The sequence below is a fragment of the Acanthopagrus latus genome, chromosome 5 (genome assembly GCF_904848185.1).
Source record: "Acanthopagrus latus isolate v.2019 chromosome 5, fAcaLat1.1, whole genome shotgun sequence".
Taxonomy (NCBI): domain Eukaryota; kingdom Metazoa; phylum Chordata; class Actinopteri; order Spariformes; family Sparidae; genus Acanthopagrus; species Acanthopagrus latus.
Genome location: NC_051043.1, coordinates 10,070,237 through 10,203,176, shown reverse-complemented (window position 1 = coordinate 10,203,176; position 132,940 = coordinate 10,070,237). Strand labels below are relative to the sequence as shown.

The following is a 132,940-nucleotide window of genomic DNA, read 5'->3' as shown; positions in this document are numbered from 1 at the left end:
TAGACTAGGCTAGGTTAAGGGAACAGGGCAGCAGCAGGTTAAGTTGAGTCTCTTAGCTTGTATGTTGCACAGCAACCACCTTCCACTCTGTGCGGGCAGTCAGGAGTCATTTGTTTGCATGAGCAATGCTTTATGAAAATGTGTAGTGGTCCGTTTCAATATTCCTCAGTAAGCAGACATTGACTGGACCGTCTTTCTTGTCATTCCATTTCAAGTATATAAAATTGTATCACTTAATCGAATCTGCTCTTAGCTGCATTTTAACAGAGTAGCAGCTCAAACGGAAGTGTAATTTCAAAGAAGGTCTCCATAGTGACAAACACTTCAACAATTATCATCTGACATGTCAGTCTAATTCAGCTCTATGCAGCTTCATAGTACCCTTTAGTTGATTGCTTTGTTTTGCCTCAACTTTACTGTTTTGATTCAGTCACGCAGCTCTCATCAGTGCCATTTGCAGCCAGAAACAGGCGGTCAGACAAAGTTGTTGTTGAACACAGTGGATCATTTAGCAGCTAAAGAGCCGAATATTCTCTCAGGAGTTAGTGGAGAGCAGAACAGAGCTGTGTTGGACTTACATTCCCCCAAGTGGCCTGAAACACAACTCCAAATGAATGCCAATGTTGTTTCATGTTCCCAAAAAGGAAACTGTTTGCTGAGATGTCAAAATCTATCAACTTTAGATGGTCAAAATATATCGATATTGCATTTAAAGCGTGTTGCGTGACTCCCAACTGGACGGAAATGCATAAATGCAGACGAGGTGTCTGTTCAGCTCTACTTTCTGAGCTATGATATAACGGTGACAGGATGCCCCCAGAGCCATTAATCAGTTTGGTGTGTGCGTCAAAAGTTAGCTAGAGGAAGAGATTCGGAGCTGACTTAATGTCTACATTTCTATAAAAGTACAAAGAGATCATCCGGTCCCTTTTAGGCTGTAAGCTCTAAGATGTGACATCAGTAGAGTTAGGTAATACAAAGAAGATGAGGGATTCCAGAGGGGATGTGAGGCAGATCTACCTTTCTTTCCTCCCATTGGATAGAGGAAAACTCAATCCACCAAAGTGACCAATTGGAAGAAGTAGGTAGGTGCGGGCAAAGGGACTCTAAAAAGGCCTGCGCAGGCAGAGAAAGTGGGGTGGTTACTTGTAGATTTCCTAAGATCGAGGCTCAAGAGGATTTCTGATAGAGCAGAGGACAAACTATTGGGCAGAACTTTCCCATTTGTGAATACCAGAGTGTCGCCACACTGGCTTGGACACAGACTTGAGGTCTGTTTCAATATCATTCCACCAGCCTTGCCTCCGCAGATTCTTTTATTAACAAACTACACACCAACACCTTTGATGAAGACAGCCCAGAAACGACACAGATTTAAACACATTAATTAAGATAACATTTTCAGAAAAATAAACAATTCAAAGTCTCTACAATGTCTGTCTAGTTCAATGTGTTCCTTGTCTGGTGTGTTCGGTCGGTACTGTATATAAACCAGAATACACTAGAGAGGTTGTCCATATAAGTTCACTTTATTTTTCACATTTTATCTCTGGGAAAATGCATTGAGAGTCTGGAATAAACACCTTTTTCTGTGTAACTACAAGGCTGACAGTAGTCTCCACTGCGTGTTTGTTCGCTCCATCCGCCCTCTGCACCATTTTCTCTCCTTTTTCTTTGACCGAATCAAGTGGAAAAAAGGCATACGTTCGTTTTCTGAAATTGTTACTTAAACTGAACAACAACTTTTTTTTCTCAGAACTTGTGTTGGCCTTCCTCTGTTTTCTTTGCTTTTTTTTTCTTTCTGCCCTTTGTTGTTTTCCAACTCGCAAGGCGGATTACAGAAACACGCGCAGGTCTTACGCACACAAGAGGATCACAGAGCATCTCTAACAAGGGATCTCACATCAAATGGCATTTTAGATATGGAGCCGTCTTTAAAGCTCGCTAGATGTACTGTACACTGAAGGGCCTCCACACTTGTGATAGTATGAGGTCAGGTTCTCTGCACTGGCGCAGCTGCATTGTGCTGCGGCGTCATTATGTTTTCGCCTGTTTAGAGTTTTGCTGACCTCCTGCGAACTTGACCAAGGCTGGACGTGCATGAATATGTGCTCATCCACATCAAAGGTGTATCGCGCCTAACTTGAACACTCACCAACTGTTTTTATAGACAGTAATCCAGCTTTTTTTGACTTTGAAATGGGCCCCTTGTCATACTCTCTGTCACATTTTCATCCTAACAGTACATGAATGATTGTCAGCCAGCACAGGTCTGTCAGTATGGGCCATGACATTGGATATAATGACTGGGAAGGAACCCACTAGTTCATGAAACTAAAGCCCTTGGTTTCTGAATGAGAATAATTATTTTTTTCCTTCTCCCCACCACACCCCACACACCCCCTTGAGTAAAAATCAATGCTTCAGTCAATAATCTTCCAAGCCCATTCCTAAGATCCGTGCCTGTTTCCCACCTCCATCTTACTACCAGCTGTCGGTAGGTTGGAAGGGAGGATATCTAATCTCCAGAAGTCAGACTGACACATGGAATGACACACCACTGCTCTACTAATAGCTCCAACTTCCTATGTAATTGCCTCACTGTGGCTGGCAGAAGGGAGTTATCACTTCAGCTACAGCTTCAAACTTCTCCCTGCTGAGAGAATAGAAAAAGGGTCCGTCTCCGAGACATTTTATGACTGTGAAAAGTGGTGTCTATTTTTTATTTCTAATAAAAAAAACAAAAACTCACCCATAAACACGTCTTTACAGGCAAATAGCGCCTGCAGACGTATCACAAAGCACTATTCATGTGGGGTTTTTTTTCCGATTGCTCCTCAGACCCATGCTAATCAAATGCTCTCTTCAACAGCAACACAGCTGGACTAGCGTCACCTGGGGACCTCTCTTGATTTGTAATGGTTTCAAAGGCCCTCTGTGATCAAATCCGTGAATACAATTATGAAAATGTCTGTGTTTCTGTAATGATGTGGCGAACGCGTTGCTCCAGCAGCAACTTTCTGACATGAAATCTGAGCTCTGTGTTTCCAGCTCGCTGCTTCAGGTTTAGGATTGACTGATGGGTGGGTGGCATGACACGTGAGTAGGCGTGACAATGAGTTTCATGGGAAGAAACCAGGACTGATTCAGATTTTTGGCATATATTGTGAAATAGGTGCACGATATGGTTGTGGATGTGATCTAAACTGGTTCGAAAGGCGAATCTGCCACATGATTTGTAAAGATTCCGCCACAATTAACCTGCCACATGTAGCCAAACACAGGGGTCATGTGATAATATTTATATCAGAGTCAACACTGTACCAGAAATTTGAATTAAGGAGAGAAAAATATCAAAACCATAACATCTTTTATTCCGGGAACTATTAAACACAGTTAAGCAGTATAACCGTGGAGGGAGTGTTACCCAGGCTATTGCTGAATGGAAAAGTTTTAGTTTGTCTTGAGGCAGCATCGGAGATCAGGTGACGGGGCATCTGGAATCAACGGAAGCATGGGCAGTAAATGTAATGCCAGTGCGCCTGTCGTCTGATCATTACTATTGTGACATTAATGGATTCTGTCACTGTAAAACGTAATGTTTATGTTCTTTTTAAATATCATTTTAGAGTGTATCATAAATGGTTCACTTGAGAAACAGAAAACAAATCTGACGGCGATAAGGGTCAGTTGTTATGTTCAGCTCATTTTCGGTTGAGTCCCACGTTTGAGTTGCTGCTAAGTGGTTGCTGTGCACTGAAATAATTGACTTTCATGTGTCGTGCAAGCGTATATATCTGCTTCTGGTGGCTTTTCAAGAGTTCACATAACACTTTAGACAACAAATTAGAATGAGATATAGATCTTTACAGGAACAATGTCAAACACAAAGGTCTAATCTGCCCCGGGGGCCTTCAGGCATTTACCCTCATGGATTACACTATGTTATGCTAAACTGCTCCAAAATTGTAACATTAAACATCCAAATCCAACATGACTGTGCACAGCACTCCCTGAAATTCAGACAACTGACATCAACATCACAACATGGTAATTCAGGGGAGAGATGGAGAGGCGTCGAAGGCCACTTTTCTCCCCTTTTTCATTAGTAATGTAATTAATGCCGGTGGATGGATCGGCTGATCTAATGACGTTAAAGTGAAGGATTTCAGGAGCAGAATGTACAGCCTGTTCTATGGGAAGAGCTGGCGTGAAAATATTTCCTCTCAGAACAAATGAGAACATGCTTTTAAATGGGATATTCATTTTCACATTTGTGATGACAGGATTTAAATATGGAAATAACCGTTTTGTAAAAAGCCAGTCGCTGACTTGTGGTTGGTGGTGAGCCAAAAAACAATTACAAAGTCAATATTAGACTTTTATAAATAATTATGCTACTTACAAATGACATTTTCACACATGACACGACACTGTCAATTATACACTATGCTTAATTAGTCAAGGTTGTAGATGTTTGTCATTTCTCCAACCAGATCCAACAAAATATTCATTTCCACATGCACCAAAGAGTTCATGTGAATATCTTTATTCACTAACAAATTGGTTTAGATCTCCAGTGGTGTGTGGCGGACTAAGGTGAATTCATTTAGTGATTTTTAAAGTGTGTTGATTAGAATTCATTAAAACAGGGTCTAAGGAGAGAAAACAAGAAAAATGCCACGGTCTAAAAGGAAGAAGACACCACAGTGACACCATAGCCCTGGTGTTTTTTTTTTGTTGTTGTTTTTTTGTTGTTTTGTTTTTCTTTCTTAGAGCACTTTGAACAACTTTGAAGCAAACTGAAGTCTAAAGGACATTCATCTGTTTCAGTGGTTTAATGAGCAGCCTTTACTTGTGTCACGTTTTTGTATTTACTTTCTTTAAAGAGGAAAGTCACACTTTCAGATTAATTGAAGTCTTTCACAATGTTTGTGGTACAGTCTGGAAATGTAACTTATAAATGAATGCAATGCTGGCTGTGCAGATACCTGGACTGTCCATCATCATATGAAGAAATTCTGTATCCATGTAAACACAACTTGCTGTTTACCTATTTAAGGCCATCATATTGTCAGGTTGCTGCAAACTGATCTTGTTAGCCCTTCTAATCCTGACGCATCATCAACAGCTGACCTTTTTTTTCTTCTTTCTTTTAATATTGTTTCCATGGTAACAGGCACTTGATGTCTCCGAGCCCAGAGGAGTCTGAGTTGGTTTGTTTGAGCTAATTGGCTCCAAAAATCAACGGGTCTAAAAAGCAGCCACGCTGTGAGCAGCAGGATGTGATTGGAGAGTCGCATGGCAGATGAGATTTCCCTTCATTGTCTGCTGTTTGTACCGCTGCCCTCGCTGACCACGCAGCGCAAACATGTTCATGTACAGCATACGTGTCAGTGGCACAGTTTGACATACCGCCGTTAAAGATAGAGTCCTGGGGGGGGTGGGAGGAGTGGACGGATGAAACAGAGGCAGTCGTTAAAATGGTTAAGTGTGCTTTTGTAGGAGACAAACATCTTTTATGTCACCTGCTGGAAGTGAAAAAATCGAGACAATAAAGAAGATGGCAGAAAAACATACTGCCTGTGGCCAATGTGCAATCTGTAATTACCCACAGCGTGTTTAAAGAGCTTTATTGTGCATGCCCGTGTTTGTGTGCACGGGTGTCTGTTTTCTACAGAATCAGGAAAATCGTGACGTGAATGAACTGTACTTATCCGCGCTGTGATTGCGTTCACCTTAATTGTTTCAACAAACTGAACAGAACTCCGGGAAGAAGGAAGATTTTAATTCACTTAACACACTCACCGCATTTATCCCCTGAATCTGTGAAATGTTGCCTCGGTTTATAATTGACTGAGACGTTCACATCACGGCGGTGTGCTTGTTCTTTGCAGGTAGCGCAGGAAAAAAAATTTGTTCCGTTTAAAAACATGGAGCGATTCCGACATTTGCAACCCCACTCGCTGATCTCGCCCCCAGGTGATCTGGTACCATTTCTCTCAAGCTGGCCTCCACACTGCAACCTTTTTTTTTACTTTCTTTTTTTATAGAGCGAGGAATGAGCCAAATTAAATGAAGGGCAGTTCCTCTTTTGCGAGCCCGCTGCACAGTGTTCATTTAGATTTTTACTGCGCTGTAAGAACGCCATCAATACTCCTTGTCATCTGCCCGTTCACAGCAGTGAGGATGGCAACGTGGTCACTCTGCCGCTTTTTGGTTTGGATGTGAGTCTCCACATGCGGTGCGTCTGTTTGACATGCTACTCTGAGAAAAAGGCTGTCCTGTTTTTAAAAAAATGAATGGCGTGGCATGAAGGGAGTCTGTAGCCGCCGGTGTTTCACCTGCTGTCTGACAGGACGCGCAGTGGCTCGGCCAAAGACGAGAAAAGAAAAAGCAGCTGCAGGCTAAACAAGCGGGGTTTCATGCCAGACGAGGAGGCTGACCGCGGATGCAGGACGCTGTCTTCTAAAGAAAGTTTTTTTTTTCTTCTTTAGTCTGATATGATATGGTTGAGTTAAATGTACCTCAAAACTGAAATGGTTACTGCTGTCCTTGAAAAGTGCGATTAGAACTTTTTAACAGACATCCGCTTTTCCTTTGCCGCCGCCCATTCTCCACCCAGCTGTTCTGTAGTAGCTGTAGCTTGTGCCGGGGCGAAGTGACACCATACGGATGTTGAAAAGTTCTCACCAACTTGCATAACCTGTCCTTAAAAAGTTCTGCTATTTATAAAACCCCCTCCCCTCGTTCTGTGTCTCAACATATCTAACATTGAAGCATAAATGTACCTTTAGTGTACAGGAAAGAAAGGAGTGTGTTGGGATTGTTCACGCGATCTTAAGACATAAATTAGCGGTGCAAATAAAAAAGCTTTTGTCTGCATTGGTTGCCAGAATCAACAACAACAACAAAAAGGCTCCTTTCGGCTGTCTCAGCGTAGGCTAACAAGACCAACTAATAAAAACATTTGTTTAATTAGCAAATGTAATAATTGCAGCAATGTACATGAATGGGTTTTTATCACGCTGAATAATGTTTAAGATGAAATGAAAGCAACCGTGGCAGTGCAATTATATGGCACCTCACAATATTCCGCTAATTAACATTAAGCGGTTCTCTTCCTCAGGTTTTCTGTCGAGCCGCGCCGATTTTTCCATTAGACATTTTTCGAGCACCTTCCCTCTTTGTTCACAGAAGAGCACCGGTGTTACAGCAGCATGTTGAGACATTTGGCAGACTGAGTCAAAACCTGCCATTGCCGGCGCCGCTCCTGAGTAAGTCAGATCCACTGCAACTGCCAAGTGACTCACCGCGCTGACACTCAAGATGTCAGAGACACAGGCCTAATGATCCACATCCCACAGCAAAGCGGGCGGACGGCCGCCTGGATGCGTGGACATATGTGCACGAAGCTCCCTGGGAAAAAGACGCTTCCCCTCTCTTTGCTCTCGTCTTCTTTTGCAGCCGTGGAGGGTTACATTGCCAGAAGTGTCACAGCACCGGCGAACTTTATTTGAATACAGCTATATGCGTGGAGACGTTGAGAGAGACTGTGGGCTCACTTGGCACGAGTTCATTATAACCAGTGAGCTGTGAGTCTTGGTATTTTGGTACAGGATCGATTCGTCAGGCCCACAGCAGCTACTTTGTGAGCTCATAGTCAAAGAAAATCTTTGGAGGTGCAAAACATGTAATGAATTGTTAGGATTATATTAATATTGATGACTATTCTTATTTTATTCCAGTTTCAGCAGTCTATTGTCTATAGAGAAAGGCTTTGTTAGAGTTGCCACTCTTCCACCTCCACACAGAAACTCAATGACGCTGAGGCCGCTTTTTAGCCAAAAATGTAATGAATAAATAGGTGACAGGAATATTACTATGGTGGTAGCGACACGATGACACCGCTGGACGTCTCAGTTAAAGCTGAAGGTGAGGAAACATGTGAAGCCAGAAAATCACACCAGAGCGCGTTAGTCCGACACCAAAATAAACCTTTTATAATTGTGTCACCCCAGAAGAGAGAGCGAACTCTTTGCACTCCAGCAGGGAGAAAGAGAATCTCTGTCTGAGTGGCTAAAAAAGGAGATACGGCTTGAGATACTGAGAGAGACGCTCCTTTCATGTACAGCATCGGTACATTACACCTTATCTGCTATTAGGCAGGTGGTGACTGAAGGTGGATGATGCATTTCAGCATTTGAAAGCGTGAAACCAAACAAGATGTCAGATGATACATCCGGCCTTGTTTGTGCCGAGAAAAATCATGTATTCCAAGCCAAAACACGATGTTTTACTACCCCTATTTAGTGGTTTTGGTGCCTAAATAATCCAGACCATGAGCACCATGTTGTGACGACATAAAATCAAAAAGGAACCTAAATAAAACGTGAGGTTGCAACATCAACACGTGGGAAGATTCAACGTATCAATTTGACTGGTAACGGTGAAGCAAACTTCCGATCCACACAAAAGAATTCACATCTCTGCAACTGCGCTTTTTGAGCAATAAATCATGCAAAACCCGGCTCCACAAACCGCAGCCCGCCTTACTCTCTCGAGGCTGTCGTTGCCCACGTTTGCATGACGTCAGAGGAAGTCGAGATCTAAGTCTTGGATTAAAGCATTAACTGTGTGACAATTGATTCTCAAGTGATTGATTCTCAGCAGGCCGGGTCCTTCTCATCAGGACACTGAGTACAGTCACATCATGTTATTCTCAGCATTGCTCCACCAACTGAACATCTGACCAGAGGTCTAATTAGCCAAGGGAATTGAAAACCTGCGTAGGTGTGCAGAGCCTTCATTGCGTGTAAATCACATGATGAAGCTGTCGTCAGTGGGCTCGCTCACACCAAGAACAACATGCAATGACTCATTCTGTCAGCACCTCCTTCCAGGAGCTACAGGAAATGGCAAATTATTCACATTCATGTGCAGTTTTTAGTAATGTCAAGGAATCACCCACGTTGATACAAGTGTGCAAAAAAATGCTACAGAAAGCGTAAAGACTGCATGTATGCTTTCAAAGTGAATGTGTATATCACCTGTCATGGCGTACCTGAAGCTCTGGGGTTACAGTCAAGTAGAATCTAATCAAGTTGACCGAAGCTTCATGTAAATGATATTACGGGATAGGAGTTGGACCACATAGATTACAGCATCATCCAGCACCTTCCCAACTGAAATGGCATGTGGTTAAAAGAGCGTTAACCAGGCTCGTTCATAAGCAGCCTGCAGTGTCTGTCTCCGAGTTGTTCTTTAAGATCACACACAGTGCTCCGGATAATAGTTTCTAATCCCCGCGGAGACCGAGGTAAATCAAGCTTGTAATGTGAAAGGAAAGTACAGAAATCCAGAATAAAATGGGGGGCAAAGTCATTTTGACCTCCGGTCTCCGGGGGCACTCGCCGCGGGTTCATTATCATCACATCTGCAGGGCGAACCGGAGCACTCGGCACTGGTGATTACGGTAAGAGTCACCCTGACGTTGTAGAGCTCTGCGCTGGAACACTGATGGAAGGGCAAGGTGTTCACTCAAAAAGAGAGCTGAACTTCAGATGAACTGGGCAGATCCCATTTTAGTCAGACAGACGCACGAGTGACTTTTGACGAGCGACAGGTAATAGGGAAGAAGTTTCACCTCAGGCACGTTGCGGATGCGGTGCGACGGCGTCAACGCAGACAGCGCTCCTCTGGTTTAAAAGACATTTCTCTCTACAAAGACAGAAAAACATGCAAGGAGGCTGTGTCTGCCACAGGTTCGTCTCACTGAACCAGAAGCATAAAGGGGCCTATCAGGGGGTGGTGCTGGTCCTGCTGCACATGCTCCAGTAACAGAAAGGCTTCATCCACCCTCATTGGCTGAACATGGCGTGAACCCTCTCATAGTGACCAAAAGAGTTTAAAACCACTGACGAAATGGAGGCACCCAAGAGAGCGCATATAGGAGGTTTGTGCAATTATTACAACTCACCTTTATCCCCACATCAGGAAGTACATGTGTCTTATTTTACTGGAATACCTGAAGACACAGGGTGTTCAACATCCAACCCTCCTTGCCTCCAGTGCTGAATGGCTCTTTGAAAATAGAAACACATAGATGGCGGTTGCGATTGCTTTTAAAAGTGCCATTTTTCTGTTCAACCACTTGGCTGGCATGCCGAGTTGACAAATCCTCAACTGAAAACCCATTTCCTGTCATTACAGTAAGATGTGGTTGTTACCAGGAGACAGAGCAGATGGAGGTTATGCCCTCCTGTTTCCCAAATGCCAAGGTGTAATAAGAACTGACCAACGTCCCTTCCTTTGATTCTTTGCTCGCTAAAGACTTTTTTGACTGCTCCTGATTTGCGTGACAGCAGATGAAGAATATCAGATCTTTATGGTATTTTAAATATATTTTGAGAATTAGAACAATGTATTGCAGTGTATCAAACGATTCTTGTTTTCAGGAATTTCAGTTTTGTTTTTTCAGTTTCCCCACAACATCCACTGCGGCAGCACTGTATTCCCCCCTCCTCTGTCTGAGACGCTCTGTTTTAGCTCCTGTCTGTTTAAGGACCCCCTCCTGAATACCTAGTCTGCACTGATTGGCCAGCTCACACACACCTGAGCTACCAACACCTGCAACAACTCCTTCAAAAAGTAATTTCACATCCTTTTGGATAGATAATATTGCTCTAGTAAAGTATGTCTAATGGGACCTATTTAAGTCTCAAGAGTTTTTCGCGCAATAGCCAATGTGTGCGTTGACTTAATTTGTCTCACAAAAACATCCCTCTGAATCAAGTTGAGACCAAATGGGTGGCGACCAATTATAGAATGAAATAGGTGGCAGTCAAACACACACACACACACACACACACACACACACACACACACACACACACACACTCAGATGATCATAATTGTTATAATTATGTCCAGCTGTGCAGCATCTTATTGTGTCAATAACATTTCCTCTTTAATATTTCCTGCTCAGACCGTCAGTACATGCGCCTCCCTGCATTATATCGAGACCCTGGAGTCTACACCAGTGAGCAGAGATGAAAACCTCCCGACTGCTGTAAAGACATAAACAGGGCAAAGTGGGTAATTAATCATCTAATTAAGCACAATAACAGAGGAGTTCCTCTCACTTGGCAGCATTTTTCCTTAGCTCCTTACCTGTCCACATTTTTAGCTTATGAATTAAAGGGTAAGTTCCCCCCAAAATGAATCATTATGTACTCACCCCCCATGCCAATTAAAAGCGAGGATGATGCTTTATAGTCCACAAAAACCTGTTCTGGAGCTTCACGGCGAAATTGTTTTCAGCATTCGCCTAAACAACTGATATAGATGGGGATGCTGCATTTTCATGTCAGTTTTGGAATGGAAACAAGAGATAAAGATAAAGATATAAATAAAATAGTAAAATAGACAATAAAATAAAATAAACTATTAGACTATAAAATAAATAGTAAAATAATGAAGTAGACAATCCAGAAATATATACAATATACGGTGAAATGGCTGTAGTGTTATAAATGAAATGAGAATGAGTAATTATGATTTTGTTTTGTTATGTTTTTGTTTTTTTATAAATAGCCATCTGAGTCCGATCATCAGAGGGAGGAGTTGTAAAGTTTAATGGCCACAGGTAGGAATGACTTCCTGTGGCGCTCAGTGATCTGAGCAGCTGGGAGCAATTAGTCTCTGACTGAAGGTGCTTCTCTGTTTGATCAGAGCATTGTGGAGAGGGTGAGAGCCATACTGCAGTATTGCCCGCAACTTCAACAGCATCATCCTGTCTGACACTGATGTCAAAGAGTCCAGCTCCACCCCCACAACGTCACTGGCCTTCCTGATCAGCATGTTGAGTCTGTTGGCATCTGCTGCTCTCAGTCTGCTGCCCCAGCACAGCACAGCAAACAGAATAGCACTGGCCACCACAGACTCATAGAACATCCTCAGCATAGTGCGGCAGATGTTAAAGGAGCGGAGCTTCCTCAATAAAATAGAGGCGGCTCTGTCCCTTCTTGTAAATGACTTCAGTGTCCAGTCCAGTTTATTGTCGATGAACACCCCGAGATATTTGTGGTGTTCAACGATGCCCACGTTATACCCCAGGATGGAAACTGGGGTCACTGAATAAAGTCTAAATAATGTCTTTTCAAATCAAACTGGCCTGGGTCTCTAGAGTCTTGGATTACTCCGGACAAAACTGAGCCATTTTAGAAGAAGTCCCCATCCACTTCAGTTGTTTAGGAGAATGTTGCGACGCTGTTTTGCTGTGAAGCTCCATGAACGTTTTAGTGGCCGACAAAAAACTTTATCCGACCTTCCACTGGAATGGGGGTGAGTAGATCATTTTCCACTTTTGGAGGGAATTTATCCTTAAAGATTCAACTCGACAAACGTCTCAATAGGATGTGATTATGTCACCAAATCAAATAAAACCACCAAATGTAAGTGACTTCGTCTGAATACGCTGTGATTGCACATGATTGCCCATTATGGAAGAGTATTTTTCTACGTCGTAGTTTCAGTCTACTCTGGGCTAGTTTCAGAGGTGAAAGAACTTTGTTGAGTCTTTGTCATACATCATAACACACGATTTACTGCTAATGGGTTTTAAAACTTTAAAGCATCTGGAAACACCATCAAGTGTTTGCTGTAACTGGTTATATGTTTTCAACTGTGTATGACTAAATGAGATTTATTTGAGTGCCTCTTCACCCTTCACCCTTTGTCTTGAACTTTGATTATTTCAATTGCAAGTTATGAAATTCCTTCTCCGCTGGATATTTAACTTACCAGAAGGCCAAGCGAACACAGGGCTTATCTAATTAAAGAGGTGAGGTGAAACGTCATACTGTAAGAGATGTGTTCAGGAGACCCGACACTTGCCGCGACAGTGAGGGAATTATCATTGTTATTTTCTACCTTCAAAATCAATCTGGTTCCGAGCGATTGGATTGCACAGTTAAGGTATAGTGTGTCGTCTAACTGCCAACTGTAAATTAGACCCGGTGAAGAAAAACTGCTCTATTCTCTAATAGGATTTTTTTCTCGGTGCCTGGAATAAGGGAATCTATTTCTCAAAGGGCTGATTTTTCACTTTGAATTACTCCTCCGGTCCATTCATCTCCCGGCCAATAAAGTCTCAGATCCTGCCGGCGCCTTGTCATTTTGGAGATTTGCCGTCAGTCCTGATGAATGACATTTCATCTCTCTGTTAACATGTTTCTAATGCCCACAGCAGAATAAAGCTAAGGGGCCGGGAAGACCAAAAGTCCTGAAGAATTAACAGGAAATAATAAGGGATGTGGTGAAGTATATTGAAACTAGTGGGAACAGAAGAGTTGCACCAACTGATACATCTGTTTGATTGTTTTCACTCCGGGGCCAGAACTTAGATTAGAACATTTCAACTACTGTTATTCATCTCTTCCAGAGTGAATCGATCTTGGGGTGTTTTGGAGCAAATGAAAGTCATTTGCTGACATAAGCTAATGCGAGCCGCATTGAACATGCTGTTGATTTGTGGCCGAGGTGAGAAATCGGTCACAATGAAAGTCCGCCGTAAATATCATCATAAACCACAGGCGTTTTCTAGATAACTACTCAGGTCATCACCCGCAGAATACAATAGCTGAAAGCAGCCTTGCATAAAAAGTACATCTATAAACGTCTTCAATATTTCATACGGTGAATAAAAGCAGATTTATTTTCGCCGGCAGGAGCGTACCTGCGCCGGAGATGTTGGCCCCCACCTCTACCTCCACAGTCAGATTCTGTCTGCTCTGCTACACCTCTTTTACCCAGCAGAGCAGCAGCAACCCATCAGCACAAAGCCCCCGGAGCTATCGGACTTTCCTCATAGAAGGAACAGGACTACAGAAATATTCGTGTTGTGTTTGAGTTCTTGTTTTCCCAAAGACGTCAGTTTCGGCAGGTGGAATCGACCAAATAGTCCCAGAGGAAGAGAGACAGCACTTTGGCTGACATCAATCCTGGAGAGAAAACAAACCAAAAAAAAAAAAGAGAGACAGACAGAAAGAAAGGAAGAAAGGAAAAACTAGGAAAGCTTAGAGTTTAATTTTGTGTGACGGTGAGGATTTCTGAAGAGGTATGGTGATGAGGTTTTGGGTACTCTGTGCTGTTTAGCCCTCATTTATACAGACCTATCAATCGCGCTTAAATCCTGCAAGTGCTTTGTACTAAGAAAAAAATCAATGCATCAGTCAATACAATACATTCACACCTGCTAAAAGCTTAAATTTAGTGTGAAAAATGAGCACTTGAACTGTCTGTGAGTTATTGTGACACTGTTTTCCTCCACAATATCTGCCAGAGAAAAGAAGAACCATCCTGAATGCGCAGTAGAAGCCAACAGAGACTGAGACTGCTTGTAAAATTTCTCCGGCCGGGATAATAGTTTATAATGCTGCATTATGTTTTTTTGTCCCCTTTCTTATGTTTCCAGCCTCCTCACAGTGCTTCTTCAGTCGTCTCTCCCTGCTGCCATCCAGAATGGCCTCGCCGCATTAAATGGCATCGCTGTTTAAGCGCCCAAATAAGAGAAAAGAAAAGAAAAGTGGAGGCTCAATAGACAAAGGTTAATATACCGTGTTTTTCTAGCAGGCACCGTAGGTAAAGGAGTCTGCTGTGTTTGATTTGACAGCGTTGCACTCTCACGTCTTCACCCACTGTTTTTTATCCTGTGACTAGAGCTCAGAACAGCTCCGGTTTTGATGTTGAGGTTGTCAATAAAAAGTCAGAGTCAACAGTTCTGTACAGTAAAGGCTTGTATCCCTCAGGGTTGTGTGCGTTCGCTGCTGTGCTGGTATTGTTTATTTGTCTCTCAAGTTCTCTTGTGCAGTCCCCAGAGATATCAACGCTAAATTGCTTTTTGGTTCAGAAGCTACCCGGCCGCATTAGAACTTGTAATGGACTTTGCCGTGGTGAAGGCGTCAGCCGGCGTATTGATTGTGCCTACTGGCTACAGCTGAAACTGCTGCACACCTCTGAATAATTCATGTCTTTATGACAATTATTGTCCTAATTGTAACAATGTTTGGGTGACAAACTGGTAGGAAGTAAAAAGTACTTATTTTGCCCGTCTCGGCGAGCCCCTTCTTATTTGAAAAGGGGAATAGTAATGTGATCATTTTTCACACATTATAATCGTATCCATTATGAAGATGATAACTTGTGTTGCCTGAAAGGCAAACAAAGTTTTAGACGGATCACGCCTCTTAGTTTTAATTAAAAATCACAGACAGCTTAATTGCGGTGCAGTTGTGCTCTGCTGGCCCGTGATTGCTTCAGAAACTGAAAAGGAGATTGTAAGAGGGGCTGCTGCAGATATTGCTACACAGTTCTTGCCCCATGCCCCCCCCCCATCAAGCGTGGACTTTGCAAACTTTCTTCTGCAAGTTTCTCATGGCGGTGTAATGAAGTCCCCTTTGGAGGAGCACTCTTTAAAATTGTACTTTGATAGGTGAAAACTACTGGGACAAAATGTCAGTTGAGCTCATTCAGTATGCACCTGAAAGTCAAGTGAGGCACTTACGGTTCTCTTCTGCTCTTTGAGACTATTTTGTCACATTTTGCATCTCATGAGGTAAGCCGCTTTTGAAATGTACCTCAGCAGAATTATGTATTTCTGAATTGATAATGCTGATCTGTAATTCACCGCGGCCCTTAACAATATGTAAGATGCCATACATATTTATGAAAACCTCAGCCTCGGGCTTACGTTCAGCTGATCGTGCACTTCCGCGTGCAGCCTGGTTTGGTCATAATCCATCATTATGTCTTGAAAGTAGCGGCTGCACCGCCCCCATCATATTCCGAGTGTATTGAATTATCACTGGACTTAATTGAAACATTAAAAAGTAGCAGAGTCATTGACGGCATGAGCTTATCTCTGAAACTTTCCTAAAAAAAACGAGGGAAAAAAATGTTGTTGTCGTCTTTGAACACGCGGCCACTATCACTGTGTTTTCCCCGTGTTGGAATGAGTACACAGCAACATAACAACTGCTTTTGAACGCTTAAATGTTTTGATTGATCAATCTTTTTATTTATTTATTTTATCTCCCCTTCCATTTCGTTTCTTTATCCCTAAAGACAGAACGTCTCTTTCCTCTCTTGTGTTCCACCCCCCCACACACACACACACACACACCCCTGCATTTGTTCCAGTTTGTTCTCCTGTTTCAGAACCATTTATCCATCGACTGCCTCCCATCCACCCTTTCAGCATGGATTTGTCCTGTAAAGATTTGACTCTTCGCGGTGATGCAAGGAGTTGAAAGCCTTTTTTTAAATCACAAATGTCTTTCTTTGTTGGCTTGCCTTAACAAAACACACACACACACACACATACACAAATCAAACAATATTGACAGGTGTTGGCACATAGGTGAACAATAGTGAAAACAAACAAAAAACATGCAAAAACATTTGTGCATCAGAAGCTGTCAGCGACAACACAGTCAAGCATTAAAGTGGGCTTTTATTTGATAAGCCTGGAAAAAAAAAAAGAATGAGCGTTACAAAACTAGGAAGCACATACAACAAACAAACACTATGCGACTGCCGTGTTGAAAAAATCAAAAGGTTTGTTTTGAGGGACTTCAGCTCCTTTAACGTGAGTAGAGATTAAAGGATGCTCACACAAAAAAAAAAAAAAAGAAAAAAAAAAACTCCGTCGTTATCTCCTCAGCCCTGCGCTGATGAAAACTTGGGTGAGGTTTTGAAGTCCACAAAACCTTCCTGGAACTTCACAGGGAAACGGGGTTGCTGTATTCTACTCAACAGCAAAGGCAGATGGGTAAGGTAAAGAAAAAATGAATAAAGATAAAATGGTGTTATACATACATCCAGCATAATGCTAATCTAATCTATCTGTCTGTCTGTCTGTCAGTTTGTTCACTTCAATTTGGGATCCCAGCACTTCTGAAGACAAGCTGTACGGAGCTGTATGGAGAGTTTTCTGTAATTGTTTGACGTTTTAAAACACGTCCCCATCACCTTCAGCTGTTTTTAGGAGAATGCTGTAGCTCTGCTTTGCCGTGAAGCTCAAGAAATGTTTTGAGGACATAAAAACGTCAACCGATTTCCCACTGGCATGGCAGCGAGCAGATAATGACTCTCATCCTTTAAAGCAGCGAAATGTTACTTTCTGGAGAAAGGTAGTTAATAATTGAGTCTGACATCCGGAGGACGTTAACCACGCTTTGGGTAAGTGACTCAGCTCCGACACAAACACAAAGCATTAGCATTCGACGAAGTGGGGATGCTCGACAGTCAACTCGCTTTCTCCAGAAAGTAAAAATGTGTCGCTTAAAAAGCAGTATTGATTTCCCTATAATAACAACATCTGTTTTCCTCTTGGCGTAATGTTCCCCTCGGCACAGTTTCAAAACCGAACGCAGTCTGAATTTCCGTCATTCCTCAGCCATCCGCCGATGACACGACCGCGCGCTGACGCAGCCGCCAAGAACATCCCACCTACCAGCGTGTGATTACAGGTTACAAATGTGGAAGTGTCTCTATATAGTGTGAAAAAGGTGAGCAGCTTGTTCGCCATAACTTTTTTCTTTGTTTTGACAATATAATGACGTGAGTTGTTTGAGCTCCTATTGTTTTGCAGTAGTGTTGATTGTTTATGTACAAGATGTTCAAGCTGTACAAGATGATTTTGTTACTGTACCCAATACCGCCATAAAATTCCTTACCCATCTGTAAGTCAACTGTGAACTGTGAACTGTGAGCCAGAACATATTTCCAGCCATTTCAGTGCCGTCAAAAGCAGCTGCTATTTTTAAGGAGGCCCGTGGACGTTTACAGCTGTTTTTGTGGCGACCAAAATCCGTCTGTTTTTCATGGGAAGTCGGGCCATCTCCATCCACGATCGTGGCCGGGGAAACAACTATTTTCGGCCGGACCGCGATGTCCTCCTCACCCCGACCAAATGTCGCGGCATAAGCATAGCGTTGTGACAAGAGAGAAACAGACAATCCAACCTAATCAAACAGAAGCGTATCAGAAGCTATCATCGCTGTCCCACCATTTATTTGGCTCATCGCTGAATCCACAGATACAACATCAACATGTCCAGTGGGGCCGTGTATATCTGGATATGGCCTTATGTGGGCAAATTAAATGCATGCAGCTCAGTTGTTTTTGCCCCCCAGCACGCTGGCGCCGTGATATCCAACATGACCGGCCATCGCTCCTCTGGGTCAGCACAGATGCTGAACCGTAAAACTGAACCCAGGGCGGCTGCAAAATGCAAAGTGACGAGACAAGCGCCGGGGCGGCAGTTCGTCTTTAGGTGAAAATGCTGCTAAAGACGGACATAAACATTCATCTTCTGCTCATGAACTGAGCGGATGTGTGCAAACACGAGGCAAACAAGATGATTTAGTGTCGACAGAACAGGGTCAAGTCGCTCACCGGCTGAGTGCAGACTCTTATGCAACATTATCAGCGCCGAGGTTATCAGGGGCTTCGAGTGGAAACTACTGACTTCACCTCTTTATGTACAGTAATTCCACTTATTTGTCCCGTTTGACATAACGAAAAAAGCCTGCACGCTGCAAAACTTTACATACACGCCAACAACCAAGGGATGTTTAAAAAATAATGACGGTAACCTGATTTCTTGGAGCAGAAAGTGCAAGCCCACACGGTAAAGTCGGTGTGTCGGAGGCTTTGAATTGTCATTGTGAGGATTAATAAAGAATGAGCTTCTTTAATGTTTCGCCTGAGTGAGCTCATAAAAGCCGACATGCGGTGAAGGAAGAGATGGAATACAAATAAACCGGGGGGCCCAATAAATGTCACTACTTCCCTTTTGTGTTTGCAAGGCCTGCAGGAAATGGGAGACTCGGGTGTCTACGATAGGGAGACAGGAGAAAGAGGCAGGGGAAACTAATTTTTTGCGCGAGCTCGGCAAAGGGCATTGCAAAACGCTCTCAATTTGTCACGCACAATTGGCCGCGTGCTTTCAGAGCGGAGGGGAAAAGTCGTGTTTTCTTGTGAGGCCCGCGCTCTTTATCTGATCCCACCTCGTCACTGAGGACTCACAGACAATCTGATCGCGGAGTTGCTAGAATGAGCTTTTCTTGTAAATGCGTAAAAGACCCTCTCTACCCACAGAACGTTCTGTCGGTGTGCGCCTTTTCTTTTTGCTCAACTCCACCCCCGCTGCCAACTTATTCACAGACTCTGATTCACTGCTCGGTACGCCTTGCTGACTCTATTCAGTCGCGAGGCACTTCTGCAACTGTCTCGTGGCCGCGAACGAGATTCGAACCGGCGAACACGTTTGCTGTTTTACAAGGACATCTTTAACTGACGGTGCTTCTCCTCTTTTCAGAAGAGCAGCCCATGCAAAAGGATTGTCCGACGGGTTGCGGGTTCACAAAAGGCTAATCAGTGTGGCGAATGCTAGCCGCAGTCCCGCCATGTAAAACTGGGCTCGTAGAGCAGTTTTGCGGGCAGTGAGGTAGACTGTGGTCAGCTGAAGTTCAGTGTTTTGATGGTCGAATCTTCGCGCAGTCTGCACTGATTCCTCTCCACAGCTCTGCAGTGTTGGGACTGTAATGTGAGCGCTGCTTCATGGCCCTGACCTTTGCAGAAAGAAGCTCAGTCATCAGTTTGACTTCTCAGCTCTGGGTGAATCTTGTTTGTTGTCTTCTCAGCATCAGTGAAGTTAATGAAGAAACAAACGCTTTGTGATTTGTGAAGCTGTTTTAGTGTTGATGGGTTTTGGTTTTGTTTTTTGTTATCACCAGGGTCTCTACACATGAACACCAGCATTGAGAAACATTGTTTGTGTACACAGAGTTTACTAAAAAGAAAGTTTTTGAACCCTCACTAGCTCTGACAGAGTGCTATGGAGATATGGAGACTGAACTAAGGTGATGAACACGGTAAACATTGTACCTGTTCAGCATGAGCATTTCAAACCGTGTCAGCGACTGAGCCTTTCAGGGATTCCCATTTCATATCCAATCATGAAACTATTCACTGTCACCAGTGAACCAGCTTACCTGTGGGATGTTCCAGACAGGTGTCAGCATTCCACAGCTTTCCAGTCTTCTGTCGCTCCTGTTGTGGAGCGCGCTGCTGCCGTCAAATTTTTAAAAAAGCACACATTTACAAAAATGACGCTGATCAGGTTAAACGTGAGAAATGTTGTCTTTGTATGATTTCCAGTTGATCAAAAAGGACGAGCAATTATCCCATCCTGTTTTCTTTTATGTTTTTACGCTGGCTTTTTTAGGGGAATCAGGGCTGTGAGCTCATAAATGTCTAACGCTGAAAAATAAATAGCGAACAAAACTCTATTGTTAACAGGCTTTGATACTTGCAGTTATGCAGATTTTCCTCAGTCTATCAAGTCTGTTCCCAGAAGCCATCAGCGAAGGGAAGACACAAGCAGAGCCCTTGAGCTGCGAGGGCCCTGGGCCAAAAAGAAACTTAAATCAATTCCATTTGATTAGGTGCCACGGCATATACACTACATCTTATAATTCCATTAACGCGGGGATGGATTTTCAATGAATGTAACTGCAGGCGAATGGTTGGGCATAATTTTGTGAAATGAAATACAGCACAGGTTCAGAATAAGGGTGTGAATTTCTTCCTTTTCTCCTTTTTCTCCTCCCCGTTTGCAGATAAGGACTTTTGCTGCAGTCTTCATCTTCCCCTCTTTGCAACGCTTCTCCTTTTTTTTTTTTTTTCTCCCCCTCGCAGCACCCTAAAATGCTTTTAGAGTGCTTAGTCTAAATTATTTCACACCTTATTATATCAGCTTTGGCTCAATGGGCTGCGGATAGACCACCATGCAATTGCCTGATTCAACCCTAGCCACTGATAAATAAATACTGTATACAAGCCATTAGTCATGGCACAGAGAGGTTAGGCATTTGAATAAGTTCCATTATCATTTCTCCACTTTCACTTTCCACTAATATCGGATGCATCGCGGCTGCAGTCCCAGAGCCAGGCTTTCGAGTGAGGCTCGGTCGGACAATTAATGTGATTACAAGAGTCACCTACGGAGGGAAGGGGCCGGTCGTCAGCGAACATCGGAGCGCGATTGGAGCCACGGTGTGATTTTAAAGACCCCGAGTGAAATATCCGTCAGGAAGCCAGTAAAGACAGCTAGATTTATTGCATGACTGCTGCAATTTTATGCCTCACTAATCAACCCTTACTATACATCTACGAGACTAGGTTAGGACCGGGGATATTGGGCAGAGGCAATCATACGCGGCCTAAGGCCTGTTGCTTCATGATCCGGTGTGTCCTGTCACACCAAATGAACACCAAACAAGAAATGGCTCGGCCCATATATTCTTCCAATAACCATGTATGCATGTGCGGCGCTCAGAAAAGTTTCCACCTCATTTTTTTTTTTTCTTTTTTTTTTTAAAAAAAGGCCCCAAAACGCTTGAACTTTCCCGGCTTCAGAGCGGACTGAGAACTGTTTGCACAAATTTCCAGCCTCGCCCTCGTATTTAGTTTTTAGAGATCACTGATCACAGTCAACTCAGAGTAAACCGGTCCTTAAGCTGCGGCAGAGTTTCTGTCGGACACGCTGCTGCATCTTTAATGCAGTGCTTGCTGGGGGAACTCATCAAATATTTGTGTCTCTCCCAGTCAAGCAACCGCAGTGCTTACCCTGGCGGAATGACTCAGTGGCCCCCCTGTCCCCTGTCCCCTCTCGGAAAAGTCGGCCCGGCGCTGAACGGATCTCGCAGACATCCGCGGTGACAGAAAGTCACTGATGAAGGTCAACAATCCATCAGGCCCCGAGGATGAAGAAAAGCCCGGGCCGCCGGCTGAACAGTTAAAATGATGAACGTACGGTATGTAGCAGATGAACATAAATCCAAGAATAAATGCTGACCAAATGTTTTTTTTATTTTATTTTTTTGGTAACATCAATGCCGCGCCCCTCTATATCATAAAGATGTAATCAGCAATGGCATCGCACACTCCTGCTATCAGTGCTTGGACTAAGGCAGCTTTATATCTGACTAACTTTACAAAGTGAGTAAACAAACGTGCCTGTGGCTGAGAATAAATTACAGAAGTGCTACGGCTGCAATTCTTTTTCAAAACATGATTTGTCAGGGCACATTTGTCAAATGTTTCCAGCTGAGATTAGTTCCATAAATAAATCATTTTTTGTCTTGAAAGCAACTTCCTGACCCGCAGTCTCAAGTTCTCCCACCGCAACAGGATAAAAAAAAAAACACCAAAAAAAAAAAGAAAAAACACCAAAAAAAACCCCTCCCAAATCCACTTGTATGAATATCACACATTATGTAGGTGATGGCGGCATTACAATAACAGATGAGCAAAAACTGCATTCCAGTCGCTCCGTGGCTCGATGTCTAACTGCAAGCCAGCAAACGCCTCGCCCAGTGAGGGAACGGAGCAAACAACTGTGCCAGTTTGTGTCGAGCGAGGGGAAATCAAGGGGAGATTTATGAGCATAATAATGAATCCTATGCCTGCTTTAATTACAACAATCCTGGACTCTTTGAAGTGTGCTCCTGCAGCTGGAAATCATTTGCCTCGTGTCTCCGGCCCTTTTACATCGAGCAGATAAACATGGATCGCGCATTACATTTGCATGTCGGTGAGGATCCTTTTTAATTATTCCTCTCATATTTGTCAGCGCTGTTAACAAATTGCAGCAAAGGGAGCTTAATTGCCGGCTCTGTGCTTTACACGCGCGTGGACCTTCATTGTCTATTAAATCAAAGCTGAACTGAGTCACCCAGGCCTGTGAGATACATTACGCCATTAGCAGCTCGCCGGTCATAAGCGCAGATGATGCTCGAGTATTCCATGACTGATTTTTGAATGTCAACCAAGCGTCGTTATGAAAGGGCAAAAGAAGAGCGCCGGCGCAGATGCTCTTCAACCCGCGTTGTCTCCGATGCACCTGTCCCCGCCGTATGTCAAGTGCTCCCGACCGTTCCAAGCCGAGCTAAACAAGGCGAGCGGATCAGAACCGGTGCCAGAGCAGGTGTGTGACAGTTCCACCTGTGTTTCAGCAGGCGCTCGCTTCTCTTTCTCGCGCCCAGATAAAGAGTCTGATCTCTGGCAGAATGAGAGAAAAAAAAAAAAAAAAAAAAAAAGGATCTGTCAGCTCCCTGGCAGGCTGGAGCCATCCAAAGAATCAGACTTCCCCCAACACCCACCTGCTCTCCCCAGATGATGCTGACAGGGTGCTGGGAAGGAAGAGGGGGGGCGGGATGGAGGAGGGCTGAGTTCAGGTATCTTTGATTTCTAGTTAACAGTCAGCCTTTTGATGACAATCACTATTGATTCTACATTTACCCTGGATTTCCACGACCTCCCCTCATTAAGGATCAGGCGAAAACAAAAAGTCTCAACCCGGAGGCGTCTTTTCCCCTCGTGTTTTAATGTTTTGTCACATTTGAAGTATTTCAATAGATTTGAATATAAAGTAGTCCGGGGGAAAAGATGTTTGCATCTTTGACTAATTGCTCAGCCATTATAACACTCAGTATGACCCTTACCCACTCGGAGGAAACTTGGCCATCGTCGAAGAAGTAACATGAATAATGAATCACAGACGTTAAAGTAAGGGCTGCAAAGACGAACATTAAAGGGGAATAATGGTCACATCAAGCAGGGGTCGAAGGCTCTATCAGTATGTGCGGTCGGGAAGTGGGACTGCAGTATGCATGAAGGTCTAGAAGCCCAACTTTACCAGGCATAAGAGAAAACCTCCGCAAAATGTTCAAAGTGGAGGGAAAGCAGTGTGACCTTGCGCGGCCTTGGCCCTGATGGAGAAGCAAGTTTTTCCACGAGGTCCTGGTCTGAGAAACAGTGATCCGTTTCTCTAAGGGCATCACATCAAACAGCTTAATTCATATGATGAATCAGGGAAAATGAATATGAATATGAATTTCAAATCTGCTGCAGGATGCGTGTGTTTAATTCAGGACATATATGTGAAAAAGGGTCTGCATCATCAAGTTAAAGTATATTCATGAGTATTTTACAGGAGGTTTTTACAAAGACATCGGTAAGATGAACTTAATCTAAACTGGTTTAAAGAAAAAAATCAACCCCCCTCAACATCATTATTATCATTATATATTAGAGAGCAAAGTAATGCACACACATGCAGTACAGCACAGAACATACCAAAACGTATTTAACTGAATGCACATACTCAGCGTTTCAGCTGGGGCCCTCCAGTAGCTCCTTTGCTGCTTTGATGCCTTGCCAGTGTCACCATTTCTGAAAATGCGCCAATTAAACTCCTGCTTCCAGCCCACTACAGAGTCTAACAGCACTGGAAGTCAGTCACACTTGAGGGAGCTGAGGGGTCAGTCTGTGCAATGATGTCATAGAAAACGGTGCACAACGTTCATTGTGAACGTTAATTTGAATGGCCGGGATAACTTCACAGTTATTAACAATGATTTGACAAGCAAGGAAGCTGCAGCAACCATAGCCAACAGTGAGGAGATGAAGAGGGAGGAAAATTCCCCTGGCTCCCTTCAAAATAGCTCGAGTTTGTGAGTCGTTAAGTTCAGGGTAACTCTAAAGACTTTGAGAAAAGCTGACCATGACAAACTCCTTCATCACCCAGGCCTTCTTGTACTTTCTTTGTGTGAAAATCATCATGCGTCACTCAAGATTCACAATGCCAGATGTGAACTGACGATCTTTCCTTTTAGGATCGTATCATGTAAGAAGCATTGTAATGCTAGGGACAACCGGCCTCGTGGGTCATCATAACGCTGCACGGTGAGGATTCAGACATTTCATGGAGGAGATGAGCTGATCCGCCAGTTTGTCACTGTTTCTTCTAGGGGCTGCTGCTGCAGCCCACTCAGCATCACATATAACCCCCCCCGTCCATGATAACGTGCGCTGCATTAGGCAGAATTTGAATGCATTAATTATGCCGCTCTCTACCTTATGTGCACATCACATCTGCACATACATTATACATTAGACCCCTTATCACCGCCTGACATATGAGAACATTTATGCTGACGAACATTTGACTCACACTACATAATCTTGGCACATACAGTGACGCCATGTGACTGGAGGTCTCTGCAGGCTGCTTTCTTTGTACTTACACTGCAGGGGAGCAGCATGTGGGGACACACAGGAGGCCCTGAGTAGCCTGACACTGAACTCAGTTTTTTCACATACAAAATCTACATCATGCTGCAAGTAATTGTTGATACACATATAACATAACTTCATGTGACCTTCAGATTAGCCCAAGTACAGTACGCAGAGAGCTTCATGGAATGGGTTTCCATGGCCGAGCAGCTGCAGCCAAGCCACACATCACCAAGTGCAATGCAAGGCGTCGGATGCAATGGTGTAAAGCACGCCGTCACTGGCCTCTAGAGCAGTGGAGACGCGTTCTCTGGAGTGATGAATCACGCTTTTCCATCTGGCAATCTGATGGACGAGTCTGGGTTTGGAGGTTGCCAGGAGAACGGTACATTTCAGATTGCATTGTGCCAACTGTGAAATTTGGTGGAGGAGGAATTATGGTATGGGGTTGTTTTTCAGGAGCTGGGCTTGGCCCCTTAGTTCCAGTGAAAGGAACATTGAATGCTTCAGGATACCAAAACATTTTGGACAATTCCATGCTCCCAACCTTGTGGGAACAGTTTGGAGCGGGCCCCTTCCTCTTCCAACATGACTGTGCACCAGTGCACAAAGCAAGGTCCATAAAGACGTGGATCTATGCCATAAAACATAAAAACATACAAGATTTTAACCTAGTTTTGACAGGATTCAGCAAGTGATTACCATTGCATTACTCTTTTTTGCAGTAATGCCATGCGCGTGTGAACAAAGTTGATTAATTGATCATCTTGTAATGCTAAGCATCCCATGGAAAGCTGTCCCTTCTTGGATGCATTAGAAACTGACTGATCTCGTAATGTTTGGTCGATTTGGTCGAAGTGAAATTATACACAGTCCCTTGAAAGCAACCGTATCATTCAGTTCCAGCTTCAGTTCAGCATTAAAGTTGAAATAAATCAAGTCTCACTCCTGAAGTCCAAAATCTATGATTATTTTTTTTTTTTTTTTTTACCCCACTTGTGTTTCCTTTATGTCCCTCACTTGTCCATCACAGGAACTGCATGAATCCCTTAAAGGCTTTAGACCCAGCTGTGGTTATTTTGTTGTGTGCCTAAGTTCACACAACAGACAGATGCGGTGTTATTAATAGCCAAATGCTTTATATGCAAATTGACTCTGAGCTGTAGGTGCTAAAACAATTAGCAGGGTCACACATTTGCATGTAATCTTTACACATGTAGCACTATAATATCTCTTTTTTCTAAAATGGAGAGGCACACAGTTCCTCTGTGTGCACATAGATAAGCACATTGTTCCTCTGTGTGCACAGAGGAACTGCTCATGAAATGTGGATCTCCATTTTTCCCCACTGATTCTTTTTTTTTTTCAAATGTGCGTTTGGTATTTATTTATTTTATTTTCTAGCAGGAAGATATTGTTGCTCTGGAACAAGGTCAGAGCACGCGATACTGTAGGGAGGAAAAATGTTAAGTGAGCCTAGAAGAGTGTTTGATGGATGCTTGGCAGGTTTGGAGTGGAGCGCCTTAAGACCTCTCACACACGCTGCCACTGACTTTGTACACTGCTCTTTTCATAAGGTGGCGGAGGGCTGCACAGCCCGGCACATGGCATCAATCAAGAATGCTCATGTGAATTTTGCGAAACGGCAGGGAATGACTTATTTTTTTCTTAAGGGCTTTGCTCTGGGATAAATGTGTTTTCAGACCCTTTCTGGGCTCGTTTAATCTTCCCGTTGAGAAGAGGCGACCATCACAGCGACTGAGCAACACTGGCCTCTAAAGGCAGATGGAGGAACGGGAGTCAACGCGAGGTGCTCCATTATTAAAGAGAACAAATCTCTGTCAGCCTCCCTCTCTTTTCCTCCCACTGTATGTGTGTTTAGGGTTGTATCAGTGTGCGTGTCATCCCTCTTTCACTTGTTTGTGAACATGTCAGTGCACGGCAGCACTGGCACACGTCTGTTCTCTTTGTGGCTATGTTTGTTAATGTCACTCAAGTCAGCCAAATTGAAGGTGCCATTGTTAGTGCCGGAGGGCAACGGGAGTGAATTCGACAGCTTGACAGCTCTCATTAGCGTATTAGACACAAACAGTGGCACAGATGCTCCCGGTCAGTCCTTGGTCAGCCTGGAGCTTCGCTTAACAGCCCGCTGACAGGTGGCTTTGTGGCACTCTGTCTCGTGGTTGACAGGGTGGCAAAGCAGGAGCTCATCTTCAATAGACTGCTGGGATTGCCAAGGACGGTAGATTTCTCACAGACATGAATACTGCAACAGCATAATGAAAGGGATCACAAAGTGTTTCCGTGTATCCTGCAGATACAGTGTTTTGTAAAAAATTAAAGAAATGCGTAAATGAGAGGAAAGGCAACCCAGTCACCAGAATACATTTAAATCTCTGCAGTCGACAGATATGCTGAGGCTATGTATTTGTTTATATAGCAAATTTAAATGTCTTTAAGCACAATTTTCAATTTCATCTTTTGACAGCACTGTGCTTATGGTCTGGTTAGGTTTAGGCCCAATAGCAACTTAGGGTTAGGGTCAGGAAAACATAATGTTTTGGCTTAAAACACATGTTTTGGTCAACACTAACACAGCTGAAGATGTCCAGACTTTGGTCGTTGCGTAGCCGATGACACGGACAAATGTAAACTGATCAGTGGTTTACAGAAACATTTTATCCTGGCAGCTGGGCTGAAAAGAAGGAGACATCCCCATGAACTTTACAGTAGATCGTGCTTTTCTATTTGCATGCAGTATCAGACATTAAATATTTATAACACAATGTCTGCAAGAGCAGCTGACTTGCTTGTGCTGACAACAGAATCTCTTCTGTTCTCATGTTGACTGTGAAGCAAAGTCGTGTTTGCTCTGCGAAACACACGTGCACACCATATGCGTTCACACAGCGCACACACAGTCGAAGTGTCCTGGTCTGCTGGTTCGCCTTCTTACTGTAGCTATTGTCATTTGTTACGGCGCAGAGCTCCAAAGTTCAGTTCTCACTTTCACTCTTCACCAGCTAAAAAAATCAATGCCAGAGGCAGAGAAGTTCTGTTTAACTGAATGAAAGTTAAATGATTTTTCCAACACACCTTTTGAAGTTTTTCGCAATGCCTCAAAGGTAAAATAGAATGGGATTTACAAGTTATACAGTCAATGAGAAGCCTGTGCAGGCAAATACTTTGACAAAAAAAAAAAAAAAAAAAAGTGGAGGTGGACCAAATGTAAAAAGAGCCAAACAGAGGGAAAGACTGGAACTTTGCTTTTACTGTGCTTGGAGTGTGTGTGTAACAGAACCATCTTGCATCGTGCATGGATTGATTTCAAAAAGCCCACAGTCATCTCAGCAGAAATCAGCAGAACAGAAATGTAATAGAAACCGCTCGCTTTCTGTCCTTGACCTGGAAAAGTTTCAGGAGCAACTTTTTATTTGCGTCATGTCTGCAGAAAATGATGCAATGTTTGTTTGTGATGTTTAAAACCATGGAGTAGAGCTTTTTTTTCACAATTCAATGTGCTAAAGTATTTCTGAGACTATTTGGAAAATGAATAAGGAAAATATGCATCAACAAGCTCATCACTGTTTGTTGATTTTGTCTTTTTGGGATGTTGATTTAAGTCCATCGTATACTTAAAGGAAAATTGTGATATGTCATTTTATCACAACCCAATCACCAGAGTAAATACTGGCAATGTGCATATCTGTTGCAACTTTACATTTCTACTGGTTTAATTAAAATGTATTTCATATTGTGACACTGTTCTTATGCTCTGGTCACATTTAGGTACAAACACCACTTGGTTAGGGTTAAGAAAATATCATGTCTTAGCTTAAAAAAATACCTGTTTTTGTTACCACAAAAACGGCGGGGTGTATGTCCTGACTCAAAATCTGTTTTTCTGCTACAAATGTGGCTGGAAATTGTCCCAGTGTCCGTAGCCAAAAGATATCCAGTTACATCACACTGACACGTAGGCGTCAACTGTTGTCACTGGCTTGGCAGCCTTGTCGCCGAGCTTAAGGTCATAAAACATGAATATGATAAAAACAGGTCTTGTACAGAACTTACAATGCCTTAACACATTATCACCCAGCACTACATAACCTGTCATTATTCATGAGTTTATCCTTACATATATTCATTTAAACCTGATTCTCACAGTTTGGCAAGGCTCCACCAACATATGCATTTTGCTATATCAGAAGTGAAAGCTACAACATGAACCGGACTCTATTGAAACAGTAAATAAATAGCTGATACTGAAAGAAGCTGAAGTGCCGAGACAGCAGGATGATGTTTCACACCTCACATAACCCTCACGAGCAGAGATCATAAAGAACCTCCTATGCACGCTGGGAGGGGAGGGAGGGGGGGCGAATGACTGAAATTTGTCATGTTTACCTCTGCTCTCCAGAATAATTCGCTATCTAATTTTCTTTCCAGCCCGGCAGGTTTAATGTAGAATCCAATCATCAGCGTCCATTTTATTTCAGAGGAACAGCGACGCTGAAGCGAGCTGGGGGGGCAGAGGCCCGTTCGTGAGACCGGAGTGTATTAAACCGACTCAAGGCACGGTAATGTTTCATGAACATGATTGTGGGTAAGGATGCTTGTTATTTAAGGTCTTGCCCTGAGTGGACAAGGGCATAGGTGAGTCATCCCGAGAGAGCTGGGTCAGCAGCAATCCCATGCAGTTTCTGCTTAATCCACTTTAAAGATTAATGTCAAATCATGCCACTATGTGCATGCTACGAACTCCCATGGCGGCTTAGCTGGAGGCAACGCGTGTCTCTGTGGGCGCGTGCGTGCGCGCTGTCCAACCTGCATGCGCTTTTGAGCGCCTGTACGTTTACTGCACGCCTGCAGGAACCCTGCTCACAGGTCATATTCTGACCATAAAACAGAGACAGGAGAAATGGAAGGAAGCGGCGCGGTTGGCCCTCTCAGTCCCCCTGAATGCAGATGAATCCAACCGGACTGAACCCGAGGCGGAGCGACGACCGATGGAGCGCTCTCTGTCATCGCTGCTCGCGCAAACAGAAACAAATAAGGTTTCAGTCTGAATAACATTTTCACTTTTTCACCCTCGCATTCCACAAAAGCACTGTAATTGTGCGAATCAGCTTCCTAGCTCTTGTCAGAGCCAATGATGCAAGACGCCTTAAACTCAAGAGTGCTGCTGCCAAAATGAACTGTCCTCATTGATTAACATTATCCATTACCCCCCCACCCCACCCCCTTTGTGGAACATTATTGCAAATCTAGACAGGGAGAGAGATGCTGTTTACGTTAGCGATCTCGCCTGCTATCTGTCATATACTGTAGCAGATTGGTTTCTAACTGCTCAAAGCACTGACTGAGAAAATTAAAAAATAAATAAATAAATAAACAAGAGACATCCTACATTCAGATGTTTATTGCATGTAACCATATTTTGTTTGCCATTAATCCATGAATCAGGCTATCGATAGTGTTAACATGTTTTGTAATTATGCACACGGACTGCAATGTTATTATCCACTTGTATGTACATGGTTGATTAAAGGTTTGTTTACAGATATGAGCCTGACTGAGCCTGGGTCTCACCAAATGCTAACTGGCAGACTTAAACAAATCTGTGGACTGTTGTTTAAAGAGGACAGCATTGTGTATTTGTGCACACAGCACATTTGCATCTTTACACGGGGGTATTGACAGAGCACTCTGGGTAAAAACAGCTTTGCTCATGTGCGAGGGAAAGTCAATAGCACGAAATTAAGACAGTCAACAAAAATCACAAACGCTGGACTGAGAGCATGGATGAATAGAAACATGACACGGGATGGATTTCGGGATTGTGCTACCGACCTCGTGTGACCAGTGATAACATCAGTGCTTACGGAAGGATCTGATGAGATTGTTTGTGGTGGGCAGCGGGCGCCAGGATCCCTCCCAATCCTTCATTCCTTTTTAACAGATTGTGCTGGCAGTGGGAGCGCAGATACGTGGCAGCGGGCCAGGTTGACGATGCTGCCTTGATGGATGTGGCAGCCATGACGAGGGGTAACCAGCTTGCCACGGCTATCCGGATCACAGCAGACAATGTCACATGCCCTCCAGACTTGTCAGGAGAGCGGCATTTTTACCAGCTGAGCGTTCACTTTGTACCGGGAGATGATCTAATGCTACACGGAACACGCCGCTAATATAGGATTTGACATTATGTCAGGGTCAGAAAACAGGTGCATTCACAACAGTGAAGCTCCGTACAGTACATAGAATACGAAAGGTTTAAGTGAGTGCTTCAGTGGAGAACTTTTTTATTTATCCAAAATTAGGAGGGCTCTTATATGTTGTGTAAAAAGTAAAGAGACCTCATCAGAGACCCACTTCACTTTCTTCTCAAAAGGCTCAAAATAGCACTTTTGAAAGTGGACATCAAAGTAGTGGGCGAACTCAGGAGGATTTAATTTAGTGAGCAACTATTGTAAGTGGCTCCGCGATGAATCATTTTCCAGCTCATTCATAACAGAGAAAGTTCCATTCCCTGCTCTGCAATAAATTTCTGTCTGCATTCAGAGAATGTTTTTGGGCCATCGGCTGTGGAAAATATTAAAATGATTCATACATAGTCTGTGGCTCATTATTGGAGAATTAAGAAAAACTTTGTCTCTCCTTTTCCTCCCTGTTAGTCCCCACCGCATTCGACTATCAGAAGTCATTTCTTGTAATTTGATAGTTTTCAAATCAGGGTTTTTGTTTTGTATTTGTGGAAATATCTCATGATGTGTGCTGTTATATGTTCATGGGACTGCAGATGTAAATTAGCCCAAGGCTAACTCTGGTGTGATACATTAAATGTTAAATTAAATGTTACATTTATGTTTTAATTGCACACTCCCTTACAAATGAAATTGAAATTGAAATTGGAAAAAAAAATGGTTAACAAAGAGTATCTATGACACTGCAACATTAAAGAAAAGCATTAAGACAGCACTGTGGAACATGGAGAACACGTGAGGTCGGCTTGTGACTTTGATTTACAACTGATGATCATGCAAAGAAAAAAAGCAATGTCCGTATTTTCAATCTTAAATGGCCTTTTTGTTGAGGACGCTGATAAAGACAGATTTGAGTAATTTGAAAAGATTAGAGGAAACTAATATTGTTATATCTTGTTAAACTTTCTGGTTCCTTTTTTTTCTGGTTGCCTGGCAAACTGCACTCAGCCAAACAATGATCCAGCACATAATCTCCTTTAAAACAGTGAAACATCATAATTACACTTTGGTTTTTGTATGGATTAAACAAAGAAGGTAAAGCGTGTTAATTAGTGAGCTTTAGAGCTGCTGGCAAGAGGAATTTCCACTGTCTTTAGTGATTATGCTGAACTAAACTAACCAGCTGCTGGCTCTAACTATATATTTTCCTTATACCACATACATACGCAATACTGTATGAGATGAACACCACTGCACTCTCTACAACCAAGTCACCAGAATAAATGCCGATGGATGCTTGTTCATACCACGGATGTGTTCAAACGTCACATTTCTTTATGTTGCCACATTATGTTAATTCAGGTACAATTATTAATCTACTTTATGTTGCAGCAATGTTTGTCTTATCATATGTTCTGGTTAGGTTAGGTTAGGGATAAGATTTTGGCTGAAAATAAGCCCACCTGTTTTGGTCACCACACGCACAGCTGGAAATTGTATTGGTATCATTTGGTGTCACGCTTGCAAAATGTTGAAAAGCATGCTAGGAAAATAATACATTTTGGCTGAAAATACCTGATTTGGTCTCCACAAACACAGCTGAAAACGCCCTGTCTTCCCATCAAAAATATCAGATTCTTGTTGTCATAAACACAGCTGGGAACTGTGACACGGTCTCCTTAAAAAATTGCCCAGCGGTGTCACGCTTATGAATGGTACATAGGGACATGTAAGTACAAGTGTGAACATATCAGTGGTTTCCCAGAAATGTTAACTAGTCCCAACATTTCATCCTGGTGACTGAGCTGCTCACCAAGCACTTCAGGTGAGATGCAGAGATAGCACTTCCATGTTGTCACAGTCAACATCCTGTTTGTGATCATCACACTTTCTCTACTCTTAACCTGTAGCCTAACGTGTGTACCCATCCATACCACCTGTTAAGCTCATCAAGCAAAATCCATATGGCGCTGCGCAAATGCACCACGTTACACGACATCTGCGAACCCATTCACGAAAACACGAGACAGAAGGCATTTGTCCACCTTAAATGTCGAATGAATGCTCGCGCTTACGATTATGTGAGTGATAGAGCTGAAAACACTGAATAGTCAGTTTGATTAAACTCTTCTTTGACCCAGGAGGATACAACAGACGTGCACTCCATCGCTCACACTTCAAGAATCCGTGCGAACATAAACAGGCACAGGGAGGGAACATAAATTCTTCATGACAGTGAGATGATGTGTTTGTTTTTTTTAAAGGCAACAGGATGTGACAAATGAGAAACATGTCAGGTGAGGTGTAGCAGATGCACACTATCAAATAAATAAATACATACATACACAACACATGCACAGACACACACACAGATTGCCTAATGGGGGAATTGCAACATATTTCCATAGCCTGAGGCTCTCTGGAAAATGTTCTTATGCCACTGACTCCTATAAGCTGGGCATTTATCTATACACATTCTGAATAAACAGCAGTCTGCATCATAAATGAATAAATCAAACGGCCTCTGAAGTGACGTGGTGTAGAGCCCGGCGTGCACATATGAGCATTAATCAATGAAAGTAGCAGCAGCAGTACTTAAGGAGGGACACACCATCAGTCACTGTGTCCACTATAGTTATTACCGTGGCAATGATACATTTGTGACAAAGGCTGCACATATAGATAGCTTATCAAACAATATGTTTTCACTGTAGCCCATACTGACACACACACACACACACACACACACACACACACACACACACACACACACACACACACAATATACCAGATTTGATCAGAGCTGCCTTTGTCACTGTTTTGACTACACCAGTGATGGAGGAGGATCCAAAGTATACGTTCTAATATCACACTGTAAAATACTACATTGAAAATGTTACTTTGGTAAAAGTATGTAAGTCAGTCTTGTAACTCATGCATTGTCAAAACTCTTCACACAGTAGGCAAAACAGAGGTCTGTGTGTAACAAACAGTCATTTCCTTCATTCAAACTTTATTAAAATCTTGAAAAACTGATTGAGGGCAAGCCTTCACTTTAAATGATGTCGAGAGCACAAATAAAAAACACACAATAAAAAAAAAAAAAAAAAAAAAAAAAAAAAAGGTAAAAATAGAATAGGTGCAAAAATGTGATAACAAACAGAAACAACGAACATAACCACAGAGCGAGTAAACAGAATGGGTACATAAAAATGAAAACAGATAAGAAGCAATATGACAGAATATAAGTAAAACGAAAAATGCGCTGAAAATGATAAGAACCAGCAGACAAACTGATGTGACAAAACACAAATAAATAGTCATTCATTGCTTTCACACTAGATGCATCTAATGTCAACATTTTACACTATCCATAACACTTCTCTTATTCATACTCCAGCTGCAAAACATTGAAGCACAATTTTCAGCATTATCATCTATTGTTACGATAGAGAAAATCTTAGCAGAATCTTTATGATCACTAACACGGCTTATTGCAAGTTCAACTGAAAGCCTTACCAGGTATTCTGTCTTTAGATTTTAGAGAGGTTACACTAATTCTCACAGCACTGTACATCACATGATGGAGGCTACAGGCAGAGTTGATTATTTTCATTATGGAGTAGAAGTCAATTTATTGTTTTACTTATAACTGACTGATTGTTTGCTGATCTGTAAAGATTCTGAATAGAGTGAATGCCATCGCTTGTCTAGAGTCCAAAGAGACACCTTCACAATGCTTGTTTTGTCCAACCAACAGTCCGAACCTCAAAGTTACATAAGAAAAACTACAAATACAATGAAAAGGAAACAAAATCTTCACATTTTTGAAGCAGAAAGCATGAACTGTTTTACACTTACACTTGACGATTATCAGAACCATTAGTTTTCTATAAACTGTTGGATGGTCGAATTTATAAAAACAAATTCAAAAAAATTCTGTTTCATGCATAAAATTAATTTGTGTCTTGTTGCTAAAGCTGAGAAAAAGATGTCGTAAAGTGAAGGTTATAATATTTCTCTCTGAGATGTAGTAAAGTAGAAGTAAAAAGTGGCAAGAAAACAAAAAAAGGGCAATACTTGAATACAAGCAGGGCTACCCTTACATTTAAGTACAGCATCTGAGTAAATCTTCTCAGCAGTCAGGTTTACTGTAGCTAATGTAGACACACAAGCATACACAAAAATATATCATTTTAAATCTATATCTAAAAGATAGGCCCCTGTCCTTCCAGGAAGGAAGTCGCCTGGCAGTACTTTGAACTACATTTCCCATAGACTCTGAGCTCATTTCCATTTCCCATAACCCTTTGCGTCGCACTACCGGTCACACAAACAGGAAGGTCGAGCACATCGGCGTTGTATTGAGGCAGAGAATAAACCAGGCTGCAATCATGCTGGGACAAGCTGTGAGGCGATTCACGACGTCTGCTGTTCGTGCTTCACATTATGCTGAAGGACCAGGGCAGGTGAGAATACCACCTTAAGCCAGAATTATTGCTTGAAATGTGACATTATCTGTATCCGGCCTGGTCTGCATCCTCAGCCTAACGTGAGCTAGCTAGCGTCACTTGGAGGTCATGTCCGTCATTCGGCAAGGGTGTGATTGAAAAGCTAGCGAAACAAGCCAGAAACACTGGCATATATCTTATACTGTACGACGCGAAGAAACACCTATTCTCAGGGCAGAGTTGTGCCTGCAAGTGTTGATTTGGGGGCGAGTCTGGCGACGTGTTGATTAGCATTAGCTTTGTGGCTAACCAGAGGCTAGCTGGCTAATCAGCAACTCCATCAATGCTACTTCGTTAGCACGCATCTTTAGCAAACCCAAATAACGAGGCATAAGGTACATGGCTCACCGCCTTTCATTTATTGCGCCTCAGATTTCTTGGTAACACACTAGTATATCCAAGTGTCAGTGCTTAATGGAGACGTGCAACACTTCCGCTTAAAAGTTAACTTGAGGTCACAGCTATTCTGTCATAACAGGTGACCCTGGAGAAAGGTGCGCCTAATGCTCGTGGGTTGTTAAAACCGCGTTGCCATTTGGCAGTGCTGTAATGATCACTTCTTCCCACGATAATAAAATACAAGTATACGAGTAGTGGTGTACTGTATCACTTTAAACGTTTCAATTTTCTGGTGCCACTGCAATTTGCTTCCCCGGGTCATTGAAATATTGAATAATAGCTATTCTTCCTGCAACTACCTCAGCTTGTTGCATGTTTGTTTGAAAAAAAAAAACCAAAAAAAACATACTTGATAGTTTGTCTTCATAAAACATTGATTGTTCATGTGGTGAAGGAGCCAAGTGTTGATACTGAGTCATTGTGTGCCCTTAGAGCGCTCAGTTTATGGACCATTTTCACAGCAGACATATTGATTTGTCAAAGAAGGAGAAGCACACGTAGAATTTATAAAGTTAACAATGGCTGCATGCCATTAAGGTGAGCTAGCTCCAGAGCTCTGGTACTGTGCATGCCCACTCACTGTCATGACTTTCAGTGGCACGTATTAGAATGGCGCCATCCTTAACAATATGAGTTGCGTCTGTGCTTTTCCTGCGCTGACAAGTCAAAATATCCGCTGTGAGGGGTTTTAGGTCTTTTTGTCATCTAAATTGAAGGACTGGATTCCAATTGTGTAAATCATTTGGAAGTCACATGAGGACCGTCATTACATATCAAATCAAATTGAGCCTGTTTGGCCCCCTGATCTCATGATTAAGGGTATTAGTAATGCCATGAATAATTCAATTCATTTTTCTAAAAGACATTTGGTGCTTTTGAATTGCATAGAAACTACATGACATTAGAAAGAAGAAATGCATTGAATAATACCAGGGAAATGGAGATGTGTCCCCTTGTTTATAATTTCACAGGTAATCTCCAAACTTTAAATGCCATCAAATGTGGAACCCATTTGCTTTTCAAGATGTGTGCAGTCAAAAGATGTTGTTTTTGTAATCACCGATGTATCTAAAAGAATTGTAATTAAATTATTGCCATCTCACTTAGTCACAATACTTGTTTGTATTTTTTTTTATACAGAACTTGCCATTTTCGGTGGAAAACAAGTGGCGTCTGCTCGGCATGATGGTGATGTTCTTTGGCAGTGGCTTTGCATTCCCCTTCATCGTCGTCAGACATCAGATCCTGAAGAAGTAAAATGGTCCCGTGCTGTTTTTCAGCCTTCTAGGTAATTATGACTGCCATGTTTATCTAGCACATGAGCTTTCATTTAAATGTCAGGATGATGTGGCATTTACTTCAGCCCTCGTTTGAACAGTGACCTCAGACAATGACAGCCTGCTCAGCCTTTAGCTCAATGGCGTATCTTGCAAAATTACCTTTATGTCTGAGAGTGACTAACAAATGTCATGAAGGTTTTGTTGCTGTGCTGCCTAGATAAGCTTGCACTTTAGCAAGTTAATGTGACAGGTTATTGCAAACATGGACGCGTATCAGGCATGAGCAGGTCAGAGATGTTGTTGTCACATTTATCTTTACTGGTGTTTGCCCAGAAATTGCTTTGCCGTTATCAGATATCTGCAAATCATCTTTACACTTTCTGCCCTGTCCCTTGTTATTCCTGCAGGTCGTCACCTGGATGGTATTTATCCATCAGAGCTCTATCCAGGCAGAAGAATGGGAATCTCTTAATTTTGTTTGTAAATAAAGTTTCCTCAAATATGACCATGAATGAATGTTGTTCTTTGCAATACCAGAATATTATACCATTTAAAGTCCATATGAATATCACATGGTAGCAGTGTTGTGACAGGTGTGACATTTTATGGTAATGATCTTTATTTTGTAATTAGCCTCTCGTTTTAGCCGCAGACCATGCTTGATTTAAGCACTTTCAAATGTATTTGTTTTTCAAGCAATTGATTTCAAATGCAGAGTGTATCTACTGTATTTTAGAGACATTGCTATTGTTACTGTGTTTAAAAGTGGCTTTCTATTCTTCTAACACACAAGAAATTCAAGAAAATATGGAGCAAGGACTGGTTATTAATCCTTTAAATGCCTGATGGTCACTTCGACAAGTGAGCATAATCCAGTCTAGGGTAGGATGATATGGTAAAACAATATTTCGGTTATTTTCACACGTTTATTGTGACACAATTCAAAATTGTTTGGAATGACCAATTCTTTTGTATCCAAATTTTAACTTTAAATGAAACCGCAAATTCTTTGACATTTGTTGGGGTGTCTACCAAACATGTTTTATTATATAAGCTAATAACCTCCCTTTGACCAAAAACATGATATATGCAGGTATATTTATATCTAGGTCCTTGAAGATTAAGCAAATGATCACCTTTGAGTATGAGTCTGCTATGGTTAATGTAACTTGGCCATGTAGTTGTGATATTCGCAAAAACAAGAAGTTCTCTGAATTTCCGATCCATAAGCCATGAGATGTGAAGCTCGTTGGCGTAAAGTCAACATCCTGTAAAAGTTAAAACTGAACCCATAACCTGATACATTTCAAACTACTCCTGATGCCAGCAGTCTGAAGTGAATGAATAAAGTAAAAATCGACAGTCAGTTGGAGAGGGCTTGCATTGAAGAGTCTAGTCCTCTTCTGATAGGTACTGTTCGCTCGGCTCTTCAGCCAAGCTCTACTGACTAACCTATTTCAATTCAATTAACCCCATACTTTTGGCTATAATAATCCAAGGACAATGTATTAAAAAGGGAGGTGTGGCAGTTCAGTCAGTGAGGACGGAGAATGTAAAAGCTGAGAGGCTTTCCATGCACCCCAATTCAGGTCTACCTTACGCCTCGGGTCATTTTTTAGAAATTGGCTAAGTTTAGTATTTTTTATTATTTTTTTAAATTTCCTGCGCTGTATAGCAGTGAGGCGCCTGGGTTGGCCCGGAGACATAAGCAGAGACATGGAGACAAGCTGTAAGCATGAGAAACAACCTGCTGTATCCCTTTTATAGCCCGGCCTCCTTGATTCTCACACATGCACGCAACTTGCAGCTACTTGTAAACCTGTCGCGTGGTTTTGTGTTCTCCTGCATTTATTATAATGTTATACTGTCTGTGCCCCTGGGCCTCCTGGATGGAAGAGCATTCAGGTCGCGCAGCTCTTGCTAGGCGGTGATAAAGTTATCAGACATTTAATGGGGTCAACAAGTGGGAGTCGATATTTCATGGGTGTGTTGTATTGTCAGCACTCAGAATAGGTTGACCTTTGTCGGTAGCTCAAGGGTAGGGAGAGAGGCTTTTTCTTGTGGAAAACATTTCTCAGCACATAAACATGACACCCTGCATTGTGGCGGCATACTAAAGTGCACACTCGCGCACGGCACATTTTTTAAATCTCCACGTTTGTTAGCAAAGCACACACTTAACACCAGTGTGGACACACTGGTGGGCAGAAGAAAAAGAAAAAGCAATCAAAGTGCCCTTTTGGATCCCCCTAAGGTAGATAAAACATGACAAAGCGCCCTCCATGGTCCCCTTCCACTGGAGAAAATGTGATGCAGTGCACTAATGGGTTCCCGTAAAATGGAGAAAACACTATTCAGAGCTATATAGCGCTGCTCTACGCGCCGGGAAAGGGTTTGGAACCGTTTTTGCCATAAATGCAACCCTAATTCTTTCCACATGTAACTGGTCAATGCCCTTTTTATTTTATTTTGCCTGTGGATCGCAGACAGTCTTGAGTCTGTCATTGAACACATACATGGCGGACAAATACAGCAGTCTGATTAGCACCCACCAGGCCCTTACATGCGCCTTGAAATGATGATTCGACTGCAACACAGGAAGTCAGGTGTAGCATCATTCAAGTTTATTACCCATCCATCATCTCTTATCCTCAAACTTAACAAAGTTAAATTTAAAAGTTTTACAACGCAAAAAAAAATCCTGCATGTTTTGAAAATGCCTTGATAATGTAGCCGTGAAAAAGAGGAGGGTGTCCTGAAGAAAGCAAGATGGGGTGTTACAGAATTTTCTGACTCTTCCCGCAGAACCAGACCACAGAGAACGGCCATGTATTTTTCTTATTTTTATGCACTTATCTCGTGATAGCAACTTATTATCTGGTTATCTTGTTATGTTGTTTTATCGTGATAATGAATTCATTTATTTTGTTATCTTCATATAACAAAGATTGTTTTCTCGTGGTAACAAATTAATCAATAATGTCTTCAGCGTGATTTCAACCTGTAAGAGCTGCCACTAACAGCAATCGAGAGAGATCAATATTTGTTGTATGGAGATAACGAAATAAATTAATTTGTTATCACGAGAAAACAATCTTTGTTATATCAAGTCGTTATCGCGACATAAAAGTGCATAAAAAAGAAGAAAAATCCATGGCCATTCTCGACTTCTGTACCAGACTGCCCTTTGTCTTTTGTAGATTTGAAAAGCAGCCAAACAAAAATGGACTCCTCCCTCATTCTCTCCCCTTGTGCCACCAGTTACAAAAGACTTTATACAAAAGAGGTCCAACCAGTAAACCATTGGCCTGACAAAATGTGAGCCAAGTACTCAAAGTTTCTTTCTTTATTGCTTCTATTTTCCTTACCATTGCGCAACCATGACTCGGTTAGGGTTAGAAAACCATCAGCAGAAAATGTCCCCCAGGTCTCCTTAAAAGGAAACACCTGGTTTTGTTGCCACAAAAATGTCATGAGATGGTGCCACTTCCCTTTGAAAAATACCTAGCTTTTGTCACCAAAAAACAGCTTTCAACGGCTTTTTTTCCCCCCACAGAGTCGAACTGCGGTCGCCTGCTTGGCAGCCTCGGTGCTTGATTCGTTCGCTTAGGCTCGGAGGGGACTTAGGCCCAAAGTCACCAATCTTTAGCGATTTGACTGAGAACAAACTCCCCCAAAAACTTTGTTGCTGGGAGAGAAATGGAAGAAACCTCAGCCACAGAGGAGGGATCCCTCTCCCAGGATGGGCAGACATGCAATAACTGTCACATTTGCACAACAGAGGGAGAGTGTAGAGCTTACAGTGATACAATATGCAAGTAGATTCTATAAAACATGTGAAGAGAGAGGATCCAGGAGGTTAAGTGAGCAGGAGTCGCCAACTGTGCTCCTCCTCCCCATGGCGACCTGGAAGAGGCCAGGCCGCACACGGCAAGAGGCAAAACATTTATAACACAGATTTTCATTTGACAAGAAGTTAAGTGAAACTTCAAACTAAATCCTTCAAGGAACCATCTCCCAGCAGATTTACTCTTCTGTCGTTACTGATTTATCCTGCGGTCAGCTGAAGATAACAGGGCTGTTACCGAGCATATTCAAGCCTAACGTGAAAGAAACACAGTTTTATAAGAGGTGTTTGGGAAAACATCCCAACTGCGTCATGCACTCACTGAGCTCTCAGTAGCCTCTCTGTTTACCGACGACACTCATCTCATCTCAGCCTTTGAGTGGTAATCCACTCTCAGAGCGGTCCTTATCAGTTCGTAATGAATCATCATGATTAAGTGTCTACGCCTGCTTTAGTTGATGTCCTTCAGCCCCTTATGTGAGCCATTCTTGGCTGGTTAGTCTTTTTCGAGTGCATGTCAAAGATCACTCTGTTGTGCACGCCAAGACATATGGATCCCCCTGGTGCCATTAGAGACAAATAAGCCCCAGTGAAATGACATTTCATCCGTTGCTTTTTCAGTAAAGGTCACTGTAGAGCGTTATCGCCATCATCTCCATTAAATGACTGCAGCAGGTTGTGTTATTTTTATTTTTTACCCCTGAGCTGTTTATCCCAGTTTGGTAACAGTAGTAAACATTTGAAAGCTCCACTTCTGAGCTCGTCCTGAACTCTTTGGCACCGACTACACAGAACTGCCAGCAGCTACTTTAAATTTTACAAATGGTTCGCTTGGGTGCAATACACTCCAGCACTCAGAGTGCTAATTTAGGAATGTCCCCAACATTTGGACCCTTTAGCAGGAAAAAAAAGGAAAAAAGGCTCCCCCTGAGAGTACGAATTTAGTCCGGCATTGACACTTTGAGAGATCAGGCCTGAGAGGAGTGTCACATTATCTGGACATCAGAGAGCAAAAAAAAACACAGCACTAAGCAGAGGGTACTTTTTTTTCAGTCATAAATGTTTGATCTATTCTCAGCCATTACGCCGCTAACAGGGGCTTTTAAGGATCCTAGTTGATGCCAGACTCCTGCAGAGAGGGCCAATTAGACACAATGGTGTTATCTGGACAAGGACCAAGCTGCAGTGCAGTGCTGGCGACTTATGAAAAGTACATAAGGGTGTGCTGGCACAGGACATGTCGCAGGAGGACTCCTATGGTGCCCACAATAGTCTACATCACACAGTTTAGATGGGCTTGTCGTATCTCCACCGCGTGGCACTTACAGCAGCTGCAGGAAGGAAGCGAGGGGTTGGGGTGGGGGGCAGAAAAAGAATACATTACAGGAGGATTACGCTCCCAGCATGCCAAGTCTCTTGCAGGAGTTTGTCATGCTGCATTTAGTGTGTAAGTGTGTGTGTGTGTGTGTGGTGGGGGGCTACCTCATGCGTTCCTCTTCCTCGTTGTTATTGTGTGTGTCTGTGGTTTTCTGCAGTATGAGTTTACGCCTTCATTATAGCCAATATCTGCTAAATTCATTATTGTGATCGTTGTTTCCAAATGCTTTACATTCCCCAGCGCACAGGCACTAATTAAAACTAAGTGTGGTCATTACATCTCAATTCGGCACCAGTTTATCACCGTTCAGCTATTGTTTAACATCACGCGTGCTGATAAGACGAATCGGTCACGTGCAATTACTGCGTTGCACACAAAGGTGAAAGCCTGTAAATATAGTAGTGCCCCGGTTGTAGCGTCACAGCATTTTATTTTCCCTTTTCTTTTCAACAGACCAGATGTAGTTTTACGTGTTCCTGCTGACGTGTAAATCACATTATTTGCGGTATTTGTGGCCATTCACCTCAGCCTCTGTAGCCTATTCAATGAAAAAGACTTTTCTGCATCTCACATGTGGAATCTAATTATAGTCTCATTTGCACTTCACAGGAGAAGATAGAGGCTCAGCTCGGTGTAAAGGATGCGCAGCCATCTAATAAAAAGACCTGACATTTTATTGAATCCCCTCAGTTAGAGGCAAATCGCACATCCAGCCGCGGTATTATCGTCGAACACGTTGGTAACTGTTAGTTACTGTGAGCGTGCTCATTAGTGATTGACAGTTGTATAAACATTTACTTACTCCGTTATGAGAGTGGGTGCCTGACAAACACTCTGCGGGCTAAATTACCCCTCTGGGTGAGGTGGATGAGCTCTAATCAGCACTTTGCAGTAAACATCTTGCGCAGCAGCATTCCGCCGTAGCAACCGATCAATACGTTACATTCAAAAACCAAGTGAGGCTCGATGATGTGGCCCACCCGTCATATCGGCATGATGACAACAAGAGGTGAGAGCAGCCGCCTCCGGTTGCAGCACAACACCCTGACACTGCACTGTCAGTCAATAAAAAGTTTCAAGGACACGCTTTACTCCCAAGTTTCTTCTGCTAAGCCCTTCCTCTTACCCTACCTTCTCTGTTTACCACACTCCACCTAGAAGATGCTGACTTGTGGAGAAGTGCGGAACTGTCAGCGCAGGAAGATGAAGTGTGCGTGCGCCTCCCACTTCGTTGGAGTGGAGCTCTACTGCCTCAGCCGGGAACTCTACACAATTAGACCAAGAACCTCCAGGGGGCTGACTGTTTCGTAGGAGATGAATGCTCGCAGGAGTTGACTCATGTGTGTGTGTGTGTGTGTGTGTGTGTGTGTGTGTGTGTGTGTGTGTGTGTGTGTGTGTGTGTGTTTATCTATGTCACAGAGAAAAGAGGCGCGAGAGAGACTTTTAACATTGGATGGCATTTATAAAATCTGAGCGTATCAAAAAGCCACACTAGCCAGTAAGCTAGCATGGACAATATATCTTCCTTCCAATTGAAGATTTCGGGTCAGCCGTCTGCATGGGATGGGATTCATACCAATGCCAAATTAAATTGGAACATCTGTGTGACACACGCAGAAGCGTTGTTACCTCATGCGCTCCTCTTCCTCGTCAGATATTTGATGCCTTTTGCCGTGTGTTTGATCATCCTTGAAGAAGAGGGGTCAGTGGGTCACTGAATCTCACACTTTGGTGCCAGACTGTAGTGAAGCCTAAGGGGGATGCATGGAGAAACACATTAACCTAAAACATATTTACATCATGTGACTTCTGATGAAGAAATGGCTCCAGCAAAATCAAAGAACTCAACCTTTGGCTCGTCAGATATTTGTTTGGATCTGCCATATTTGATCACAATGTTATCACCCCTGTCAATCATTTTGTTGACCTGTGTATTTGTTCGTTCTCTGGAGGCATTGCTTTATTGGAAGTCATACGATATAGACACATTGGGCGTTAGTCTGTTTCTCCGCGCATCTCCCATAGACTTCAATACATCTGGCACCACCGCCATCTGATCCTTCCTTCTTTTTTTACGTTCCTTGCAGTAGATATCTTTGGCAAAGTGGAGAAACATACTTCACTTCACATTTACGTCGGTATGGTTGGCATGCACAGTTGGCAAGAGTGCAGCAAGAAACCCAACTCTGCAACCACTTTTGTTGAGCCTGTTTATTCTGACAGAGGTTAGGAGCATTTTGTGTTCTGTTTGTTTTCTAAACTGATTGCAATCGGAATATGAGGCTCCATGCAAACGCAGATAGTCTCAGAGGCACACGTGATTTTAAAATGGAAAATGATGTCCTCTCTGTACAGGACATATTGCACTTTGCAGGCATTATCATTCATTAATGTTGCAGCACCTTTGCTCAAAAAAAAAAAAACCCTGTGCACTCAACCACCTTAGGGAAACCTGCCTCCCTTTCAAACGGTGGCACATCGCAAAGATTTTGTGAGGCCAAAGGAGAAAAATATGTTATATGTCACTTCAGGTTTTTCCACATTCAGTTTAATGCGAGAATAACTCCAGTCGAGATGTGAAACTGGCATAATGTCTACATCCCATCTAGCCCACTTTGGTCCTCAGTTCAATAATGTAACACTACACACTGCCAGAGTTAATAGTAGCAAGTCTGACAGTGGGGAAAGAAAAAAAATATATATTTTAAATAATCATGCCCACTTCAGTCCATGCTCTCACATCAAGCCTTATGTTAATGCCTCTGAAGGGTTGGATGTGGATGGACGTGCATTTTGCTATCTTAGTTCATACAATATACAGTACCTTTTTTGAATCCAGCTCTTTGCCCCCTCCGATTTTTTTTTTTTTTATCTTCCCTTTTACCAGCTGCCTGTTATCAAATACTTCTCGACATATAAAACGGCGCTCAGGTAAATCACGAGGTGTTGAGCTCTTCTGTCTGGGGATATCGCACACTATCTCCATTCGAGGCTCGTGACTGAAGCGATTTGAATTTAATTTGAGCAAAAACATTCGACTATGTAATATTTCTGTGAAAATTATGGTCTGTCTGACTTAATTCATCATAACAACTGACAAATGTAGGATGAGCAATTTCCAAAAAACATCTGCCTCCGCCACTTCACGAAAACAGAATATTTGTTTACTTTAGCTTGTTATACCTGTTTTCTGCATATAAATGTCAGCGGGCTGATTCACTGTAACAAACCCCTCTCGGTTCAACCAGGACTGGGTTGGTTGGGCCCCGTGTGATCTGCATAGAAGAAGTAACAGTGGGAGATATCTTTCTCTCTAATGAAGCATCTCTAGAGATGCTGTCTGCGGTGCAAAGCCACTGTGTGAATAAGGTCTGACAATGTGAGACTACTCAAGTCGGAAAGTAAGAGGGGTAGCAGAAAAAGTAGATAAATAAAAAGGGGCGTAGTTGATCAGATGTTGTTGTTGCCTGTGCCGTGGGTCTCTCTCCTCCCAGACGGAGGGGAGAACATTGGAACCTATTCTGGGCCAGAAAACTGTGCCTGTTGCTCTCTCGTGGCGTCCCTCCCTTGTTGCTCTCTCCGGAGGGATTCAACCCACGGCATTTCACACACTGAGAGGCATCTGCTGCAGAAAAAAAAAAAAAAAAAGAAAGAAAATGGCACGTGCACATTTGCACACGCCTAAGCCTCTGAACTGATTCACAAACACTGCTCAAGCTCACACACACACACAGGAAACGCTGCTGGAATATGTATACAGCCTTCGCAAAACACACATGCGGGGACAAGTCCAAACACAGCCACAGTTTCTGTCAAAGCTGCAGCCAAACTACAGCACATCTATCTCCAGCTTTAGTGGCGTGAATACAGAGAGAAAACTACGCAGTCCTCTTGGAACCCGGTGCCAAAGATGCAGACTCAGAGTAACTTCTTGTTTTCATGTTTCTGAGGATTTTACTCACTGTGAGGTTTTACTCACTGTACAGACAGTTGGACTGGAACCAGACAGCAGACACAAATACAGTGGATATACAGTACAGAAATGGGCACAGAAGCTGCACAGGTACAGGAACTGTGCGTCTACAATTGTTCCCCCATTGGGAACAAACAGTGTCCTGAAATCTGCAAGTCAGCACTTTTTACAGTTTTGTGCAACCCTGTTTACCATATTTGCAAGATTTCTGATGTAGTTCTGCCGTAGTCTCCCAGGACAAAGATACAGAGGCAGAGAGGCAGAGAGGCCGTGCAGCGACGCGCAATTGCACTGATGCTGGGCAGCCCGATAGCTCCCCCATCTGGACAAAGACGTCCTATCAGGTGGCACATTATGAATTCAGGGGGACTTTAAACACTTGCGGTGCCAAGGTTACAGCTGCTGCATCATGGGAAAATTGCACAGCTGGAACCAGAACTCTTTGAAACAACTTTCCATGTGTTTGTCTTTATCATACTCGTGTTTTGATTGTCGCACATTCACACGGATGATAAATAACACTTGGGGCAGGTCAAACTTTGGCAAACTGGTCGCGAGAAGCTCGGAGCAGCGCAGTAAGAGTCCGCACAAACACAATTTGATCTCACTCGGTTTTTAGTCCGAGCGTTTTTCCAGAGGGGCAGGATGCAGCAACTGTTGTTTGATTTGAACGTGGGAACAGAGCCCCGACAGAGACACAATACAAGTCACAAAGGCAGAACTGACTGTGCGGGGGGGGGATGAATGAAAGGCCTGTGTCTTGCAGAGATGGCGAGCGAGAACTGGGGCAGAGGAAGGCACGGGGGGCTCTGACTGGTGTGTGTCCCCACAGACCGGTCTCTTCCAGGATGTTCTTTGGGCACCACAGATGTTTGGATGAAAAAAGCAGGCACGATTCGCGCTGGCCTGAGTTCAGTTGGGTTGTGGATTCAAAAGCCCCCACTGAACCACATGGTGCCCAGGACCCCAGCCACAAAGCTGCTGCAGACTGATTCAATATCGCAAACACAAAAAGGATCTAATACCTTTTTATTCCTGTATTTCCTCCCTGAAATGATTGGTTGTACAAATGAGATGATGTTTTAAATACACCACCGAGTGACATGTAATCCCACTGGTGCTTTCAGCATGAAGTAAACCGGCAGCTAAGCGTCTCTCTGAGCGTCCTTCAGATGTTTTGTCGATCATGACCCATTTAAAGTTCAGCTTGGTCAAGATAAAAACAAAAAAGCTCTCTTTTTGCAGCGACTACTCAAAGTTGTGCAGATTTAATCATCGCTCTCTTTTCAACAGGACTCAGCCTACAGTAGACCACTTCAGACTTCCTTGAGCTTCTCCATCTTGTTAGATCTTTCAACTTTTACCACGCAGACTAACCAAGGGAGAGTCGCTCAGTTATCCTGTTCGCTCTTCGCAATTATAAAGAAATAAGATACCGGATAAAAAGCCTCTTCTCTAATGGAATCTCTAGCTGCTGATTTTAGTGCGTGTGTGTGTGTGTGTGTGTGCGCGTGTGTGCGTGCGTGCGTGTGTGTGTAGGTCCACACAAACAAAACGATCCCACTACACCGCTGCATCTTCACCCTGATAGGGTGAGGCCAAGATATCCAATTAATAAGCGGGGTTAAAGTTGACTTTCCACTGGCTGCTCCAATCACAGTAGGTGCCCCGGTTAATTTGGCGAACAAAGTCATGGCAGGGGTGGGTGGCCACTTAGGGAAAAGCGAGGCGAAGGAGAAGGGATGGATGAGAGGAAGCACGATAAGGACTGAGGGAAAGATTGCGGCCCCCTGACAGCTCAGCTTGCATTGCAAATGAGGAAGCTGACTGAACAAAAACATTTGCTGAATCTGTAATGGGAACGATCAGCCCCACTTCAGGAGAAAGTCGTGCGCTACGGCAAAGACCCAAACAAAACTTTTTTGCAACAAGCGGCTGGGTCATCCCACCGAGGCTTTGTGCGTGCAGTCCTCACGTAAAGGACATTCCACACAAAATCCTAGTCCAGTCTGATCTCTGCTCAGTCCAGGGCTGTTCACTGAAAGAAGAAAAGGTCATTTATGGTTTTATATTCTGTATCTATATCTTCTGTATCCTCTACCAAGGAATCATTTGTCTACAAATGTTGTTTCTCTATTTAAATTTTAAAGGAACTGTCCATCTACAAATAGGGGCAGAATATCACCAGATCAACCGCTAACTGCTCATTACTGTAGCTGCCATTAGCCAGTAAACACAGGTTAGCATGCAGCTAGTGCTCGTATTAGCTGACTCCGGCCGGGCTACGAGCTTGGAGCACCGCGGGATTGTTGGGGTTGTTTACTATCGGACCATCAGCTCTTCGGGTACAATAAGGCTAGGAGCTAGCTAGTTAGCATGCTAACTTCAATAGATAGATCTCAGTGAGATACACAGATCATAGTCCAGTATGCAAAACATAGATACATAGATGTCATGGATGATTTCAAGAAATTCAAAGCCTTAAACCTCTTCTATGGTTCTACATTGAACCTTTAAAGGGTAGCAAATACAAACCAAGGTGTAGAACCCTTATAGGTTCACTATAGAACTACTTGTCCTGAGTTTGTAAGACATGAAGGGAATAGCTGTCTGTGCTGACATGTGGCTCTTTCTATTTCAGAGCACCCACTTGGATACACAATCACTTGACTCTACCCAGGAAGCCTGTGACTCTCCACTCTGCAAAGGAAGTTTCAGAGCTTGCAAAAATGATTGATCGATGTTGTCAAAACATAGTATCTATATACACGCCTCATTGGGACTGAAAAAACAGTTTCAACTCCGAGAAGCAGCCGTGGACGATGCTCAGACACATCCACCGTTGCTAAATTCACACACAGACACCGCAGGCAGTTTTGCCTCGGCAAGCTGAGAAATATTCCCCTCTGCTGTCTTTTTTCTCTGTCTCTCTCTCTCTCTCTCTCACCCTGCATCCTACTATCTCTGTCACATCTCTCACACTTTGGTTTATGAATCCAAACTGACGGCAGGCAGACTTCTTTTTCGAACTTTATAATAAAAGTGACTCTGAATAGAACATGTAGCCCCTTGGCTCCTGGGGGGCTCCAAGACCCAAGAGCTTCCTCGAGCGGCGCATTTCAAAAGTGGAGAAAAGAAAAAGTATTCAATACAAAGAAGGTGGGGAGGGGATAAAATATATATTTTCATATATATATATCTCCAAGAACTCAAGTAATGATAACCTTAGAAAGCACAGGTAATAAAGGGATTGTAGAAAGTTTGAGATGGATATTTGTTTAATTAAAAAAAAAAGTGCCCTCGCAGAATTTGAGCCACACATTACCAGAATTTCACTGTTGTTTCATCATTTCCAGCGGAGATCTAACCTACCGTTATAAGCTCTTTAAGAAGGCATTCTCAGCAGTATTATCTTGATGCAATGTCATCATATCATAGAGTGCCCTTATTCTGAATAAACGTTTTCATCTATCCTTGAAAAGCTTCCCCTATGGCTATATCACAATATTTCATTACTTTGGTGTAATTTTCACAGGGAGGAGAATGAACAAAGTATGTAAGCTTAATTTGTTGCAGCTATGGTCTTTTAAAGTTTGAAATTGAATTTCACCTACCTTCAAAGTCTGCTAACACAATTAAGCTTAGTTCTTTGACTTTAAATATGATTTTGTTCTGAAGTGTCTTTGTTCTGACTGTCTATTCTTGGAAGTTAATTGCATTTTCAGTGGGCGCTGTTCAGCACTGTAAAATGGGCATTTATGACACCTAGCTTATATCTCTACTCGCAGGCTGCCCTGTTGTCAAATCGCTCGGGGCAAACTGAAATTAATACTTTTGTGTTTTTCGGCTTAATGGAATCTGGTTGTTGTAAAAGTCTATATGTTGGCGGAATGGCTGTGGTACAGTTTTTAGTTTTGGTGTCTTTACTCTGTGACCATATTGGCTTTGTGTTCACACACAGGATCCCCTTCTTTTAGCGGCTGAAGATTTCAATGGTTCATTAACTCGCTTTCCTTAGGAAGATCCCGTAAAGGTCTCTTAAAGTTGGGGTGAATGGCTTGCTTTACAGAGCAACGAAAGATGGTCTAATTAAACCGTGCCCTCCACCACTCTATTTAACCTTTGGCTGCTTTTTAATGAGCTACTCACATGGAACAGGTCTGATTTATATTACATTTATTCACGGACACATAAATGTGGAAAATATGGGTCAGCCCTCCACAGAAGCCTCATTCTTAACCTGGGGTTATCACATTAAGGCAATTACAGTCTGCAAAAGTGAGAGTTAAATATGTTTTAAACACTTCCTCACTGTGTCACCACTGGTATAACATTGTATCCTTTAAAAGATCCAGCGTGTAAGAATTAGTGGCATCAAGCTGTGTTTTTTGTGCGGTGGCTGCTAAACACACCCGAGGCCGTCTTTAGAGCAACTGTTTGGTTTGTCCGTCCCGGGCTTCTGTAGGAAACATGGCGGTGCAAACATGGCAGACTCCGTGGAAGAGGGCACACTTGCTCTGTAGATTTAAAGGGCTCTTCTCAAGGTAACATGATGGCATAATTTTAAATATAATATTCTGCCCTTTACAGCTGAGTGTGAGGAAGGGGTGGGGCACAAGAACCGAAGGAGGAAAAGAATGAGGCATTCTGATGTGTGGGGTTTTTGGGTTTTTTGGGGGGTTTTCTGGTAAATACATAATTATTGCTGAGTATCCAGCCCAGTGTCCCCTCCCTCGAGCCTCATCAGCAGCCATACGTGAGTGTGGCGGAGAGCAACAGGGAGTTGGGGAAGTCTGGATGTGCTGAATCAAATCTGCTCCTCCAGCTGTGAGAGGAGGAAAGTACCATGTGGCGACCTGGGAGCGAAGGGAGAAAAACACAAAAAAAAGACCAGTTCTTGATGAAGCTAAAAAAAAAATAAAATGCATTAATATTGTTATGCAGAGGCTTCTCAGCGGACGAGAGAGACACTTATTAGACTTGCAAAAAAAAAAAAAAAAAAGGGTTCAAATGTTTGCCTCGCCATTTTTTCACCCCACCATTTTCCACCACAAGGCTAAGAAGTTTCATAAAAACACGCACGGAATTATAACAAGAGAAACAACCCAGTACTGAAACTTTGTGAAATCATGCAAAGGAGGCTTTTAGCAGCCTCTTGTAAATAAGGTCTGATGACTGACTGAGTGACTGAGTGAGGGACAAGTGGAGGGAGAGAGGGAGAGAGGGAGGGAGGGGAGGAGGGTCAGGGAGTTTGGGATGGGAAAGGAACAGACTGCTCTATCATCTCCGCCCAGACACCACTGGGACTGAGAGTGAGAGACAGTATAGCGCGGTGGAGAGACAAATCGCTTTTCTTGACCTTTGAGAGAATAGCTACATACAATAATAATCCAGCGAAGGAAGGGTGGGGCTGGGGGGGGGGGGGGGGCGGGTTGAGCCAGCCATCATATTAGGGTTTTCACTTCTTTCGCCACAGAGAAGTGCTCACTGCCGAGGAAGATAAGGCAGAGTAGGAATGGAAGTCTGAAGCTCTGTATTTGCTCATGTTTGTGTGTGTGTGTGTGTGTGTGTGTGTGTGTGTGATCGCACAGTCTTAGAGCTCTGCTGCTGATTGTGCTGGAAATGATCTCACATTCTAAAAAAAAAAAAAAGAAAGAAAGAAAAAAAAAAACAGCCAGGATGCCACAAAGCGAATCCTCAAACCCGGGGTTTTAAGATTTGCTGCAAGTGGATCAGAAATATTCCCTCTTGCGCTTTCTAGCTTTTTAGCTGCAAGCCTCCACCCAGCAAGTTCGCCGAGATCTTGAACACTGAGGTTTCCACTTCATGCGCCTTCATTAAATTCTTACCAGTGCTATAATTCTCCTGCCTTTGATTCAAAAGCTCTTCTCTGCACTTATTTGCCGCACAGTACATGCGAGGGGGAAGATGTAGCCTGCAGTGACGTGCAAGCAGTGTTGCACCATTATGGCGCCCCCAAACTTTTATTCTTTTCATCCGCCACACCAAAGAGGTTAGCCTGATGGACTAGTTACTGGTGGTGCCTGTCACTGTAGTGTGCAGTGCGCTCTGATCTACATCGTTCTGGGCTTTAGGTACTACTTCATGCCCTGAGCAATTATGGGCCGCTTCGCTATAATCTGCCAGGGAGAGGGCTGAAGACGTATTGGTGGGAACAGTGCCGTTTCTGATAGTGAATTATTCATCTGTTACATTACAGCGGAGATGATTTAGATCTTTCCCTGTATTGCTTGATTCGCTTTCATCAGTGATTTCCACACGGACGACTCCGCCACATGTGCTTTTAGCAGCGATTCTTCTTTAGCGGTGGGCTGAGCGTGATAATCTAAAGAAAACAACAACAACAACAAAAACATTGCTTTACTGTACGTCTTTGGTGACACTATTGTGAGGTTTCCTTTCCTCTCCTGTCCTCTCTCACCTAGCCACCCACACAGGGTGATATTTATCTGTGGCACTGGCAGCACGCCACCCCTTTTCTTTCCATTTTGTATTCCTTCACTCCCTCCATTTTTATCCCCCCGCCTTCCAACTTGTAGCTGCCTCGTGAATGGACGCCGCCTGGCGGAATCAGCTCATCCATTTTCCGGCGCCTCACCTGTTCGCTCCTCTCCAGTCATTATCTCTCCCATTCACAGCCGTTCAATAATGCGGGGAATCCCTATCAGTTGCGCGCTGGGTCTGGGTCTAACGTTCCACGGTCGACTGGGCAGGAGGTAACGTGCCATTAAGGCACATGTGCAGCTCCCCCCGAATCCAACAGGAGAAGGCGCGCTTGATGCAGTGGCACCTCAGCGCACAGACAGATTAATAACTGCCACAGAGACACACATGACTTATGAGGTTGTAAAAGAGCATCATCCTGCAGGACCGGTGTGCTGTACAACATAATCAATTACAGGAGAGCACAAATACATGCCACTTTATTATTACAAATAATAAATGAACATTAGGCAGCCGGTAATGCAGCCAATTTGTCTTTCTCAAGGGTCGCTAATGGTGCAAAACACTCTGCGTGAACTCCCCGGCAAAGAACTTTGGATATTCTGGCACTTTCCATTAAAAATTGAAACGCAATCAGTGTTGTAATCTTCGGCTGCGACTCTCGCCGAAGTCAATGGTGCTGAAACAACAGCCAGTCAGTTCAATCTAATATCAATCAATCATTAGGAGATTGTGCTCGCTGGATGAAACTGCTGAGACAGAGAGGCGGAGGCTGGTGTACGTAGGCGCTGTGTATTCTACATTGAGAGAAATGGGAGCTGATTGAGGTGCCGGGTAAATGTCCCCCATAACCTGCATTATTATTTTTACAGCAAGTACGAGCGCAACAGCTTCGAACTCTATTTGACCTTCCATAAAGACGTCCTTGTCTGTGTATTCCATTCCCTGTTCACACTCACTAAATACCCTCCCCATCAGGTCTCAGGGTCAGGGACACTGGGCGAGCGGGCTGAGTTGTCCGTGGTGTGGAATACCAGAGGAGGCCCGTTTGGGTGCCAGTCAGACAGCCACACCTTCACCCCACCCCCACCCATACACACACACACACACACACGCAGACACACACTCAGCTCTAATGAAAGAGATGAATTATGGCTCCGGGTGTCCGCAGTTTCGCAGAAAGTGACGTTAGCAAGAGCCACAATAAAGCACCTCACATCCGCACAGAGAGCGGAAGAAAGAGGGGATGACTTTATGCTTTGTGTTCTGCATGCATTGTGTAGTGAAGTGTTTGTGTGGTTGTATGTGTGTGGGGAGAGGGTGGCAGAGAGAGAGAGAGGGAGGAGAAACTGTACACACAAACACAGGCTGCAGCCCTCCTTCCCCCCACGATTCAGTAGCTCGGTGGAGCCCAGACGTCGTAAACAGGATTTATGTCATTTAATTAAGCTTTTGTACAATTACCTTTATTTACAGCTGCATGAAGCAGGCAATAGGGAACTCATGGCTGTGTGAGCCAAACAGAGAGGTCGTAATTTCTATCCTTTACTTCTCACTGTTCCCAAGACATGAGGACAACTCTCCTGTGCATGTGGGCTTCATGTTTTGCTTGCCGGAGCTGCATATTTACTTTTATCGGAAATGATATTTAATTCAGGACTTATTGTCTGGATATCCCATAGAGTTTGTTCCCCCGAAATGGAGAGACACATTCTTTATCATTATTATTATTATTTTTTGTATTGTGCACATTTTGCTAGAACTTTGTCTAAATGTAAAGTTCAAATCTATAAATAAACATATTCAAAGATTCCACATTTGCTCCTCTCCTCCATCCTTTTAATGCGCGGCGTTCATTTCCACCAATCTGTTGGCCAGTTTGAGAGGAAATGTTGGGCTGACATATCTCATGATGGTGATGTATCCCCTTCTTCTTTCACACACAGAGAGGTAAAAGACGCGTCGCTCCAGCTTCAGTGTTCCAGTGCCATCTGCTGGGCTGAGATAAACCGCTCCAGGTTCAATGGCTGGTCGCTGATGCAGAAAGAAAAAAAAATATATCAAAACATGTGATTCTGTGCAAGCGCGCCCGTTTGCTTTGACAACAACGGGGGGCTCCTTTTCTGACTAGGTGTCCCCACCTCTGTGTCAACACGTCAGAGCACATGGCAGCGTCTGCAGCGGCTCACACGGCTGACTGCTGGCACTGTTGTCACTCCGAGAGGACGAGAGCGTCATCAGCACGGCTACTGTGGAGCAGGAGTCACACAACATCAGCGCTGCGGGCGTTTCGTTTTTGCAAACACGCGTCACACCGCACCTCACGCGAGACATCGAGCAAAACGTGGGGTTTTGTGTGCGTAATCTGTCCTTGGCTGCAATTACCTTAAGTATACTTTCAGTGAGATTTTGAGGAGAAACGGCACATAGTGTGTGTGTTTTTTTATTATTCAGATGAAAACACCTCTTGTCTAAGGCTTTCAACATGTGACCAGCAGAGGGAGCTTTGCCCACACTTTTTTTCCTCTGACATGGCAGGACAGGCGAGTCAGCCAGCTGCCTTGAAACTGATACCTCAAATGAACTTGAAATCATGTAGTCTGAACATTTAACTCTAATCGCTCAGCAGCCCCGTTCTCTAAAAAAGAGCTTCCGTTCCCGTACAGGCATCGTGTAGAGGCTGTACAACGTCTGCTTACAGTTACTAGTGCTGGTGAACGGCAGAATCAGGATCTCTGTGTCCTCACCCCGTGCCCTGTCCTCCTCCTAAGAATAGCCTGCTGCTTGCTTTGGCTTTTTTTTTCTTCTTTTTTTTTTCATTGTTTGTGCATCATGTCCTTTCATCAACCCCTGTGAATGGGATGGGGCATGAAACTATGCTCAGAAATGCAACAGGCCCGCGAGGCACCGCCACTGAATGCAGAGCTTTACTTCTCATTATGGCCCTCATAAAGAGGCTTTTGGATGCTGCTGGCCTGCGGAGGTCCGTGGAGGAGAGAGAGAGAGAGAGAGAGAGAGAATGAAAGAGAGAAAGAAAAAAGAAGAGGCAGATAGAAGGAAGAACAGAGCAAGCCTTGCAAGTCTGGATTTGCCGGTCACAAGACAAACACGGCGCGCAGATAAAGCACTGACTCTCACGTAATGAAGTCAGAAGTCTATCCATCTAAGAAGCAGTGTTTGCATGCTTGGAGCAGAAGGCCGTAGCGGTCGTCTCCTCTCAGGGCTCCTCCATGTGGCCTTTTTTCGCGACAGATGGGCATCTGTCACTTTATTTCAGTGTCATTAGCAGTGAGCGCACACTCATTTAAACTTTACCCAATTTTCAAAAGCTCACTGATTATCCACATTATGGCAGCGCGACTGAGGGGAAAGCGCGTCCCCGGCCCGCACTCACTACCTCGGCGTACCGTGTCTTCACACAGGCCTGGATTTTGAATGCATAAGCAGCCATTGTCTCGAAATGTGACAGAGGACAAACGGCGAGGAAAAAAAAAAAAAAAAAAAACAGTACCGCTGCAGTGTCAGTGTCCCGGGGTGTTTTTTGTGTTTTAGAAGTGAAGGAAAGGACGGATAAAAATAGTTCCTGTCTAGCCAGTAATGATAAAACCATACCTGCTGATCCGGAAGCTAACCCTCATCCCCTTTGAAGACAAAAAGCCAAGAGCAACATCCCAGAACCGCTGTTTAATCACGCATAAAAACACTCGAGTGAAGTCTACAGGGAAGCGGATCTTTGCATTGTCTCGAAGCCTTTACTTTTGATCTCTAAATCCAAAGTTGTGCCAGAGGAACAACCATGTTCTCTATACATTCTCTGTACAGCACTACGAGACTTAAATCCAGGGTGCTGGGACAAATTCTGTACACTGATTATATTTGCTGAGGAGCCACAGGAGCTCTGCAGCTGGAGCCCAGAAGCTGAGAATGTGTGTGTGTGTGTGTTGGGCAGCACATGTGTGCCTTTGTGAGGGAACATTAGCTGGTAAATGCTTTGGAATATGGTACTCTCAAACTGATTGCGGGGCAGGTTTCGCCCTCGAGCTATAAACTGCGCGTACTCCTGACTTAGAAAGGCCCCGAGAAGATTGCCGCCGGTGAAAAGTACAAGCTCCTTGCTGCAGGCCTTTTCCAGTCAAAATGAGATCTGTCTAAACATCAGCATCAGGATCACTACAGCGAGTGCCAGGGACGCTGCAGGTTCAGTTGCCTGTGTCGGTTGATAAACACACTGACACCGGATGTGTTTTCGCGCTCACATTCAAGGGTGTTCTTTTATCTATTATCATCTTTTATTCCCCCGTGTACTGCTCCTACGTGCAGTTTTGGATTAAACTTCATTTGTCTTTCATTTGGGTCAGTTTGGAAGACGAACAGAACAAGGGAAGAAGCTGCTTCATGTGAACCAAAGATGATATTTCTAGCTTGTTTTCAGCTGGAACGTGTGGGTTAAGTGCCGAAGATGAATATCCCTCCTCATCTAATGGCTTGCCCTAGATTTCCCCACCTGCAGTGCCCTTATTTTTCACCGTGGTGTCTAATCCGCCAGCGCTCTCCCACTTAACACAAAACAAAGCCTCTTGCAGTGTTACTCGAGGCGGCCCAGGGGAGCTGCTCTGCCGAGACCCAACTTCATCACATTGTAAGTAACACACTTTTTTATGACATCCACTTCCAGGGAGAGGATTATTCCAGACAGATAGCAGACACTCACCTCTCGCCTTCGAGCACTCTGCTGATTTATAATGCAATCTGTTCAATAATCTAAATTTGTTTCGCATTACTCATGCATGAATGTACTTTTTTTCAGCTGGATAATTATCTTGTTATTGAGCCGCCGACTGATCTAAAGAGCTTCGCAAGGCTATAGCCATTTTGTTTTTGACCACCACGGCTGCAGTGATCAAACAAAATGGAGAGTAAATGTGTGAGTATATTAACAGCTACTGTCATAATGTCACAACCAGGTGTGTAACTGCATTTCCAGGCAGGCAGAGGCGATGATGGCAGACTGACATGCAGCAGTACTCGTTTCATTTTGCCATTCCAGCTGTAATTATCTACGCTGACCTCATACTGATCCCCCTCCTTTTACATCACCTAAAACTGCATTTGAAGACCTCACGTCCCTTGCTCACATCAAACAGAATTGCCAGGTATTGTAACCCTTGTGTTTTTGTTGAGGGTAGCCAAATTTGGAAATGAACAGAGAGTAGAGCAGGGAGTTATTTGAAATTATACAGGTTGACGGCATCATCTATGGATAAATAGTTATTTTCTTTGCATTTACAGTGATGCAAAGATATGCTCATTATTGTATTTTTAATAGATCAAACTCCCTGTTAGACCTCTTACTGTATGAACAGAACTGTCTGGGGCCTGGGGCTGCACATAAAGTACAGACAGCATCAATCACAGATAAAGAGCATCCATTCTATTTAATGACGTTTTACAGCTCTGGGGACCTAAACAGAAGTAATGTGTCATCAGCAGTCTTCAGCAACAAAACCGTGTTTTCAGCTCCTTTCCTTTGACTCATTAAGCACAGCACAAGTACATAGAGCACATTAAAGGGTAACTTCACCAATTTTAAACAAGCGTCTTTATGGGACTTGTGGAGGACAACTGTATATGTGGAAAAAGTACTATAAAAACCTTCTGTGGCTCCAGAGGATTGCATGTAAAAAAAAATCCCCTCCAGATATGTTACTCGGTGGCTAAACTGCCTAACGTGTTAACACCCTAACACTGCTGGACCCATAAAGATGGTTTAAAGACAAATCATCAAAACCGATACAGCTGAGGCAGAGATATAGTTTTTTAGTCCACGCATTCTTCCTCCTTTTCAAAACCTGACGTCTACAATACCCATAATGCAGCAGCTGCTAACATTGGAAACTATTCTTTGGATTGAATGGGGCTCCACAAAGAGCTTTATACTACTGCTTTCACATACGCAGTTGTACTTGTAAACCACCTTTAACAGGTCAAATTGTGGAGTTACCCTTTAAGTGCGCTGTTTGGATGTTACAGTAAAGAGGCCCTGCTATCTCCAGGACACAGATGATTTTGGTATCTTTGAGCCTTTAGCATCCATTTATTCTTCAGTTATCTACACCCACTTTTGAGTGAGGTGCACTGTACAGGTTTCCAGTCCTGTTACTGTCTATATTTACCAAATGTGCATATTTTGGATTTACATGTAGCAGCACACTATAAACATCATGACAACATGACGATATTGTTAAAATAGCCTACATGGTTTCCTCAGAGGTAAAACATTTGTAGAGGGGATCTTTTTTGGTAAAGAAACAGTGCATCGGGAGTATCATGAACACAGAAAGGAAAAAAAATGAGCTCGAGCGGATGTTATGTCGTAGCCGCTACGCTGAGGAATGGCTGTATGTTTACACATATGCATTTCCACCATGAACGGAACAAATTGGCTGCCTCAACAGCCTCAGGGAGCCAGATCAAGCAGAATTAAACAACTTACGCCCGGTGTTGAACAGCGGGGGGTTACACAGGTGATTGTAAAACACGGTCAGCCTAAGCAGTGGATTTGCTAAACATAACTCAGATCAATAGGGGACACAGCGTGTTGCCTGGTTGTTACCCCCAAGAGACTTCCTCCGGCAGCGTGATCAACCGCATGCTGGAAACACATTAACATACATGTGCACACGCAGACATGACACCTGACTCTGATATGTGCTCATTCATTGATGTGGGAAGCCGTTATTGCTGTCAGTGGTCTGCACGAGCGAGGTGTGTGTGAATAACAGCCTCTCTGGGTGATTATGACCAAAGCATGCCATAAATGTACATACAAACACAAACACACATATCTCCAGATGTGTGTTATAAAGAATGACACATTTAGCTCCTGAAGATACACAAAGTAGTTGTAAAAGGTTTGTAGTTACTCAATCACAGAAGGGGACAAAAGCCTGTCAGCTTAGCAGATTCAGTTTATTTTTAATCCAAAGACGACTCAGTTTCTATCTGAGCGTCTCAGCGTTGAGCCTCCTTTACATTACCGGCCTGTTTGCCCGATTTACAGGGAATCGTCAACATGCCTTGTGCTCTGAAAAAGGATAATGGAGAAATCCTGCAGGTTGACTGATGATGTAGCAAAGCAAGACGGCAAATGGCTCCTGGAGCTTTACTGTCTTATCCATGCTCAATCCCCCGTCCTGATCCATTCTTTATTGACGTACACAGAGCAAATATCCTCAAGGCAGATATTTGAGTAGGACAAAAAGATCTTCGTTGTGTTTGAGGGATTGCTCCGCTATGTTTAACAAGCAGATCATTTTAAAGACTTTGCCTCTTAAGACTGCCCTGTGAGAATTAAGCGAAGGCCTTGCCTCCTCACTGCTGCCCTGATTTCTCATTTTGTCTCGCAACAGTATTGATCTGAGAATCCTGTTAGGCATACGGGGGTTAAGGAAGGCTTCCACAGAAGATGGTCGATGGGACGGTGATTCAAAGCCAGCTCTGCTGTCATAATGTGGATTTAACATCAATGGTAAAGATTGTAGCCGTGGGAGAATGTTATGCTTGTTCGATAAAAGAGAGTCATGAATGTATTTTCTGGAATTAGAAGTAAGAAATGTTTTATGATGCAGTGCAATCACACCCATGAAGCCGTTGGGTTGGGATGTGATTGCTATCAGCATCGAGAAAAAACTCTATTGTGAAGTGTGCAGATAACACCGTCATCTGCGGCATCGCAAACATTGATGACAGCTCACATCTCCTGCTCACTGTCAGCAGAACCGAGGAGCTGACTGTTGATTTTAGAGAGAAGGAGGTAAAGACAGAGGTGAACAGCTTTAGGTTCCTGGGAATCAACATCACAGAGAACCTCTAATGGTCAATGCCCATCACCAACCTGGTTTTAAAAAGCTACTAATACTTCTACCTCCTCTGGAAACTTAAGAAGTGAGTTCTGGAGCCAAATTCTTGTCGACTTGTACAGGAGAGCAATAAAAAGCATCCTGACTGGAAAGATCACAACCTTGCATGGTTTGTGCACAACGCAGGACACGACGACTCGACAGCGGCTGACTAAAACCGCCCAGAATATTGCTGGTACCCATCTTTTGAGCATCAGAGTGATGTCGGTGGAGTAAGATGTCTGCACAAAGCCTAAAGGAAACTACAAGACAACACCCTCCCCAGCCAAAGTCTGTTCACCCTGCTGCGTTAGGAAAAAAAAAGGTACAGAAGCATCCGCTGTCATAACACCAGCTGACGGAGCAGCTTATTCAGGCTGTGGCTCCTCAATTCATCTTCCAGACCACACTCTTAAAAATAGTTTGATCTGTTTTCCCCTTTAACTTTTTAAGCTGAAGATGAAAACGCTGATTTCTTCACATTTTCAGTCTTGTGAATATACATTTTTGTAGGAGTCCGCGCAGTGAAAATGTGTCACATCAACACAATATGTGCGCACACATGCCAGCAGCCCTTTTCTGTAACTACGCATTCTGTTTACCATATGTGTCGAAATAATGTTATGGCCATGACATATGTGTTAGGGAGGCCCAGACGTGCAGACTGTTGTCCTGTCCTCTCTGTGGGAGCACATGGTGCGCTGCTGTGACAGTCAGCATTGAACATCTCTTTGGGGATGCTCCATTATTTACACTGTGTCTTCCTGTGGCCCAGATGAGACATGACAGGAGCCACAGGATGCTCATGAATTAAACAGAGGGGCCTAAAAGCACGAGGGGAGGGAAGAGGGTGATGGGGAGGCCCCGAGGAGACAGCAGAGCACTAAGGCTGCAGATTGCAACGCACATGTCGCCACAGCCTGAGGGCCTGGAGGGAGGTGAGGCAGGCAGGAAGGAAGGGACACTCGGGGACTGAGGGAGAGAGATGACAGGGCGGAGGAAAAGAGTTTGTCAAAGAAGAAGGCGCAGCGGAGAACTCGATGGAGGCAGGAGTAGAACGGAGCAAACAGGGACGCCAGAGGTTCTCAGTAATGAGACGGAGAAACAGCGGGAGCACGACAGCGGTCTTAATTTAGCCGGGGAGACATTAATCCCTTACCAATGCACATAAAACGCAGGAGTGAGGATGACGTCGTGCATTCAGCGGACAGTCAGCAGGGTGTGCGATGTCTCAGCTGTTGCTCAAATAGGTCGGGCAGTGAGTGGCTTCTGGTGTCAGCCTGCATGACCGGATGGACGGGATAACCTCATTTGGGCTGTGACTCATCACCTGATGCAGCAAACCAATAAACGGTAGCTGCGGGCAATAAAAAGACTCAGGCAATCCCCTTTCCTGTTTCAGCGAGGGGATCAAATTTGACAAATGGGTATTCAGGTCACAGACATGGATGTTGGATTCTGACGGATGAATTTCCTTCATGCATAAATGTACGATTTTGCACATTTGTCAAATACAAACCGTTACTCACTGAATAAGACCGCTGCTTTTATGTCTCTCTCTCACCCACACGCACGCTCACACACACACACACGCACTTCGGCGTTTTATGAGTCTGATATTTGTAAGTAACTTTTTACAGGAAGTGCCTCTAATGACAGCCCTTTTTCATTGGCCCCGGGGGAGCTGCTGTCCATCTCTCGTGGCAACCCCAGACGGGAAAAGGAACCGCCCAGACCGTTGGTGCCAGAGTGATATCATCTGATCATCAACCTCAAACATGGGCGCTGAGCCACACAGTGCATTTTCATATAGTGGAAGGTCTTCATCCGTCACTCTCCCCCCTTTTATATTCCGCTCCTTTCATCCGCAAATATTAATCCTGCAGAACAAGTGAAATTGGCTTGTCATATAAAATGGAAAGTTGAGAGCGTTATATATCTGAATGGGTGCCAAGTGAATTAGGCTTATTAACTAAATCTTTTCTTTTTTTTTTAAACCTCAAGCTGAATGTAGCTTCTCTTATTGATGCAGTCCATTAGATGTAATAGTAGTCTGTCTGTGGAGTATCAGTTGTCGTTCTACTTGGACTTGAGTGCTCTTAATTCCCTCCAGAGCCCATCTGGACAAGCATCTTTTCAAACAATATGACAAGATGCTAGAAAGCAAAATTTGGATGCAGGCACAATCATTTCAATCGTTCCTGGATTTACATCTGCTAATGCGGTGCCCATTCGAGTCATGCTGTTCAGCAAAGATTATCTAGTAACATTTTTAATCTGGATGATTACATCTGCACTTTACACGCCAGACCACAACAACCAATGACAGCAGTATCCTGGTGCCGGTAACGGTGCTGCCAAGCAAATGTAAACATTCCAGCCCTTGAGGCTGACGTCAGCTAGCATTGTTGACATTGCTCTCACTGCAGCATGTCACCACAGCAAGTTGTTGCACCACGCTGATCTCGGATTTGTTTACGTCTGCTTTCCCATACGATCACGTGAGAGGGATCATGTGTGAGCCCAGCTTTAGTCCACAGGGCCTTGAAGCCAGAGCACCGGAGCCAAGCCCCCGCAACTGCACACAGTGGTGTTTGCTGTTAACTCAAAATGTATTCGTTTTGAACTTGTCGCATGTCCAAAATTGCACTCAAGTCATCACTGCACTTCCTTGGGTCTTCAGCATCAAACCTGCCAAGTGCGAAGTAGATGGGGAAGAACGGTTCTTGAGATATGTGAATAACGGACTGACAGACAGAGGGTCCTTGCTTTATAGTTTGATAGTCTCAAACATACTGAAGCCTTAGTCTTTTAGTCAGGCGCTGGCATGCTACTGCATTATACTGTTCTCGGAAAGCAGCTCTCTGACAAGAATCCACATGAGATGTACTAAGAAATCTGTCTAATCGTGTGTGTGTGTGTGTGTGTGTGTGTGTGTGTGTGTGTGTGTGTGTGTGTGTGTGAAAGAGACATAGACAATGTTCATTTCTCTGTTGCAGCTTTGTTCTGTGAAATTGTTAGCGCTCAGACAAAAAAAGAAAAACTGTGACCACATTTCCCTCAATATCTAACACCACAGCTCGATGCGACAGAGCTCTCTGTTCAAGTGTTGGCTGACTCGAGCTGAAGAAATCGTCAGAACGACATTCAGAAGTCTCAGCTGGTGTCGCTGCACCAGTAAATAAAAGACAAACAGTGAGGATGGTGCAATAATACCGGTGATGATTGTCCGAGAACAATGCTGCCGCTCTGTGCCTGCACCATTTTCACATGGTTCAAGTAGTCAAATTCCCAGTTTCCTAGTTTCCCATTCTACATTTACTCTCTTCTTTTCAAAGTAGTCTTCCTACCACAAATGCGGGGAGGCTGCCCATTTTCTAACACCATCCCTCTCATAAAGTGTGACTGAGGGGGCCATGTGCGCTCCATCCCCCCACCCCCACCCCACCACCGCTCTGCACATATGTGCATTCGAGTGGCAGCTGCAAACTCCCCCACTTGCCCTCTATAAAAAAAAAAAAAGGAAAGTGAAAAACAAGCCCCCTTACACCACAGCAAAAGTAGGACAGCCTTTCTGGTCAGCCGGTGTCAGACCGCTGCTGAAGAAAACAAAAAGAAAAAAGGCCTCTGGTGTCTATTGTTGTGGAAAAGAGTTAACCAGTCATTTGTAAGCACTTTGCGGTCGGAAGTATTAATCTGTACAGAAGGAGTATAAATTAGAAGTAGTATCGCCTTTGTAGCATCACACTGCCTTATAATCAAGAAGATGCATTCATTGCGAGCATGTGTGCACACAGCACCACACACAAACTGCAGTTATCCACTAATAAAGCAGCACAGTGGCCTCCCCATCTACCTTCTCCAACTGCTTTTGGGGGCTGCAGGAGGTGTGGAGCAGCAGACTGCACCACGGCCTGCTCACCACATTAGCAACTGAGTGACACACAGAGGCCGGGTGGGCACATATTGCACATACTGAGGCAACGCCAGCAGAAGTCTGATCCAGAAACCAATTAGAACATTACAAGACAAGTTGTGCTGTCAGGGACACAAAAAACAAGTGTAAGCCGCACACACAGGCACAGATATGGAGCAGGCCTCTGTCTCTTAGACACTTTCTGTTTTACATACACCACAACCCTCAATGAAATGTCACCTCATACATACACACACACACACAGCAGATCCGTTCAGCGACAGACGGACTTGGTGCCTCCTGCAGCATAATACCCATCTTGTGCGAAGGAGGAACTGAGGTCATGTGGATTCTTGGTATGCTAAACAGCCCAGATGATATGCAACAGAAAGAAATATCATCTTCACCGGACATAACAACAGAAAGTTCAGGCTTACAATATCACACTGCATCAATGTTGCACGCTGTAGATTAATTAGACAAAACATATTCCCAGACATAACTTGAAATCATGGCAGTTTTTTTGTGTAGGTTTGCATTAGTAATTCCATACAGCTTTAATGCACAACATAGATTTTAAAGTGATCTGATGTCACGGCGAGCACTACGGCACTTCCTGGCGCAATGCGAGACATATTCTGAAGAAAGAGTTCATTTTTTCAGATGACAACTGAAAGATTCATGTCATATCCAGAGATTCAAATTGGTAATTACATGAAACTTTAAGCATCCGGTTATCATTGAACATGGCATGGGGCTGTTTCATAAATCCCATGAATGTTGAAAAACCTAGCCCAGTTCTCCTGAGGACCTTTGCTCACGCTATCCATCCATGTGTCAATCAACTCCCTTTTTTAAACTTTTATGTTGATCTGATTATTTATTCACAAGAGTCCTGATGTGCCCACGAGTATCCTCTGCTTTAGCTGAGGAAGAGGGAGCAAGTGCGGCTTGTGCAGTGATCTAGAAACCCGTAACATATGGGTTAATGTGTGTACTCTACCTTTGACACTCGCCACATTAGCACCTAAATGAGACACCAAGGGGTGGTGGGTTGACACACATTATGAAGATTTTGCTAAGGACAGAGTGTGTGTGTGTGTGTGTGTGTGTGTGTGTGTGTGTGTGTGTGTGTGTGTGTGTGTGTGTGTGTGTGGTCTATTAGTGAGAAGGATGACAGAAAGAGAGACATAGAGAGGAAGTCTACACACACGTACAGCCTGTCATACTCACTGCCGCAATACACTGTAAATCTAACGTACTACCACTTCAATCTGTCATAATGACATTATCAACTTTGCCAAGGAGGTTATGTCTTTGCTCAAGTCTGTTTGTTTGGTTGATTTGTAAGCAGGATTACACAAAAACTACTAAACAGATTTTCATGAAACTGGGATGGAGAATGGATCTCAGCGTAGACCCGACCCTCATAACATTTTTCACAATTTGCTGATAAAATTGGTTATTTTTTTCATCTTTTCAACAACCATTCTTACATATAGCACCTTTAACATTGCCAGGAGGCATTTAACAACATTTTGGTTAATTTAGAAGAGAGAAATACATGGATCTTGACGGAAGAAAAAATTTATTTTGGTGGCTAGTATCTATGAGGGAGTATTTCTTGTGGATAAAGTGGACTGTTGGGCCTTGGCGGAGGTAGGCTCTCTGCGGAGTACAATTCTAGTCATACAATATTAACATCTGCAAGCAAAATGTCAGTGAATGCAAAAAAAAAAGAAAAAAAAAGGGATTTGGTCCAAAGGTGTACGTATTTGGAGATCTTTCCCATGCTGTCCCATGCTCGTGTTATGACACTATGACAAATTACACGGTTGAGAGCCTTCAGCCGACACCATGTCAGGCTCCTGTGGTACCCAAATCAGTGCCCATCCTAAAATCTGACAGCGCAGTTATGGTGAAACAGAGCAGAACAGCCAGGCTGCCCTGACGTTCTCCTTCACACACTCTTCCTCCCCTTGGCAGACTGTCAGTGCCAGATCCCTCCCCACCAGCACCACCACCCTCCTATAACACACACGCAGAGATGAAGACAAAAACAGACACAATCACAGAGTGCACACATGAACACACGGTTTGAGATTTTGAGGTTGGACTTCGGATTCACATGTTTAACCTCCACAGGTATGAAATCACCTTTTTCATACACCATCACACACACATGCTCGCGCACAGTCACAGTCACAGGTTGAGGCCAAACATGGTAGAGGCGGGTTACTTCACCTCCCAGCAGGTATGAACCTGGCCCTCTCATATCGCTTGCCAAGGAAAGGCGATTAGCTACATCCTGTCGGCAGTCTCATTACACTCAGTCTGGGAGGATCCGCAGGACGCAGTCACACTACCACACGGAGACCGAGAGGAAGACCCCAGTGCTCACCATATAAGGCCAAATGACAACTGTGGACTACGGGACCCAGCTGCACTGAAGCAGGCCAGGGCGATGCTGTCTTGATGAAGGGAAAAAAAAAAAGACCAGACTGTTGTGCCACTTTGAGAGGCCACTCACGCTGGAGTGCCCTACGTGCTTAGTGAACATGCTTGAGTCCATGTCTATGGCGAGCGCTTCATGTATGTCTGCGTGTTTACAACTGCGTATTTGTGCTTTCCAAGTGGAGTGGCTTTTATGGTTACATGTCAAGTCAACGTCGGCCTTTACATTTCACGGTTCACCGACCTTCTGTGTCACAGGACTCAAGAGAGACGTGCGCTTTAGTGGAGAACATAGGCATCAGCTCCCTGAGAGACCCATGAGAATGCAAGGTGTGCTTGGTCGTAAGTGGCAGTATGGTTCTTCACACCCTGGCCGGTAAACCTCTGTCATGATACACGTAAGGAGCCGTTTGACATGAGGGGACCACTCTTGAAGCAGGGAGAGTGAAGGAGAAGAGGGGGTTACCTACATTAAATCAAATACAAACACTTCGAAGACGCAAAATATTGTCGATGGGAAATGACAGCAGATGTCGTCCACCTTTGCTTTAAAATACTTATCTATAACCGCATTCATCTCCCTATCTCAGAAGGACTGTCAAATCGAGGGTTTCTAAATTGAGAAAATGACTCAGACCGAAAGTAAAAACACCAGCGAGCAATGAGAAAGTGGTCCAGACATCCTCTTTTTTTTTTACAGTGCCAGTTGCTCTAAGATGGCTCAGTGTGGAGGTAAAATGGTAATGGCAGCTGCACCAAGGGCATGGCTGGAGGTGGTGGGTGGAGAGCAACAGAGGCTGACTGCTGTAGCTGTTCGACACTATCTAAGCTTTTCTCAGCCTATGGCCGAATTTCTGGAGCTTACATATCAACTTCCTAGACTACAGAGAAATGGAATGGAATGTTCAAAGTTGAATTTAAAGTTCACCCACATCAAAAAGAGCAACTTCACCAGGCTCTATCCAGCTGTCACTGGGTCGCTTCATGCCCACCAAGCTCACTCGTTTAAAAAAATACAAATAATTTTAAAGGGGAATTCCAGTATTTTTAAAGCTGGGCCAAACATTTAAATGTCTGGGTGTGTAAATGTTTCACACTTACACAATGTTCTGGAATCAGTCCAAGATCACCTCAGCTAACATCCTTGAAATGGCTGCAAGGGGCTGCAACATAATCCTTTGGGGCATCAAAGTCACATCCACTAAAAGTGCTTGTTTTTGACACTCGCATGCTGAGGCTGTCTTTTTAAATGTCCGACAACATTGTGGAAATGTTTCCTACGGAGATAATACTACCTTTTGTTACAGAGCAAGATCCTTTTTCCTAACCAGAGACACATGAGTTTTTACAGTTGTTGCCTCATCTAGATTGTCAAGATCAGTTAAAGTGTCAGCCACGACACTGATTCTCGCTGGCAGTTCCTTGAAGCAAACTCCAAACACCTCTCTCCAATTCTGACTCACGTTTCCGCCGTCGCCCTCCAGCAACAACTCACCTCTCGTGAGATTTCAGAGTGAGGCTCCTCCATAAGCGACAAAATCTTACCGTTTAACCAAGACGTTTGTCTCCATAGGAACAGGTTTCCGTAACATTGTCACACAAATAATAGAACAACTCCAACCTGTAAAGATGTTAGGTGAGAACTGTAGCACACTTACTCTTAAGTGTACTACCCACAGATATTAGCAGACATTTGTCATCTTCTCTGGTGATGATGCTCCTCCAGGCCTGCACTGTGGCAGTTTTCACCAGTTTTTTTGTTGACTGTCTGGTCTTGAAGTGAAACTCTCGCCAAAAAGCAACCTAGGCTTTGTTTGCGAATGTATATGAGTCAAACCTTTGTATAAAAGCGTAATTACGGCAAAAGAGGCACTTTTAAGATTTACCGTAGTTTCATTTTTGGGTGGGTTAGGGTTACCCTTTTGGAGTGCAGGGGCATTTTTACTCTAGCATCAAAATCACTAAATCGCTACACTAAGAAGGCTCTCTACACATGAACATGAGCACTGAGAACATTGTACTGTCCTCAAACTGGACACCTTTTTATTCAAGCAGTTTATCCCAACATGAAGAAAAATAACTCACAACTGTCCAAATACTTTCTGATTCTAAGCAAGTAGCCAGTCGGTGTCCCTGTCTATTTAACAGATTGCAAAAAAACGGATTACTCCAGCCTATACTTGTACAAAGATAGACTTTCTGTCACAGCGCAATAGCCAAAATCAGATTGTCTTCAGCAGTGTATTAAAGCGATCATTAAACACTCCCACTAGACCATCTACATATTTAATTTAGTCATCAGCATTCAGAAATGAATGAATATAATAGGCTATGAGCTCCCAGGCAGGGAGGACTGAATGATGCCAATCCAGGAATAGACTCCACAGCTCTCCAGAGGAAGAATGCATGGATTTAGGCATAACACAGATCACAATCAATTGCAATTGAATCACACTGTCAAGGTAGGCTAACCAGTAGATACAGATGGGATATATGCAACTAGTCCACATCTGTGCTGCTTCTCTGAGAGCCGTCCAGCTCCAGGTTCGTCCTCTGCAGTTGTAGATTATGGCATTAAAATATCATGCCGCTGTGTCTTAAGCAACGGGATCTCTACCATAATTGATCAATCTGAATCCCAATTGGGATTCAAGTCGCATTTTCTGGAGCGCTGATTGAAGATGGCATGGATCGGACCGGCAGCGCTCTGTGCTCACTTGGCCGTGTCTGCCCGCTGACTGGAGAGGAGTGGGAGAGGGAGGGGAGAAGAGCAGCGAGCGAACGCAGCAGCGGGCAAGCCACCAGCCCTGAAACCCAGAAATAAAGGCGAACTTAGCTCGAATGCGCAAGAATAATTGACTGTGGTTTTACACGATATGGTAGTTCGCTTGTAACAACACGGCGCTCCGGGGATTCGGGCGACAGGGGCCGGGTCGTTTTGTGGACTCTACACGAGACGGCTGGAAACTCAGAAGGAAAGAAAACAACAACACTGGAGAAAAAAGAAAGACGGGGGTTACACACAACAGTGACAATAAAACAACACTCCCCGACAAGTGGTCTGCCTGGTGCCGAGGGTAAAGTCCGAGCAGAAAGCAAAAAACAGGAAATATTGGCGATTCGATGTTCTGTTTGAAACGTTTTGAATGTTAGTTTCCAGTTAGCGTGTCTGTGTGAACTTTAAACTCAGGAAACAATGAAGACATAGCGAGCAAGAACTCATCAAGTGTCTCGGCGCTGTTAGCCATCCCGCTAGCGCTAGCTCGGCTACCGTGCAGCGAGCGAATGCGAGGCAAAGCTAACGCCCGCTAGTGCAGCCAAGTAAGCTAAGTTAGCTTGTCGGCTAATTTTAGCTGGCGAGCTAAACGCGTTTTGGAGAAACTTTTGGTGTTGTTTCCCCGGAGCCCAAACACTGACGGAGTATTGTAAGGACGGAGGGGAAGGGCAGGTTCCCTTCTGGACTTTTTCCCCTCTACATATTCTCCTAATATGATGGCTGCGGAGGTCAGCAGTGAGGATACGGGCTCGGTCACGACAGGGACAGGGGTGGCAGGCGGAGGAGGCCCGGAGACGGCCCCTTTCCCCTACTATCCCAAGTCGGGCAGAGTGCGAGTCACTGATTTGGGACAAGGACCAGCACCAGCCTTCCGCCAACATTCAAACACCTCTCCGGACTCACTTCCCGACATGAGCATAATCTATCCCATGTCTGGTGGGGATATGAGCGGACCTGTGCTGTCCGCAACAGGGAGTGGCGGAGCAGGAGGTGGATATTCACTTCTCCAAGGAACAAGCTCAGGGACCGTGGGCGGCATTTGCTCCTCTCCCACCTCGGAGGGTCCGGCTAGTCGGATTTCACCCACATCAACAGGCCCTGATGGGCCCGCTGCCTTCCCCCCTCTGCCACCACCACCTCCTCCCCCTCCAGGCTGTGGGGGGCTCGGCGGCACTATGGATGAAAGCGACATGCAGGATGGACCGGAATACGAAGAAGAGGAGGTGGTCTTCCCCCTCTCTGCACCTCCCACTAACCAGTGAGTACACTACCACCAAACTGACGGCGTGTTCATTTACACCTAGAAATCAACATTATCAAGCATCCTGTGCCTTTTCTTGGGTTGACTTCCTTCCTGTTAACACATTTGACAGCATTAACTCCTGCACGTTCAGTAGTGACTTGTGCTGCTCGCAGGTGTCATCAGTCAGACTCTACATTTACAACCCACAATCATTACTCCATGTACAATGGGTGTTTAAAAACAGTAAGTTAATCCTTGTGGCCATGCAATAATCCAAAAACCTGTTAACCTTCAGCATTTTCCCTTCTACATTTACAAACTTGTTCTACATTTCTGCAGAATCAAAATTCCTCGGGCTGAGTTAATATAGTTAGCAGAATGTGCAATTTGGCCATCAACAGCCAAACAAAAGTCAGATTGTAGCTGGACCTTGTCATGAGACGATATTAACATTTCCTGCCACGATTATCCTGTCCACCATTACAGCGTATTTGTAAAACGTTAAAATAAATACTTTGCAAAACTTAAACAAAAACACACAACATCACTTTAAGCTGGCACTTTGTTAAGAAACAAATATTATGTTGCATCATCACAGATAGGACACAAATCATGGTGACCGATAAACAGTCAATCAAAGAATCAGGAATAAGTAAGCATAAATCATATGTACACACATCCTTTTGAAGTGTTTGTGGCGAAGGCTCTGTGCAAGCCAGGTCTTCCACGCTGGGTAACATGCCCAGACAATTCAAAATATAAATAAAATATATTGTTCAAAATATATCAGGGAGCCCATGGGACTATATATCATGAGCTTAGACAGCTTTTTCAAATCATTCATGTGAGGATTATTTACTGTTACCCTGATTCACGATAATCCAGACAATGAAAATTCACAGTCAAATTATTGTGAGTGTTTTTTATTGTGATCTTCTGTGAAATTGAATTTAATCTAATTGCTAGTTGGATTTAGGTGTTCCACCCCTATACACCATGAAGCTAAAAGGATAATATTAATATCCAATTTATATGTTTTTGAATCAGCATCATGAACCTTAAAATGAGAAATGATACACTCAAAGTAAATTTGCCAATTTTAAGTTTTTTACTACTCATAGTGTGCCACATTGATAATCTATATGTGAACATGAGAGGACAGTATATCTCTTGATCCTAATAGCAGTGGATCATTTCCAATGTATTTTTAGATTACATACATTGGAGGAGATTAAACATAGAAGACACACAAACAAAGCCTCGCCTGATGTTTACATATGCCTGTATTGGATAGAAACATGTAATGGGTTTTGCATTGTCCTTACTCCTTATGACTGATTGTTGTTCTGACACCTACTGGGGAGTTAATTGTGCAGCCTTTTCATCATAAAGATATCATCTGATCAGTTTCACAAGCAAAAATGAAACTGTCAGATCAGTTTTTCCATGAAGGCATGGCAGAGGCAGCTAAAGTGAACTGGTTTGTTAGTCTGGGTGAGGCAAGTGTGTTGTTATCTAGGTAGGCAACATCTTTATCTGTGCATCAAAAACTATTTGTCTCAAGGCTGCATCATCAGGTCTGATCACAATTGTAAGGACTGTATGAAGTTCAGTTTGAGTCAATGAACAAAATACTGCAGTGCCAACTTTCTTTATACTGTATATTCCTAATTATTTATATACAGTGTATTAGTATGACAAGTGAGGTTAAATCACACATGCTTTTGTCTCAAAACACCTGTAGTATGCCTCTGTGATACTGACCTAATTATTTACAAGTTAAGTGTTCTGCTCTTTAATGCTACATAGGAAATAGAAAAGGCAGTGTTTATGAGTTGCTCTACAATTGTCTACCCAAAGCTTATTAGTGTCCACTGGCTTAATGAACATTATGTTTCAGAGATGTTATATTTTACAAGCAGGGTACAAGAGGGTGTTTGTGAGCTTTTTTTGATTGCAGCATGGAAATGTATCCTAAACCTTGTATTTTATGATAGCATCTCTAATTACAGGCGTTTCTATTAATTTATCTGTCTTGCACACAAGCACATGCCCAACCTAAATACGGCCCTCCCATTTGTTACAGTCTCATTAGAGAACTGCTGAGCTTTGTCATTTCTGGCCCTCATGCTGTAAGATATGGAAGTGACTAGGCCTAGAGTGTGAATTCAGCTCTTATTTTAGGAGCCACTCTATATCTCCCTGTCAGATAAGAGAGTAAGGGGAAGGCCAGCATTTCACCAGTCTTGCCTGTACTGGTAATGAACAACCCTAGCTGGAATTAAACTGGACTTGAATCGAAGTTCAGACAGTACTTCTGTGGAAATAGTAGTTATCCAACAGCATACAGACGTCTTCACGAGTTTGCACTTGGATTCCAGTTTATCTTTGCAGGGTTTGCCAGTGAAGCTGTGGAACAGTTGTCACTTGTGCATGAATGTCATTGATTTTCTGTGGTCTTGCTTGTTTCACAATGAGAGACTTGTAGTAAAATGTTTCTCTGCCACATTCACTGAGACATAACTTTACACACTGGTGAGAGTCAAAATGAATCAGCTCTGATTCTCTGGCCTACTCTGAAAAGTTTTACTCAACTAACTTGTGCAAGGCTTTTGCTCAATTTTGGGTTTGTGGTTTCAGTGAATTGCTCATAGTGGTGATGAGCATGAGAAAGCTGGACCGCATACCTTTTTTTTGTAGTTATTATTAGCCTGCAGTTTCCCAGTAGGTATTGCAAAGTGCGTAACAGTGTTTATGAATCTGAGACACTATTATGGTCTTTATGGATATCAAACTTTCACATCAAAATAGAGGAAGTAGATTTGTAAGAGGAAATTGGCAAAAAAGGCTCTTGTTTTTGTTTCAAGGTTCACATAAAAAAAAGCACTGAGGTCAAATGCCTAATGTACAAACGTGTGCTCACCATGAGAACACCTGCCACTGGCGATAGAAGCAAGGCCAGAGACAGAGCTATGCACGCAGCCTCCATTCATCCTCCTGTCTGGCAGTGGATGCTTCTCAAGTACAGACAAGTTATAAGGTGCTGCCTTTGCCTTGTAACAGTGACCCAGTTAAGGCAAAGATCTGTCCCTCCTTCAGGATGTGCCTCTGATCCACTATCATAGACAGGGCTGAGATGTGGACACTCTGCGAACTTACTGTCTCTTCTTGTTGTGCTGTCCTATAGATGATGCCTGATTTGATATACAGTGATTCAGGCAAAATCATCACGGTCATGGACATTGTTTAAGTTCTGGCCTGGAGGCAATAAGATGAAACTCAAGGCCACATTTTATGACTTAAATCAACTCATCTTTTGTCACATAATGTATGTGATCATCCAATCGGTGTATAAACCATGAGATTCACATGTGTTTTTTTTCTTTTTTTTTTCGTGACTACAATAGCATATGCCAGTGGTAAATTTACCACTGGCAACTATGGGTGTTGCATTCACAGCTGACTACCCTGAGTGATTCTGAATCTCACCCTGCCCCTTCAGCTGTGTAGCAAGCTGTGTATACCTTCTGTAATCGCACTCCAAGACTCATCTTGTATTCCTTTGAGTTATTTTAGCAGCCTGCAAAGTGCATGTTGGAAAAGTGATGGTGGAAAACTTCCACGCTGTTGGAAGTAGTCCCACTGTGGCACACTGGCACTGTGCAGAAGAGTGAAAGTGAGAGTGAGAGAGACAAACAGCAGTCACGCTCATTCACACCTCTGTACATAATGGTGTCATTAACAATGGATGCAGTACTTTGGTAAGAATTTCACGCTGATGATAGTTTAACGAAGAAATGGGAGTGAAGATTTGAGGTTGCTGTGACAGTTCTTGCTCCTGCTGCCATTAGAAACCTCTGGCCCAGTGCCTGAGCTTAAACAAACAGCATGTTGGGAAACGGGTCGTTGATTTTGAGTTTCCACGAAGATTAGCAAGGATTTTGAGTCATAAAGGGTTTCCCTGAGGAGGTGGTGGTAGGAGGAAGGAGAAAAGGAGCAAAGAGAAGTTGGATTTGAAGATCAGTGGCTATGTGAATGAATTTAACAGATTTAACAGTTGGCTGTGGAAACACCTCTGTAACCACAGTGTTCATTGAGTACCCTCACTACCTAATTGGTTATTCCTGGGTGCCAATTGTTCTCACTAGCCAAAATGTTACAGCGCTTTATAAGAAAGTAGGGACTTAGTAAAGGGATTTGATTGGTCATTGCACAGTTTTGATAAACGGTGATATCACCAATTAGTATTAAGCTTGTAATCAATGTTCAACATTTTTGAAATTACTTCAATACTTCAGCTGGAAAGTTACACATCGCAGCGTATGTACCTTGTTGCTCAGCTGTCCACTCAGTCTCCCAACCTTTATAGCCAAGGGTGCACATGCTTGAGGTTGGTTTACCAGACCCATTGATTGAAATACCAGTCCCACCTGTATAAGTGTAAACTCTGTGCTGTGCATTGATAATGTAAAGCCTATAGTTTCCATGCATTTTCAGTGTGTTACGCAATGTCCTGTCATGCCCTTCCAATACCCACATTGCCCTGCCTTTTCTCTTCTGCATCCTGTTTTCAAGACTTCTGAGCCACTCATTGTGGCCTTAACAGAGTCTTCAGAAGTTTTTCAGTTGTGTTTGACAATGCACAGGGCTTGATTTGAATGACTTTTCACATTAGTTAGGTATGCGTGATGATAGAACTGAATATGTAGAAAGTGTTACAGTGCCAGGTTAGGCTTAAATACTATGGTACTTCTCACATGACTTCCTGCAAATATATAATAAAGGTGTTTCTTATAACAGTGTTGTCATTGCATTGTTACTTGTACAAAAGACTTGCCACAAAACTGGAGGCTGGTGTGCACATTTTCATTTTTATTAAGATGTTCTGTCTGCCCTGTGGATGTTTTTGTAATTAAGTGATGGTTTAAATTCTGCTGGAAGAAAATGTTCTTAACTGGACACCCCTGCTTGTATATATCAAAAGTACTGGAGGAATATGGTATGGGTAGATGACAGTGAAGCCTATTATCACTGATGTAATGATGTTATTTCAGGGAGGCTGATTCACAGCAGGAAAGCTGAGATGTCGGCTCTGGTCCCTGTGTGTCTGGCTGAGCATTAAAATGATGATGGTTGGTTAGCATTCAGGTTCAGCAAGGCTGAAGATTCGTTGATGTCCCTTTCCCTTCTCTCCATCTGTACAGTTTAAGTCTGCCACTGTGTGCTGTCACTCTCCTGCCCCGACTGTGGAAACAAGCTGTGGCAGTTTGTCATGTGCAAAGCAAAACAAAACCAATTCACTGCTGCTCTCAGACCGCCGTTGCTCTCCACCTTTTTATCTTTCCATTGTGGAAACTTGACCACACAGATATAAGTAAATGGTTAAGAGGACCCTGTTCACATAGTAGTTGTTTTGCTGCTTGGTTAGTGCATGGACCCATATAGTTTTACAATAAAATCTCTGTTCATCTGCTAAAAGAGTCCTTGGTGTAGGGTTGGGTTAAGGAATTGAAACCAGTCTGAAATTCTAAGTATGAGAGAGGTTCATGTCACTGTTTTAATCTTTAAGCATGGTTGATGCCAGGTATATTCTCCCGAAGGCCACTGCAGGCCATGTACAGCACATAAATGTGTATTCACACAGTCGCCTGTGTGTGCAGCGATGCCACTCCCTACCCTTGCTGTCCCACTGCTTCAAAAACCAATAGGCAGCATGCTCATGATGCATGCCTTTATGAGAGAGAAAGAGGGAAGGGGAAGAGAAAAAGAAAGTCATTGCAGAATGAAGTGGGAGCAAAGACTACATGGCTACCATTTACCTCAGTCTCTAAAAGATCAACTTCTTCAGATGCGCGTCTAAAGGATAATGGAACTAGACATGATCCTCCAGTTTTCCTCAAATTAGCACAATTCAATACACGTGGGATGTCAGTCTGCATCTCTGTGTCCTCCTGTTCATCTTTCTTCAATGGATGTTGAGTATTGACCCTTGCAACGGGAGCTGACTGTATCAGGGCAGCAGCAGGGTCATATCATCATGCCTTGTAAGGATTTAGAGCTGCCTTTGCTCTGCTTTCCACGTCGGTGCTCACAGTTTTTGCCTGGCCAGCAGCAGTATTTGTGGAATTGGTGCACCTTGTGAGACCACGGGACGCAAGGAGGGAGATGCAGCAAAGGGCGAACTTGGCGTAAGTGGGGCATCAAATCTCACCGCAAGTCTAGCTTTAACAATGGGCTGGTGGAAACAGTTGACTACTCCAGTTTTAAAAAAGCAAACTATTTTCTATTTGAGGATTCAAAATCTATTGTAGTTTTTTGAAAAATTATTTGAATAAGGGATACTCGTGTGTAGTTTATCATTTCATTATTATGCAGGGGACTTTTTCGGTGTATAGATTTTCAGCCAACTGCTCATCTAATTATTGAGTGCAATCCCAGACAGTCAGAGAACATTTGCTATAGGAATTTTGGTGTCATTAAATGTTTAGTCAAACACTTGCAGTGATGGTGATAATGGTATATGTAACAGATTTCCTAATCACACGGTTCACAGAACTGGCACATTGAAGTCAGGAAAGGACATGTGCAACTACACGGTGATATGCGATTTCAAGACAATCTTACTTACTTAATCTTATCTTACTTAGTATATTGGCTTGATTTAAAAAATGTTAGTGCTATGTTTACTGGATGATAGATTTATGTGTATGAAACATACAGTGCCCAGTACCCCTATATAAAGTCTGCAGCTCCCCCGAGGTGCATTACTAATGTACAGTAATGCAATGTTTCATTACTTTTTGATACTGATGAGAGCTGACAGTATGTCTGTGGAGATGTTTGAGTATAGCCACATCCAGAGAGAGAGAGAGAGAGAGAGAGAGAGAGAGAGAGAGAGTCCAAGTAATGTAATGAGAGAGGCAGACTGACAGAGAGATGAGGTCCAACTCACTCAAGTCACTGCAATCTATGTCTGTTCTGTTGGTCTTACTGTCCCTAGAGACTTGGCTCTAGCAAACAGAAAAAAATGCAAACAAAACAGTTTTTTCCATTTTCTAGCTTGTGGTAACAATAAAGCTGTGCATAAAGTGGATGGGCACTAAGAGTAGAATCATTACTTACTGTACCTTAAATCTTCATTAAAACTGAATTTTGATATCAATATGTCACTATTTTTAAGGATGGATAATGTACAACTTTCTTCAGCAGTCTATTACTGAGGCTTATTAAATGGTTAAGTCTTATCCAACATACTCTGGGTATCATTACTTTTTAAAAATGGCTACGCTTGAATGATTTTGGTCAGTAGAGTATGCGGTGTCCTCATTTTGAGCCCAAAATCTTTCCGAAGACTTGGTGTCCTTTTCAAACCATAGCTTGTCATTGCTTCAACTTCTGTGCTGTTTTGTTAATAATTCCATCCTGGGATGACGCACATAAGATAATATAAACATTGTTTACTTTTCTTATAGGATGTAGATGTAGTTTATTTTTACTTGGAACAGTCTATTGATGTTTATGTCAGTCGTTTTCTCAATCCATTTATAGGTCGTAGCCTTATTTCTCCTCTGGGGAGTATACAACATGCTTATGCTGGTATTGCTGTCTAGTAGAGCATCATAAAATACTGTAATTATGAGTTGAGTGCACATTAATAACCCAAACAAAGCATGCACCTTATGTTGTTAAGGCTTGAGTTTATTTATATTGCCACATTTAAATTGTTATAACAGCTGTTGTCTATTTAATTAAAACATTAGTTGCACACATACATACATATATTACGTACATATATTTTTTTTGTCTGCAGTCACTGGAAACACAGCAACCCTTTGAAAATACTCTACAAATGTGGTAATCTTTGTGCAGTTTCTGTTGGATAATGTTGATGATTTTGTAATTTAAATATCTGTTCCATAGTTGTAAGATAAAAACTAAATTGTTCACATCCTTTGTTTTCATGGTGCCACAGATTGCTCTTTTCAATCAAAAGATATAAGCTGAGAGTAAGCCACAGCGAGGGTTTATGTTGCTCAACAATGTAGGCACAATCTACAAAAAGTGTGTCAGTCCTGTCCTCTTGTGATGCAATATTGTTAAAGGCATTCAGCCTTAAAAACATAGCCAGAAGGATACACAATAAATCACGCTGCTGTGCTTGTTGAAGCCTAAGCCCGATGTTTTGGTGTTTTGCCAAGCTCACTAGGCTTGGACATGTTTGATTTCAGCAGTGTGCAGTAATACTGTTGTTGACAGCATGACACAATTAGCTGAACTATGCACCTTATTTAACTTAGTAACTCATATGGTCCCAGTAACACAATCAGAATTGGCATTTAAGTATGTATTCACATCAAATTTACTTTTAAGTGTACCGCACAGAAAAATAGGAATAAGGACAACAGGAACTGAAGAAATAGGTTGAAGTTAAAGAGTGATAAATACTACAGTGCTTTACTGTACAGCAGCTTGTGCAAAGAGAGTAGATGTACACAGTATATTTAAAAACACTATGGCTGACACCATACAAGTATACAGTGATGGTGTATTATGATATGATATAATGTGCATTTAAGTGGATGTTTTGGTGTTAGAGGTGTGTTGACATTGTGTTTGACTGATTCAGCTGTTCATCACAATAGATACAATGAAAAAAATGATTGCCCTTGTCACTTTGTTCATGACAAAGTGCCTAAACTGTGTTTTGTGTGAATTTGAGGTTCAGGATGTGGGCATTAATGGTGGTGAAGGATGACAGTATGCGTGACTCCTCCTGCTCACTCGCCTCAATGGTTTGAAACCTTGTTGGTATCATTCATTTATTGTGACTTTGTCATGCATGTCAAATCTGATCACATTTCATATTTATTAATTTGCAATTGTTAACCTGTTTTAGTATCCGTGGGGGAAATCTATGCAGTTAGATAAATGCCTAGTCCTGAGTTGAGTGTCAGTACAGGAGAGAACCAGGACGTCACTGTGCTTCTCAGTGTTCATGTACTGACATGACGGGGCATTCCTCAAGCTGATAGAAGCACTGTATCCTATCAATGTTGTCATGGTCTATGCTCATAGTGTTTTTATCATAACACCCCTCCCGTCTGGTTTAGCCACTCGCAACCCCAGTCATCATAGACTGTGTAGTTTTTAAGAATGGAATAGTAAGGCACATCAGTCTACATGAAACATTTCAATTGCTTTTTCCATATCTACAGATAGGTGTAGAGACACCAGAAATTAGTAAATTAAATTAACAAGGTGATTTAAATAATGTAGATTACTAAAAGGCATACAGCAACAAATCCATATGGCTGGGGTTGCTATAGATACACAGAAAACATTGTGTACAGCTGTGACGTAACAGAGAAATACCACAGCTATAAAATGTATGTTTTTGTGCAATGAATTGCAACCCAAACCAAAAATACAGCTAAGCAGCCTCACCCACTGGAACCAAGTGGAACGTTTGGTTGTGCATAATTCTGATGATAAGTACTGGATTTAAATCCACTCAGAGACCAACACTGGTTTATGTATTTCATTCACCTGCTGTTTGATTCAACAAGACAATGAATGGCATAACAAGATCTGTGTTTCACACTGTGTCTATTTGAGGTAGAGTAGGATTCAGTCTAAGTAATAAAGCAGTGCTAACAAACTGTTTATTGTTAACTGTCTGCTCAAATCCAGAGCTAAAACAGTAAATGTGGTAGGTGATAAACAAATATATTATCTTGTTTAATGGTTGATTTAAAAACCTTACCTGTTCTAGAGCTCCACAAAATACCAACAATGAAGCTCCCCTGCATGCTGCATTAAAACAAAGCACCAATTTGTATGGAATCCTGCTTTAAATGTATAATGCAACAAATATCCTTGTTAGCCTTGGAACACATTCCTAGGAACTTCTATGGTGGAAAAACCTACCAAAATGTAGAGTCTACTTTATTACAGTATTGTACACCAGTGTGCAGAGGTCAGCAAGTCCCCATTCTATGAGCTGTACTGAGTTGATTAATTACACATCAGTCATACAGCAAAGGCAAGATATAGGGAAGAACAATTTCCCATACATGAATACTTAAGGTCTGTGTGTAAACCTTATGAACACATGTTTTAATGATGAGAAAGTGTAAACCAATGAAGCAGCAGGTGAGCAAAACATTAATAAATCTTATAACACTTGTTGTTAATATCGTTAAGATTATTTAAGATTGTGAATCATTTTTGTTAGTGTTAGCACCACATTCAAACCTAGTTATTTTTTTCTTGTTTAAGCGAGAACCTCTTTTTGGAAGAAAGTTTGATATTTAAAGCTTTAATAATTAAAGCTTTGCAAAGTAAGTTTTTTTTTATTTGTCTGGGTTTACATTATGTCACTATTTTTACACTCTTGCCTGCAACTGTAAACAGCTCAGAATAAATTAGCTGATGTTCTTAGACATGTGTACATACCCCAACCCAATTTAAACAGCAGGCTGTCTGGCAGCATGATGCACTGACTCAGCCATGCGTGACATTAGCTGAGGACGTTTCAGGTATATCAGTGTTCGTCATAACAGTTGACTGAGCCACAATCTTCCTGGAGTGAGGCTAGGACTCACCAGTGGTAATGGTTTGAATTGGCTGCATAATGAACACGAGCAGTACAGATACATTGTTTGATTTTCAGATTTGAATTGAAAATGTAAATTCATACTAAAGATTAAAAAAACTACATCCTTATTTAAAAAACATGGAATTCAAGTTCAAGTGCACTCATTCGTTTTGGCTCATGGATGTGCAGCAGTATTAAGGTGAAGGTTACTATAGATCAGAAACTGTAATGATTAATAAATACATTCTCAGCCAGCCAAGTCATTGTTTTTTTTGGACTCAACTCAAGAGATTAATAATTTATAGCTCAAAGCAGATTGTGTTACTGGCATTCCTGCTTTTACCAAAACAAAACTTGTGTGTGTGTCTATATATATATATATATATATGTGTGTGTCTATATATATATATATATATATATATATATATATATATATATATATATATATATATATATATATATATATATATATATATATATATATATATATATATATATATATATATATATGTGTGTGTGTGTGTGTCTATATATATATATATCTATATATCTATATATATATAGATATATATAGATATATATATTATATTATATTATATTATATTATATTATATTATATTATATTATATTATATTATATTATATTATTTATTTATTTAAAGCCATCTACTGGCTGGAGAGTATTTGATAAACAAAAAGTGTATTTACATTTTAATCATTATTACATAATTTCTGTGAATTTACTCAGTATTACATTTGTGTGTATGAGAAGTTGCGTCACAGATGAATGAGGGCTGCCAGCGCTGGTTGCTGCACTGTCACATTAATAGGGCCCAACGTGTACAGGCTTAATAGTTGTTTTTTTATGAGGGTTTTTTTCTTTCAAGTATTTATTTGTTATCTAAGAATTAGGTGTTGCTTGACAAATACACCACACAGTCCTCTAAAAATGTCTGAAATTTATGCTAGTACATCAGAGGTGGTTTTGGAGTTGGTAAACAGAGCAAACATAAAACTAGGACAGAAAGTAGAGGCCCACATTATAAACCAGCATCTCACTGTCTCACTGTTTAGCTGTTGGCTTAAATGGCTTATAGCAATGAGTTTGTGGCCCTTACATTGTCTTCCATGTTGGTTCTTGGTTCTGAGACTTAGGGTCTTCTTGGTGTAGTTCAGGATTAGTTACAGGTTGATTTGTATCCCACATGTCTTTTATGTGGCTTTAATATCATTGTATACAGGATATTATGGGTGGTGTTTGTGGGTGTATGTGTATGTGTGTGTTGTTAGCGTAACCTACTTACGTATATAGCTTAATCATATTATGCTGTATTAATTGGAACCTGGCTGTATTGTTTGTTGGATTGTGTGTCCACCTCTGCTTTCTGCCTTTCTTCGTTTGCAGTTATCAATCTATCTTTCTCCTCTGACTACCTCTATTCCCCGTAAGTGTTATTTCCCCCAGCTTCCCCAGCCCCTTAAATGCTGCTTGGCCCTACTCTCTAGCTGCCCTCAATTGCCCTCTTCAGATCTCTTATCACCCAAATCCCCCCCAAAGCCCCCTCCTGGACACTTAACTCACCCTCTTCTCTTCAACAAGCCTTCTCCAGCTTTCCATCATAGCAGACCTCATCACGTTTTCTTTACAAGTAGACACCTCTGCTCACCTAAAATCAGATTGGAGTCCTTTAGATCTCCTGTGAAAAGAACTACTGCACTGCCTCATTCATCTTCTCACCACTGGATGTTTTTCCAGCCACTGCCCTCTGTTCTGAGAGTCACCGGTGGCCTAAATTTGGGAAAGCGTGTTAATTTTTTACCCCAGCAGGCAGGGCCCAGCCAAGTTCAGACTCTTCTCCTGAAATTTTAACCAGCGTTGTCCCTAAGGGTTCTGGTTAATTCAGAAAGCAGCAATACTTTAATGGCATGCTGGATACTAAAAAAATAAATGCTTTTGGATATAAGCTTCTAGGTGCCTTCCCCTTTCCATTTGTTTGAAAGTTCATGGTCTGCTCAGTGTGTGTGGGCTGCACTGTCATAAAAGAAGGTATGTTAAAGCTTCATATCTGATGGTGATTTCATCATCAAGCCTATGAATAAATTAGTGATTGATCAATTACTTCAGTAATACATGATTTTCCTTATGTTAACAGAGGTGATCTGAAAATAAAAAAGAAGCGCTGTGCCTTCAAAGGTAAAATGGGAAGTATAACACAAGACAATAGGCAGCCTGGTGAAGGTGGTTGTTTGCTGTGATCTGTATCTATTATTCAAGTTTTGCAATTCTGTGACATTATAGTTAATGATTGCAATCAAACAGGACTGTAAGGAGCTCAGTGTTGTTGACTGTCATTAGAGAGATGTTTTGATGAGAGACACTGTCTTTTAAGTACTATGTGTATTAGTATAGTTGTAAGAGAGCAATTACACTTTAATCGTGTTAACATTTTAAATTCACTCGATCAAGCAGTCTGATTTATGGCGCATTCACTGCTCAACACAAAGGTATACCAGTCAGTTACTTTTCAATATAGTTTGCAATACAATAAACAGTTGGTCTTGGTTTGGTTTTACAATCCTGGACAAGCACCCCATTATGTTATATCCCCAAAATGGCCATGGGGTGAGGGGAATAGCAGATTCAATTTAAAACTCGGAAAAAGAGGTAGGAAACAGTGGAGGAGCAAAAATAAATAATTTATTTATATTCAAAACAAACCTAAACTATGCTAACAAAAACAAACTTCTTGTGAAGGGGACAATTTGCTTACAACAGATTAGATAAGTTAAATGATATTCAAGGCAAAATTCAAACCAAGGTTTACCACATAACCTCTTAAAAGACAATTTTCATTGCTATAAAATGCTATCTGTGTACATATACAGTGGGCTAACACACCATTTGTTTATATCCACCTCCTTATTAATGTCCTCGTCTGTCTTTCTTGTTGTTTTTCAGGTGGTACCATGGCAAGCTAGACCGAACCATTGCTGAGGAGCGGCTGCGCCAGGCCCGGAACCCTGGCAGCTACCTCATCAGGGAGAGTGACCGCCGGCCCGGTTCCTTTGTCCTGTCTTTCCTCAGTATGACCAATGTGGTCAACCATTTCAGGTGAGACCAAGAATATGCAATATGCAACAAGCAAATGCAACTTAATCTCAGGGATTAGAGGACCAATCTGAATCTGCAGAAAGAGACTTTTTTAATGCCTTACTGAGAAGTATGTTTTTACATTGACACAAATTATTAGCTGGTTTTAAGTAGAAGTATATCCTTGCCTGGCTGACTTGGCTGTCAGAGCGTTGACCAAATTTTTGTCTACTGAATTATTTTTCATCCCACAGTCTCAAACAAATAATTCACTTGAATTGTGAGGATCTTTAAGGTTTCAGTTGCGTTAACTATAGCGATTTTACCTACGTAGCTACATAGACTTATTCTGTCTAGCGTGGTACTGCAAACACTTGGCTACTAAACAAGCTTTGTGGGTAGATTAGTAAGAATCTTTTGCTGTGGCATGAAGTGTTGCAACTCTATTCATAGAGCATGTGTCATCTCACATGAAGCCACCATCAAGTAGAAGATAAGGATAGGGAAACCAGAGTTATTTATTAAATACTAACCTAAAGGGCAGTGGGCACTGTCGTGAAAGATCAACCTCAGGGATGAGTCAACACTGAAGTGAAAATGTTTAGGTTTTTTTCTCTCGATGTTGGCTTCCGGTGGACCGTCAGGCCATTGCAGACTATTTCAGTCTATTTGTCTTAGAGTTATTCAAATAGACACTACAAAGTTTGGGAACAGTGTTTTTTTTATAATGCATATCAAGTTGCACGCTTAGATGCCTGCTGAAACCCATGACTCAGTGTGCGCATGTGTGTTTTTCTGTGTACTTGTGATGCAGCAGACTTTTCTTTCATACTGTGTGTGTATGTGTGTGGGTGGACCAGAAGTAAAAGAAAGATGACAACATGTCTAGCAGCAATACCTAAGGGTATTTTACAACCCTACAGTCAATAAAAGAAGACACCACAATCTGTAGTCTCCCTCAACGGATAAGTTATATTAAATATGAGGATGCATTAACTCTCATGAAAGGTGAAAATGTGCTCTTTTAGATCAAGGTCATATGGCCTGACATCCTCTACTGAGAACAACCGTGTAGATGAGATGTGATAAAGTATTCATTGGAACAAGAGATCAACAAGCAGACTGCTAAGAATAAAATTTGGCATTTAGAAAAGCAGCACCCAGGTTTCAGCCTTCCCTGGTGTATATTAAAGGTCTGATGAAGGTCTGTCCATCAGCATATAAATGTCCAGGCAATTGTGTCAATTTTGGTCTCACGCATTGCACAAAAGCTAATTTTCTCTTTGATGCACCTACAGGTAAACCACAAAGTATGCATTTTATAGTATTTTCTTCCTTACTTCTTATTGTACTTAATTTTGCAACTGACAGAGCAAAAGGGTTGTGCTTTGAGAAATATATTTTCTAGGAAATGTAAATGCAACAGTGACATCATCTCCTTCACTCACATTAGTTTAATGTGGACCTGTGATGTCACTGATGCTTAAAGAAAGGAGGCCCTCTGTACCAGAATTATTAACATATGGTTAATTGCGTGCCACCTACACTTCAAAAGGCTGATGTCCTTCGATTGCGTGCGCAGCAAATGAGAAAAAGCACACATGGATTTATTATAAACCCTCAATTAGAGAATCCACTTAACTGATGAGCAGAGAATTAGGATTAGTGGCTCTGCAATTGGATATGGTTCAGAGCAGTACTTTTGTCATACCATTGTCATCACCGTAGAGATAAACAGGTATAAACCCAAGTCTCAAATTACAAATATCATGGTCATAATAGTTGGATTTAACAGGGCACTTTCACTCTCTCTCTTATCATGATCTTATCTGAAATCCTACTTAGATGATGTAGAAATTAGGGGTGTGACATTGCACAGAAGTCACTGTTCAGTACCTGGTTATTGGGGTATGAATCTGATACAATGGGGGGAAAAAAAGCAACAATGATTTCAAATGCATAATCTTATGTGTATTTTCATTTATTTCAAACATGATTGTAAGTTACAGTTTGTTCTGCCAAGTTTCCTCCCTTGTCCTATAATTCATCAAGGAGTGAACTATGATCAAACAAAAGGCAATTTAGATCTAACGTCTTTGGCCTTGTCTACTGTCACATCTACAGGCTGCTTAAAAACAGCAGGGATATATTGTTGGACTTGATAATGAGGGCACATCTGCATGATGCCTTTTAACATGCATTATCATTCAATGGTTTTTCACTCGCACACTGTAAAACATTTTTAATAAGACTGTATGAAACTCACTGTGATGAATACATGCACCTTTACAACCCTAGTAGACATTTAATATTTTCTAACATTTAAGGATTATGGTAGACTTTAGTCTTACATTGTCATAGTTTATATGAGCAGTGCTTCATCTGTAGATTACAAACCCTGATCATGGAAAAACAATGATGGAGCAGTCCAGACAGACATTGTTGTCATCAAATGAATAAAGGGTAACATCGTATACTAATTTAACTGCACAACAATTGGCTTGTTTTCAAAATTAACTGTGCTGTTTTTATCATTGTTGTGTTTTCTCTCAACAGGATAATCGCTATGTGTGGGGACTATTACATCGGTGGGCGGCGTTTCTCTTCTCTGTCAGACCTTATTGGTTATTACAGTTATGTGTCTTGCCTGCTAAAAGGAGAGAAACTTCTATCGCCAGTGGCCCCCCCAGAGGTAAGACTGGCGGCATGTTCGGGAGGATACAATAGATAAAAAACAATAAAAAAAACACAACTATATTTTAAAAGTCAGTTCCCCTACGGTTTTACATTATTCTCAACTTTTTTCATTGCTTGTGTGACATGACATTACATGATATTTGCACATTTCCCCCTGTAGTTTTCCTTCAAAGTAAGCACTATAAAATATACCTTGTCACCTAGAACTTGTCTAAATATGAGTTTCTCAGAAGGATAATGGTCTCAGGTTTCAGCTGAAATTGTGTAGTATTACATACTCTGCTTCATTTTAAAGACTATATATAATGTAAGAAGCATTTGTTTAGGCATTTCTGATGGCTTGACTGGGTTGTGACTGGCATGTGGCAATGTGGTTTGCTTTTTTGAAAATACACAGCTGTATATGATGATTGTAGCATTTTGATGTGATGGGCAACTTCTTGTTTTCAGAAATGGATCACCATGACAAAGCAAATTAAGCGTCTCTAATTCTGCTTTTAATAGAATAGGGAAGAACTTTCCCTTGAGATCTCGCAGAACTGAATCTTAAGCCTTTTAAATATGCCTAATGCAAATACCATGATAGTTAACAGTAAGGTATGCAAAATTAAACCTTATCTCCAGAGGTGTCATTCAGTAAAAATACTTAAGCCTGATGAAATATTTCATGGTTGAAAGATGAGTGCAAAAATATTACTTTTGGAGTAAACTTGAAGTCAACGTTGATTCATTTATGTAGCCCTGTGCTCACAGTATAAGAAAGTATTTTTCAACTCTTGGTTTTCACATTTTTCTTTTTGTCTTCGGACAGAATTCAGAACTGTTTGAGGCAAAGCTCAACCTAATGCTAATTAACATTTTTTTTTTTGCTGAGTGTGGTAGCTCCCAGAGGGAGGTATAGTACAGCACTTCTTTTTTTTAATAAGAAGGGGATTAAACATGGATGTGATTTTGGAAGGTCAAGGTTATGAGTGAGAATTATATTCTTCGGTGTGCATGTTTCCACAGCCTGTAGAAGATAGGAGGAGAGTCAGGGCCATACTTCCATACACCAAAGTGCCAGATACTGATGAGATCAGGTAAGTATTTTTATATATGTGTAAAAACCTACAGAATCACATTTTCATATCACACTAGATGCATTCTTAAAAATACTCTCAGAAGAATGATGCATAATCCATCAGACGCAGTCGAGCACTGATGATTTCCTTGACTTGAAAACATAGTATCTGACTGTGTTGCTTCCAAAGAGAAGCCCAGTTTCCCTTTGATTTCTTTGGCATGTCACAGGCATGCTCTTCCCCTCATAGCAGCCTGGAAAGCACATCATCTGACTTGTTAATGAAAAACAGTCTTGTCTATGTCATTAAGCAGCAGTAGGCACAGTTACTGATGATCCCAGCTATTCCAGATTTCCCAAATCTGATAAACATCTGTCTGAAGCCTCAGCCCTGAGTCTGCCAGCGAGCCACAGGCTTAACTAAAGAAGATAGACATGCAATATTCACCTCAAATGTTATGAGTCAGAGGGACACCTTCTGGCAAAGCTTTGGTATTGCAATAGAAACGAAATAGATAGACACAATACAGACTCTTCAGCTGGAAAATTGAAATTATAGATCCGTTGATGGCAAGATTTCCCTCATATTATCAAAATGACAATGCCTTCACAGAGCAATGGTGTTGCAGACAAACTGTGATATTCTGAAATCCTATGTGTAGTGGAGTTTATGGTGTGTTTTACACATTGCGTAATTTTTGCCTTTATTTATACAGTCTGCACAATATCTTAATGTTATCCCTTTATCTTACAACCGTTGTGCTTATATCTTCAGCTTCCTCAAAGGGGACATGTTTATTGTTCACAATGAACTGGATGATGGCTGGATGTGGGTGACCAACGTTCGCACAGAGGAGCAGGGCCTCATTGTGGAGGATCTGGTAGAGGAGGTGGTAAGTGATATATTATTTATTTTTTGAACGTTATACACCAGAATTGTTATGGACATCTTCACAGTAAATTATGTGAAGTGTTGATCAAAATAAACCAATGTGAGGTGACTAAAATACATCATACTGGCATCAGCATAGCATGGATGTGAGAAAGTGTATCAATGTACAGTAGTCTATATAGATTACAAATTCTGCAGTTACTGGATCATTAGAGTTGGTGTCTTGACAGATTTCTGTTTCTGATATTTTTCAGGGACGGGAAGAGGATCCACATGAGGGAAAAGTGTAAGTTTTAATTTGCAGAACTTGCTTTTCTTAAGCCTTGGGTCCACCAAAATCTCTTCACTATAGTACCCTTGATACTCATATATAACCCTAATGAATATACCAGATCCCTAGATCTGTTTTACATTTCCTGTGGAGACAGTACTCTTAAAGGTAGGGTTAGGATTAGGGGTTACTCTACCTTTTTCGTATCAGTTTGGTTTGCTAGGTACCTCAACAGGGGTGTACTGTAAGCACAGAACAGAAGGACATGGCTGTTTTGTGTCAGTTTGTCCAAAACTTTTGTTCATGGAAATGTAAATATATCTGTGTAATGTGTACCAAACTGAACTGAACTTTAATGGACTGCTTGGAGGAAACATCGTTTCAGTGTAAAATATTTGATTAATAGGAACATTTCAAAGCAGGATGTATTTGTCTGCATACAAACTGCTGAGGATGATATCCACCCTGATAGTTTAGCCTTCATTCACACAACCTAGGCTGGGTTGTCCTTGAGAGGGAAATTGTATTCTTTATTCAATTATACAAACAGAATAGCAGGACAAAAAATTGTGTATTGCAATGTATGAGTCATTATCCACTCCTCACCTATCATGTCCTTCAAGTTCTTTAAGTTTTAAGTTAGTGACTTTACTTTTAAAAAGACCTTGAGCATGCAAACTGCCCATGGGCCCCTGTTAGAGGACAGAAGTAAATAAAATGATGGTCACATTTGCACTTTTGAATAATACACACATTTGATATGTTTGTAGACCCTAGCCGTTGATCTAGCAAACATCACACCGTCATTTTATTCAGACAAATGTAACTCATTGATTATTTCTGTTCTGAGAGATGGTGTAGTTGGATTAGGTTTCACATTTTGTTGATTGAGCTAATTTTATTGTCTGCACCTCGATCTTCTTTTGCTGGCTTCCAATCTCCTAAACAGCTGGTATCACGGGAAGATCACCAAGCAAGAGGCCTACAACCTGCTGATGACAGGTACCATTCCTCTTTGCCTTTCATTAGGCGAAAGTTATTAATCACTTGTGACATGATCATGCATTCTTTTGTCATAAGAATAAGTCGTGAACATCAAAGTCCATTTATCAAAAAATAATGCTGAGCATGCGCTAAAACCGCTGTCTTTGTTCTTGCTCCCTCTCATTTGATAGTTGGGCAGGTGTGCAGTTTTCTAGTCAGACCATCAGACAACACACCTGGGGATTATTCCCTCTTTTTTCGCACCAATGAAAACATCCAAAGGTTTAAGATCTCTCCCACCCCCAACAATCAGTACATGATGGGGGGGAGGTACTACAACAGGTATGTTCAGCAGTGGTTGCATCCAAATTATATTAAAAAAAAAATTAAAGTTGGAGCTAGCCTCCATTGTGTATTTTGACTTGCAGTTACTGATGTGCTGCATCTTGTTTGCTCTCTCTCTCTGGCAGCGTTGATGACATTATTGACCATTACAAGAAAGAGCAGATCGTTGAGGGCTACAACCTGAAGGAGCCAGTTTCAGTACAGGTAGGAACAAAATTATACTGTCATTACTGAGTCTGATCAAGGTGATATTTTGGTTTTAAATGGATGATATTATATAATTTACGGGGTTTGATACTGTTTGACTTCAAATCCTCACATAGCTCGTCACCCCTGCCATGAAAAGTATTCAAATTTTGAAGTCAGTGATTATCATTGTGCTTGAAGATGAAAATCTGAAAAGAATTAACTGTAATACTATTCACTGAATCTTTTTGCATCAGACACTTTCTTGCCAATCCCAGACATTTCTGTAGGGCAACAGATATAACACTTCATTTCTATGTCTTTTTGTAATTTTAGTTGGTGCTCAATGGAATTGATTTTGCCTTTTATACTGATAGCTTGATTTGTTTCTGTACTTGCTGTAGCACCAGGAACAAGTTCTTTCTGACACAGTGGATGGGAGAGAAATTTATAACACTATCAGACGGAAAACAAAAGATGCTTTCTACAAAAACATTGTCAAGAAAGGCTACCTCCTGTTCAACAAAGGTATGTAACGTTTGAACAATATCATCTTAGTCTTTAAGATGAAATCAGGGATCAGATCAGTTAGACCTTTCATTGGTTCCTCTCACCTGTAGGCAAAGGCAAACGATGGAAGAACCTTTACTTCATCCTGGAGGGGAACGACGCCCAGCTCATCTACTTTGAGAGCGAGAAGAGAGCTACCAAACCCAAAGGGCTGATCGACCTAAGCGTGTGCTCTGTGTATGGTGTGCATGACAGTCTGTTTGGCAGGTGAGATGTGAAATCATAGTTCTTGGTGTAATTTTGTAAAGTTGGCAGGTAGCGTTGTCGTTCAGTTCTGAATGATCAGTCGCTCAGACGTTATGCAAGTTTTCTTTGAAATAAAGTTTAACAGTACAAAATGATTACAAAATCTTTTCCTCTATTTAACTTTTCAGGCCAAACTGTTTCCAGATTGTTGTCCAGCACTTTAGCGAGGAACAGTACATATTCTACTTTGCAGGGGAGGTCCCGGAGCAGGCACAGGTAATAAGAGTCAGGACACCACTGTCACTTATAACTGTCCCATGAAACAATCTGGAATGCACAGATGTGCGAGTGCGCCTACACTGAGCCCAGAAAAAATTAACGTTGTGCTCAAAATGATTGCAACTCTGTGAACTGCTCAGTGCATCATTTAAAAAAAAAAAAAGTAAAAATATGTAACACTGTGTTTTCCAAATGTTCTGACATCATTCTTTTTTTTTTTTTCACAGGATTGGATGAAATGCCTTCAAACTTTCTGCAGTAACTTAAGGAAAACCACTCAGCCGACCTCCAATAAGAGGCTTAGACAGGTGCGTGTGTTGTTAGAGGATGTGTGTTATTGCTGACATATTAAAGCAGCTGATAATCGACAAGCCGCGTAGAAAGGTATTTATCCATCAGGTGTCAGACCACAAGCAGCGAGTGCTTTTGAAATCAAAATTTGATGAATACAATTCATTAAAAGCAAGCAGAAGCGTGACAGGGTGGCCACATGATTAAAACGACCTTTAATTTGTGAGGGGTCCCAAGATCAATATCTGAGACAGTGTGTGCATTAATTAAAAATACACACGCAGAAAAAAAATTATCCTGGCTGGCTTGACACATGTTGAGCTAGCTCTTTGCACAGCTACTGTCAAGACAAGCCAAACTTCTTACTGCATAACTACACCCTCACACTTGCTCAAATACAGTGTGTTCAAGTGCATCATGGTGGAATGTGAGAGAAACGTGGACACCAAAAATACATTGTTTTGCACTTTTAACAATTAGGGCTTTTAAGCAACACATCAACAGCTTTTTCTAATGTTTAAGTGATAAGGAAGAGCTAAAGAAACGATACAGTGACTACAATACAATACAAGTTTCTTACCACCAACTCAATGTTTACTTTTGTCCACCATCTTACAGCATCATATAATGTCATCTTGGCCAGGTGTGTACCACCATTTTCATGAAACTTCTGAGTTGTTCCAACTGAAGAGTAAATTCATGTGAATATTCGCAGTCAGAACATTTTTTTTTTTTGATAATTCTGACAACACATGAATGGACAGTTACTTCTGGGTAAACATCGGGTGAGAACAAGAGTATACAACAAAATTTTAATTGCCTGAGTCACATCGGATAAATCTTTCTCGGCAGTGGTGATTGTTTCACAATGAGAGCAACAACTCCCATGGACCCAACAATGTATTTGGTTTACATTTTTTATTAAATGATCCTTAGTGGCAGGAACAATGTGTTGTGCATTTATATAGGTTTAATATCACTTTCAAAGGCCGTTATTAAAACTCTTCATAGTTGATGTCATCTGCAGGTGACTTATTAAATAATGCAGCATAATTGAAGGGCACAGCATTAGCATCATACACTAGCAAAATTCTGATAATGTATTCAGTGGCTGGTAAAATATGAACACTGAATTTTGCAACCTGTGTAGCTGTCTTTATTTTCTCAGTGGGACGTGACAGATGTTATGTGTTGTTAGAAGTGTTGTAAACAGGAATAATCAGAATCTCTGCAGGAGTGAGTGGTAATGCTACAGAAGAAAGCCAGTGTGGTTTTAAAAAACAACCCCATGCCGTCTTCTTGGAAGTGTTCTGTTCCTTAACTGTTTTCAATATATTATTGAAAAGTCTGAGGTTGTTTTTTTAGTTTAACACGAGCTTACATGACTCACTGAAACAGTGAGTGAAACTATGTGTTGTTTATTTCTCTCTCAGGTAAGCAGCCTGGTGCTGTATGTGGAGGAGGCCCACAAACTGCCAGTGAAGTATTTCAACAGCCCATACTGCAACATCTACCTGAACAGTGTCCAAGTGGCTAAGACGCACCACAGGGAGGGGCAGAACCCTGTTTTCACTGAGGAGTTCATATTTGAGTGAGTCTGTCTGGATCCCTTTTTTCCATTTTCTCACTCTTTTTTCTCCCTCTCTATTTTATCCTCCCCACATACATTTGTTTCCAGAATAACAAAATGTATTATCTGTTGTTTCAGTGACTTGTCAAGTGAAATCAACAGATTTGAAATCAGCCTAAGCAACAAAACAAAAAAGAGCAAAGAAAGTGACATCTGTAAGTAACTGTAGATTTTTAATACCAGTGTAATCACTAGAAGTCTTTGCATTTACCTCATGTCTTTGTTGTCTGTCTACCTTCCTGCTCAATCTCTCCCTGTCAGTGTTCATGCGTTGCCAGTTGAACCGTCTGCAAAAGGGCCAGATGATTGATGAGTGGTTCCCTCTCAGCTCCCACGTGCCTCTGAAGGGCATCGAGCCAGGCTCCTTGCGTGTACGTGCCCGATATTCCATGGAGAAGATCATGCCCGAAGAGGAGTACAGCGAGTTCAAAGAGGTCTGTCCCAGAGAAAATTGGTTTTAACTGTGATACTTAGATATTCACTTAATTATATCACCATTGTTTGTTCTCTTCAGATGATCTTGCAGAAAGAGTTTCACGTCATCTACGCTCTGGCCCACGTGTGTGGTCAGGACCGCACCTTATTGGCGAGCCTACTACTGCGGATCTTCAGACACGAAAAGGCTGAAGCCCCTCTACTCAGGACACTCAATGACAGAGAGATTAACATGGAGGGTAAGAAAGCAAGCACTGATAACAGAAATGTGAAGTAAAATCAAACAGAAAGCTTTGCTTAATTACTGGGTTGGCACAGCTCTTACCTCAGAAAACAGCAATATATACATGTTGAATTAAATGATTTATTGTCGAGAAGGGTTCAGCTTCTTGTTTTGGTTTGTCTGTTTAGTGGCTTCAGCACAAAAATCTGCGCCCATATTCTTCTAACCTTCCTTGCTTGTGTTCTATAACCAGACGAGGCTACGACATTGTTCAGAGCAACAACACTGGCCAGCACACTGATGGAGCAGTACATGAAGGCCACAGCCACACCCTTTGTCCACCACGCTCTCAAGGACACAATCCTCAAGATCATGGAGAGCAAACAGTCCTGCGAGGTAAAGGCCTACAATGGGTTTTTATCTCTAACACACGTTGATACAAAGTCAAATCTATTTCCACATCCAATCCTTTTTTTTACCGTTTCCATCCCTGTATTTGACTCCTTATTTTTGCTTGCTCCAAGCTGAACCCCTCAAAACTGGAAAAGAATGAGGACGTGAACCTGAATCTTGCTCATCTGCTCAACATCCTGTCTGAACTGGTGGAGAAGATATTCATGGCTGCTGAGATCCTACCACCGTAAGAACAAACACACATTTGTGCACAGTATTGTCCTGTTTTGTTCGGGGTGGGTAGCTTATTAAACAGGCTGTTCAAACTTGGTAAACTCAAATGAATATCTCTCTGTGATGTAATCCAGGACACTGAGGTTCATCTATGGCTGTTTGCAAAAGTCCGTGCAGCAGAAATGGCCCAACACCACCATGCGAACAAGAGTCGTAAGGTAAAACACCAAAGCAAACAGTGTTGGACAGAGTGAACAATGTGTCAGCATATTTATCTTGTCTCTACAACTTGCATATGTTTATTGGTGTTTGTTCTTATTCATTCTAACCCAAGTCATCAATTCTTCCTCCAGTGGCTTTGTCTTTCTAAGACTGATCTGTCCTGCCATTCTCAACCCCAGATTGTTCAACATCATTGCAGGTAAGCATCCATTTAAAAAGCACACCAAAAACATTCCTGATTTTCATGTGACACGTTACAGTGTGTATTTTGCTCCACAACTGTTCTCGCAGACCCTCCATCTTCAGCAGCAGGGAGGACACTGACACTGGTGGCTAAGTCTGTCCAGAACCTGGCCAACCTTGTTGAATTTGGTGCTAAGGTACGGATAATGTTGTTGAAATAATAGCATGCAGTAGAAGTATTATTTTGACAGTGGCAGTATGTGTTGCTGTTTATTATATCAGCTGTACGTTATATTAGACATACTCAACAAATGCTTCTTTCTATCCTCAACAGGAGCCCTATATGGAGGGTGTGAACCCTTTCATCAAAAACAACAAACATAGGATGATCATGTTTCTGGATGAGTTGGGAGTGAGTTGAACATTCTTTGCTTTGGACAAGACTTTGGTCATTTTTCACAGGGTTGACAGAAGTATCGAGACAAATACCAATGTGGCCACTGGCATACATTTTCCTTGGCCGAGTTCAAAGGGTTCAAAACTTCCACTGTGTTTGCAGAATGTCCCCGACCTCCCTGAAGCCACAGAGCACTTTAGGACAGACCTGTCGCGGGACCTGGCTGCGCTGCATGAGGTCTGTGCCACCCACTCAGACGAGCTCCGGACGCTGAGCAACGAGAGGGGAGCACAGCAGGTGAGAGGCTAACGATGTCACAGCTGTGAACATGCATGCACGATTCATGCCGTTCTCTTTCCAGGGTTATTATTAACGTCCTTTTTTTCCTCTCTGCAGCATGTGTTGAAAAAGCTGCTGGCCATCACAGAGCTCCTCCAGCAGAAGCAGACTCAGTATGCCATGTCCAACAGCAACAGGTAGTACTGCACTCCTCCTCTCCTCCCATCTTCCCATCCCGCCACAAGTCTCCTCCACCGGAGTGCGGCACAGAGGAGACTGAGCATGTTCTACCCTCATCACCATGGCAACCCCTCCATCATGTCCTCCTCCAATAGTCCCGCTCATCCCCACCCACCTGCCATCTTGTCCCGTTCACCACAAGAGAGCTATGCAACAGCAGCAGCTGAGTACAACAACCGACGCAGTACTTAAAAAACAAACAAATAAATCAATAACTTGCACCAGTGACTGACAGCTGTATGCACAGGAAACAATATTTTTCCTCAAACTGTTGACGAGTCTGACTTGGGTACATTTCATTCCCTTCATCCTGAGGGCCAAATATTCAGATTTCAAAAGTGGTTTCTATGTACACACTATGTGTTTTGATAGCACAGGTTGCCAAAGTGTACCCCCCCCTCCCAGTCCTGTTTAATATGAGGAAACTGACATGAAGAAGCTAGTTCTCAGTCCCCCTTTCTTGTAACTGGATTATGAGCGATAATGCTTTTTATACTGTAATTGACCGATTTATTTTAAGGTTGTGACAATATCCGCAAAGTGCTGAAACTAGCATTTCTGTCTATTTGTTCTTTTTTTTCTTTCTTTGTTTTCTAGATTGGAACAAAGTCTTTCTGAAAAGTATGGTTATTTTATATTAAGAATAAATTCTCTTGCTGGAATCATGAGTATATAAGTGAGATGAGCTGAATTTTTTTTTTCCCTCCGATTGTATCAGCTATTTTTTTTTTTTTTTTTTGATTATTTGGTTTAGATCTTTTTCTGAAACTTCTCAATGCAAGACAAGACACATAATCAGAGAAACCAAGTAAAATGAAAGTGTTTACAGCAGTAAATTTTTTTTGAATAGTACAGACTGTATCAGACATGCATGCACTTATTAAACAGTTTTTGTAAAGTAGATTATGGAGTCGTTTATTGTCCCCTGACAAAGGTGGAGAAAAGTATCAACTGGCTTGGTTATGTGGAAAGATTGTTTTTTTTTTTGTTATCTGCAGAAACATTAACAAACGAAATGTAGAAAAATATCTTTATTCTTGCTGCAGAACAAAGTCAAACCCAAGTTTCTACAACATCTTGTAGAAAATTAATATAACGTACATTTATTTAACTGTTAGGTAACCTCACTGTAAACTGTATATGCCACTCCATCGTATTCTCTATAGGTATGGTCATATAACCACAATGGCTTGACCTTGGAATTAAGTGGTATAATAACTAAAACTTTGCTTGAATGCTTACATCAGGTCTTCATCAGTCCATTCCTGCAATAAGAAAAAAGTTAATTTCAGAAGGATTGTGCAACAAATATGCAGCTTAACTAAGTTTACCATTAATACAAAATATTATCCTACCTCTTCCGTTATACGTGGTTCCTTTGATACGTGACCATCTTCTTCGTATCCTCTCTTTCGTTTGCTGCAATACAAGAAATATTTTACCATGAGCTGTTGAGTTAACACAAACAGCAAGTTCATAGCTGCTTTTGTTAATATATCATGATCAGAATTTATCTTTGCAAGCCATATCTGTTGGTGAACTGTGTTCATAATGTTTGTGACCAACCCCTTCAAGTCCATTTCCAACACTCATTTAGATGTAGACTGTGACATCTAGATTCCACTATGCCTTCATGATCACCATCAGTAGTTGTAGTTTCATTTAATTTGCAGTCATAATTAGTACAACCAATTCCAAAAAGTTGGTTTGCTGTGTTTGACACAAAACTGTGATTTGCTTATCCTCTCTGACATACAACCAGCTGAAATCAACCTCTTCAAATTAGTTATTTATTTTTGTTATTGTTTATATTTTGAATTCGATGCGAGAATACACACACAAAACACCTGTTTGGAACATTCCACAGGTAAATAAGTGGACTAGAAAGGGGTGATAGGGTCGTGATTGGATAAGAAGGGCTTAGTCATTCATTAGACAGGATGGGGAAAGATTCACCACTCTGAAACACATGATTGTACAAAGGATATTACTACATGAGCTTGGTAACACTTTGTAAACACAGTTTGTTTGCAAATGACTACACACGTTTTTGTTTTTTTTTAATATTTTACACAGCGTCTCAACTCTTACGGAATTGCAGTTGTAAGTGGATGATTCTCAGAGCTTGTGCCTTTCACAAACATGTCCACTTTATCTTACAGGACAGAGTGCACCATCATGTCACTGGCTGCTGCCATCCAGGTTATGTGAGTTTTACAGATTCCCACCTGAGAATCAAAGTGTGGTAGTCAGACCACACAGCCCAGCCAGGCAGCCAAAGTCAGGCCTCATCCCGTGAGGCGCACGACCGAAGACTCAAGTCAGTTTGTATCTATAAGCATGTGGCCTAGATTCCTGGCAGTTCAAATGCAATATGGCTGTTCTCCATGGGAAACCACTTAATGCATATCTGAATACTGTCCTTCCAAAGCCCTTCCCAAAATGCTACAGACAGTGTGTTGGACTGATTCACGTTTGACAAGAAGCCTTGTCACATGAGACCTTGAAGAGACGATTTCTATGAAGATGGACCTGAGATACAGTCAGCTACAGAAGTGTCTGAACCTCTTTAATCCTGGTATGCCTGCCACTCCCCTCAGACTGCTGAGGGTTGTGATTGAACCAGACAAAAATGTGGCACCCTGATTACTGCTTTCCTCGGACAAATCTTGCAAAGGATTACTGTAGGGGGAGGCCATCCAAAGCATCGAAGTAGCGATTTCTGCCGTCATCAGGGAATTCAAACATAGCACCTCTCTCCAAGATGACACAAGCCTTAACTCCCTTTCTACACCGCATCCGCCTGCCCGCACCGCCACCTGACTCATGACAAGCTCTTCCTTCAAACCACTGACAACTTCCACTGTCTGTGTATGAACTGCCACGCAGCACTGACACCACTTGTTACATTTTTTTATACGCTGCTTTGTTCGTTGATGTTATATACTTAGGCTTGTATAGCAGTAAAAAGGTGTTTGTGTATGTTTATAGCTGAACAGAGCTGAGAGATAGTCCCAAGAGTTTTGTAGGAGATCTGTATCCTGTCCTGTGCATGTGTTAATCCTGAATGGATCCTGCTATAGTGTGGGCCTACATATATGCTGCTCTAACAAAACATCACCCGAACTCCCTCTTAGCCTTGGGGTGGGGGGTGTGAACGAAAGCTTTCGCGCATTTGCAGTCCTCTCTTTCTCTCCCTCGGCACACCTCCACACCGACTGTTTTCATATAGATCCATCCTGAGAAGTCATGTCATGCACAGATTTATCAACTTCAAAGTCATAGTCGTAAAGGTGGGCCCTCGCGTGCCTCCTGATGATTCAAGCCGCTGCAAAGTCTGAATCTGTGCCTGTCATAGCTCAAGAGTTTACCAAACTGTTTACTGTAGTTGCACTTAAGATACCACGGACCTCACCAACCTCACCAAGTGTTAAAACAGACGACCGGCGACAGAGACATGACGACGAACGAGCCTGAAAGTCTCCTCATCAGCAATACCAATATCAGCTGTGCTCCATGGTATGGATGATGTAGGTAGGAATGTGGCGTGCTGTTGTACTTCCTTTCTGTATTTCATACAGCTGATGTGTTTCTTTTTATTTTTCTACCTGAAACTGAACCTTGAACCTTTTTGCATCTTAGATACGACAACCTGGCTATAATAAAACTGTTACTACGTATGGCAATGGAAGACTTGAGTTGCTTACTTGGGTGTGTGGGATAGAAACTTTGATTACAAAAGCATACAAGTAGCAGTACCTACATACTACACAACAGTAAGTTTGGTATTTTAACAGTATGACCTATGTCAAGGAGGTTATCAATTCACCTTTTTGTTGGTTGGTTTGTCAGCAGGATTACACAAACACTTTTGCACGGATTCCACGAAAACTCTGATAGAAGATGGGCTCAGAATAGACCTCATTAACTTTCAGTGTGAATCCAGATTAAAAAGGACAGATCCAGGAACTCTTTCACACTTTCATGGCAATTTAAGGCATTTTCCATCATTTTCATACATTTCTTAGGAAATAATTCATGAATCTTAATGAAAAATAGCTGTATTTAGGTGGCTGGTATCTCGATGCAGATCCAAGTCAAAATCCAGATCTAGAGGATTTAAACGTCCTTTCAATGATATTAGATTAACGTGACTGAATTAAAGGGGGTTGCTGGGCCCTCTGTGTAGGTATGCGATCTACTGAATGCTCTTCCAGTTAACTTTTGCAACTACAATTACATTACTCTAGTCATGGATGAACGAAGTAGGGCTGCAGCACCCCCTGAAATGAGGCATTGTAAAAGAAAAAAGAAAACAACTGATTGAAAAGTATTCTGCAGTTAGCACTCATGTGGATGAGTGAAGAAGCACGAGAATATGAAGTGTCCACATGATTAAAAAAATGAAACTTTGATCATGAAACCTTAATGTTACTCAGGCCTGTGGTTTATCAGTAGTTCACAAGTGTATGAACTACACTGCAGCCTGGACTCTCTGTTAGCAGTGACAAACTAGCAGATACGCTTTATATATGCTCGTCCCTATGAAACGTCTGCATCCTTGCTGAGCTGCATTATTAGTTCACACCTGGCAATATATCAGTGTCCTGAGTGACTACCATCAATCTCACGTCCCTGCTATATATATTTAATAAACATACTGTACATTCTGGGACAAACACACACACAGAGAAATAACTGTGTATAACATTTGCTAAATGTACAAGATTGCTCTGATAATTAAGAATTTGTCATTTTCAGCTTTTAACACAGTTTCTAAAGTTTCTAAAGCCTAACTCAACAGGTCAGACAACAGACATTTTATAATGTAGTCAGGAGATTTTTTTTTTCCTCTCTCCCCCTTTCATTTCCTTGCTGTTGACTATAGCTGTCCCGGCTTTGACCCATGTATGCTGTTCAACATTTTCAAATTGTTGTAAAATGTTTTTAGTAAAGTAATAGATTTAAATAATTCTGGCCATTTAAATTAACACAAAAAACATGAGCATTGCGTGCTTTTACTAAGACATCAACATACAGAGCAAACTCACAGCACTCCTGACTGTGAATGACTTCCAGTGACCATGACTCTACTTCTGTCTTTATCTCAGCACTAGACAAGATAGAAATTTAATTTGGCTTCTCAACTCCACATTTAAGTTGTGCATTCTAATGTGACAGTAATTTTATATTCCCCGATGACACTCTGCTTGTTGGAAAACCCTCCCAAGTATCCTGTACAAAACTCAATCACTTTCGCCTTACTTGCTTGAAGTGGTTAACTCCACATGAATCCTCTCCAGCTTCTGTTTGTACACATTCACCTCCTCCGATTTGGGAAGTTCATACTTCTTTAGGAGGGTTTTCATCCCTGGATGAGCAGAAAACATTTCCTTAAATCTCAGAAAACACATGTTCTGTGTGTCACACTGCAGTGAAGCGCGGAACAGCTCAATACCACCATCTTGTGGTGTCAAAAAGGAAGTGCAGTTTACGCACGTCTCATGGCGTCGTACATCTTTGAGAGACTCTCTTTGTCCCCTTTCAGTCCCAGACATTCAGTCAGGTAACTATTGAAACAATAAAACAAAAAAGGTGGCAATTAACACATTAAGGGAAAAAACAGGAACATTCCCTTTGGGGAATTTTCAGTTAACGTATCAACTATAAACAGGTTTTAAACAAAGATATATACTTTATTACACCATCAGTACTTAGCATCATACCTCTTGATTGATAACTTATCTCACTGTGTTTCCAAATAATGACAGTGAATACCATTAAAATGAAACTTATTGAAATTGTTTCACCAATCAAAAGAAATTACTAATCCTAATCAATTACAGAAGAGAGCAATATTCATCCGTCACAATATCAATACTGTGGTTCAGGTCAAAATGTGTGAGATTTGATTTTGTTGTCCAGTATTAGCATTTATAAGGCGCTTTCAAAGAGATTTCAAAACTATGGAGATCAATTGTGTATCAAAATGTAACCTATAAATATTGCAATATTGTTGTAATGTTTCATGCCAAGTCCTATTAATATATTAAATGTAGCACTGCTGCTTATTTTAACCCGGACACACCTACTGACTCACCTCTCTATGCTGAGACCAGCTCTTGAGGCGCTGCTCAGAATAGCTGTCAGAGCGATCTGAGAGGGAGGAAACAGCAGTCCTGCGTCTGTCATGGCTGCCTGAGTCAGAAAATCATCAGCACTCTTCCTCAGGGACTCTGGATTTTCCAGAGTAGGGTATCTTGTCTGAGGGACGACATTTTTGCAAATCCAACAGTTCATTGACACAGGATAAACAATCTGAACTATTAAACAAATTTATGAGAAGCACTGAAAGCTCTCCAGGAGTCGACTACCTACCTTAAGGTCGATGAGCAGGCCCTCCATTGGTCTGTAGGGATTGTGGACGACAAGGTGAAAGTTGAGTTGTTGAATCAGCAGCAGCTCAAACTCCAGGATCTGCTCCAGAACCCTCTCCTGCCCTGCTGGGCTCTCCTGCAGGAGGTTGCCCACAAACTGGGTGCAGGACACGTTAAACTCCTCTACTTTACAGGACAGGTATGCACACGTCAGCCTGAAACAGGGAGGCAAGTTTAAAAAAAGGTTGTATAGACCCTTACATTCTTTAAGTTGGACTGCAAAAGTCCTTCCCAAATACCACTCTCAACAAAAACAGTAGCTTTCTTTATCCATAAAAAGAAACATGTTTAATACTTTATTCAACACTGAGCTGAGTCTGAACTGATGGCCAAGTAGGAGGTGAATAAAACAGTGTCATGTTGACTCTACGTTAAATGTTATTTCTCAATCCACTATCAACTTTGTCAAATTGGCCATCAGTGGCACAAATGCATCAAAAAAATCTTGTTGCCAATAACAAATACTTTCCAAAAGTATACATATAAAGTCAAATTCTGTACAACTTTCACAGAGGAGCTATAGTAACCATCCTGACTGGAAACATCATAATCTGGCATGGCTCGTGCACAGCCCAGGACTGAAAGACTCTACAGTGGGTGATTAAAACCACACAGATCATCAGTGGTACCCAACGACAGAGCATCAGTAATATGGGTCAAATACACAGAGCCTAAAGGATACTGGAAAATGACACCCTGCCATCCCAGCCACTGTCTGTTCACCCTGCTGCCATCTAGACAAAGATACAGAAGCATCCACAGCCATACAACAAGACCACGGAGCAGCTACTTTCCTGAGGACTATAAAATTAGATTGTTTTATTTTTACCATGAATGTAGTAGAATAAGATTCAAACCTTGTTTTTGAAACCCTCGTGTAGTGAAAAATTATTATTTTAAATCATACCTTGTTTGACACAATAAAATCCTGCAGCCAGGGCTGATCATACTTTCCTATCAGACAATGTCCACATTGGACTTACTGGATTTACTCACATGATAATCCTGGGGTGGTACTCCATCACAGAGTTGTTCAGGTAGAATCTCCTGAAGAACATGAGGGCTGTACCCTGCACACATGAGATGAGACACACGGTGACTCAGTCATCTACATGCTGCAGATGTCATGTTGTTCTTACACGGGTGGAGAGACAGCGCAAACACATACCACAACTGACTTGGGCATCGCTGGTTTGAAGGCATTGCAGAAGTCCAGCATCCTCCTCTCATAGTGTCTGAACACGACGTCTTCCCCATGACGCTCAAGGAACATGGACTCACTCACCCCGGGCTCATTTAAGACACACAGACAGGCGGAAGTGAGCTTATACGTCACTTAAAGACAGTTTGTTTCCGTTTGGTAGCGTCTTTATTTAACACTCACCTTCCCACTTTCTAGTATCTTGTTGCGGAATTTCTGATTAGCCTTGCGTCTCATGTGGTCCAACTCCTCTTCGCTTTTAAATATCCAATATTTTCTGTGTGAGCTGTTGTGGAACATGACGGCGCCTGAAGAATACAAATAAAAGAGAAATACATGGGGAAAGTGTCCCAAAAGGCGAAATAAAAGAACAGTGGCAGACATGAGAAGTTAGCCTGCTGCTCGCAGTGTGACAATTAACTCACCTTATTTATGTCCAAATGTACGCTAGTCCATTCAAAACCGGATAACGCTGACGACGACGGCCGTGTAGCGAGGCAGCATGTAGCAGTGAACGATATAGACTGTTTGGTCAGTCGTGAAACTTCCAAAATTATTCCCTATAAGTACAAACACCAGCTATTAGCACAAGTTATCGGCGTCGCCAGTCTTCTACGTCGGCGTCGTCCCCCGTTGATGACGCACTATTACCGTAATTCAGGACACAGCGCGCGAAAGAGAAATGCACTGAGCAATAACTCCAAACTCTTGGACCGAGCCTTTTGGAGATATCTGCTCATATCATTTTTTCATCTTTCATGTTTCCGTACTGACAAAAAAAGAGTTTTGTTTTTTTAAAAAATATCTTTACTTTTTTTTTTTTTTTTTTCTTTGTAATTTTGTACAACCTGTGGTCCACCTGGTGTATTTGTGATTGTAGACTGTAAGATGTTACATCTGTTTGAATAAAGATGATATTGAAAAAAGTCAGCAGGTTTCTCTCTCTCTCTCTCTCTCTCTCTCTCTCTCTCTCTCTCACACACACACACACACACACACACACACACACACACACACACACACACACACACACACATAAACTGAACTGTTTATTGTTTAGTCTCAAACATCTCATGAATGTCGCATTCATGCCGCAGCTGTGGACGACTAATTGCATTTAAATCACGTGACACATTGTCTAATTGTCAGAGCAATTTAAGGATGGTGTGCTGTTACACGTGGAAAAGTGGAAAGGTATCCGGCGCTGACTCTCTGGAAATTAGCTACTGTAGATTTCAAGCACATAGAACACGCCTCTTTAACATACACTGAATGGAGGCTGTGTATTTGATCAGCTCTGATGCAGAGCTCTCCCTCTGCACAGGGGGTCCCACAGGTTTAACCAACTTGATTTGTAAAGAAATACAATCAAATAGAAACGTAACTAAACAAACAGAGGCGGTTTTTTTTTTCTTTCTTGCTGATTTGCACAGCTCCCTGCGCCCTCCTTGATTCCATCTCCCAGACTACCTGGATGAAACTTCAGAATACACTGCGCCGTGTTGCTGGAAACGCCTGGATTTCGGATCATTTCAGACGGAGGAGCATGACAGAAATTGAATCACACAGTATGTTTAGACGGAGCCACTCAACCCCCACTAGCGCTTCCGTATACCGTCATTTGCATAAACATGAGTAATTTATGAATAATAAATGCCCCTGCATCCAGCGGGAGCCGTTAATTTGCATATCACCACAGCTACAGTTTTATTTCCTTAGTGCGGTGTTATCATGAAGCCCCTTCAAGCCTGCATAAACCAGAATCAAAGAAATAATGCTTTAACAGGTATGTGCTGAGGACTCTTTTATTATCTTAATCTCTTTCTCTAAACGCGGAGGAAGATTTGAACTTTCGTGTCTGAGCTCTGTCTGTGATAGGCTTGTAAAAAAAAAAAAAAAAAGAAAGAAAGAAAAAGAAAGAAACGCTCGACGTGCGTCGTGCGCCATGCTCGCATCTACAGTATCCATCGCTCGGTTCTTTGCCCTGTAAATTGCATAAACATGAAGTGCCGATGCATTATTGATGAGACCATTGCGACGTTTACTGTATGTGCGCCCGTGTGTGCGCCCGCTGATAGGGCGTGTAATGTCTGCGTGCGTGCGCGAGTGACCGTGTGCATGTACTTCTGTTGTCAGTCTAACCAAACACCTCTCCTCCCGCCGGGTCGCTTAATACCGCGCAGTGCTGCAGCTGACTTATTTGAATCTTTTTATCTTGAGTCAGAATATCTAAAAAGAGAAAAAAGACAAAGAAAGAAAGAAAATGATGTTTCCTTTTTTTTTTTTTTTTACATTAGTTTTGAATATTATATATCTTTTTTGGCAGTGATGAGACTTCAGAGGAGCCTGCAGTCTCTTTATTTATTGAAGAAATGCTGCAACTTCCTGTGTGTGTTTGAGTGTGTGTGTGTGTGTGAGAGAGAGAGAGAGAGAGAGAGAGAGAGAGAGAGAGAGAGAGGTGGTGTGAAAAAACGTTCAGGAGTGTGTGGCTCTGTGACTAAAGGATGTTTCCATATAATCTGACAGCCAGTGTTTTATGGGTAAGGGGGGTTGGGGGCGTTGTGTGGCATCACCAGATCAGCTGGATGATCTTTGAGCCTCCCTGATCAAGTTTTAGCCTCGAGTCTGTCTGTGACACTCCAGCTGCATGTTGAAATGATTCCGAGCGCGTCGAAATGATTGCAATCACCGAAACAAAGTCAGATGTTGACCGATGGATTGTTGCCGTGTGAGGCTTCACCTTGGCTGTACACAGCTTTGTAAACTATTCATGATGATGATAGTGCCATGGAGGAGGAGGAGGAGGAAGAGGAGGAGGAAGAGGAGGAGAAGGATCTAGAGGAGGAGGAGGAGGGAGGATAATCCCCACCCCATGGCCCACCTCCCCACCATCTCATCTATGAAGTTACTTTCTTGTATGAAAGGGAAATCATTTGGAAATAACCTTGACAACGATGCAAATGATTTCTCTGACCAATGAGCTCGCTTTAATCCCCTTTTTTCTCCCCTTCTGATATTCCTCGTCTTTTTTGCCGTGGCGTTCAATCCATTTCGGCTTCACACACCAACAAATACAATTAAATCCTCGTTCAAACTCCCCATATGTGCATATTAATTATTCTGCCCCTCCGCCTGCCCCTCATCGCCCACCCCTCCCTTCCAATTGCACTGGGGTTGCCGTGGCAACCAGGGGTGGCAGCGCTGATGTCAGAGACTCCTCCAAGGACACTCGTGCAGGCGCTGGGTCAGGTGATGTGTAGACTGCTGCTGGGCATCGATTAACACCCAAGAACAAAATGGCCGTCGTCCCCCTTCATACTTTTTTTCCCCTGTCTTTTTTTTTTTTTTTTCGCATGGGAGAGTCTGTCTTTGAGCTTTAAACAAAAGAGGAAGTGCGCCTGTGCTTGCCTGACACCTTTTTGTTTTGATGATATGTGTGATGTGGATGATGTGGAATATTCTCGCCGTGATTGGTGCGACCGAGACGCATCACAGGGCTGAGCTGTCTGAGCCCCTCAGAGATCAGCTGCCTGTCTGAAGAATTTAGAAATCTGCCCCGGCTATCTGTGTGTGCCTTTGTGTTTGAATGTGTCCGTACATTGGTTTCCTCAGGTTGGCATTAAGCAGCCAAGGTTTCTTTTTTTTTTTCTTCGTTTCCCCTCCCCCTCCCCTCCAGACATTCAAACGCTCCCCCACCACCTCTCTCTCTCTCTCTCTCTCTCTCTCTCTCTCTCTCTCTCTCTCCCTCTCTCTCTCTCTGTGTGTGTCTCTAATTGAGCTTTGTGTCTACCTCCATCTCCATTCAAATCCACAGTCATTTGCATATTGCCGCCGCGCGCCGGACAGCTCCCCAGCTGTACAGTACAGAACTAAATGAGGAACACAGACCCACTTTACGTGACGCGAATACTAAGCAGCGAGGAGAGTCATTTCCCTGTTTTCCCTGAAAATGCAGCTACCTGAGAGATGAGGGACGGCGGGGAAGGAGGACCGTTGTGACAAATCAGCGCATTCAGAGCGAGTCAGGAGTTACCAGTCTGAAAGGCGATGCTGATGTAGAGGCAAGGGGTTTATTATTTTTAATAAAAACACTGCAGAAGGCATCATGCGCTGTAATTTCACACCAAAAGGAGCCCGATGTACGGTGATATATGGAGGCGGTTGGTGATAGAAGCTGGTTTTACATGCATGTAAGCCATCAGTGCCTTGGTGGTTGCACCTTTAATGAGATCCCAGATTTTTTTTTTTTTTTTTTTCTGCTTTAAGTTGCAAATCAGAAATACTCTGTGGTAAAAATACAAGATTCACCCAGCTTTTTTTGGTACAACTCTGACATGATAACCGCTTTCATTTAGATCCAGCTGCCCCCTCGGCTCTTCTCTCGCCTCAGTCCTGCCGAGGCCCCGACCCTGAGCGTCCCTCGCGCCTCCGCCAGAGAGACCCGGCATCAATGTATTTTAGAGACATTCTGCTCAAGTGTGTGGAGACACATGATTATGTTGTATTTTTGATGCACTCCAGCCACACTTAACAGTACGTGTTAAGCACGCCCTTAATGGGAACCTTAAAACCCCAAGGCCAATTTTCACTTCGAGCGCACTGGTAGGGATTTGTGACATTTCAACTCATTTCAGGATTCAATCAAAGCCATAGCTCCGGGGAGAGAGCAAAAAATGGCACGCTCTTTATGGCAAATCCAACTGTCCTTGGTTTGCTTTATGCATACAACTTCTTCCTCCATAGTGCGACCACTGAGAATTGAGTGAAATTTAATGACCCATTTAACTTTACCTTGAAGACAAACGCAAACGAGGCAAAAAATGTTTCTTTTTTTTTTTTTTTTTTCCCTCTGAAGGGTTTTATTTAGAAAACAGAGTAAGTCATGCACATTTTTTAAAGGCCAGAGTTCTAATCAAGGGGAGTGAAAAAAACATACACACACGTACACACACACAAACACACACACGTGTTCCATCATTCTGAGCACCTTAGTTTTGAATCAAACGCAGAGAAGATTGAGTGATGTTAAAGTGCAGCCGTTCTGGTGAAAATCCAATCCTTCACAGCTCCAATGAGTCCTCCAAATGACCCTTTATATCAACGCATGATGTCCTCACCTTTCCAAATAGCCGGACCGTTTGGGTGACATAGGTGCACTGGTAGTGCACAGCTAACGTATGGCCCATCCGTTGGCACTGTTCCTGTGGAGTGTATTTGTGTATTCGGGCACAAATGTGTTCTACTATCTGGGCTGTGTTTTGTGTTGTGTAATTGTGAGGCAAATTAATTTTCTCTTCGAAAATACATATTTTCTCTATTATATTCATACAATTTCTATCAGAATTGGGAAGAAAAGGGTAAACGTTTGCAAATGAATGTAATTGTTAACATCGCAATGAATTAAACATTTTTTTCAGTTAATGTTAGATGCGTTTGTTCAATTAATACTTATGCATATTTAATTGGTAGATTAGAAATTAAGAATCTCGCAAAATTGACCACTTTCACCCCGATAGCTACATTTTGAAAAGGGTGTGTACATGACTAAATCAATACCGTATATGCTGTGTGTACACGAGATGGTACATCTGTGTGAATTTGCTCGCAGTGGGGGATTTTGCATCTTAATCTAATTAAGAACTGGGTGTCTGAATATAGACGAAGAATTATGAGGCTGAAAATGGGGGGAGGGGAGCCCTTTTTGATCAAGTCAGGTTGCCCAGCAACCCAAGCCATTTATTTCAGACGAAAAAAAAAAAAAAAAAGAAAAAGAAAAAGCCCTCTAAGATTTAATAATCAGGTTGTCTGCATTAAAATGCAAAGGAGGCTGTCAGGCTGCACCTGAAGGACAGCAAAAATTAGGCAGGGTAATTTCTCGACTTACAGGTGAATTGCTGACCTTCTGCAGTGAGTGCCTGTCAAAATCGATGCTCAAACACCACAAAATAAGCTTTTTACACGTAGCTTGTAAAACAATTTGAGTGAGGAAAATTGAACCGCTGTGTGTGTGTACGGTGTATTCTTTCTCAGTTTGAAATTTGTTAATTGAGTGGGCTCGCGTGGGTCTAAACGCGGTCATTATAAATTAAACACGATGCTCATTTTCAATTTTCTTCGCCAGGCAGGTTCCCAGTTTGCACGCCTCGTTGATTCTAGGAAATTAAACCAAATATAATGACAGAAAAACATGAAAACAGAAAGGAAAGCAAAAAATGCCATGTTTCTTATATATACATATATGTATACATATATATAAAACATTTTGGTACAGCAATCTTACACAAAAACATATTTCAATAAATTATATTGTCATTCATATTTTCTCTCACTGCCTTATAAAAACATGTTTCATAAATATTAACCATTAGAAGGTACATTTTCTGACGCTCTTCGTCGCTTCTCTAATTGACTGTGTGAAAGCTGGGTGTTGGCTGTCGAAGTGCTCCAGCTAATAATCACTGGCACCCTCCTCTCTTTTGTTTTCCTAATTGCCGCCGTCCCTTTTGTTAGAGAGCCCTTTCTTATAAGTTCGTCAGGCCCTGCTGGAGAGCGCTGAAGGCTTCCTGCGGACTCCAACAAAAAGGCTCTGTCAGGTGGATCAGCCATTAGTCATCAGTCTGCAGATCTTGTTTAAAGTGCACGCATAATTCCAAAGCACCCCGTGTGCTCCACAAATTGCACCGCGTTTTTTATCCTGGATAATGTCACACACGCGTGTCGGGTTGAACTTCTTTTTTTTTGTTTTGTTTTTTTGTTTTTTTTTTTACAGAAAACATGTTGATACGGAAATGTTGGTTCGAACCTTTGCTCTGTTGAATCTCGGTGCAACAAAGGCATGGTGATATGAAACGACCAAGTTAATACATTTAATTGTCAACGATGATTTGTGCCATTATGACATGGTGCTAGAATGACTTCATGATTCATTTCTTTAAATCGTTCATTTTAATTCATGTTCACCAATTTTTGTACTGTAAATGTCAGCTTTTTTCTGCAATGTGTTGTTTTATTCTTAATTGAAACCTAATAATAATATTAATAATAATGATAATAATAATAATGATAATAATAATAATATTGATAATAATAATGATGATTAAGTCATTTCCCAACTGTTTGTTTTAGTATTTATCTGAGAAGGTTAAAGCTGTGTGTATTTTTGCAACATCAGTGCAACCTGTAATAGATTTTGCCATGGCGCGCTGATTAAATAATGCCCTCTTGTGGTCTTTGTGTGAGGAATATTAAGCAGAAAGGAGGATTTAATTAATATAATGATGAACGTTCAAATACACATTTATGTGTTTTTCTATTTCTTTTCGGCTCAGTCTCTCAGCATTCTCCCTACACTTGCGTCACATTTTGATTTATATTAACACTTCGTTTAATTTTGTCCGTTTCTCGAGAGCCTTGAGAGGTTCATTTAAAAGAAGTCCAACACACACGCATGCACACACACACACACACACACACACACACACACACACACTGGCTCAGTCACTCGAGTGGCTGATGGGAATTGCTCCTTCTTTTCACTAGATGGGGTAAGAGCATCATTTAAAAGGCTTTGAAATTCAGCAGCCGTCGTCGGCCTGCTGCACCTCAGCAAACGCAAGGATTTCTTGATCGAGCTGTGCATTAATGCTCGAGGTTTTCCAGGTTCTCGGCGAGGCCTGAACTTACATCACCTTACAGCACGCTGTGCATGTGTTGAATTTCAGAAGGGGGGCGTTTAAAACGTTTCCCCTCAAATGTGTTTGTATGCACGGCAACCAAAGTGCCTAAACATGTGGATAAAAAAAACGATGTGCCAAAAAAGTGTGTGTGTGTGTCTGTGTGTTGTGGTCGGTACAATGCATTTGTGGTTTTGCAATATTCAGAGGCTGTGCAGTTCGACAAAGCCCCCCTGTGGGTATTTGAATGTTACCTTGTATTAAACAAAATCGCTTTCTGGAAAACACATCTTAGCAACCCCAGCACGATGTTGTTGAAGCTGCATTTCGTCCCTTTTTTTTGTACGCGTTCTCATAATTGCATTTCGCTGTGATTTGTACAGTTTTTCCTCGCTTGTCGTTTTTTTCCCTGCATTTCATATATTCATTTCAGAGTAACATATCATTAGCTCATGATTGTGTTATGGCCCGCTGTTGTTCGTCATGTCATAGCTCCTTAATGTGTCTGAATTGGCATGGGAAAGAGACGGGGAGAGCTTAACCACCAGCGCTGTGAGGCTCTGTGGAGGTGACAAGTAGCTCCTTGATTAACCCATAGGCTGGTCGAGCCGACACACAGTGTTCTTTATTCATTTCCCTTGTCCTTTTCTTTCAGAAAGGGACCCAATAGGGCCCAGCAGGTGAATGTAAAGAAACGCGAGAGGACTCCCCTCCGATCGGGCTTTTCAGACCCAGACAATGGGCCGGCCCACCTCTTGTACAGCTGCATTAAAACCCTGATTAAAGTTCTTCCTGTTGGCAATTGATTGAGGATGCAAAGCTAAAACCAACAAAAACGTGCACTGCTGAGGCCTGATAATGACCGGGCCCCACCTACAAAGCGCAGGCTTCAAATAATTAGTGGGGTTTTGTTTTCTTAGTAGGTGTGTGAGTGTGTGTTTGTGAGCAAGCGAGCCAGTGTGTGTGTCGGAGAATGGGAGAGAAGTGAGGGTGGAGAGCTTGTCTAATCAAACCAGGAGGTCTGCAGACAGATAGCTCTAATTAATCAACGGGCTCTCCTTAAAAAAAACTCTCTCTTTCTTTCATTCTTTCTTTCTTCCTTCCTTCCTTGTCCCCTGTCCATTTATGTTTATTTCAACTTGTGACGCTGCATATTAGTGTGTTCAGTGTCAACTGTTTTTTTTTTTTTTTTTTTTTTACAGTGCCTCAGCCTAAAATGGAACAAAAATGGGCTTGATTTTGAAGCCCAGATCCAATCCTTACTGGTTCATCCTTACTTCATTTATTTACAGTTTTTCCACATGACTCACAAGGGTTTGTGTGGAATCTGATCATGATCAAGAAAAAAATCAGACGGATGAGGAGGAAAATCAAGGGAAAAAAATCAAACATGCAGGTAAATGTTTGGCGCTGCACTCCTTCAATCATCAATATCATCGGGGCTGATGGAATAATAGAAATGGTCTCCCACATGTGCCTAAGGCCCGTTAAAACTTTCCCGTGCTTATCATAATCACGTCTTGAAGTGTGGATTTTTAAACACTCCCGTCATTGTTATGTAAACAGCCTTTTTCGCATGTTAATCCTTTTATGAGCGAGCGTTGGGGAGACGCATGACGACATGGGAAATGATTTGTGGAGAAGACGCTAAGGAGACTTCAACAATATGCATGTGTGTGTGAGTGTGTGTGTGTGTGTGTGTGTGTGTGTGTGTGTCTAAAGAGAGAGAGAGAGAGGGAGAGAGAGAAGGAGAGAGAGAGAGGATCTTCAAGAATCCATAAATATTGCATTTCTTTGTTTGACGGATGTGTGACACATTTTCATGTTTCCTCAACAAACTCCACTGTCATATTTTTCCTTTTGTCAGTCATCTTCCAAACAGCAGATCCTGACAATTATCCCGGAGAAACTCCTGATCAAAACCACCTTATTCTGTCTGCTGCTCAGCTTCATCACACACACACACACACACACACACGAGCATGCACACACACATACACACACTGATTCTGCATCGTTCTCTTCTCCCTCTTGCACAATCTTTATTTGATTCCAGCTCTGTATATTGCACCACTCATCAGTTCAAATGCAAAAAATTACATTTACAAAGTGTTTGTGTCATCTATATTTCACACATTTTGTAATGTCTGTTTGTTGATGCACGGCGCGGCTATTACAGCATTGCCGCCGAGTGATTGTCGCAAGGCTTCTCCCTCTCGTACTGTAACGAAGCAGCTAATTCACATTCTGAACAGAGGAGGGCATTGTGCATTCGAACTAATGTGGGCCACCCTTAATGATGGACCCGTCAGCAGAATACTGGCTTGGAAAAGTTGGTTAACTGTTGAAAGGGTTTAACTTTTCAAGAATATTTAGATTTTTTTTTTTTTGATTTGGGGGGAATTGTATTTTAAGGTTAATTGATTCCAACTGAAGCAACGTAGTATCAAATCAAAAACGTTCATCTCACGATTAATATTTCAAGTCAGAGCCAATATTATTTTTAGAGTGATTTGGTTGTTGAGCTGCTGAATTTCCTTAAAAAAAAAAGAAAAAGAAAAAAAGACCAAATTCAAACTACAAGAAAAGCCTTTTTATCCCGTCAATCCCGCAGTGTTTGAGTAGCAGCAGAGAGAAAAATAGAGACAGACAGGTAGAGAAAAGGCACTGAGGAGGCCCTCAGGCTACAATGAGGGTCTTGGGCAGATTGGCTCTGGGGCTCCACAACGATCCTCCCATCCCACACATTTATCAGAATAGGGTTAGCGTACCACACTGTGCCTACACTTACACTGTGCCCTCACGCAAACACACACACACACGCACACGCACACACACGTTTAGACGCCCGCCTACACCCGCTGTAAGCCTCGTGGCCTTTTTAACGTCTCCTCGGTGCACCTCTTCCTCCCACTCCACTGTTATTACCCTCAGACAATCAGACATACCTGACTCCACCTCGCGGCGTGTATGTGAGTCAGAGCGACCTGCAGCCTCAGTTATTTTCAAGAGCCTAATTGTTCTGTGTGTATGGCATCAAATTGCCAGTGCAGATTCAAAGAACTGGTGTGTGTGTGGGGGGGGATTTAGATATAGTAAAGATATTAGTGAAATGTCTAAGTTGGTGAAATCATTAAAGATATTTCCAAGATGGTGAAAAAAAGCAAAAAGCACAAAGCAATATGTTTGTAAATACAGTTATAGGACATTTGGTTTTTGCTTTTGTTCTTGTAGCTTAAAGCCTTTGCAGCTCAGCCTGAGGCCTGTGATTTTCTTTTATTTTTTATCATGTCATATATGGTCAGGGAGTCTTATTTAGCCTTACACAAGGCAAGTGTGGCCTCAGGCGCATGAAAAGAGAAAATTCAACTTTTGACAGCGAATCAATCTCTCTTTCATTTGCACCTTGTACATCTCTTTGCTCTTCGGACCCTTTATGCTTATAGAAATGGACATTAATCGTACCTGGCAGGCAGCGAGTGGGATAAGAGCAGGGGTCTGTTGATAAATCCGGCTAGGTTCGTATAGTCAGACTAACAATGTCTACACAGAGCCCCTCGGAATGGAAAGCTATGAAATACTGTTTCTGTGTACCGCCACTGTTCTGCATTCGTCCTGCTGATTTATTATAGATAGGACACAGTGTTACTCTCTGCCTACAAGTCTGCTTTTTCACATGCGGGTCAGAAATGAATGACCACAAGCACCAAAAAGCATCTAAATTAAACAAAAACAGGTTGAACTCATCTGTATTATCCAAAAAATGCTTTGCCTTTAGGAGGAAAATATAATCTCTTGTTTCACATGTGGGAGGGGCAACTTAAAGATAAAGAAAAAAATATTACATTGTTCAGATTTACGTTTTCTGCAATAAAATATGAATGCGGAATCAAGGTGGTAGTGAAACGCTTTGCCTATTTCCGTGCCTGACAATAACCACAGAGACTGGCAGTCTCGACACACCCCTTGTCCTCAGCTCCCCACCCCCACCCCCCCACCCCTCCCCCCAAACTCGTCCCTGCCCGCGCCAACCCACCCTCAACAAACTGTGGTCCTCGGCAGCACAAACAGCAGCACGTTGTCACGCGCTCTACCCTCAATGTCAGCACCGGGTCACGGAGGCTGACGACGGGCTGTGTGTACCATCAAACACACATGTCAGTGTGAGAGACTGCCAGATTGTCAGTAACTCTTCTCATCCAACCCGAAAATATCGCATAGTCCAACACACCCCCCTCACGGACACACTCAGACACACACAAGTTGCACAGGCTGGCTCAGTATCCTGATCTGTCTGACCCCAGTAGATGTGGATCAGTGCAGAGGCACTGACAACTCAGGCTCTGGCATGCCAACAAGTCTGCTGTCGATGAAGTGATGCTTTGAATTAAAAGTACGTTTGACGCTTAAAAGGAGCTAACCTGATTTGACTGGCTAACGTGATTTGAGTGGGCTCAGACAGAGATAGAGTGCCACAGTGTGTGTGGAGAGGAATGGATCTCCGCCAGCTGGATCTGCTTATTCAGTCGATAATGGAAGCAAATGCAGCCAAATGAACCCCGAGGTTCAGCACGGAGCTAATCTGAAATGTTAACAGTTGCCCTCGCATTGATGCCGTACTAGGTTTTATCATTATGGTCATCTAATAGCCTCTGCTAAATGCTCTTGAGCAATGCAAGTGTTTAGTGTGGTGATCACTGGCGAACTCTGATATATTTTTTTTTACATTCATTCAGTGTTCAGCATGGAAAGAAACAGATGCTATTATGTGGCGGATTTAAAGGTTTAATGGTTTGTTTGTTGAGCAGTTATGTTCATCTCTGCGACCATATTTGTTGAACATGGGATATGTTCACTCTTAAAGCCATTTTTTTTTTTTGTGAGAGGAGCTTTTGATGAGGGAGGCCGAGCATCTGGGGTGCTTTTTCAGAGGTGAGAGAGTGTCAGAAACGGTGAGGTACAAAGTGCAGAGGTGTTGATTGGGGATGGAGGAGGTGAAGATCTGGAGACAAAGATGTGCCACTTAGGATGCCCACTTACATCTATGAAGCACCAGCTTCCAGTGTGTTTCTCTCACACTTTCACTGTTTGTGTAGCAAGTGGAAGGGTCTTTTGCTTTGTATGTAAAGCAGCTGAGGTGCTGTACACCCCTCCACCCTCCACTCCCACAACCACCACCATCCTCAAAGAGCATTAATCATTGGTTCTCAAAGACGCAGTCTCTCTGAGGAGCAGTCACTCACCTCGCAATGACGAGACGCACATGAAAGCTAGCAAAGGGGGGCTCAAGATAAGGTATGGCGAACCATCCTGCGGGAAGAAGGGGGAGAGGGATTTCCCCTCTCATTAAAGATCAACTGCACGGCTCTCGCCTAACGAGAACTCCTTCTTGAAAGCACACAAACAAACACACGGGCACTCGCTTGGAAGGAGCCATAAAAGAAGAAGAGGCTTTCCTTGGTAAAGCCAACTCTGTACCTCCTGTAAAGTCAAGTTTTGGATGGGTGCTGTCTCTGTGAGGTCGTCGGTCACAGGTGGTCTCCGGGTGGGCGGGATGGGGGTGGGGGGGTGGGACCAAAGCCGAGCCATCTTCGACTCCAAAAATGCCTTCATGATCTCCAAGCATGAGGCCTCGCTTCTGAGGACCGTCTCCTGCTGGGTCCTCTAATCCTTTCTAAAAGAACCAGGAAGATGGCTCCTCTGCTCCATCTCTGGCCTTTGGGTCCTCCAGCACCTCCAAGTATATGAGGGGATTAGCAAAGCTGGCCCTGAGCACCCCCCGCTGTCTCAGTGTGGAGCTGACCCTGGCAACCCTGTGGCCAGGTGGAGCTGTGTGATGGGTGGATACCAAGGACTGAATAAGCCTCTCTCTTCCCCTCTAAATGAGGTGTCCTGACGGGCGCCAGGTAAGACAGGTCACGAGGGGTCGACAAACCCCCGTGGTCTGACACAAAAAGAGGCAGAGGATCACCTGCCGCCTGCCAGATCAAATGAGGGCTTAAATAGGGGGCTCCTCTCTTGTCAAATCTCTCTCCATGAATACTCAGCGAGGCCAGAGTCTACTGTATAGCCTCCCCCAGTCTTGGCCTCCTGTAGACCTGAGACCCTGTTGACTGCTAACACCCCTGTACTTCAGCCCAGGTCCCCTCGCAGTAGCCATCAAGCTCTTAATTCCTCCTCTCAGCCCATCACTAAGTACTGTGTGCATAATGGACCTATAATCAACCCCTGGCCAATGGAGCCTTTTCTCTCAGCGTGTCTGCACTCATGTTGAGCTCGCATGTCGAGTTGCAATGAGATGCTAATTAGACTTCATATCTACAGGGCTAATCTGTGTGTTCACATTCAGGTGCTTTTAATCCACTCTATAGCCGAGCAGCTTGCTAATTTGCAGGTAGTATTACCATAGTGGTCAAGGGAAAAGGGTAAAATTATCTTATGAATTATTATGATGTAGACGTGTTTGAAGGTAGCTATTCTCATATACTGGAAGGCAGTCATTTACACGTGCATGTACAGTGTGTTCTGTGGCTGCGAGGTTAATGGTCAGATCCTGTTCCTCACTACCAAATAACCTCATCAAACCGCACCGCATGACAGGGTAAGTGAGGGGTGTGGCGATCTAGGTGCCCAACACAATGCCCCTTGTCAGTCAGCCTCATTCCTGGGGGTGAAGGGGGCGAGGGAGGGTGCGACGGAGGCAGCCACAGGCCATTGGGTCTCTGCGATTGGCCTTAATCCGCCAGCTAATAAGTTCAGAGAGGGGCCATATGCTGCGGTGCAATGTGTGGGGAGGGGAGTGTTGCCTCATGTTACTTACACCAGGCCGGCGCTTTCTCAGGTACCGCCCTCCCACGGTCTGTTCCTTTGTACTGGGGGATCAGCCCTCTCCACGCTGTGAATGGTCCGAATTGATTAAACCCCACCGTATAATTGTCAGCAAATCCCAGCGAATCATTTCCCATCCATTTGAAAAGTACAATGTGCGTTTCTCTTTTTCTCCTCGCCTCCTTTCTTCCTCACCATCCCCACCCCTCGATGTCCTTCCCCTCCTGTTTTCTTCTCTATTTTTTTAAGGTCTCAGGTTTGTCCCTGCATGCCACTCTACCCTGCATGAGAGAAAGAGAGAGAGAGAGAGGGAGCAGAGGCAGGAGGAGGAAGAGGATAAGAGGAAGCAGGGATGAGAAGGCATAGGGTATGCTTGGCTGGACAGTTGGCTGTAGATGAAAGTGGGCATATGGGAGATATGTTTTAATCTGTGGCCCAGGCTAGCTGATCTGAGCCAATACCTGCCTGGGCACAGCCTGGGCTGAGTCTGGTCACAGCATCAGGCCAACACCAGGCAGTCAAGGTTTGAAAGAGGCAGGGAAAGTGGAACAGACATTTGTTTAATAAATGTTGAATTAGTTTTTTTTTTTTTTTCCCGTAGTATTTCTTCTAGTCTGTCCTCACAAGGAAACAAGGAAATCAGATGCTTACATTACAATGACATTTGTTTACGTTTAAGTGACAAAACCATCTAGCAACCACAGTAATTATAATGTGAGCAAAGGAGGATTTATATTTGAGGTTATTATTGTGAACATGATAACAGAGTAGTACTACAAAGCTCAAACCCCAAAAAACATTTTTTTCCCTTTCCCTTTCTATAAACCCAACCAAACCATGTCCGATTTAGTGGCATCTAGCAGTGAGGTTTCACAATGCAACCAACTGAACACCCCTCACTGGACCCCTCCCTACCTTGGCCAGATAAAAATGCCCTGTCTAAGGCTGGCATTTGGGTTGTCCATTCTGGGCTGGATACAGCCCCCTACAGTCCCATGAGAGCTGCTCAGTGGCTCATTAAGCCAAAATGGCTTGAAGTCTTGGGTATAAAATTACCCCGATCATCATGTGGTCCACAGAGCCTGGCTAGCTTTGGATGGGGAACAAAATTATTTAATTGTCCAGCTCATCTAGACTTTAAAATGTTATCAGATGAAATGACTCAAATCACAATAGTGAAACGAGTCATTTTGCATAGTTTGTGATGCTCTAAAAAAATGTATCCACCGTTTTACAGCTGCTTCTTTCACAATGTAAGCCTATGGGAAAAAGTCACAAAGGCTGACTCTGCCTCTGAGGATCTGCTCCCTCTGTAGACATGATAGATTAAAAGGTAACAAAACACAGCAATTCTTAGTTTTAAGTGATTAAACACTAATGGAAACATTATTATGATATATTACATTTCTGCCAATAGATGCCCCTAAATTCGACAAATTGGACCTTTAATCATGACCTCATAAAATGGAGTTGCAGGCCGGATCCAAAGGTATTTTATAAAGTAGATTTTGTTTTTTAGGGTGTAGTTTGACTTCTCGATTTAAAGGGCCAACTTGTAAGAAAGTTGTTTTTTTAAGTCTGTTTCCCAGTTTGTCCTAAGAATTGGACCTTTGAAGTGAGAGTTTATGTGAGCATGTCTTTAAGCATTCAAAACCAAAATATCCAGTTTACATGATTTTACAATATAACAAATTACACTGACCAGACAACAATCATCCCCTCTGACACTTGTCCCTCCTCTAATCAATCCTCCATTACAGGAACACATGTTCAACACCCTTTCATTGATCTGAGAGGTCCCCAGGCGGAGGTTCAAGACTCTCTGACCTCAGTCATTTAACCCTTGGCCTTTGTTACTGGGTGATAGCATGTACCGATCTGGGGGTTCAGTGTATTTCAGGTGCTGGGGGCCTCAAAATATATCAGTATCAAGTTCACAATTTTTACTCTAGGTTGGATATAGTGGTAGTAGAAGGTTGCAATAAAAATAAGTCCAAACCATAATATTATTATCTAGTTTTATTTGATTAATATATGTCAAAACTGGTATTGCCTCAAAGGGTACCTCAAAAAAAGCTTTCTGGAAAAAGCCAAGAAGACCTTAAATTAGGACAATACTGCAAAAATCTTTCCAAGGTCAACGATGAATGTGACTTTTAAAGGCCCAAAGTTTGATTAAAGAAGGCGCAATTGCCATTATTTGAGTGTCACATGGAGCAAAATGTGGCCAAGCATAATGGATTGCCATGGAATGCATCTCCCATTGTTCTGGATCAACATCCCTTGGAGATCCTCTTTACATATATGGTCCTCTACATACAAGCGGGCCCTGTCACGAATCTCGTAACCTGACATTGATCTTCAACTTTGACGCTTGGCTTTCATTACTGGCTGAAGGGCGTTGTTTGTGAGAGTGATCTTCATGTAAAGTGCTCATAAACGATCGCGGGCCATGCAGGCAGATTTATGATCATGGGGGTTACAAGGAGACGTGGGACAATGCAGCATCTCATCTATACCCATATAAATAGCACAGTCGTGTGAGTTCTGGGGTTTGTAAGCGGTCATGGTGGTGCTGAAGATGGTGATGATGATGTAGATGATGAAGAGGAGAAGATTGAGAAATATGAGGGGGAGGCTTGGGAGGGGTGGGCGGGTGCTGGAGGTGGAGAAGGGCAGCGAGTAAGCTGTTACGCAAGAAGTTGTGGTTAAGATTCTTCTGGGCGGATAATGGAGCCCAACCCCGACTCGGCGCTAATTCAAATGAAAGCCTCCATGCAAATGCTCGTACAGGATGGATACAAAAACACATATTAACATGCTAATTCTGGATATAGCTCATGGTCAGGAAATGCAGCACCTCTGGCCCCTTATTTCCATGCAGAATAGTTAACCTCGAGATCAACACTGGAAAATGCAATCCTCAAAGACTGTCTCTCTAAAGACCCTATGTAGAGTTAATTATCATTTTCCACTCACAGTTCTGCATTGTTAATGACTCCCTGTGCATATTTCTGTCCCTCTTTTCAGACTTAAATGCGTTTCCATCATGGTGCTTTATGGAGGCAGGTGCTGGGAGTTCAGTGACTGCAGTGTGCTCCTATTCTTCCCCTGCATTAAAAACTAAATGTATTTGCCTGTTTTGTAACATCGCAGTATATCTAGGTCAGCGGTAGCTCCTGATGACATTGACAACGGACACATGGTGTGACACTTTAACGCATGCGAGTGCCCTCCTGCTTATTAATGCTTCTTCGCCCAGTTTTCCACTTTAACTTTCACTCCAGTTTTAGCTGCTCATCATGTCAAGGGTCATTAATCCTTCACTTGTCCGGCCTAAGTCCTTAATGATGTCCACTAACTAGCGCAGGAGTCCATCGGGAAGAGTCTCCCGGGAGCGAGGTCACGGTGTTTGGTTCGCGAACTCTGACCCCCAGTGACCACATTGGTCTGACCCACGCATGTGCTCTTGTACCAGCGAGGTCATCAATGGGACCCTGTCAAGAGCCCTGAGCAAACAGATTAGACCCATTGTTTGTAAATAGGATGACCAGCTGCCTCGCTGCCCAGCAATATAATTATGTGACCCATGAAGATGAACACCCAGGCCCACTTTATCAGGAGCTCAATTGGTTGTCCAAGTCATGAAAAGTAACCACTTGGTGAGATGTTTCACCGAATATTTTTTGACAAATAGTTGGCATGTTGTTGAGAAGGAGTAGGAGAGCGTAAATGTCCTATTTTTTCCATTTCAAAATTCCAAATATAACATTGTGATTTAAGCAAAGTGTAATATTTACGCGAATTAAAAAAAAAAAACTCTCAACAAAAAAGCTAAAATAGCGTGCGTTTGATAGCCTAACATGACTCTCACCAATCACACGGTAATCCCATAAAAATAAAAGTCACAGCCAATGAGTCTTGACTTAAGTCAAGTGTTCCTCAGTGCCAATCATTCCCTCCTTAACCCCCCGCTCCTAAAAGCAAATTGCCCCACTGCCACTTCTCAGGACACATCCTGAGTCCTCCCAGTGCTGTGACCCCACCCCTGGACCCCTCAGAGGGCGCAGCGTGGCTGACCATATCCTCGTTTGACCTGCATCTCCCATATGGAGTGAGGCGGTGGATGGATAGAGAGGAGACACTACCAGAAGGTCAGAGGTTAAATGACCGGGACTGTTTATAAGGCGATGGGGAGTTCAAACAGCAGACACTTGTCCAGTCTTTGTCCTTATCCCTTTAATGACTCCATTAAAAGGACTACAGAGGGTTTAAAACACAATTGGTCAACTGAATGAATTTATATATATCTAAAAATAATCTAGGATTATTGAGCCAAATGCTAAAGTTAACGAGTGGTGCTTTTAAGCGTGGAAAGTACATAGAACGGCATGAATTTTTTTCAAAAAGCTCTTTAGTCTGATGAATAAAAGCAGCTACCGGTCCAAACTTAAAGCTTCCCCACCTTAGCTTCTACACAACTTCTCACACGGGTTATGAATCTGATTAACATGGGGTTTGCTTTTGTTTGGACACCCTGTGTTTACATAAAGAGGCCCAGTGGGACCAGCCCTGGAGGTCAAGGGGTCGAACCTGGGTTGTCAGAGAGCCTTGTGACATTTCTTTCCCACGTTTCCCGGCTCCCATTGTCCACGGCGAGGAGCCCCCGTTAACGTTTGGCCCTGGGAGGTAGTGTGGCGTGAGAGGGAGGCCTAGGGGTATTGGACCCTCAGCGGGTCCCTGGGAAACGGGCGTAACCAGGCGGGGCTGAGGCGAGCGGGGACAGCATGGGGTCATTTTCCGGCTTGCTGCCCCTCTAAAGGGCTTTGGAGCACAGTATTGGCCCCTGGAGGAGTGCTGGTGTGGAAGACAGTACAAAGGGCTTTGTCTGTGTGTGTGTGTGTGTGTGTGTGTGTGTGTGTGCGTGTGTGTGTGTGTGCGCGCGTGTGTGCGTGTGTGTGTGTGTGCGTGAGAGAGAGAGAGAGAGATGTGTGACACACCTCAGCAGGTTTGTTTGAGTAACAAAATGATTATTTTACAAGTTGGCTTTAAATTCTGGTCTGCAGATTCATGAGCAACTAATTGTGATCATGGATAATGAAGTTCAATAATGTCAGGGTCTTTTTAACAGGAGCAAGAGCAGCAACCGGTGATATATAAAGAGAATTAGAGGGCAAGGTGTGCGATCCCAAAATATACAGTGACGATTCAATGCGAGCAGCCTCATAATTTCTGATTACTTCCTAATCTAACTGTGCAACGTAAGTAGAATGCAAAGAAGTTGAAATCAAACACCCTGAATAATAAATGTGATTAACGTTCTGAACGTGAGAACTAATTCCAGAGGTCACAGGATAAAATATTTGCAGTGTGACACAGAATTGCAGCATTATATGTGGTAATATCTTTAATAAAACATGACTTATTAACTGATTTAATCACTGTGGACGGACTGTTGGACGGCCGTCAGGTGTTTCTGTCATTCAGATATCGTTGTTTTTTAAAAGAAAATCCAATTATAAATCCTTTAAATTCTCCTGTGTTTGTTTTTAGTTACATTCAGTAATTATGCAACATGTTTATTTATGTCACAGCATGATCTTGCAATATTAACGCGCCGATCCCTTCTTCCTCACACCTTTCTCCCCACTAAGTAGATGCACATTTACATTTTCCCTCATGTAGTCTTCGGATGTCATTTCAAGCTAACACACCTAGCTATTGAATAATAAATAGACATCAGCAAAATGAATAAATAAAACATATCGCCCCGCCATTATCACCTTTTTCTCGGTCTACATGCCGGGAAAAATATAACAGACGTTCCTCCTTATAATAAGGTCATCCTTTTTTAATGTTAGCCTGCTCGTATCTTTCGGGGCCTCTGACAGGCTTTTCAGGAGTCTCGAGTCGACGTGTACAGTAATGTGTGACTAGGGCTTTGTTGATCTGAGAGAGGTGCGCGCTCGCTAGCGACAAGAGGTGATGGTAGAGAAAGACCCCTTAAATCCACCCTCAACACACACTCACACACACACACACACACACACACACTCACACACGCACGCACCACCAATGATCCTGTGAAGAGCAGAGCATCAGAGGATCTTGTTGGGGGGGGAATGGTCTCTGGTGTGTGGCGCACGGAGAGGATCTGTGCCACCTCTCTCTCCTCTTGGCGCGGCTCGCACGTGTGGTGACGGATGGCAGCCATTTTGTTTTTGATGCATTAAAGATGGGCTGCGTTTCCCCCCCCCCCCCTCCGCGTCCTGATATTTTTTTTGAGGTCATCAACTGTAGAACATGACAAACACAAACACAATCCACACACCTGGGTTCTGATTGGATCTCTTTCTCTTTTTGGAGATGGTTTTGTTTTTCCTGTTGAACATCGCTTATTATTCATTAATTGCATTTAATCCTTTTTTTTTTTTTTTTTTTTTACCCCCCCAACACAAAGCTAGAAGTAATGACGAAGCTGTAACCTGCTCGGGGGTTGAGCGGGAGGGGGTGTGAAAAAAAGGAAAACACGGGCAGAGATGGAAAATTTCGACACATGGAAAAAAAAAATGGAGGAGCATGGTTTGTTTGTCTCCAATAGAGCATGCTAGCTCCTGAGTGCTATATATAAAAGTTTCAATATAATGTCTATTCATCCCAGGGCTGAACGTATTACCAGTGGCATATCAGCCACAAGAACTAGCCTGATAGAATCTCTCCACTCTTCCAAATCGCAGACAAAACATTGCAATCTGGTGGCTGATTGCAGCTATTTTCTTGCTTCTCTCCTTAGCCGAATTGTTTCCTGGCCCTCACGAATTGAGTTTATCAGATGTTGAACAATGGAATAAGGGTGGTTTATCAGGTGTTAAACAACAGAATAGAATATTGCGGGAAAGAAAAAAAGGTCACAACTTTTCACGAAACTCAAAAACCAAACTTTCTTTCAATTCCGTTCTGAGAAGAGGGCACAACACCTTTAGACGTGAAAAAAAAAAAAAAAATAGAAGACCTGGGTTCTTTGGATGTGCTGCAGCGTTTCCGCACATCTCTTGTCGAGTAGCCCTGACGCGTGGGAGGGTGCCATTTTATTTTCAAATGTATTTATTCATGGATCTGACATTTTAAACAACCTCTGCGTGCCTGCGGAGTTACAAAGCAAGCTAATTTTCTATCATATTCCATAGGTTTAAGGCTCTATCACGTTCCATACACTGTTAGATCTGAGGACTATCCGCTTCGCCTCCTGCTCTCCCAGACCCCGAACCTGAACTTGGGAGTGCAGGCATAGATTTATATGCATGCCCCTCCTTTGATGACAGGGTAAATATTCACACAGACAGCCAAGGTGCCCCCGTCATTACCCATGTGCTGTGTGTTTGCCCACCAGTTAAATTCTTAGGGGGATTGTTTGGTGAGATGAATGGGGGCCAAAGTGCTGAAGGACGTATCGGAGTTCAGCAAACAAAACCTCCCCAGATTGGCTCAGCAACAGCTCGGTCCAGTGGGCAAAGTTAGCAGCGAGGAGTTGAGAAGGCGGGAGGTGGAGGGGGGGGGGGGGGGGTAAAAGAAAAAAAAAAAAAAAGCCGTTGTAGGGTTTTGCCTGTCAATTAAGGCTGCCGTGAATGGCTGGGAGGTGGGGAGCGCTCGGCGGTGCTTTCCATCTCTTCTGGTCCTGTTGGATCCGTGGAGATAGCCGAGGTGCCGTTCACCTCGAATAGGAAAAACCCTGTCAATATTCAACTATTTAATAACCCTGAATGTGCTGCTCACGGTGCCTTTTGAAGACTGTGGGGTCTGCATTTCCCTTTGATGTACATTCATTGTCAGACTCTCTATCTGAAATCTTCGAAGATGGAATTGGTGACATTTTCTCTTTTTTTCATTCATTCAATCCAACCTCAAAGGTTTTCCAGCAGTATTTCTCTAGTCCGAGACGCTTTGTTGTATGTGTGTGGGGTGGAGGGGGGAGACTCAAGTTGGCTGTAGTTCCCCACTAGGATTTCTATCACCGGGTAATGGAACACTGGGAGATTTAGGCAAGGATGTTACTGACAAAATATATATATTTTGATGTGCCTTGCCTGCTTAAGCATAGACCTCGGTGTCTAGATTGCTCCAATTTAGTTCCTTTTTTCCAGAGTCGGAAACGCAAAGGTGCATTGAAGCACATTTACATGCAGAAGCTCTCTTTCCCTCCATGCGCGCACACCCACACACACACCCACGCACACGCATGTACATGCACGCTCAATTATTGTTGTTGATCTGCCACATAGTTAACATTGCACTTTTAGAGCCTCGCATCCTCGTATCGTCAATTACTGTGATAGCTTTACAACATTTACTAGTACAGCTGCATCCACCTCTTTTCTCACCTGAATGCCAAAACGGGTGTCCCGGAAAATATTATGTCATGCAAAGAGTTGTGACTGCATCATGTTAGATTCATCTTTATTTCCTCACATTTTCTCTGTGTCCCACTTGTAGGATTCAAATTGCAAAAGTGAACAGAGGTGGGGATCTGGAGTGAGTTCTTTGGCCCCGAACATCACATTTAGTGATGTATTGATCTTCATTTGCTGAATCTAACATTGACTGGGCGGTGGAGGTTGTGTAAGCTGTATCACCACTGTGCATTCACGAGAGACCCACAGATGAGGCTCAGAAGCTCAGAAAGCTTTTGTAGCAGATTGTATCATCGTATCACTTCCAGCACAAAGAAGCGGACCCTGGGTTTGCTTCCTCTAATGTCGGTCAAGGTTGTCAGTTTTCCTTCAGGTTCTGGCTTTACTCCTTTCTGACCTATAGAAGCGTTTTCCCTGTATTTTATAAAAGAGCGCACAGCTGTTGGCTGTGGTGATTCTTATGCTTAGCTTCAAGCTTTTCATTCAAAGCGAGGCAGTTCTCTCTCTGTTTATGTTATATAATATTTTTTGCAAGATAATATCTCTTATTATAAATTTAGAATCAGTGGACTTTGCTTATTGTTTAGCTGAATTTGTCCGTGTGTCTTCATATTATTGATGCTGCATGGAAGTCAGGCGTGACTAACTCTAAAATGACTGCAATAATATTGTTTATTTTGCAGCTTATATACGTATCTGAGAATGACATGGCATGAGATTTTACCAGTTTTAACAGTCACAAACTAGAACGGCTCTCAGTAGAGTGCATACCTCCGCCAAAGCCCTCCTTTGAATTCAGTCAAGCCTTTCATCCAAATTTTAACAAAACGCTAGATCCAGTTTTATTTATTTGGATCTTCATCAAATAGTAACTAATAGATACTAACCACCTAAATATGCCTGCTTTTTAAATCACGATCTATGCATTATTTCCTGGTATCCCTGCACACTCCTAATCCAATCAGGACAGAGTACTCCATAAAGAGGTGGTCCCGTCTGTTGGTGAACATGCAGAGAGCAAGATCCTCCTGTTTTCTGTTATGTTTGGCAATTACCACGCTCATGTGGTGATACAGAGATGTGGGAGGGGATTACCGACAGCAAAATGGACTGGAAGATACCTGAGACCTTGACAACACTTCCGGCAGCTTTTAAAGTAAATGTGAATAATAACGCCCTATTGCTCGCAACAATTCCTGGATCCAAACCAAAAGCTAATGGGGTCTGTTCTAGGCTGGGACACATCCTACATCCAAGTTTTGTATGAATCATTCCAGTAGTTTTTCACGTAATCCTGCTGACAAACCAACAAACCAACGGACCAGCGGACATGGGCAAAAACATAACATCACTGGCAGACTTGGTTAAACCTCAGACGTGTTGACATCTTGATGTGAGTGTTTTCTATGCAGTACATTTCAAGACTTTGTTTATCTGTTGTTGGCAGACCAGCTTTTGCAGAGAGGGAAATCACTGCTCTCACCTTGAACAACCACAAATGAGCTCAAACTAAAGTCTTATTGTCTGACCTTAATGCCACTTATTACCCGGTTTGTTTTGGCTGATTTGTTGTCCCTATTGAAACTGATGTTACACTTCACCAGACAGATTTTGTCAGACTTAGAATTAATTACAATTAAGCAAGCCAAAGGAGTAAAGTGAATTAGGGACTGGTGTGCTTTTTCGATGAAAGTATAAACTGCAGCGCCGTTGGCTTGTAAAAAGGTAGCAGAACGCTGACGTTAAGGCAATCGAATGAACACCTCGCTGCCTTCCGCTTTGAACCTGACCTCACTTTTACATCGACTTCAAAGGCGGCATTCTTCAGCTCGATGATAGCACCCGCTTCTTGACCTTTTTGCTTCAAAATATACAATAAACACACAAAACATGTTTATTGGGATGCTAAGACACCTGAAAAACTCAAAGTGAAACCCTGAGCCGAGGCAGTTATGATGGAGTGTATGCAGCACTCGTGCAAGCAGAGGCCCTGTGAAATGAATAGTGTGGACTTTCCCTTCGCATAAAGTATCTTTCAAGGTCTGTCTGGAGGAGGACATAACTATAGAGCCCACACTCCAGAGCGTGCAGCTGTAATGTCTAACAACTTCCTCCATTTCTCCTCCTCATATTCGGCTAATTTGAGTCCTCCCGTCTCTCTGTGGTGCTGTGTGCTCTATACATCTTCACCCACCATTCCCTCACATTTTCACTCTGTGCACTCTCACTCTGGAGGACCTATACACTGGCAGATAAGAGGAAATGAAGTCTCGTCTGCACAATTTGAAGCGCTGCTTTGAAGCTGAATGTGAAATAGCGGCTCCGCTCCTCTCTGCTCCTCTCCGGCTGGTAAAATAAGGGCCCTCTCGTTAAAAGCACTTTACCTGTGCTCCCTCTATGGATCATTGCTCTCATTAAACAGATTTGGGGTTACATTCAAATTACAATTACTCCGAGCACTATCTGTTAATGGGCACAAGGGTTGAAAGAGTAAGAGAAATGTTTCTGACATTTCTTTTTATATCTCTCTTCGAGCCAGGATGAGAACACATCAAAAGGTGTAAGGTGAAGCATAAACCAACCTAAACCTGAATGGGGATTGATTTCAGAGATGTGTAATATCGAACTGTACCTGAAATCATAGTCAGGAAATTTAAACTTTACGCTAGATTTTAATCTTACGGTCCGCTGGAAACTGTTACTTATACCATGATTATATTTTCAAAATGCGGAATTGAGTTTTTCTCTGCAGGCTGAATGGGTAACTGGAGCACATTCTTGCCCTCGTCTGACCTTTCGGTGCTTACTGAGTTTTTTTTTTTTTTCTGTGCTTGAATATGCAGCACGCATTACTGTGTGTCTGTGCAAGTGTGTGTCTGTCTGTCTGTGAAGTGTTGTATATGTACCACACAGTGGAGAACACCCCCTGGGTCCTACTGCACAATGCCAAGAAGAGCGCAGGCAAGATACTTTCATCTGCTCACCACAGAGATCCTGCTGGGTGTGTGTTTGTGTGTGTGTGTGTGAGGGCATAAGCGTGGTGTGTGTGTGTGTGTGTGTGTGTGTGTGTGTGTGTGTGTGTGTGTGTGTGTGTGTGCGTGAGTGTGTGTGTGTGTGTGTGTGTGTGTGTGTGTGTGTGTGTGTGTGTAGTATTTGAATGGTAAACGAAAGAGATATGTCACCTTGGGCTCTGCAACACAGGGAGGAAACATACTTTTGTGTTGCAGATTGAGATGGAGGTAGACTATTCCTAATTTGACACTCAATCATTCAGATTTAACAATATTTAAATGACTGTTTGCTCTTTGCACCAAGTCTTTTCTCAGAGATAGAGATAAACCTCTTTAAAACTCACACACTCATTGCCTCCTCTGAGAGTTTCCTTTAGTTATTAACCTGCTGACTGCCTCAGGAAAAGAGAGCGATATTAAGTTTTTCATTAATGACCAAAAGAAAAAAAAAAAGAAAAAAAAGCAGCCGGTGGATTTTCACATGATGCGCTTTGTGTATTTGAGAGAAAACAGAACGCACAGTAGGCGCGCAATTTAGCATTTTGTGTGTCTTTGCGAGCATGCATGCGGCTGCGCCTCACTGCTGCCGTTGCATGTGTTTGCAGTGATGTGCCGTCTTACTGTATGTGTGAGGGCCTCTCCTGGTGACAGCCTAGGGCAATAGCACAGGATGTAATCCCATGTTTGCCTCCAGTCTCTTAGCTGCCTGCGTAGATGTGGAGGAACGTTTTAGCCCCTGCAGTGTGCCGTAGGGCACAAGTGCTCACCCTCCTGTACTGTAACAGACAGCCGCTTCCTGGTGCCGTTCCAGCGCACTTTCCTCCTAGCTTTCACCATCTGTGTGAGGCTCTTTGTACACTCCCTATCTGTGTGGCACAGTTCAATTTGGAGCAATTAGAGGTGGCTTAGGAGAGAGACATTTCCCTCCGACAGCCGTTATATTGAAGTATGCACACTTTCACAATTTTTTATATCAGTGTCTAGAGGTGAAGAGCACTCTCTTGCTTGAAAATCAAATCATGCACATTGATTGAAAAGTGCAGCCCTCCTTAGTGCTCAATTCAGGATCCATGACAGGCGATCAAATTTTATTTGACAAATGAATTCGAGAAAACAGGCTGACATGAATAGCTCTGTTCAGTAGGTGCGCAGAAATTCCATCAGTTAAAATAAACATCAATGGAAATGATGGAAGCTTTTTATGTGTTCTAAAAATAGTCGAAGTGGATTTCCTGATAAAAACCAAAGCTAAGCGAAGTTTGTGGGCAACGTGGGCGCTCAATCATTGGAATAATCCCACCCATGCCCTAAAAGCATTCTGATGTTGGGTGAAGGTACCTCTCCACCTTTGGAAAGGAACAAACAGAAACTCAAGCCCTGACATTATAGATATTAATACATGAGCACGCCATTCAGAGAATCTCTGGACTCTCCTTGATCTCTAACATCTCATATCATTTCTGAGTCAAGGAAAACATTTTTTTTAAAGGATCCCAGACAGCAGGATAAAATGGTGGCCGTAAAAGTTTTACTCATCACGCTTCATATTTGTACATGTCATAGGCCTACGGACCATACATATCCTGTGACATCCACACTGGGAGTTTGTAATCGTCACATCACTGGATGTTTTTTTGCAAGGAGACCAGGGAACAATTTCCAGCCATGTTTGCAAAACAGGTATTTTAAGTGAAAACAGTCTTTTCCTAACCCTAGCCAAGTGTTTTTCCCCTTTACCATGAGTAGAGTTATCACTGTCACAACACAAGACATACAAAGCCAGGTTTAAAACATCAATCGAGCTTTATTCGCAAAGCTGCCATCTAAAATCTATAGTCTAAAATGTGAACAACAAAAAAACAAAAATGGGGAAATCCACAAAAATCCAGAGAGAAATTCAAAAACCAAAAGGAGTACAAATCAGACTCTCTGGGAACACGGGAAGTAATTCAAAAAACACAAGACAAAAAAATACAAGGAGAAACGCGGAGACACAGGACTGACAAACTGACGGTGAGAGAAAGACAAAGGAATTAAATATACAAAAGGCCATTCAGAGACAGGTGAAACTAATCAGGACACTCACAAGCGAGGGAAAACAAGAGAAAGACAGGGAGCAACACGACGTGGCATATGAGGATGAACCTTTCAAAATAAAACAGGAAACAACAACTAAACCAAACACCCAAAACGTGACAATCACAGT

General features: G+C 42.6%; 3 protein-coding genes and 1 long non-coding RNA gene across 4 annotated transcripts; 2 read left to right on the top strand and 2 right to left on the bottom strand.

Moving 5' to 3' along the window:
- Positions 1-35,662: 35,662 nt before the first annotated feature.
- LOC119018917 (cytochrome c oxidase subunit 7C, mitochondrial) lies at positions 35,663-38,047 on the top strand. The gene is made up of 3 exons (XM_037096946.1): positions 35,663-35,821; positions 37,403-37,550; positions 37,950-38,047. Exons 1-2 carry the CDS (start codon positions 35,747-35,749, stop codon positions 37,517-37,519), a joined length of 192 nt encoding a protein of 63 aa, XP_036952841.1. The 5' UTR covers positions 35,663-35,746; the 3' UTR covers positions 37,520-37,550; positions 37,950-38,047.
- A 16,878-nt stretch (positions 38,048-54,925) lies between these two features.
- LOC119020081 lies at positions 54,926-55,499 on the bottom strand. Its single transcript, XR_005075231.1, has 2 exons — positions 55,347-55,499; positions 54,926-55,239 (listed from the first exon to the last, which is right to left on the bottom strand). It is a non-coding gene; the product is annotated as an uncharacterized LOC119020081 (long non-coding RNA).
- Positions 55,500-70,207: 14,708 nt separating this feature from the next.
- Positions 70,208-98,077, top strand: rasa1a (RAS p21 protein activator (GTPase activating protein) 1a). The gene is made up of 25 exons (XM_037097827.1): positions 70,208-71,507; positions 85,048-85,200; positions 87,736-87,871; positions 88,885-88,955; positions 89,712-89,829; positions 90,083-90,114; positions 91,049-91,101; positions 91,275-91,425; positions 91,554-91,632; positions 92,019-92,142; positions 92,235-92,391; positions 92,559-92,646; positions 92,877-92,957; positions 94,374-94,531; positions 94,649-94,725; positions 94,832-95,004; positions 95,085-95,244; positions 95,482-95,624; positions 95,753-95,868; positions 95,990-96,073; positions 96,209-96,276; positions 96,369-96,457; positions 96,595-96,672; positions 96,820-96,954; positions 97,054-98,077. Exons 1-25 carry the CDS (start codon positions 70,963-70,965, stop codon positions 97,135-97,137), a joined length of 3,153 nt encoding a protein of 1,050 aa, XP_036953722.1. The 5' UTR covers positions 70,208-70,962; the 3' UTR covers positions 97,138-98,077.
- A 115-nt stretch (positions 98,078-98,192) lies between these two features.
- ccnh (cyclin H) lies at positions 98,193-105,454 on the bottom strand. Its single transcript, XM_037097828.1, has 10 exons — positions 105,240-105,454; positions 104,998-105,122; positions 104,782-104,904; positions 104,610-104,683; positions 103,555-103,768; positions 103,277-103,440; positions 102,676-102,746; positions 102,442-102,547; positions 98,532-98,595; positions 98,193-98,441 (listed from the first exon to the last, which is right to left on the bottom strand). Exons 2-10 carry the CDS (start codon positions 105,112-105,114, stop codon positions 98,415-98,417), a joined length of 960 nt encoding a protein of 319 aa, XP_036953723.1. The 5' UTR covers positions 105,115-105,122; positions 105,240-105,454; the 3' UTR covers positions 98,193-98,414.
- Positions 105,455-132,940: the final 27,486 nt, after the last annotated feature.

What these genes read in the sequence shown, in the direction of transcription:
- rasa1a (XM_037097827.1), top strand. Translation starts at nt 70,963, where the DNA reads ATGATGGCTGCGGAGGTCAGCAGTGAGGATACGGGCTCGGTCACGACA. An exon ending in AGGATCTGGTAGAGGAGGTG is followed by an intron (nt 89,830 to 90,082) that starts GTAAGTGATATA and finishes GATATTTTTCAG; the next exon opens with GGACGGGAAGAGGATCCACA. An exon ending in AGAGCAAACAGTCCTGCGAG is followed by an intron (nt 95,625 to 95,752) that starts GTAAAGGCCTAC and finishes GCTTGCTCCAAG; the next exon opens with CTGAACCCCTCAAAACTGGA.
- LOC119018917 (XM_037096946.1), top strand. Translation starts at nt 35,747, where the DNA reads ATGCTGGGACAAGCTGTGAGGCGATTCACGACGTCTGCTGTTCGTGCT. An exon ending in ATGCTGAAGGACCAGGGCAG is followed by an intron (nt 35,822 to 37,402) that starts GTGAGAATACCA and finishes TTTTTTATACAG; the next exon opens with AACTTGCCATTTTCGGTGGA.
- ccnh (XM_037097828.1), bottom strand. Translation starts at nt 105,114, where the DNA reads ATGTTCCACAACAGCTCACACAGAAAATATTGGATATTTAAAAGCGAA. An exon ending in TACCACCCCAGGATTATCAT is followed by an intron (nt 103,769 to 104,609) that starts GTGAGTAAATCC and finishes TCCCTGTTTCAG; the next exon opens with GCTGACGTGTGCATACCTGT. An exon ending in GATGTACGACGCCATGAGAC is followed by an intron (nt 102,548 to 102,675) that starts GTGCGTAAACTG and finishes CTGCTCATCCAG; the next exon opens with GGATGAAAACCCTCCTAAAG.